The sequence below is a fragment of the Trachurus trachurus genome, assembly GCF_905171665.1.
Source record: "Trachurus trachurus genome assembly, chromosome: 14".
In the NCBI taxonomy this organism is placed as follows: domain Eukaryota; kingdom Metazoa; phylum Chordata; class Actinopteri; order Carangiformes; family Carangidae; genus Trachurus; species Trachurus trachurus.
This window is the reverse complement of record NC_139903.1, coordinates 19913629-20052306: the sequence shown is the minus strand read 5'-3', so window position 1 is coordinate 20052306 and position 138678 is coordinate 19913629. Positions and strand designations below refer to the sequence as shown.

At 40.4% G+C, this 138678-nt stretch overlaps 5 protein-coding genes across 7 annotated transcripts; 2 read left to right on the top strand and 3 right to left on the bottom strand.

Moving 5' to 3' along the window:
* Nucleotides 1-9771: 9771 nt before the first annotated feature.
* Nucleotides 9772-18895, bottom strand: lrrc32 (leucine rich repeat containing 32). The gene is made up of 3 exons (XM_083986162.1): nucleotides 18723-18895; nucleotides 16718-16811; nucleotides 9772-13779 (listed from the first exon to the last, which is right to left on the bottom strand). The coding sequence occupies exons 2-3, from the start codon at nucleotides 16805-16807 to the stop codon at nucleotides 11917-11919; spliced, it is 1953 nt and encodes a 650-aa protein (XP_083842288.1). The 5' UTR covers nucleotides 16808-16811; nucleotides 18723-18895; the 3' UTR covers nucleotides 9772-11916.
* Nucleotides 18896-25878: 6983 nt separating this feature from the next.
* mpzl1l (myelin protein zero-like 1 like) lies at nucleotides 25879-37549 on the bottom strand. The gene is made up of 6 exons (XM_083986792.1): nucleotides 37419-37549; nucleotides 33993-34174; nucleotides 31634-31844; nucleotides 29323-29452; nucleotides 27126-27231; nucleotides 25879-26015 (listed from the first exon to the last, which is right to left on the bottom strand). Exons 1-6 carry the CDS (start codon nucleotides 37489-37491, stop codon nucleotides 25920-25922), a joined length of 798 nt encoding a protein of 265 aa, XP_083842918.1. The 5' UTR covers nucleotides 37492-37549; the 3' UTR covers nucleotides 25879-25919.
* Nucleotides 37550-41379: 3830 nt separating this feature from the next.
* On the bottom strand, nucleotides 41380-76074 carry rabep1 (rabaptin, RAB GTPase binding effector protein 1). 2 transcript variants are annotated; one of them, XM_083987267.1, is made up of 18 exons: nucleotides 75720-76074; nucleotides 72555-72683; nucleotides 72219-72422; nucleotides 68727-68887; nucleotides 67001-67120; nucleotides 64507-64642; nucleotides 64121-64299; nucleotides 61943-62053; nucleotides 59706-60167; nucleotides 57801-57905; nucleotides 57555-57671; nucleotides 53284-53382; nucleotides 51686-51826; nucleotides 49450-49651; nucleotides 45213-45268; nucleotides 44374-44472; nucleotides 43783-43899; nucleotides 41380-42632 (listed from the first exon to the last, which is right to left on the bottom strand). In XM_083987267.1, the coding sequence occupies exons 1-18, from the start codon at nucleotides 75763-75765 to the stop codon at nucleotides 42531-42533; spliced, it is 2586 nt and encodes an 861-aa protein (XP_083843393.1). In that variant the 5' UTR covers nucleotides 75766-76074; the 3' UTR covers nucleotides 41380-42530. The 2 variants fall into 2 exon arrangements, with proteins under 2 accessions (XP_083843393.1, XP_083843394.1); XM_083987268.1 differs by having other exon boundaries at nucleotides 49462-49651.
* An 872-nt stretch (nucleotides 76075-76946) lies between these two features.
* Nucleotides 76947-85601, top strand: scimp (SLP adaptor and CSK interacting membrane protein). 2 transcript variants are annotated; one of them, XM_083986568.1, is made up of 5 exons: nucleotides 76947-77096; nucleotides 77848-77966; nucleotides 81665-81713; nucleotides 83254-83330; nucleotides 84300-85601. In XM_083986568.1, the coding sequence occupies exons 2-5, from the start codon at nucleotides 77855-77857 to the stop codon at nucleotides 85061-85063; spliced, it is 1002 nt and encodes a 333-aa protein (XP_083842694.1). In that variant the 5' UTR covers nucleotides 76947-77096; nucleotides 77848-77854; the 3' UTR covers nucleotides 85064-85601. The 2 variants fall into 2 exon arrangements, with proteins under 2 accessions (XP_083842694.1, XP_083842695.1); XM_083986569.1 differs by lacking the exon at nucleotides 76947-77096 and having other exon boundaries at nucleotides 77791-77966.
* A 9466-nt stretch (nucleotides 85602-95067) lies between these two features.
* vps37d (VPS37D subunit of ESCRT-I) lies at nucleotides 95068-124001 on the top strand (the record flags this gene model as incomplete). The annotated part of the gene is made up of 4 exons (XM_083986808.1): nucleotides 95068-95256; nucleotides 100267-100438; nucleotides 113426-113508; nucleotides 123468-124001. The coding sequence occupies exons 1-4, from the start codon at nucleotides 95134-95136 to the stop codon at nucleotides 123999-124001; spliced, it is 912 nt and encodes a 303-aa protein (XP_083842934.1). The 5' UTR covers nucleotides 95068-95133.
* Nucleotides 124002-138678: the final 14677 nt, after the last annotated feature.

Genomic DNA, 138678 nt, shown 5'->3' with positions numbered 1-138678 from the left:
ATGTCACTTTTGTGTTCAGGGTAAACATCTAAAGTTATTTAATCACATCTGCATTTAATCATCTGCAGATACTTGTACACCCCTGAGGATGAATCCTAACGACCTGATATTTGATATCACGCCACATTCCTGTCATATTGGAGTTACTGTAAGTACCTTTCTGCACCCTCAACATAGTCCTTATAGCATCAGGGATTTTTTTTGACATATCCAACTCAGCTTCACAATACAAAAGTGCTTAACTAGCAGTTGTCCCACATCCACCAAAATCTATCATCCAAAGCAGTTACATCTAATGTTTTTAAATAGAAATTGAGTAATTGAGTTAATTTTCAATATTTATACCCCTACCCCCTTGAGCAATGGGAGGTACAAGATAAGAAAGACTGGTTAAAGTGTTGACTTGAATCACTAATACTACTCATTACATTGCAATTTGTGTTGAATTACCTTGAACAATAGTCAGCCAATAGTCATCCATGCTAAGATAAAAACACTTAACTGTAATTATTCTGCACAGTAAATTTATTGCCATCATGATTTAAATCTTCATTTCCTCTGTCTTCACGTCTTTTAGCAAATGCAAGGGGGACTTGCATTATCTTTACTGATAATAACGTCATTCTTCATTGAAACAGCGTTTTCAGGAGAGGGTAGTTGCTGGTGATTTTTTTTAATGGAATGTCCTGGATTTTACCATTATGCTGTCATCTACAGGTTTCATCAGTCCTTCGTCAGTTCAGTAAAAAAAAAGCACTGACGAAACCTTCTGGGTGAGTGATGAAACACCCTTGAAAACCAAGAAAGTCCAGCTGCTCGCGACTGTGGAGAGTAGATACTTGATGACCTTGACCTGATGACTAAGACCCTTTGTTGCATTACACCAAGAGACAGTGTGTTTGGTTGCACTGTTTGCATTGTTGTTAACTGCGCTGAAGTCAGTTGAAATCTATCGGAGATATTATGGGTGTGAAGGGCCGGGTGGAAGTTTCCTCCAGCATGTCTGTCATCTATCACGGGGGCCGGAGCAGCATTCCTTGAGCTTGAGTTTACTTGATTTCATTTCTTTTTTGCCCTTTAGTCAGAGTGACTCCAGGCCTTAAATGTTTCTTACTTGGAAAACTTGCAGTCTTTTTTTTTTTCAGACACACTGGCTCCTCCTGTCTAGAAAATATAGGCTAAAGTGTAGTCTGTGCTCAACAGAACAAAGAGGTTTTTAAAAAAAGAAAACCATCAGGAAATGTTTCCCACAGGTTGATCATGCTAGAGAGGAGCCACGGTGGGTTCTTACCGGTTCTTACTGTGATTGATTAGCTTGTATGAAATCTGAGAGTTCTTGAAGTCATTGCGGTTTAGTGTCGAAACACAACCTGAAACTCCTGAGTTTTTCTGAACCGATAGAGTTCAGGTAAGTCAGTAATCATTTAAAGCTGTAAGCTCAAACTAAAACACATACATATCCTATTATCAAATTATAAAGTTTAAATGCTTTAAAAGTTAGCTAACAATTAGGCTACCTGTTAGCTCACTTAGGCCAAAAATTGCAGTTTCTGTAATGGCAGCAGCAGCTAACACAGCCGCTAATTTGCTATATTTTGTGTATAATTCAGGGCATGGTTACTCTACACTTTTAACCAAAATAATGATCTTTACCAACTCCTTTTATCTGCCTAAACCTCATGAAACCGCCACTGTTATTTCAGTAAACATGGTAACAGTGGAGCTACAGTGATGTGATTGTTGGGGTCACCATGAGGACCGAGGTCAGTGCACTCATGGATCTATTAGAAGAACATATAGTTTAAGGGTAGCAGTGCAGGTGTGGCACTTCAGAAAATACACAGGAGCAGAAAAACTAGACTAACTTGTCATTTTAATATTTTGGTGTCATACTTTTCTAATATAAAAAGAAAAGAAAAATAATTTTTTATACACATTTGCATTGGAAGGGAACTTATGACCCTGTTGTATCTAAAATCCAGGATAGTCTTTTTGGTGAATTATCCTTGTCTGACATCTCAATAGACAATTAAACACAAAAGTATGTGCCAGATTAGTGGTGAATCTAAAAATGTGTTTGGGTGAACCTCCCTTTGAAGAAACTCACGATCCTCCTGAGCTGCCAAGCAGACTCATGTTATCCTCTCACTTTTAGCTTTAATTGTAGTCTGACATCACTCAATAAATAAACTCCTCACATGTGCATGAACAATAAAGTAGGAAATTTGGCTTGAATTTGTGTTTATCTCACATGAAGCCACATGCCCGAGATGTTGTCCCTGCTCACATCACAGCCTGAATCAACTCAACTTTAATACACAATGTCACTGGAAAGACCTCAAAGCAGGTGGAGTAAGTCTGCCTCTTATTTCTTTTCACAAACAGCAGATGCAGGATGTATGATACCATTGTCCTGAGTGTGTGTTCTGTTGTCTGCTGCCTTCCTCAGTGTTTAAACAGACTTAAAACGCAACAGCTGTTTTGTGGTACAATGACTTAAAACATAACAACAACGGGAGAGTTTAATGTAGAAAACGCAGAGAAACAAGCCTTACGTCACTTTCATGTAACTACGGAAAATAAACAGTCACCTCTGACCTTTCCCATGATCCTTGCCGATAAATCGGGATAGCGAGCACTGTGTGGGAGCGCTGGGATTACAGTGGATGAATAATAGGATGCTGTCTGCTTTCCGTTTTGCCAGCCTGTAGTTCATGGAGCACGGCACGGCACGGCACATCACATACATCTCTGCTGATACACTCCCCAAAAAAAGTCTCTTGACCTGAAACAGATGGAAAAAGGACTGAATCAGTATCACTCACATATTTACATTATCATTGTCCAGGGTGATGTGTGAACAGGTCATAGCAAAAACTGCCAACTGTGTGTGGTTGTAGACTCTCTCAGTATTATTCACAATATATTAACTCATTTAACTCTCCAGTATTACTGTCTTTAAGTTTTACATATTGGTCTAAATGTATTTTTTATTATTTTTTAATAATGCTCAAACTGGTGATCATGAAGAAGAAGAAATAATTCATTTAGAAACCACAACTTACAAAAAAACAAAGTTATTTTAATTATTTATGTATGTTCACAAGACCAATAGCAAGCCTAAAAATATGTATTTTGTGACTGAGATAAACTGAGACAATTAGTAATGTAATACACTTGACTACTTTTCATATCACATTTCATATCTCCTTCTTTTGAATAATGATTTATTATTGGTAGTTGGATTAGTTAAAGTAGAGTTTTACTGTTAAATTCAATTTCCATGCATCCTCACTCCAAATCGCATGTGCATTAATATTTTTGTGACTCGCCAAATGGGTTTTTTAAAACATTTTGTAAAAACAACATGTACATTTTTTGCTTTTAATCAGAGAACACAGACAGCTAACCACAACTCCCCCCCAAAAAACAAAGCCATTTTATTTTCTTCTTGATTTAAACCACACATTAACAAGACAAAAATATACGGTACTTTTGGGGAATGGGGAAAACTGAGTTGAGTAGTAATATAATGCACTTCCAATACTTCACAAACCACATTATTTTTAGACATTAATAAAGCAGTTGTTCTGTCACTGCTACAAATAATCTATTGAATCCTGCAGGTAGCAGCAGGTACCATTACTGCTTAGTCCAATACTCATGCATTTCCACCTCAAATCTAATATTTTAGATAATTTGTTGCAACATTTACTTGTCAACTTTGTATGTCTGTGCCTGAGCCAATAGGTTTTTAACAATTTTAATAAGAGCAATGTATAAATTTTTGCTGAGAGAGAGAGCGAGCTCTATCATTCAGGTCATTATAAACAAACTTCCCAAACTTTCCCATGACGGATGTACTGTAATACAAGACAGACCAAGTTTTCTCTTCCTTCTCACTTTCTTTTCAAAAACCTGTTGACGACGCATTGTGACTAAGTGACTTTACTCCTATTTGGTGAAACCTCTGAAGAACGTTTCCCTTTTATCTCTGCGTGACTAAACTATGATAAACAAAGGTTAATGTTCATTTGTGACTCAGTGCCCGCTCACGGACGGACGTCTGTTTCCAATTAAGGAACGGTTGAACAGTCCACATGGCCGTCCACTGATTCTATCTGCGCTCATCTCATAAACAAGGAAGGAAAAAAAGCACGGTGGAATTTCACAAAAGGGACGAACAGGAAAAGTCTTTGAGAGGAAATGATGCCTTTCAGCAGGGTGGTACAGCTGCAAGCGCTGGCAGGAATCCACCAGAACCCTGTTCTGTGTTAAAGGTGAAGCTACAATTTGGTGCATTCACTTAAGAGTGCGTATTTAAACTGAGAGGAAACCAGCGTCTCCCCCATGGAGGAGAAGCTGCTGTCCACTGCTGTCTATCTTTCAGCTGGCCCTGCAGAGGCCATATCACGCTGGAACAATAAATAAAGTCAGTAAAGTAGCCTCATTTGATCTCCCAGGAGCCCACTTTCCTGGAACCGTGTAGGTAAAGTGGGGGGCGAAAGTTTGGAGCATTTCAGTAATTCAGTCATTTGTAATTTGTGTCCAATGATCCATCCAGACCTGAATTAGTGTTGGCCTCATTCTCCGCCAGTGCTGCTTCACTGACTGCAAATAAACACTGGAAAGAGAAACTGTGTCTGCAGTTGGAAGAGTGGAGAAGTGTGTCCCAGTTCAGGTCAATACTCGAGGAATTATGCAACAACTCCTCCAAATTTAACCACAAAATATGTCACAGCTGGTCCATGTCTGAGGTGCATGTGAAGTGCTGGTGCTTCCATATCTTCTAATCTATATATTATCATGAAATGGATGCATGTACAGACTTTATGGTGCAACAGTATCTCTAATTTTGTTCCTTATGAAGTGGACATTATATGAGTCCTCCAGGTTAAACAACCTTATACATCACTTCTTTGCTGATGCCGCGCGGCTGTTGTTAAGCTTTGTTTCTTTTTAGGCCCCAACACAACTCAAGTTAAAGCTTGGGAATTATGATAAAAGCAAACAAGGAGCAAATAGAGTTAACGTCCAACATTGTGTTGACCTATTTATTCACTGTGACCTCCGCCCCCTCCCGTCACTATTTAGTCCTGATGAGCTGTCAGAGATGTTTGTCACTGATGGTCAACATTTGTCATTTCAAGGTATTTTACAAACAGATGATGTTGTCGTTTTCTTTTCTTTTTTTCTCATCAAATGACCCAGCTGTCATGAGGACAGATGAACTCCATGAACTTCATAGCGCACATTCAGGCTCCCCTGAGGATGTAGCACTTTCCATCTTAGAGACTCCAGATTTTTCTCTGGGGTTTCATTGGGCCAAAATGTCAAGATCTCATAATTTAATGGGCAGATTGCCATGAGATCTTCTCTGTACAGCAAAACAGATTGACTATACTGGAATTCACTGGTGGGAAGAAATTTAGTACATCTACTCCAGTAGGTCCAAGCTGTTTGAGATACATGTCCTCCGCTACATTCACCAGACAGATAAATATACAGTATTTTGATGAACTAATTGACTCATGGTGTCAGTTGTTGATTGTTGAGGGGCTCAGAAAACATCTCATTTATATAAAGTAACGGCAGCACTTCAGGACGAAAATGTGATTATTCAAATGCTGCCTTTTACTTGAGGGCCATGAACGCCTCAGATAAAAAGGATGAGGCTGTGCGACACACACACACACACACACACACACACACACACACACACACACACACACACACACACACACACACACACTTCACTCTTGTCAGTTATGTAACTTGTAAATACACAGCAGAGGAGCTCGTTAATTGAAGCAGTGTGTAGACATCATCTTCAGCCACATAAACACAGTCTAGACAGTTGATTGTATTTATCTGATGTAGGAATCAGTTTCAGATACTAGTTTAAAAAAGAAAAAGGGTGTAGATTACCACTGGGGTTTCCACTTACCTCAAACTCCACACAGCAAATAAGTAAATTCTCATTTATGCATCCAAAGATATATAATGATTCACTGTGTTTCTGGAACAAAGAACATCTTTAGATAAGAAGATCTTTTATGATTTATTTTTTTCATGTTGTTCACTCCAACCTAAAGTATAACTCCACAAAAATACACAAAGATGTATTATTTAAGCAATTCACAGCACAGAGGAGCGGCTTGAAAACTGAAATTAGGATCTGCTTGACTTGACTAATCACTTGAATGTGTTAAACAGCTTCACAGTGAGTGTCTCCTCATTGCAGGGCATAGATTAGAATCAACCATCCAGTGCCTTTTTTTAAATTACTGAAGAAATATGAATGCTTTGCTTCGTTACTGAGACAAAAGCTGATTTTTGAGTAAATATTTTGCCAAGCACCCGTGAGATTCCTTGTTCTGTCTGCAGTGATCAGACAGAGTTTTCCCCCTTTGATGTAAAACAGGACGGACCATCAACAACTTCCTGTACCACCCAGGACAGTCAATTAGCTCCAGTGACTGTGAGGGGAGGAAGAGGAGGAGTGGATGGAGGGTCTGAGTCACCGCATATAAAAAGCCTTGGTTAGACAGTGAAGATAAAGATCCTCATGCTGGGCAGCACTTTCTCAACTTTAAAGCCTTAATCCAATCGTAAACACAGGGGAGCTCAAGTCAGACCTGTCATATTAAAAGCCTCGGCCCAGGGTGAGAGTTTGATCAGATCTAACAATGTAGGCTAATGATGACTTTAAAAGCTCAGTTCACACATAATTCAACACATGTTCTATTTTTGTGTCCAATTTCACTGACTCTGGTGAGAACTCATTCAGTTTGAAACAAGCATTGTTGTAGTATGGGTGACCTGATGCTTTAAAGAAAATGAAGAAAAATAAGTAAAGAAAGTGTGCTAACTGCATTAAACAGCCACAGTAAACTTTACAAAGTCATGCATCAGTAAAAATACACAAATAATATGCTGCAATTAGCAGAATTCTCTCGAGCATCTTTACAACATTCTGTATAAAACATTCTCTATGTGTGTGTGTGTGTATGTATATATATATATATATATATATATATATATATATATATATGTATAGCTACTAGTGTTGGCCTCTGTGCCTGCTAGCTTGCTTGCCAGCGTGTAGCAAGCTAACACTAGAATATGGACATGGTTTAGACGAGGAAAATACCCAACTGTGACCAATGTTATTATAACTGCATTCATAAAAATAAGAAAATACATTGATAAATAATTTACATTTGCTGCAGTTTTATCAGAAGATTTGTGGAAGGGGTTCCAGGCCTGAGGCTAAATCTACTCAAGGGCCATGGCATGGAAACATTTCGGAACTTGTGCAAAGGTTTTAGTAAAGTGAGGAAAATTTCAAAAACACCATGACTAGTTTTTATTTATCTGTCAACCTCACACGTAGTGCAATAAACAGACAAATCCTCAGTTCACCTATGCACAGTTTTTTTTAAGAGGGTAGGTGTTTGACAAGTTGAAGGTTGTTGAAAGCATCTTTGACAAGTTTCCTCAGTTCCTCTGTGGATTCAGTTTCTTTTCTGTCTCCTCGTGTGATCTCAGTCTGACTCCATGATGTTGAAATTCAAGGTTGTGTAGAGGTCAGACCATCTGCTGCATGAACTCTTCTTCTTCATGACACCAGTTGTATGTTTTGGACTCAGCGTTGTCCTGCTCCAGAGGGAATACAGGGCCAATCAGATGCCTCTCTGATGGATAAGCTCCTAAACATCAAGTTTTAGTGTTCAGGCCGACAGTTTTGGTGTGTAGTTTCATAATATAGGAAATAAAATATGTTAAACTGATCTTTGGACCCAACTGTAAATGTAATATATATACAAATATTAAATTTATGTATGTGATATATATATAATAAAATAAGAGGGGAAAAAAGTTTTATCATTAATAATAAAATAAAACTGAAATTTAAAAAAAGAAAGAAATTGGAACAATTTCATACATTGACATATAGCCTACAGTATGTATAACCCATACAAATATTAGGTAGTTCTATATTTCTTATTTTGTAGACATACATTATCTGTCTATATACATTATGTCTTCCAAATAGTGGGTTCAAAAGTCTGTGAACAGTTTCCCAGAATGTAATAGAGCACATCAAAATTAATGTGGAAATCAAAAAGAAAAGCATACAGTATTTAATCATATCGATTTTTCAATACATTTGCTGTTTTAATAAACGTGCATTCATAAACTGAAAATATATTTGAATGAGTATATTGTTAAAACATTTATGGTTGCAAAATGTCACACCATTATGAAGAATCATTATATAGATTTCAATATACCTACCAATTTTACTATTAGGTTTTTTGTATATCTTATAAATGCCTTCGTATAATGTACATAGAGCAACATCACTGTTGCTATAGGGACATGTGTGTCATATTTTACATTTGTGTCTCATCATCTCTGTGAGGTTGTTCTGCTATTCTATAAGTCACTGCGTCCAGCCAAGAAATGGATTAGTTCTCTTGGTCAGTGACATTTACAAAGATGCAAAGCCGCTGTGACATGCCAACAACGCAGGTCAAGTATTAATTCAAATGTAGTTTGCTCTTGTCAGTACCTCACACACAGCATGACAGATAAGGGGAAGTTTATGTGGATGTAATTATTAATGACCTGGCAGATTACTATGTTTATCATGTGTGATAGAGTGAAAGCCTGTACCACAATCCTCGGCCACGTCCACCGCGGAAATTCACCACTTTGTTGACTGTTTGACGAGCCGTGTCATGGTGGTAAGCTCAGAATTTTCCCACTTCACAGAGGCCACCCAATGCACCACTATAAAGTGAAAGTACAACAAAGAGCACCATCTGCTATCATCAGATGTCATGCTGGTATATGAACCTCGGTAAACTATGAGCAGTTCTCTGGGTAATGAAGTCTAGCAAATACTGACATGTTAAATATAGATCTGTGTATTTTAGTTGGTAAAATATCAGAAAACAGAAAAGTGACCATCGCAGGTTCTTGCAGTGAGTTTCGAACAAATGGAGAGAGGGGGAATTGGGAATCCCTTTAACCAAAATTAGCTTTGCATGTCCTGAAATACAACACTGTATCAGTAGACATTTGCATTTGGTGTATTTTGCATGAGGGGCTGAGCTGTGATGCTCACGTATAAGTGATGTAGGTCGTCAACATTTCATATATGTAACACTGTACACTTTACTATAATGTAGCTCTAAATAGATATACATTTATTTGTTCTAAGTGGTTGTAATAATGTATAGTATTTTTGTCTGCAATTATAATTTCAGATGATCTGCAATTTATTGTGAAATAATTTTTATGCAAAGATACTGCTTACATATTAATCAGCTTCAGTTGATCACATTTGATTTTGTTTTTGAAACAGCAAAGAACAATTGAAATTTGTTGTAAATGTTCGAGAGTTGCTAATGAAGGTTTGTCTTGCAGGTCAGTGGTCAAACCATGGAGGAGGATTCTCCTGGAAACCTGACAGCTGCTGCTGTTAATGTTTTATGACTACAAACCATTAACTAATGACTTTTGACGACTTACTATTAATGGCAATTAAAATAGCCATGGTTTACAGCTCATACACCATGATAAATGGTCCATTATCAGAAAGTGATTCAAATGATATATTGAATAAATATGACACGGATGGAGGAAGAGAATAAATAATAAATAAATACATTTCTCACACAGTGTTTACGTGTAGATTTTTTTTTCATTTGGTACAAAATATTCCTCACAGGGTGTGAAATGTTACAAATTGAAGTTCAATTGAGTTGCAGATAACAAAAATAATATTAATATCAATATAAAAGAATAGTTTTAGAATCAGGCACATTAAAACCATATGAAACTGTGGATCCCAGTGTAGGCCACTACAATACAGCGCTGGAGTTCATATTCATCTGTTTATGATAAAACAATACAATCTGTATATTGTACTTATATATCAAGAGTCACATCACAGCTTTTGACTTTTAACATCAAATGTCAAATTCATCAATATTGTGTCCACTGGGGGAGTATAAAAGGCCTGGGATCAGTACAGAAAACATAATGTTTATAATGTCCAGCTTAGTCTCTATAGTAAAAAAAAGAAATAATAATAAATTATATCAACATTTGGTCTGCTTGCATTTGCAGCAGTATTCATTTCTTAGTGTCAAAAACATGATACAGTCACAAAGGGAAACATAAAGTGCAAACTACATGAAGGGTAGAGGACAGTTTGTACTGCTTTAAAAAAAAAAAAAAAAAAAAAAACTCTGCGGCGTCATCTCAGATGACTCCCACTCTTCATTTTCGGATCACACTTCATCATCTATGAATAAAGAGCATTTTGTTTCAAGACCTTTCATAGTGTTGTGTACTTCGATTTTAGCTTAAAGGAAATTTCCACTCAGATAATCTTGCACTGTTAGTTATCTGAACCCCACACACACCTCTGATCTCCTATCCACCTCCTTCTGTCAGTTTTATCTTCATCTGATTTATTTTGTTTCATTCAACTCTTTAAGGAGTAATTGAAAACATACTTATATGTTGTTTCTTGCTGAGAATTAGTTCAGTCTGAACCACTTAACTTTGCTTAGCACAATGACTGGAAACAGCTAGCCAGGCTCAGTCCAAAGTAGGCTATCATCACATTTATCTCACTTTTTATAAGAATTAACTTTAGATCATGCTTCCTTTAAAGGGTGAGTTCACCCAAAATTCACACAGTCTCTACATGTCTCTTAGCAATAGTGTCCTGGAGTTAAGGTGGCAACCATGAAGTTCAACATTTAATGTTAAAGCATTAACAGTTTATATGTTGTTTACAGCTTCCTGGAGTCACTGCATGTGGCCAACAAGCAGCCAGACACATGACCCCTCCACCCTTTAAACCACAACTTGTTTTTGCCTTCTTGTTTGTTTTCTTTTAACAGGGATGTTGTTACTTCTGAAACCTGGGCTGTCTGTATCGCTATGTTTCCAGCCTTAGTGCACTAAGCACAGCTAACTGGCCACTGGCTTTAACTTGGTATTTATAATACAAACATGGTACCAATCTTCATCTTGATCTTTTTGTCTAACTTGCAGCTAAAAAAAATCTTTCCAAAAAAGCTCAGACTATTCCTATTAACTAAACCTATTGTCCTCCAGGGACAAATAAAATCAAGAGTGAGAAAATAACAATTCATTTAGGTTGATGCCGGAGGAAATGGTCTACAGTGATGAGGTGTTTTACGGCAGATTTCCCCCTTACATTCAATAAACTGATGTGCAGCAAGTGGCTTGATATCGAAACCAAGCATGGAACGTGACCATTGTGGTGTTTTCAGACAGAAAGCAAAACTAATTTTTACCCCCCTTTGACTCTGATACTTGACTTTGATCACTGGACACAGTGTTTGTTTATTCTGTTTTACTGATGTCTGAAGTCACCAGAAACCCCCGTTGTTTCTGATATCCCCTGTCTCCCTCCTCTTGTCTTTGTATATTGAAACAGTAGATTACAATATTTATTTATAATATTTGCATTCTGTCTGACGCCACCATAAAGCCACAAGATTCTGCACGAGACTCTGACATTTACACATCCATCCAAAAAGTCCAAACTTCTCTTTAGAGAAACAAGGTGAATATAGTTTCCACAAGAAGTTCTGGTTTCAATAGCTTTAGTCCATTTCACTTCTTCTTCAGAGCCTTTGCATTATTGAGGATAGTAAGGCACGTGTTTGTTTGATTGACAGGTGTCTCTGCCTATCAGTGAGCCATGGTGGTTGCCTTTGGGCTTACCCAACTCAGCATCATCCACATTGCTGAAATCTGGATTCGTTCACTCCGGTGAGAAAGATGCTAAACCCAAATCAACCACAGACAATACATTCATGTTTCAGGTAGAAACCACCAAGCAAATATAAATCCTTCATGTTATGCCCTAAAGCTTCTGTTGCCCTTTCGTCTCCTTGAGTGGCAATATTTAACTAGCAGCCCCAATGCGGTCATTACAGCTAACAATACTAATAAGACTATAATAACATACAGTGGGGTTTCTGAGCCTTGGCACATTCCCTCCGTCAACTTCTCGATGTTGACTGGCTTTGAAAAGTCATTGTGAACGCAGGTCACGGTCTCGATGTCGGGAATGACCACAGCTGAGCGCTGCAACATTTGGAGGAAGCCAAGGTTGCTGCAGCAGTTTAAAGGGTTGGAGCCCATGTAGAGGGTTTTTAGAGAGCGCTCCAGAGCGGCAATGGTGCTGTACTCCAGCGTGACCAAGTTGTTGTTCCGCAGGTTTAATGACTCAATGGAGGACTCTTTGTTCCACATAGGTAGAGAGGTCAACTGGTTGGTGGACAAGTCTACGTGTCTGAGACTTGTCAGCAAGGACAGATCAGAGTTCAGCCTTGAAATGTTGTTTTCCCTCAGGAGGAGGTGAACCAGGGAGTGCTCGAGACCAGAGAGGGAGTCTTTGTCCATGTCCAAGCCTGGGTTCAGGGACAAGTCCAGTAACTTCAGAGGAGTGTTGATGAATGCATTCGCAGGCAGGGTCTGCAGGTTGTTTTCAGTGAGGTACAGGAAGCGCAAGCTCTGAATGGACCTAAAGGACACACAGTCAGGGGGTTCCTGGTGGTCCATCAGCACTGGTTCATGCTGGTTTTGCTCCGTGGTGCAGACTTTCAGGTTGTTCTGCTGCAGCTGCAGGTATCGGATTCTTGGAAGCCTTTGAAATATTTGATGGTCCAGGGTGGTGAGGTCGTTTCCTTGTAAGAAAAGCTTCTCCAGTGATTGCAGAGTGTTTTCCCCAAATGTGAGACTCTGCAGTGAATTGTAGCTGAGATTGATAATCTTCACTTTGGGAAGAAGGCCTTTGTTTGAGATAGAAAATGAACCAATACAGTTATTACTTACATTTAGAACCTCAAGTGATCTCATGAAGCAGAAAAAGGACTCTGGTATGGTTTTGAGTTGATTGTAACTCATGTCCAAGTATCTGAGGCGGGTTAAATTTAAAAATGGCCGTCTTTCAGAGCTTGAGACATTGATGCTCTGAAGATGGTTTCTTGAAACATCCAGGTATTCAAGGACATTCTGTCTGGGCAGAAGTGGGAAGTAAGGCATTTTGTTTTCACTCAGATCAAGATAGATAAGTTCATATGACTGAGCTGAGCTCATGCTTTTGAACAGCTCCATGCTGTTCTTGCTGAGATTGAGCACTTTTAAATTGTAGAGATTGAAGTCTGTGATGCACGTGATTGAATTCTTGGACAAATCGAGCTCAGTCAGATTACGCAAGGAGTCAAAAGCTCCATCCTCAATCTCCAAGATGACGTTATTGTGGAGATTGATTTTTTTCAAAGACGAGGAGCCGCTGAAAGCATTCTGTGCTATTTTGGTGATGCTGTTGCTGTTCAGAGAAAGGTTCGCCAGTGATGGAGAATCAGCCAGGAAGTAGTCTGACATCCCTGTGTACAGCCCATTGCTGGAGAGATCAAGTGACTCCACAGCTGTGAGAGGCCCGATGTTGATTTTGGAAAGGGCGAAAACATTCAGGTGATTCCTAGACAGATCCAGAACCCGTAGATCAGTCATGTCTTTGAAGAGGCCTGGCTGGATGAAGTGGATCTTATTCGAGTGAAGGTTCAGATGATGGAAGCCGGTGTGGTACGCCAGGGTTTCCTGGGTGAGGTTCTGCACCTGGTTACGAGAAAGATCCAGCATGTGGACGCCATGGGGAAGGTTGTGCGGTGCACTTCTGAGGCTCAGGTCGCTGCAAAACACATCCATCTGGACCTATGAACAAAGACAAACACAAAAGTCTGATTATGTCGGCCTTCTGCCAGGATCGCCTGACCCTGACACAACACAGACCGAATGTTTAAATTGGGCTGATTTATGAGCCAGTGTATCTACAGTATGCTCTTGGCAGGAGGACAGCAGTCTAAAGTTTATGATGGTGAGTCTTTCTGATAACAAAAAACCTTTCACAAAGGCTTGCTCTCTCTGAATTTATCAAAAAAGTCAACTCTCATTCTACTGAAGTTCGTCAACCTGGGTAAATCTTTTCAACGACAGATTTTCCAGTTACACCTCCCACCTTTATCACCAGCCCAAAGTTTCCATCATCCTCTCCCCCTTTCCCCTCAACAGATTCAAATATTTAACTTATTAAGTGTAGTTTATAATTGAAGCCACATGGGTATGAGACCACCCCCCTTGTCCTAAACAGCTCGTAAAACTGTCTCTGTGCTCAGCTTTCTCTCAGAGTCTTGTGTATATTTGGCCTCTTGGCATATTTGCTGAAAGTGGCATTCCTTGCTGCTTACAAGCCAGCTGAAAACAAACACGTCCATTTATTCAAGAAGTACTGGAGGGTAAAACATCTTGCATCTGTTACGAGATGCAGAGGAACGACTCATGCGCATTGTCATGAAAATCATCAGAAGGAAGACGGCCTTCTCCTTTGTAACTTCGCTAAGTAATTGAGCTGTTATCAGTGATGCCTTCATGACCTGTGTGGACTGTAGATTCTCACATTCCTGAGAATGGTGGCGATCCGAGCCTACATCTTAGTGTGGTGCAACATGTGATTCATGTGTGTAGTGGTTTAGTCATAGTGCGACTGAAACAAGTAGCTACAAGGAACGAAATAAACAGGAAAACCCTAATCTGAGAGTTGAAGGGTGAAACAATGCTCTCATGACCTGTCGCTGGTTATTTGTCATTTCTAGACTGGACCTCTGCTGACTCTTGTCTCAAAAATGGTGGAAAACAAAAATGTCCTTGAGTTCAGCTGAAGGCTACATGAGGCTCAAGCAATTCAACAAATAAAGACAATTCTCGAAAGTTAAAGTCTTATCAGTACAATTTTTTATGTGATTATGATTTGAATTATTACTCATAGTGGATATAGTGGACGTCAGTATAACATGATTTTCTTTTTTTTTTGATGGAAGTTACTTTCACTGTACTTTGTTACTCTCGCTTAGTGTTTCCTCTGCAGTATCTTTTCATTTAACTGTGTTTTTAATGTAGTGAAACTTCTATTGAAGACTCACTTTATTTGTGGCTCAACTGCAGCTGTTGTTTCTCCTTCTGATTGCATTTGATATTATTGGATGTTTTATACCTTTATTAGCCAAGGTGACTGACAACAGAGAAATGACAGGAAATGAACAATGGGACGACAAGCAATGAAAGGTCAACAGAGGATGTTGCCACCTTAACCCCAAAAGCCTGTGTTGTAGTATGTCACACCCCATCTGTATCCTCTCATTTCCTGTCATCACTTTGTAAACTCCTTATGTGACTTTCTGGTTTCTGATTCTAACAGAGGCAAATATCAGTGGAAGGTACTCTCTCAATTTGGACTGCAGAGCAAAAGCAGTGGATTTTTTTGTCACCAACTGAAATCAAAATGGGAGCAGTTCACATAAAGATCTGGAAGTAAGACTGTTTACAGAGACCATAACTCTTTCAGTGTCCTGTCCAGGCATGGGAATGTTTTATTAGGAAATTAAAGGCATGCTTAGAGAGCACCAACCTCCGCCGAGGCCAATGTCAAATAACATACACCAGACCTCACCAGAAAACAGGAAAGTCAAATTCAGAGAACAGTATGATCCAGATCTCCCCTAAAATGAATCGGCTTCCTTTCCAACCATGTCCCATCCCTGCACCTAGTTCAGTACAGCTCCCCTAAAATATTTATATGTAACAATTTGAATCACCATTTGCACTCATAATATTCAATTCTAATACAAGCACGGACAACCAAATTCATTATGTATTGTCCACATACGCCTCCACCCACACAAAGCTGATTCCAAGAGTGAAACTGTGATTGATGGGTGGATATTTATAGCAACAGCAGCTACCACATCAAAGAGAGATGACGCACCTTCAGTTTCAGTATCAGGCTATTTTTAAAAAAGATCACATGAAACAGAGTGAGAGGTTGTTTCATACAATTTCTTTCATTTTAATTCATCTTCCATGTGTCGGTTTTGTTGAAGTTTAATGGATCAGATGTGCGAGTGTTTTACAGATTCACAACAACCGGCTGGGTCTGTGGACACTGAGGCTCTTTTTCACATTTGCTTGTGTTTCATGGGATAATTTTGAAAAAGAAAAATCCTCCAGCACACAGGAATGGATGGACGTTACATTTCCAGTTTGTTATATAACTACAACAGAAACCTCTGCAGCCAGTTTGCACCATCATCCAAAACTGAATCATGATTCAATTCCAAGAAAAAGCTGATTGACGACAAGTGACTATGCAATGTACGTAATGTATTTCCCAAAAGAAGAAGAAAAGAAAAAAAAAGAAAAGGAAAAAAACCTCCAGTGTTTCTAAATAATGTTTCACTGTCCACATATTAAAGCTTGCAGGTCTGTTAGCAGCATGGTTCAAGAGCTAAAACTAATACACTAGACATGCTCAAATAAACCATCTGCCTATAATGAATTGGAAAATACCTCAAGCACCTGATGGAAGTGTCTCATGTCTGTATTTATTTAACTGGAGATCCGAGGAATGTGCAGAGGAGAAGACGCAACTCTGAATAAGACCTGAATTTAGTATCAATGCTTGTGTGTGTGTGTGTGTGTGTGTGTGTGTGTGTGTGTGTGTGTGTGTGTGTGTGTGTGTGTGTGTGTGTGTGTGTGTGTGTGTGTGCGTGTGTGTGTGTGTGTGTGTGTGTGTGTGTGTGTGTCAGGGTTTACTTACAACTTGGCATGGAGGGAGGTGTCTGGAAGGACTTGCGGATGCCACCACGCAGCTGACCAACAGTGGGAAGAGCAGCTGGACGGCGGCCATGGTGCTGCAGCACAGAGAAAGTCCAGATCACACAAGTTAGAGGCTCATGAATTCAGGAAACATGCTGTGAGGTGATACGGCAAAAAAAAAAAAAAAAAAAAAGGAAGGAAGAGGAATAAGCCCTACCTACTATGTGACATGCTGACCTTCGACGACTATCTATGCCCTGTTGTAGAGCGCAAAAGGGGCTTTTTGTTATTCGTGTGCAGGAGTATATACAGCTGCAGAACTGGTAAGACTGAGAGGGGATGACTAAGCACACTGGGTTCTGGGTAAATGGATCAATTCAGTGCTGTGCGTTATTGTTTGGAAACAGAAAAAAAAGAAGATGTGTTTGTCAGTATCAGTGAGTCATCGTTATAATGAGACTTAAGATTTGTGTCTTGTTATTTTGCGGAAACCTAAAACTGATCAGCGCAGAACAGAACAAAAACAACACACGGCCTTTACAGACATGCAGACAATGTGGGAGTAATTAGTATCACAGTAATGGTAAATACCCCACGAGGCTCATAAACATGTGGAAATTTAGGTGAAAGAGAGGAGACAATTAACATGAAATAATGACGTACAAGAGCAACAAGTCTTCATAACATCAACACTGAGTTAAAATGACAAATCTTTAATTCAGAGCATTTAAATATTCACTAAACCCACACACTGACGTCTTCTCTTGCTCTCTGGTGAGTATATGCCAGTTCTGAGCAGCTGCAGAAAACACAAACATCTGTGCCATGCCTCTGGAAATCATTTGGATTTGTCATAATTAACAAAAAACAAAGTGACTAAGTGCAAAACTAATTTTTGTGCCACAAGCGGCTTGAGAATCAGACAGTTTTGTTGAGGTGACTCTGCTGTTTTAAGGCTGAGTAATGATTACTGCAGCTTCACTCGCAAAACATTTAAACATTTACAATCTGATAAAACACAGTGGTTATTCATCAGCCGCCAGAAAGTTAAACGCTTGAGCTCATATTCAGGTTTCAAGAGGTTAATGTTGGATATTTTTCACCGCTACGTGTGTTTAACAGCTGTAGCTACTTTGCAGATTCATGATTTTACATTAAAAACATGTGATAATCCTGATTACGTTTCAGATGCCAGACCCAGATGTTTGACTTGAATAGCTGTGCCAAACTACTGTAATATATCCAATATTTTGTGATAAAGTCCAGGTTTGAGAAAAGATTTTTTCTTAACTTATCTCCCGTTAATCATCTGATGACCGCTCACATTTGTTTAGTGGCCCTTCAGTGGGCCCCAACCCCTCTGTTGGGAACCTCAGGACTAAACAACTGAAGTTTATATTGAGTCATTAAGACAAACTCTGTCTCCCACAGGAACGTGCTACTGAAAGTCTGATGCATCAGTATGAATCTAGGGAGGACACTGTTACTTTAACATGTTTGCTTTCTGCTTTTTCGCCTCAATACTCAGCTGCACTAAACAGAAAAACTTTATTTTGGCGGTGTCAGGCTCTACAGGCTTGTTTGTGAAAGATTGTGATCAACAAAATAAAAATCATTTGCGTATGGAGCATGTAGTTTCACTCAGAATTTCACAGCTTTGCATATTTTTCTAACCTCCAAACAGCTTCTTGTCAGTTTTTTTCCTTTTCAGTCAGATTCATTTTGTGTTAACAACCACTGGTAGAAACACAGTTACAATTGTGCAACACAGTTATGACTGATATCATGTTTTATAAGTTAAGTTTCCCCTGCAAAGTAAAACTTAACTAAAGCTGCAGAGTTTTTACTTGTTATTGAATATATATTGCTGTTGTTTGACATAGTTCTTCCAGCTCTGCAGCATCTGCTCCAACCCTCCAGCCCAGAGCCTCCACACACAAAACCACACAACAACAACAACAACAACCCATGAAGCATAAAGACTTATGGTAAAGCTGAACATTTACCTCACTCTCAGCTGATGACTAGTGTGGTAGTGTCTCCTGATCGTCTTGATCTCACATCCTCAGCACACACACACACGCATGCACACACTCACTCAGATAGCAGATAGCACCCAGACGAGGTCACAGGCTCCCCTCAGCTGACTCTATCCTCTCCACATCGCTCTGCTCCGGCTGCTGTCCAGCCATCACATCCTGTGAGAATATCCTGCACCGCTCGGCCCTCTTCCCCCCTCCCACAGCTCTGTGGGAAATGCCTTATAAGGGATTGGGACGTCCAGTACACCCCCCCACCCACCCACCCAACCACCCACACCACCCCTAAACTCCGAACTTCCCCCGCTTTTAATCCTGAAGTTGGATGATTTCTTTAGAAATAGTTGAAATGTTCTCTCACAGACCACTCTCCATTTGGAATTTGGGTTATTTCAATATCTTTGATCTCAAGGGTAAAAAAGTTCAGAACATGCTCAGTTCTCCATCTATGTGTTTGTATCTTTGAGTCTGGGAGTTTTTACAATGAAAAACAGCCTTTTATGGAGGCATTTTGTGAAAAGAGACAATGTTTGGATTCTCCACATCTCCACCCATAGAGAACAGAAAAAATGTCAGCAGCCGTTATTATTGATGGATTCGGAGAGAAGCCGCCCGCCCATCGGAGACAATGTGGGTGTGTTGAAAATTCACACATCCTTTTCAAGACTGTGGGAGTGAGGCTGGACCGTCATGCGGCTTTCCTCTGGTCGGCCACACTGTAAACAAACACCACTGTAACTCTAATGAGTAAGTGACCAGTTAACACACACACACACACACAACCAGCTGTAAACGACAAGTGTCTGTGTGTGAACATCTTGACTGGTGTGTGAAACTACAAGTGATGTTTGACGAGACTGTGACATGAGGCAGGAGGACTTTAATTTTATTAACATCATCATCTATAGACTATTATCTATAGGATCTATAAATACTGTATCCATAGACTATTATTCATAGAATCTATGTACGGTTAATGTCAATAGATTAATATCTTTGGAAGGAATATAAAAATCTATAGACGATTATCTATTGAACCTACTATGTAAATGTCTATAGATGATTATCTATAGAATCAGCTTGCAGTGGAGATGAAGACAATGTCCATTTCTATCTAATATGGCCGAAAGCTCTGGTAACATCTGGGAAGAAGACTGAGATGTCTGACATTAACAAGTTAAGACCAAACACAAGGCTCTGTGGATGCAAACCAGAAAAGCTACTGATCCTGAGTCAAACGACCTGTCTCCATGACAACCAGACAAATTGTCCCAGGTGATTAAGACTAAGTGACAGGGTCGAAAGCTCAAGAAAAAGGCTGAGTTGTAACTTTGTTAAAATATTGTCACCAAGAATGAATTAGTACTTGATACATAATGTTTAATTTAATCATTGGATTAGAAAATTGTCAAATACAGAAGTACTGCAAAACTATACTGTACTTGAGTAAATGTGCTTAGTGTCAATAGATTAAAAAATAAGTGACAGAAGATTAATAATATTAATAATATTCTAAATAATGAAGTTAATAGATACAAAGATGACTTACCTGGTCTCTTGTCTCCAGCGTCTTGTTCATTTTAGTTTCACATTCACCATCGTTTCATCCCTCAATATGTTTTATCAATGGTGTCATGTTCTCTCTCTCTCTTTCTCTCACACACCTACACACACACACACACACACCTCAACGCCTCATATTACAAAGCACACCACATGATGTGAAAGGGGGATTGCCCCCTTTTGTTTTGACCGGGATTCCCGGGCTCTGTTTTCTTTTCAATGCAGCTCAACTTCAGCACTAAGTGTGTGAATGTGTGTGTATTTTATCTGCATAGAATTTTTTTTACTGGAGGGAAACAGTGAGATCAGTGGGATGTTATTCCAATGCATTAATCAGTATTTCGACAAGGGAGGAGGAGGAGGAGGAGGAGGAGGAGGAGGAGGAGAGGAGTGAGGCTGATGTTCCTCTCATCCTCAGATCTACGCTGCCTCCTGCTGCTCACTTACAGTCAGTGCAGCTGTTTGTGCAGCTGTTTCCAGTAATTTACCTCACTGCCTCTCTGTGTTTATTTATATGGAGGCAGTGGTGGAAGCTCAGGAACCTGTGCTTCATATTAACATTTACATTTCATGCTGCTTTATACTTCCGCTCTTTGCTACACCTTCAAATTCAAGTAGTGGGAAGAAAATAAAAATCACATTTACTGATGCTCTGCTTGTTAACAAGTACAAATATTAGGAACTTGAGTGTTTTGTTTCCGTGTTGGTTTATGTTCTACTTCACTACATTTGAAAGTGGCATATTTGTATAATAAAAAGCTACATTTAGTTAACAAATACCGATTTACTTTTAAGTGAATGCAGGACCTTTTCCTTTGGGGTATTTTGACTTTGTAGCATTTTTACTTTTACTAAAGTAAATTACCCAAGTGCTTCACCCACCACTGCATCCTGTGTTTCATTTTGGCAAGGGCATTTTTGTCCTTGTTTTTACAAAGACTGTTTGATAACAAAGGGCTTCTTTGATTATTTGACCATGCAAAATACAATTGTGACAACTACGTTACATTATTCAATGGGAAGAAAAACAGCTTTGTATATGAAGTTATTAAAACATCAGAACACACAGACACACGGATAATTGGCCAGGAATAGGTTTTATATAAAATTTGAACAGTGGATACAGAGGCGATATTATGTGTATAAAAAAATACATACAATAAAAGGAAAATAAATGAATCTTATCTTTTCTATTTTTGAGCGGATGTTCAAGTTAGCTGATGAAATGTAAAAAGGCACTAAATGTACAACATTCCAGTTTTAAGGACGTTAAACAGAGGCCAAGGTCATTCAGAGATGAACCAGAACAAAAACAAACATCACAGGGCATTTTTGTTGTCTTTGATATGCAAGACATAGTGCAGATTTTACAACATAACATACCAAACAATTCTCAAATAACACACAACTATTTACCATCCAAAAAAACAAAAACAAAAGAAAACAAAAGAAAACAAAAAAAACAAACAAACACTAAGACTCATCATGAGCGGAGTGAACACCGCAACCGACTTCTAAGACTCCAACATCACACCAAACACTGCGTGTGAAGCTCGGTCGGACTGGAAATCTTTCATAATTTATAGATTACAACACGATTTCTACAACAGCACTAAACACGGCAACAAGTCACAGACAGGAGCGAAGCGACCAGCAGTAAAGGTTTGTCCATATCATACAGGTTGTTTTCTTCTTCTTTTTTCTTATTTTGTTTTGGTGAATACACTGAAATACATGCTAACTAATAAAATAACAAACATGATCCAACAGAAAAGACAAAGATAGAACAAACATGGAGGACGATACCATGCCGGGAACTGGAAGGTCAGGTGTCGAAGCCACAGTCAAGTCAAAATGGACTAAACTGAAACTTTCTTTAGCAACTGAGAAAATGACTGTAAACTCAAACCTGAGAACGGATCAACTCAATTAGCTTTAGCTTCTTTTGTAGTGTCATGATTCAAGCAGCCAATAAATATAACGGAACTGATAAGTGACCATTGGATTTTATTGTAAAGTAAATGTCTATCATGGCTTTCATCTTTCCCACATGTCCGCACTCGGAGATAACATCAGCATCAGAAAGTCCCCAAACCGCCGACTGGGAATAACAAGTCAAACACTGATGTGCTGTTTTTTTCCTGCTTGACTGCTCATAATTATGGCTTAAATGATGTGACATTGAACAATTATTGACGTCAGCTTGTTCACATTCTTGTTTAATAACATTAAAACTGCATGAGAACATGAAGGGGAAATCTTTTTTTTGTTTTTCTTTGTTGATTTGTTAATTTACTGTAACTCTGAGGTCATTTAACATCTTTACTTTCTGTTTTTTGGTAAATTCATATTCCAAGCACGAATTAACATCGGGAGTCTGTTTTATCTCTTTGTAGTCTTTTTACTGTATTCTCCTAAATACCAAATGTTGAAGTGACATTTTGACATTTTGTTTAAGTTTTTTCAAATACAACTATACAAAAGTCTAAATCTAAATTACTTTTGTTATTATGTGGGGGAAAAAGCAGCAAAACTTAAGTGAGATCTTCCTGTTTGTCTATCGTGTATTTGACCTTCAGAATCTGAACCAGAGAGTTACAGTGGATTTACTTTTACCTCCTTTAAACTTGAATGATCAAATAAATGTGAGAGTTGTGTGTTGATACAGGAGCTGTGACCTCAGACTGTCTATGTAACATGGACTCCATAGTGTTTGGATTTGTATATTATGATGTACTTTGTTCAAAATGTTCAAGAAGCTCAGGAAGTGTCACATTTATTTAGCGTTTGTTTTTTTTCCCCTGTTGACTAAAGAAAGTTTAATTTGCATCATTTTGAACCGACGGGCTCGACAGGTTCCTGCAGGCACCGGATATGATGCGAGCGTCTGGTGACAGATAATTAAGACAAAAAAAAAAGAGAGAAAACATGAGGCATGCCGCCAGCCAACTGTCTAGACCTCTACAGCAAACTACTTTCCTTCTCAGGAAAGACACCCACAGCCATAGCACACTGGAATGAGTTACAGTAAACAGCACTATATCTTACATGAGCAAGAAATATATACAAATACTGGTCATCATGAAAAATTACTGCATTCGCTGAAGCTGAAGGTGTTTTTTTTTTTTGTAAGACTGGTAGCGACACAAATATAATTCTCATAGGTAATCAAACCATTAACAAAACAATAACATAAATTTGGCTTGTAAATGCTCCAAAAAAAAAAAAAATCTATACAAATGTGGAATGCATGTTAAAGCTTTAAAAGCATCTGAAAAGAACTTACCTAATATAACTGATGATATTAGATATTTGGCCCATTATTTTGAAAGGAAAAAGAGCTTTACATAATTCATAAGATGAAAAAAGGATGGATATTTTCATAATAATGAGTGTTACGTTAGTAAATTGCATGCAAACAGTGTATTTAGCATTTAGGAGGACGTGTTTCACCTCAGTTGAACATTTTGTTTTAATATGCATCAGAAAAATAAACTGCACAGGCATTAATCACCTTTGAAATCGCACTTGGAAAAGAAAAATCTCAGCACTTGCGGCCATCTGTATTACAATACAGTCTAATTAGCTAAAAACAAATAAAAAGACAGAAAACGAACATGTTCAACGGAGGTGAAGACCACAGGGAGGCAGTGTCTTTAGAAAGGTACCTTAACAACATGCCGGGACAACTGAAGCATTCACAGTAACACGACATCAGACGCTTTTTTCATTCTGCTTCACGACTAGTTTCGACGAGTACCGAGTTCAGCTCGTAGATGTTCTCACAACTGCATGCAAAGTTAGTGAAGGCGGTGTGGAAGCTAACCCTACGTTAAAATCGCCCCTGTGAATGGAAGTGCCACCCCCCCCCTCCCACCATGGCATCAGCTCACTGTTGCACCAGCTGTGGGTCGGAAGGTGTTTTAAGTGTTGGGACATGAGTTTAGATTTAGACACTGCACTGATTATGGCCTCAAGCAGAGATGAGGAGTGAGCTCAGACTGTCATGATAACGTTGTCAGTACTTCACATGTTGTGGCGTCTGTAGTCGAGACTGAACAGTGATAGATAAATAGATATACATTTCCTCACCATCACAGCCACTGTGTTTGGGCCTGAAAGCTTAACCCACTGAGTCATCGACCCCCTGGTAATTCAGAACACAACTTCATCAATTTGACAATACATGAGCTGCAAAACCACACAACACAAAAGGAAGTGCATCTGGAAGGAAGTGGCAGACCAGAGTGGACTTGAGTTCAGTGCCTCTTGACCTCAGAGGTTCTAAAAACAGCTACGTGTTTGTGTTGTTTGAAAATAAGGAGTTTGTTTGGTTTATTATGCCATCAGTATCACAATAATTCAGATGTTATTGCAAATATGTTCTGTTAGCTGAGCATTAGTTTTTAGCCTGGCTGATGAAGACGTTTTCTTAATTTGTAGCACGTCTGTGTCGGGCCACCGTAGTTAACCACTAATGTGTAACAGTATGTAACAGTTTAGTTTAGTAGAATATTTTACATATTTTTCGTTAGTCACTCAAGTTGCTATTAACAGCAGAAGAGATTGATAAATGAAGTGGTGATGTTAGTCTGACCAATATATCAATATGTGAACTTCACATGTGAAGGAATAGTCTCTTTCCTCGAAGGAGCAGGAACTTTATAAGGAACGTCCTCTCACTCAGTGGTTTTCTGTCCCGTTTTGCCAACGCTTTGATTACTTGTTGTAATTAAGATACGAGTCACAACTTCTTCAAAGAGCCTGTACGGAAGCCCGGAGAGTCAAGTGGAAATAAAGGATTTTTTGGTCAGCTTTTGTGTTTGTTTCTGTAACACACAGAAAATAAAACTATATCTAGGGAAAACCATGACAGTAATGTTACACAACAGGACATCTGCACCTTTTGTTGTTTACAGTACATGAGGATATTTAAAAAGTACCCAGAAAAACCAACGTTAATGCCTTTTTAGTCCTGTCGAGACGGGGTAGTGGTGCACTTCTGCCTCTAGTGGCCAGTATGAGTTAACAAAAATAAGTACAAGAACACAAGAAAAAAAAATGGAGGAAGAAAAAACAAAGGTTTTGCACTTGTCTCTCTAGGCTTCCGTAGCAGGAACTGGAATGTTTTCTTATTTTTAAACGCAACTGTATCTGTGACAGTTTGACTTTACAACCAGCTGGTGCAACAGCCTGCAGAGCCGCCTCTCAGGCACAGAGTTACAACGATTAGAAGGAACTATTTTCCCGTGTGGCGTGATCTATATGAAGGCATTTTGTCTTTTTACTCTGATCCCTGTGCTAGAGAAGAGTTTCAAAGCTGATGTGACGGAATGATATAGTGTTGTTTCTCTTATTTTTTTTCCTTTTTTTGTTTTTTGTCTTTACAATAAAGTACACAGAAACGTTACTTTATCATAACAGCATCATGCTTTCAGAGGACAAGAGATGAAGAAAGAAAAAAAAAAACTAAAATAAAACTGCATCAATTATGTCCCTGTTGAAATAATCCCACCCATCCCATCGAGCAGCTGATAAAGAGGTCTGATACTTTACTGTGTTTTACTTATTTTCTGGTTCTTTTTGGTCCCCAGTTCCTCTTCAGTTTTTACGAATGTCAGCATAGACCACTGGCTCCATCTTATGGAAGGAGTTTTTGCTGCCTGAGTGATCCAACTGGGCGTATATCACCGGGCCCTGGAAAGAAAAACATCGGAAAGAAAGGTTGTCAGTAAAAGACACAAACAACGTCCAGATAAATCAGAGCAGGATGCAACAGACAAGAGATACTGTATATAACAAGAAGATAAGATATGAACTGTGATTTAAGCTTTATGGTAAATTATAGAATCTAGAGTCCGTAATTAGCAGAACAATTGAGAGGTAGATTTCTGTTATTTTATGTAGTGAAAGAGCTTTTTAAAGAAACAGTAAACTTTTCATGCACGCAGGTGAATGTGTAAAGTAACAAGAGCAGTTAGTTTGTTAAATCTATTAGTCAACCACCAATATTAAATTAATATTAAAACTACTTTAATTATTAATTATTATATAGATTTTGTCTGTGTTTGTATGCATAATGTAGAAATCTGTGTCTACATGTACAGTATGTATTTGTAATTTACTACCACGTGCTTTTAAAATTTAAATTTACACTTGATGATTTCTTTATGCCAGACCACTGTAAAGCATTTTGTGCATTTGTACTAATTCAAATGATCTTTATCAGCATTGTCTAACTATTTCTGTCATTTAACCAAACAAGTGGATTTAGCTTCACACGTGGAGATACAATTGAATCTTTTCTGAGGTTTGAGTTGTTGGTCTAAAAGCAATCAACATTTTTAGAGAAAGTGTATTTTCTGACTTTTCTCAGACAAAATTAATATTAATCTTTATTAATGACTAAGAAGACAACCTGATGATTAATTAGTCATGAAAATAATTAGGTTTTTGTGTCTTTTACAAACAATATATATTTGCTCATCAATATACGATATAAATCAATTTTTAGTTAGTAAGTTTTGTCATTTCTATTCTATTTCTTATTCCTCATACTTTTGTATTTTTTCCTGGTTGATTTTTATTTCACCATTTCTTCTTTTTGATAAAGCACCTTGTAATGTTGGATTTGATAAATGCACAATATGTAAACTTTAGTCTCTCACTACACTGATCTGGGTACAGTTTATTGTCTTGTATAAGTATATGGGATAAATGTTTATGTGCTTGGATAAACACATAAATGCAACACATTCCCAGTGACAAGGTGGCAGCAGGTGGATTTCTCAGGCTCCCGGCTCCTACCTGTAGTGGACCCAAGGGAATGGTACTCTTGGAGCCCTCCGGGCCAGACTCCACCTTCTTTCGTGGCTGCGGAGCCTGAGAGCTCACGCTTTCCAAGGACGTACATCTAGTTTAGGTTTACGATTTGCCACGACCATTGGTGCACAGTCAACAAAAGAAATAATGACACACAGGACAGAAATAAAAACAATGAGAGATGAGCACAGAGTGAGTGGCAACTGACAGTGGATTGACAGAGACAATGAAAGTGACTGGAGGTGCACCGACGGGATTCAAGGTGAGTGCTCCAAGTACTCTCCAATAAAGTATAGGTCTGAACAAGTATGGGGTGAAGGGCATTAATAGCATTAATTAAGTGAACTGGAGTCAGGATTTAATAAACCTTTAGTCCTGATAATGTAAACATGCAAAAAAGGATTTCAAACACTGGATCAAGACTTGATAATTTGCATAAACCTGAAAAGATTTAACCGTCATCTCAGGTCTTAGATTAGTCTCTAAATCATGAATCATTTGTCAAATGGTACAATTTTGATAAAAAAAAAAAAGAATCATCATTTTTAAAGCCATAAAAGGTTGGTGGGTTATTTTTTTTTTCAAAAACCTGCTTTCGTTTATCTTTTGAATTTAAATTAAATTGGCCCTCAATGTCAAAAGTTATTATTTGGCCTCTGTTGTTATTTTTTAGAGTTTCAGGCCCATGAGTTAGACAAAGGTCTGGATAAACTAAAGGTGGGATTCACCACAGAGGTGCCACAATACAATATTTTTTACCATACTTACTTAATTGCCATAATTCTGCGATATCCTGAGTGTTGTATTATTGCAATAACATTGCAATTTATTAACTTTGCTAATCACGTCCCAAAAGGAAAAGTTTTTTAGGGATAAAGTTCTCAGCTCAGTCGACAACAGAGACCTGGTTACCAACTGGTTCATTAAACCTCTGTTAACGAGTCGACCTGCGATGCACCTCCAGCAAAGACACTTTACATCAGCACACACAGTGAGAGGCGGTTTACCTGAGGAACCTGAGCTGTGGTTACGTTGACTCTGTTTATAAAGTGACTGAATATTGATCACTAAACATCGACACGTTTTTGTCGACTAAAAATATTTAATCAAAGACAAAGAATAAAGCGGGAGATGGATGTTGTGTGATGTGTGCTCTGACAGAAACAGCTGAAGAAGACAGGTGTTTAGTTTGGGTGTTAGTGGACGATGACGGGGCAACATGCTGTTAGTCGACAACAAGCTAACTGATGATGTTAATGGAAAGAGATGCGGTGAAATTAGTTGTGTTAACACCGTGTGATGGAGGAAACGTGACTGGCACCAGTGCAAACAGAGACCACCTGAGGTCACAGGCCCAAACCATCCAACAGCCAAGCTGCGGCCGACTCAATGCTAATTCATCACATGTACAATCTCCTCTGTTTGTAATTGGGTTTATAGTTTACTCTCTAGTCTAACGGTTGGAGCGTGTGAGGTAGACAAGCTCAAACTACCTCGAGCACACACAGTCTAGTTTACGTCTTCAACAAATATGTTAATAATTAGTAAAAACACCAGGTCGTTGAAGCCTTTTTTTTCATCCACAGGTAAACAGACAGAGAGGTGGACAGGTGAAACCTGCACCCATGCACAGAGAGTTAGCCAGGTGTTACTGTCAGATGATTAAATCTCTGAAGGTCTAAAAATGAAAATAAAAAAAACATTCAGACAACCTGCTCAGTCTGTGAAACTTACCTGACAATTCAAAAACACTTGAGATTTATCTGCTGAACTTTGGTATAACTCTGATAACTGATTCTCTGCAGTAACTTTCTCATCACCGACACAATCTATTATATCTTTTGTGCACTGCAACTGGTGTCCTTTTCATTTATCTATTAAAATAACTAAGGGTTTGATAAAGGAAACACAGTTAGAGTCCTACAGCCTTTCACACCTTACATTTTCTGAGTCGTAAAATAAAAAAAAATAAAAAATGTAGAAATGAATACCCTCTTAATTTAACCAACAAGTCAATGATATAGACTGTAAAACATATATATTATTAATGTATAGTTGTAGTAGTTGTCAACAATTACACCTTTCTATGTAATAACTGTATATTTGTTGTTTGTATCCAGTTTCTTTCTGAATCCAGTTCTTGTTGTGTTGTTGTGTTACCGTCAACTTCAGTGTCACTCACCCTTCGTAATCATGGCGGTTGTGAAGCACCCTCATGACGATGCAGGCACCCACAGCGATGAGGATGAGCAGGACTAAAGCACCGCACACTACGCCAACTATGAGGCCAGTGTTACTCGGAGGAAGCGACTCTAGACACAACAAACACACACAAACACAAGACAGGACTGGTTTTAACTTGAGGAGCAGTTACTGTTTACTGACTTTGTGCTTTTCAAACATCTGTGACTTTGATGCTGGTGGAGTGTGGACAGCTTGAAATGTGTCAAACGAAATCAACATTCAACATGGACTCCAGAGTTTGTGTCTTTGTTTTGTAGCTTTTTGAACCATCCACACTCCATATTCATGGTATCTTCTTTCAGAAAACCTTCATCTGTAAGCCTGACTCATCATCTTATCAATCTCAGTAAAGTACATTGAGTACCAAAACACAGAATACAACAAATCATCAGTCAAAATATTGTTATACAAAAGTTAATTTTGAATTGGGGGCAGTGAAAGAAAAAAAATGAATAAATAAACAAGGTGGAGGAGGGAAACACGTCTCTGCACTTGACAAGGTTGGATGAGCACAGAGCCCAAAATGATCCGCTGACTCTGGGCTAAAATAACAAGTTATTTCCTTTTTACTGAATCCAACTGAAAAGAAGAGTTTGATAATGATCTTCCACTGCAGACAGAAAGCAAAACAAATTGGAAAAAATCTCATTTTTATGTCCTTTTCCTACAGAATTGTGAGCTCATAATTTTGTTTTCTTGTTGAGAAAACATAGTTCCACCAAGTTAAAAAATAAATGCGAGTCCAGCTGGGAGAAACAACTACAGTCAAATGTGGTTTTATCTAAACTTTTTTTTTTTCTTATTTAAATACATAGCCTACTTTAATTTTCCATAGGCCAAATTCACTTGTCCTCCATCGGTAATAATACAACATCAACAACAAGAATGACAATGAAAGGTGATAATAAATAATGAATAGTCATAATTGAATTAGTCCATTCATGGCCCACTTCCTTTGTCTGAGATGTTGTATGGTGTACATGCATTTTTCATTAAAAGATTACTTCTGCCATTATGAATTATTGACAATATGAATAATTGACAATAATTGGTCCACGGACGAGAATGAGAAACTGTGTCAAAGCCCCACCCTGGCACTTTCGATCTCATCTCGTCTCTACATTCTGTATAAATACAATTTTAATCCACGGAAAACGTCTAAATTCCCGGTCAGGTGTGAGGCGGCCGGCCCCTGTGATTACAGTGCCGAGCTGGGAGTGTCGCTGGTGTCTGGCAGCAAACAAATGGTCTGTGTGTGTTTAGGCAAAACACCAAGAAAAGCTCAGTGAGAGCTCAAAAGAAACGAGTCAGATTCAAACAAATGTTGACAGACACACAAACCTGCTCTATTTCAGTACGTCTGTGCGTTTTAGACACAAATGTTTGATACAGAAACAAAGTCCCACCCGGTGGGCGGAGCTGCAGCCGCTCAGACAAAAGATAACAAGCCGTCACATGTACAACGTGGGCTTCGTGTAACTGGAAAACAGACGACAGGAATGTACCTGTGTGACCTCTCGCAGCTCCAGAGATGTTTTTTTTATTTTCTTTATTTTATGTAAACCAGATCTCATCGTGCTGCTATGCCACCACCAGCTGTGTAAATCCCAGCCGACAAAGAGCAAGGGTGGGTAGTGGGTACACCCTGGACAGGACTTTTATATCAGTATCTACTTGTGGGAGATGTGGTTCTGTCGCTTTCTGCGGCTTTCTGCGGTTGATGCTCGAATTAGAGACGACTAAACTGAGATTTGGAGAAGGTTTAATTTTAATCCTGTTTTGGGTACAGATTTACAGCGTGGTGCAGCAGCATCTGAACACAAATCAATATTTTAATCCAAGGTTTTCATTAATCACGCACGGTGCCACCCACCCTGTGTGTCCGAGTCGATTTATATGTGATAATGTATCTGAATTGGAGTTAAAGAGGCACATTGACAGAGAGAAGTTGCCTCTTCGCCTAGAAACAGCACAAAGACACAGACTGTGGGCTCTGACTGCTCCAGTGTTTTCTTACTCCGTCCAATCAGTGTGTGTGTGTGTGTGTGTGTGTGTGTGTGTGTGTGTGTACAGAGAGTCAGTGGGTGGATGAAAACGACTGACAAGACTCCAGTCAAGGCCAAGTAGCAGCTTCATTTTATAAAGCATCTTGGTATTCCTCCACCTCTCAACACACACAAAGACTGAGTTTCATCATTAATAATTAACTGGAAGTTGAATTAAGTGTTTCTATTTATTTTCTGACTCACCTTTCAGGACGACCCTGAGCTCCGTCCGCGCCGGTGTTCCCATCACGTCCGGTGGGTTCTTCACGTCGCAGAAGAAGGTACCGTTGTCGCTGAACTGAGCCAGGCTCAGCTGTATGGAGACGTCCTTCTTGTTGACGTCTCCGATAAACTGCACCCTGTCTTTGAACTCCTCTGGACCTGGGAACCCTTTCCCGTTGGAGAAATAGAAAATCTGCACCAAACAGGAAGACAAAAAATCAGGTTTTACTAAGTACAATTGAATTGAACTATTTTATAATTTAAAGCTGGTTCCTGTCCTGCTGCTGAAATGTGAATGTTCGATCCCTTATACTTGTTTCGAATGGTCAAATAAAACACACTAAACAAATTTGTCCCCTCAAGCTGTGAGGAATTGTAACATTTTTCACTATTATCTGATATTTTGACACTAAAGGTGAAAATTGTTGACAAATGAATTGTTAATCAAATTAATGTTGAGTCTCAGCCCAATTTTTTATTTTGCAATAATCAATAATCTTATCCTCGCCGGCCAATGACAGATGCCTCTACCAATGTTGCACTCTTTCACACTGACATTTGACTGGCTCCATTTTATTCACGTTCCAGGTCCTCGTGGGACCCTGAAACTAACCTAAAGCTAAAAGCAATTCAGCTGTGTATAATATGATAATCACGCACGCTGCGACATGTCAAAATGTCAACGGTGGCGCGGTGAGGCCTAACGCTGAGTGACTCATCGGTAAGCATGAGAAAAAACGAGAGTTGGTTTTTTCCACAACACGACACAAAGTACACGCTGACATCATCAAACAGAGGCGACGGCTCCAAGACGTCAAAAAATAAATGGTCAAATATGTGTTGTTTTAATTGACTAAAAAAATGTGTTAGAACACGTTCAACTCCAAGACGAGTTTGTTCAGAATCAGCTCCTTATCACAGGTCGACTGACGTTAAAGCTGTTGAAGCTCAGCGTCCATGGGAATTGTTTTTTTCACTGCAGTGAAACTAGATAGTCACTGGATAAACGCTGTCATTTTGAAACATAGAGCAGCTCATTACTTAGATATAATCCATTTCCATTGTAAATATCATAAACTGTTAAGGAAATGCTACAATTGTGGTCTTTTTTTTTTTGTTTCAGTATAAATAAATGGGCAAATTTTGTTATGTAACAACAAAAATGAGCTTCTCCCCTTTGAAAGAACAGAGGCCTCCAACTGGTATCAACAGATGACCTCTGACCCTGGGCTCAAAATCAGAATTTGCATTTTCACCACCGAAAAAATGATTAAATAAACTTAAATGGTTGTGTTGTGTTTTGGTTCATCTGTGTTTTTGCAAACTGTGTACGTGTAAGTGTGTGCATATGCAACAACGAGGAGAAGCATGAGAAGGAGGAGGAGGAGAAGAATGAGAGGAAGAAGACGGAGGAGGAAGAGGAAAAGAATAAGAGGACGAAGAAGGAGATCAAAGAAGAAAAGTCGATCAAGAAAGTTCAGCATCTTAATCTTTGTCTGGCGCTCAGACCTCAGTCACACAGTCACACAGTCAGATTCACTTCATCCAAATAAATCCTGCTGCCTTGTTTTTATGTTTACAGGAGATCACAGCAGATTACAGCCGAGCAGTAGCCTCGCCCCTTGAGGGTGAATCTTTTAGATCGCCTACTGTTGTTGCGTACGGTCGGCACAAGTCGGATACAGGCTAACAGAGAAAAACAATCAGGGTGCTGGACGGGTCATGAAAACTGTTTGAACAACTTCATGTGTGATAATCAGCCGCTTTGTACACATTGATTTCCCTGCTGCGAGGGGGCGAAAGCCAAATATAAACTGTGTATGAAAACTGTGCAGCTCTCATGTGAAGTTTACACAGAGTTGTGCGTTGTCAGTCGGCTACAAGAGTAAGAAATAAACACATAGTAAAACACCTAAAGAGATACGATTACAAAGCTCAGGCAAGATGGACACACAAAATAAATAGATGAGAGCAAACATGGCAAGAACACGAATATCCTGTAGTGACATGAGGTGGAGGCAAAATAAACCAGAGTGCATAAGGTTGAAGGAGGAACTGAAATTTAAAATCGAATTCTCGGAGTCTGTATAAATGTCTGCCTGATGAGGGGATTGTTTCAACTGTATTGAAAACAGCGTCGCTGCACTGGGAGTAAACCCTGAAGAGCAGCGGCAGCAGCAGCTCAGGCCTTTTCTTCATGTGTCGCTGCAGATAAAACAATCGCAGGAAAACATCCTGGAGCTGTGGGAATCCTTCCCTTGTTTGTGAAAATGGGCTATACAAATAAAATCGCCTTGCCGTGCCTTCCTGCAGCAGAAGCAGCCGGCGAGCGAGGACTTACCACATATGGGGCTTTGCCGTACTTGTTGTCGGGCTGATTCGACTGGAAACTCCAGGTCACCGAGGTGACGCTGCTGACCACTTCGCTTGATTTAAAGGTGCATCGGAGGATTCCCGTGGTGCCGTTCTGCATCATCACCTCGGAGTCGGCGTATATGTCGATGGCCCACGTGGGTTTTGTGACTGGAATGAAAAATAATGGTTCAGACCAAGAAAACCTGATTAAAAACCTCATTGATGTTTGTAACCTTTCTGCAGCCACGCATCCAATCAGTGGCTGACTTCACAGAGGTGCAAGCTTTTAGCTGACTTCACAAAAACACAGTTTCCCATAAGCCCTAGGTGCTGGCGGGTAGATGTCAGACAGCAGGTCAGAGAGGATGGTAAATGTCTTTGGAGAGCAGCAGCAGAAATAAAACTGCCAAGCTGGAGAAATGAATGGTATAAGAAAAGTGATGGACTTGTAGATTTATAGATAAAGAACTCAAACTACAGTGAAAACACACTGCTGTGTCTTTAGACTTTAAACTCCTGTACAGTAGGAGGCCAAACATTACAACATTACTACTAATCATGATACCGTGGCTATTGTGTGCTAATTTAGCCAAACCAAAAACTTTAAGTTGTATTTGCAACTTCTACAATAAAAGAAACTGATACCTTGTGACCAGGTGTTTGCAACGTTACACAACAGAAAAGCATCTTTCCACAGTTCTTGCTTAAAAACTGACTAAAACTATTGGTCTTCAATTTATCAAACAATCATTTCAGGTCTAGTGAACAGCTGTCTGATAAGGTCTAATGGTGCCCAACAAGCATAAAGGAAAAAAAGCTGTTCATAAGTAATATCTGTCTGCACAGTTTAATAATTGATGTCCTTGAATTATTAACACGTGCTGTGAGAATGAGATGACTGGATTCATTTGGTCCAATAAAAAGTGTTAAGTTATTGTAGCCATGTTGAGGTTCCTGCAAATGACTGAATTCATTCCTAGTGTTTTTTTATGTTTAATTTATTGCATTTGCGCCGTCATGTCCTTGTCTCTCATAACTACTTTGGATGTTTCTGGAGACGTGCGGACAGACAGCAGGCAGATGAGGAAGTATTCGAGTTCTCAACTACGTCTTTACTAAATTTTACACTCCGATCACACGTGGTCGGTTCTGATCTTGTTCATGTCAGTACTTCTGTTGCTCTTCAGCTGTGTGCCAGATCTGTGTGTGTGAAATTGTGAAGTGCAGTGCAAAACACCCAGCGGAGGTCAAAAAATGGACAATCTAAATAAACAGAGTGGGTGTGGTGCACCATTAGTTTGATCTTGGTCTCAGTGATATGGATGAATTTTGTAGTTTTGGCTGGTTAACACAACAATGTGCTCTCTTTAACATCCCATACACAGGCCCAACTTGTGATATTTGATCTGTTTCTGCTCTCTTTTGGAATATGAAAGTTATGGGAAACTTTTCCAAAACGACACCTGATGTGCTCTGGACAATCCTGAACAACAAATCAGTGTCATACTCTTGACAGGTTTGAATTACTGCTTTTTATAGCCTACTACTCTGGTGTCCACATTTGTTCAACTTCAAACAAGGCTGCAGTTGATTATTTCCATTATTGGTGACTCTGCTCATGGTTTTAATCAAATCAGTTTGTGTTTACTTCAAATTACATCATCAGCTAAGTCATCGTACAGATTTACTGCAGAAAAAAAAATTTCATGGTCTGGGCTTATAAATAAAAGCACCAACTGCTCAGCTTACTGATAAGTAAGTTGACATATCTGAGTGGGGAATATTTGACAGCACGCCTCAACATAAAAGTTAAATTTTAAACTCTAAGACCTCTTTGAAATCCAAGTGAAACGATGGCAAACACACAACACGCCTATCTAACTTGTGACTTCTATTGCTAATGAACAGTGACAGAAATGTAGTTTTCCAGCAAACTGTGCATTAAAAGCAAAAAGGAAACCAGCATGACAGCAGCCAGTTGTCAAGATAATTTCATAACATGGAACAGAAGGAAGCATTTGTCATCCATTTCCTCCAGTTTGATGTTGAAGTCTAAGATTCAAAGCAAAAAAAACAAAACAAAAAAAACCAACACCAGTCCAGTCCAATTCTTGCAAACTTCAGGATATTGCCACCCAGAATTTCATAAAGGCAACAGCCTGTTACAATTACAAGCACACAGCTAATGCCACAGCTGCTTTGACACTTGATTGTAAATATATATAGTAGATATCTATACGTTTATAGTGTGTTTTTTAAAAGCAGCCAGGCATTTACCATAAGGTTGGTGGCACTGACATAAGAGACAAGGCCAATAATATTGTGGTCGCTCCCAAAATATGAAGTGTAAATCTGGTTATCACGTGCGTGCAGTGGAGCTGCTGTGATGGTAATGTTGTATATGTACATAATCATTATTACCCAGTATGATGGCAACAATCTGGGTCAGGGAAAGGCTAGGCGGAGGAAGTGAGCTGTTGTCTTTGAGCAGAGGGGACGCTGAGCTCGTCAGGGAAGGAAGTCTGTCTATCTGCAGAGCCGATGCGTTGGCACGGATTGAAGCTTTTTGTGTGCAGATTAAATAAAGTCACTGTTGGTTAGCAATACAAATACAATGTGTGTGATATTTACTGCTATGTTGCGTTTTAACCAGATTTGTAAACAAACAAACCAAACAAAAAACAAAGAGAGAGACCACTAACTTAGTCGCTTCGGGGGCGACACGTAGTAGAAACAAGACGGACGAAACCTCGCACTTCAACACCCATCTGTCCGCAGGCCGGAGCACACACACGGCAGCAAAACACCGCTGACGGGTTTCGGTGTTTGTAGGAGTCAGTCTTTAAATCGGCCCACATGTAACACACCCAGCGGTCCGCGTTTCAGCTGCATTTGTACGTGTACCAGCTGGTTAGCCTCGCCGATGGTCCCACCTACCCCCACCACCACCACCACCACCACAAGCAGCAGCAGCAGCAGCACGACCCAGGGCGGCAGCCACCACCACCACCACCACCACCTCCACTCACCAAACCTTACACACATTTCGGTCAATTTAAGCTTTTTTAAACGCCGCAGCGTTGTTTGTATCGACGTGTGTACAAAAGGAGGTCAAGCTAACATCCCCGTCCTCTGTAGCTGAAACACGCCTGCTGCTGCTGCTGCTGCTGCTGCCGCCGAGGACGACGAACAAGCAAACAAAGGTGGATTAATGAGTCGTACGTAGTGAGCAGAGGTCCGGGTCTGTTGTGTAGTTGTGTAGTGAGGTGTCTCCTCCCGGACAGGAGATGGGAGATAACATCGAGAGCTAACTTAGCTTAACGTTACACTGATATCCCACCTAAGATAACGAGCCCCGAAAAGCGACCATTTCCACATTGATATTCAACCCGCGTCGGGCTTCGACACTCACCTAATACAACACATAGCGTAAATCCAGTCAGTAAAACGCGCTTGCAGACGGTATTAGACCGTTTCGGCTCCATTATGTTGTTGTAAACAGGAGTAGTTTCCTCTGCCTCTCTTTTTTTTCCACCCCTTTCTCGTCTCAAGCGCTTTCTCCTTCGTGGCTGTTGCAGCGGCGGGTGACGCTGCAGTTGGAGCGGCTGCTGCCCCCCGCAGGCGGACAGGGGTACTACAGGGCGGCACCGCTGAACTCAGGCCAAGCAAAGGGGAGGGGAAGGGGGGCCTCCAGCGGCCAGGAGACCCCGGAGCAGAGCCACAGACTCACACAGGCAACATCAAAGAGTCAAAACACTAATAAAAAATATGACAGGCAAGCAGACCTGGTGCTGCTGTTAGTGCAAATTCTCATTTGTCCAAGCCAAAGGCATCTCTATAAATCTCTATAACAGCAGCTTCTGCGATTGAATCAAGTCAACTGGACTTTTTTAGTTTTTGTCTTTGAGACGTTTCGCCCCTCATCCAAGTGGCTTCATCATTTTGTGTAGACTAGACTGGTCAATGAAGTTACAAAGACAACGTCTCAAAGACACAAAAGTCCAGTTGACTTGATTCAATTGCCTAGAGAAGCTGCTGTTATACTCATAAATTTCTCCTTGGAGGGATGAATAAAGCCTTATCTTATCTTTTCCTTTTTCAATGGGGAGGAGGGACACAGATCCATTGTCTTATGGATGGGTCTATGATTTCACAGTATGATATGAGCTGCAGATACTTCAGCACGACAACAGGCTCTAAACATAGATAAAAGTAATGGCAAAGTGGGTGCTATTAATTATAAATTAGCCAATTAATACATGATTGGTGCAAGGTTGGATTACCAGCTGGACAATATGGGCAACCGTCCAAGTTGCACCATTGAAGAAGAAAAGCCATAAGCTGTGATTGGTCTGACGTCCTCCACCTTGCAGATTTGTCTTGCAGAGGGTCCCTGCACCAAATAAATTTTACAGTTTATTCCTTAAGTTATTATTTATTCCATTAAGTGTGTTTCATCAAACTGCTTCCATTTTTTGTCAAGCAATCCATACACAGGAAAACTGCATCATCAATTATTATCATTATCCACACATCTGACAATTATTTTTCATTTCCAACTTCTCCTCATTCCAACAAAGACCAAGTTACCAAAGTTTGAATGTATGTTTTATTTTAATCATCTTAACAAATCTTTCAAAATGCTCCTGCACGTGCAGTTGGCCAACCAGTGGTTTGTTAAAAATGTTTTTTTGTTTGTTTTTTCATTCAAACTCAGGACACCAATGCAGTGGGCTGTACTTCATAGCACATATCATTTAAATGTCATCGTATTCATCATTCAGCGTGCTGCTCATGCCTCTCTTTCATGTATGAGTAAAATTACAACTCCTTTTTCTTCTTGGACAGTTTAAATGTGACAGGTGGATTTGCCAGTTCATGTCGCCACATGACCAGGAGTCCACTGGTTTCTGAATGCTGACGCCGACACAACGGCGTCTTAATTAAAAGCCTGAAATTACAGTTATTTACAACTACATTTTTTTTTAAATCTCTAATTGGTTTGACAGTTTAAAACTATTCAAGCTAGATGATCATTACTTTTTCTTTTCTTTTTTTTTTTCAAAATTAGAATATTTAAATATCCTGATCCTTGAAAAGTCAAAATTCCTTTAGACTGGATGGATATTAAGTATATGTAATTTTAACTGGATGTTGTAATTTCTTGTAAAGATCACTGATTGCACATGAAAACATCAGTTTAGTCCTGGTGCAGATCGAATGAAAAACACACAACGCTTTGGTTCATAACAGTAACATGAAAAGATACAAGCTGCACCTGAAAGCTCAAACTGTGCACAGTCAGTATCAATTACAACAAAAATATTAATTAAAAGTATAGTACTTAAACCTAATTTCTTTTTTTTTAATGCAACCCATATTGCAGGATGAAATGTCACACTTGAGTTGAAATTTTAATATCAATTTATCAGAAACGACTTTTTAAAAGTAATTTATTGTCAATGCATATTGAGGCAACAACTATTACAGCTTCATAAATTATTTCAAGGTTGTGTACTTTGATGTTTAGATGCTAAAAAGACTGTGGTGAGACAGGTTTTTTTTTCCAGTAAACACGTGTTTAGAAAAATTACAAAAAACTTCATATCTAGTTAGTTAGAAAGAAATCTGGGCTTTGAATGTGCTTTATTTTTTGTAGTGAATCCATATTTATGCTTCAAACCCAAAGTAGTACACAGTGTGAGCTTTCAGACATTCATCTCTATCTTCTATCATTTTTAGGGAATCATACCTTTTGAAATCAACAATCTAGCAATGTTAGGAATTATTCAGTAAAAATAAATCGACTCTTAAGCAATGGCATGGTGACCGGCGAGAATCTTCAGAGAGGATAAGCCCCAAATTCTGTTACCATGACGGACCAGACGTTCAATTAAAGGGACGATAATGTCAGCAAATTAAAAAAAAACAACACACCAAGCCGATGCGGTTTAAGGCCATCCGAGAAAATAAAACCTCCAGGATTCACACTGTAAAATTGAGTTCCCACTAGTTCTCAGTCCGTGGCCAAACACAATCACCACAAGCCAAAAAAGACATACAGTTTTCTGTCAGTGCAACTCAGGCTGGCTTGCCCACACATCCACACTATCTCATAACACATTGCATGAAACTATCATAAATATCAACTCAAGATATCTACAGTATTGACATATACAACAGAACGAAATGTAATACATGCAAAAAACAAAAACAGTGATCAACATGTCCTTAAAACATACATTGCTGCTGTATGCATGTGCAGTAAATATATATATATATAATGTTGTATATTGTTTTTAATTGCAATGCAAAGACAATCCCTCCCTCCACTTGAGGATTTTTTTTTTCTTTCCAACAGGAGAAAATGTATCCAGACTCATATTTTCCATTAAAACTATGTTTGCAGCCTGGTGTGGCCAATAGTCTCAAACAAGCCCTGAACTGAGTCACCGTCATTATTCAGAGCACACGATGCTCTGGAAGTGGTTCACATATTTAGAACATTTTGGAAACGCTGAAACTGCTAATTGCGCTTCTCAAAAAAATCATAAATTTTCCTCTGTCTGCATGTTAGAAAGCAAAGTGGAAAGTTTCACAACAGTTGGAGCTATTGTTTTGCCATTTCTGGCTAATTTCTCACTCAGTAGTTTGTGTTTTTTTCTAACTGTGAATATTTTAAATAATATTTGTCTGTGCTCATTTAGTGGAACTCCTCGATTTCTAGCATCTACGGTGGAAACTTTACAAATGCGGGTTAACCACCTCGAGTTGTGGTTGTCTAAACTGGTTGAATATGTAATAAACCCGGACACAGAACATGAAGCTACTCATATTCTGGCATTTATCTATTCAATAAAAAAAATGATGCGCCAAAAACATCCCAGTGTCGCTGCTGTGTATTCCTGCTGTCTCCTGTGGTTTAGATCCTAGTCTTCAACTGCCCAAATTAAATATGGATTAGTTTAACAAAAAAAAAAGGAATGGGACAGCACAATTGTAAACTTTTAGTATTAGCCAAACAAAACCATATTCAGCTCATCACAGAGTCTGAAACTCCTTCTATATCTGCATCCAACAATTTGTGTAACTTTCCGAAAAGGTACGGCAATCATTCTGGCCCACTTCTGGCTCATCTCTGGCCCAATTCTGGCTCACTTTTGGCCCATTTCTGGCCGGCAAAGTGAAAGCAGTAGGCATGCAGGATGAAGTCGTGCAGCCGAATTAGTCCAAAGCAAACTGAGGCCTGTGTGGAACATTAACCGTCCTAAAACACTGGATTATGCTCCATAAGAACCAGTTTGTACGACGCCCTGTCTGATGATGTCTGAATCTCTCAACCAGTGAGTAAAAATCTGCTCTTCACAGGGAGGTGACAGTTTTAATGACTCTCAGATGGTCAGAGAAATCAGTTCTGCTTCAGTTGCCACTTCCCAGTTAAACAGGCCAAGACTTCTCTCTGTTGTGCCCCTCACTGACCTCTGACCTCCCTTGTGCCAGTACTGGGTGATGGTGTGCTCTTCCATTATAGTTAATTAAAAGCCGACGAATATGATTTAAGAGCTTCTGAATTTCATTAAGAAAAAGTCCATTCAAAAAGCCGATCGTTAAAAGGAGCCGAATGTTTGCATTAAAATCTACTATTTTCCATTTACACCTTAATGTCGATGCAGCAATTATCCTTCAATCTTTTCTTACATCAGCTGGGTTTCAACTAGTGTTTCCTGACACCCGACAAGTAAAACTCACAATTTGAACACTATTAAAGTTTCTCCACTGTATTTCTGCAGCTTCTGTCACATGTTTAGAGCAAAATCCAAAGCAAGAGAAGAGGAGAGTATTGCTTGTTGTGTGTTATGTTCCTTTTTCTTTTTTTAAACCAGTTAAGTTACGTGCATGATTTTCCATCCTTCATTGTGTCTTAATCGTAGGTTCAACAGGGTGAAGTGACCAGAACAAGGTGGAAAATGCGACAGAAAAAAAAACACAGCCAGAAATGGAAGGAAAACAAAACCAAAAAAAAACAGAAACACAGGGTCAGTGGAACAAGGAAGCGATTATCAACCGCTTTGAGAACAGAGGGAGAAACATTATGCATCCGTTTGTTTTTCTATTTACCTGGAGAAGAGAAGTCGCAGATGGAAAGTGCTTCAGAGGATGACAAACCTTTTTGGTTGAGCTAATACAGACAGTCATATCTACAGTAGAAACGAGACACAGACAGACCCACACACAGATGGACTTCCACTGCCTCCGTCCACAGTCACACATTTAGTTATTTACATTTTTTTAGTAGTGTTCTTCTTCATTACTCTATCCGTGGTGTGTTCAATGACTTATAATGTACACAAGAGGACACTAGCTCCTTGCGCCGTGACCGTCCTTGTCCATGTCCTTCCGAGCTCTTCCACGGTGGTTAAGGTAGTAGGAGGACGGGGGAGGGCGGGGTCAGATCAATAATGTTATTGGGCCAGTGAAAGAGAAAGGGGGGAATGAAACTGAAGGCAGTTTTCATTGGGTGGCATCATGTCTCTGGAAGTTGGTTGATGTCAGTCAAGTTGGTGTCATTGAGGATCACTCTGATTCGATCCAAGGAGTCCGCCTGTCGTATTCGCTCCAACTGTACCTGAGGACGGAGCCACATGATACTGTTAGAAAAAATATTCAGCTTAATATCTCGTTCATATCAATTTCCTTCAATTAAACACCATATTCCACACATATTTTACTTTGCTTAATCCTCATGCTTGTTTTGAAGTTTGCAGTTGTTTACCCAATCTACTTTCCCTTAAGTAAATTTAAGTTTTCTTTATCTCATAATTATTACAGGAGAATTTCAAAAAAAAAAATTGCAGCTGTTTTTACAAGTAAAGCAAAATATACAACACACACTATTAAAGCAGAAGTAAGTGATATATTTGTGTTAATATAAGTCTTAAATAGTTATATCTTCCGACAGCAATCACTTACATAGAGTGTTTGGTCTGAAACACGGGTCTCTCAGTCCCTCTGCTCTGCTCTGAGCCGAGGAGAAAACATTTATCGTATCCTACAGTTTTTATCCAATGAGGAGAGAGAACGGCATGCAGGGCTGTGTGTGCAGCCAAGGGACGCCGTGAATGTGGTGACGTAGGGACGAGGACTGTTATGGTGCGTTCAAGGAAACTCGTATTTTTCCGACCGTGAAGTCGTACCAGTTCGATCTGGTACGAGTTCACGGGTCGGAAGTTACGAGTGGCCGTTATAGTGACTTTCACCGGTAAAACAGGTCGGAAAAACACGAGTGGGTTGCCTGGAACGCTACAAAGTCGTAAGTTGTGACTTGAAGCTGTAATTTACGATTTCAAAAGCCTGCCTGGAACGCAGCATTAGCGAAAACGACCGGACCACTTACTTCTGCTTTAAGTCTATTTGGCATATGTTATCAAAGTCATTAATGTTTAACTCTGGATTAATAAAATCATCTACAAAGTGATGATTAATGATTGTATTTTCATTCTTGATTTATGATGAATTCATAATATTACTGATAAATTGTTGAAATTATTAAAAAATCCGTTACATTTACACAATGCTTTAACAATTACTTGATAATCAAAGTGGTATCTGATAACAACAAATAATAGAACTCATTCCATTTAAACTAAACGAGCACAAGACAAATGTTTGACTGTTTTCTGTTCATCAGAGCTTCTGTTCACCCATGAACACAGCAGGTTGGGTTTGATACATTAAGATGACACAGGTCACTTTGACACTTGACGACTGTTTCTTACCTGAAGAGTCTGAGAAAGCTTGACAAAGTCCTTCTGAACCTGTTCACTGACGTCCAGCTCCGTTTGCAGCCGCTGAGCTTTGCCTCTTTCGTCAAGGACATGACTCTCTAGTGCACTCTGCAGCACATACACGGAAATTTGTTTAGAAAAGTCCAATCGAGCCAGTAAATTGCAATACAAGCTTTAAAGAACACAAATAAATATTTAACTGAAACACTTTTGCTGGTTAACACTGAAGGGCAAAGGCTGCACTATTGAATTGATTGTTTAGTGTCAGATTTTATTAAATTACTTATTACTCATTAAACTGGCTCCTGGGCTTAACTTTTAAAGACCAGGATGTCTTTAACAATTAAGCCCAGGAGCCAGTTTAATGAGTAAACGGGTTCGGGACGCAACCATGCAACGGAGGGAGTGATGATCAGACATCAGCTCGTCTCTGTGATTCGTTGGTTGGTACAAACGACAACATCCTTCTCTTGACTGATGTAACTTAAACAGCCTGCGATGGTATCTGCTCAGTTCAAACATGACTGGCCACAGTAAAGTAATGTGTTGGCACACCATGCAGAGACTGTGTCACACGCTGACCTTTGCAGTGGTGAGCTCTTTGAGCTGCCTCTCCAGGCTGGTCCTCAGGCTCTGGACGCTCTCCAGTGTCACAGTCCGCTCAGTGAGGCTGCTCTCCAGCTACACAAACAAAGTGACACATCAGTACACAAAGACACTACGAGTATTACACACCATTAAATTTTACAGGACAGAGGACAGTGTTAAGGTGAACCAGTCTGCATAATGCTTTTAAAGCCTTGGTGTGCATTTGAAGGTTTCTAACTTTGTTGAGCCATGAGTGGTGGTATCAAAAACAATAGATACAGATTTTCAGAATTAAAGCCTTTCAACAAACAATCTAACAAAGCAACAAATCGCATTTTATGGTGAGAAATGTTTTCACCTGTCAGCCGTGATGCAACATAATTATGGTTTTAAAGTAAGTGAAATCTCACACAGCTGTTTAAGAGTAAACTACTGAATGTGTATTATACAGGGAAATGTGAGCGTCTGAATGAAAAGAGGGGTTTTGGACACAGTTGGTAGTTTCCAGTGGTTTTATCTGCTGGAAACAAAGTTCAGGCTTTAAAATGTCAACAAGGCTAACAAGCTCAGTGGAGCTCAGGGGAACTGCAGAGTTGAGTTTATCACTATGAGCAGCTCTTTGGCATCACATGTTATAATTTGACTTTACTTTGTGCAGCTTTAAAACTCTGGATAAGAAGCAAGGACTTGATGGGGGCAACAGATGATTGTATACCAACAGGCAGGAGTACATTGGTAACGTTAGTATAATCTTATAAATGTCTTAAAGCACTCTATCTGAATCCCCATTCCTCACTGTGGTGTAATGCTGCATGATATCAAAGAGGAAGTACCTGTTCCTTCTCAGCTTTTATTCGCTCCAGCTCCGTCTTCAAACTGGAGAAGGAAGCTGTGGGAAGGAGACATCATTAAAGGATCACACGGTGCTCATCTGAATCTCAAAGCCCACGTATTCCCACTGGAATGATAATGTGCTACCTTGAAAATTATTTGACAATTTATGAATAATGCAACAAAGCCGCACCTTCAGTGAAGGCAAAGCTGCTTTTGAGATGCTGTGAGTGTTTGGTTTGTGTGAGAGAGACAGTAAGAGGTCTAAACGACAAACTCTAAAAACTTACAGACTGACGGTGTTCAAACCAGTGTTGTTGAACTTTAAGATGAGACTGGCAACCACGAAACAATGCGACATTACACAAGAGACCTGATAACAAGCAGAGTCATACAAACAAGCTACACCTTTCGTTGTAACACTGCTTTTTCAGGAAGGAAAATCCTTCGAAATTCAATGTTGGTTTACCTGGTAGTAGGGATGTCACAATTATAGATTTTCTTGGTACGATTATTGTCAGAAAAATAATCATGGTATTACGATTATCACGATTATTATGCATTAATACATTTCACAACACCACGAATGTGTAAAATCAAATATAGACAAAATATAATTACATTACTAATCTCTTAAAGCAGAAGTAAGTGATATATTTGTGTTAATATAAGTCTTAAATAGTTATATCTTCCGACAGCAATCACTTACATAGAGTGTTTGGTCTGAAACACGGGTCTGTCAGTCACTCTGCTCTGCTCTGAGCCGAGGAGAAAACATTTATCGTATCCTACAATTTTTATCCAATGAGGAGAGAGAACGGCATGCAGGGCTGTGTGTGCAGCCAAGGGATGCCGTGAATGCGGTGACGTCGGGACGAGGACTGTTATGGTGCGTTCAAGGCAGCCCGTAACTCGTGTTTTTCCGACCTGTGAAGTCGTACCAGTTTGATCTGGTACGAGTTCACGGGTCGGAAGTTACGAGTGGCCGTTATAGTGACTTTCACCGGTAAAACAGGTCGGAAAAACACGAGTGGGTTGCCTGGAACGCTACAAAGTCGTAAGTTGTGACTTGAAGCTGTAATTTACGGTTTCAAAAGCCTGCCTGGAACGCAGCATTAGCCAAACCGACCGGATCACTCACTTCTGCTTTAATATAGGACCAGTTATTAATCCCCAGGGGGAAGTGTTTGAAATATTTAAGTCATTAATTGTCATCTATACCAAATATTTAAGTTTATTTTAATCATTTTTTTAAAAAAACTAAAAACAACACACTAACATTTAAATCAATTAAAGCAGAAGTGAGTGATCCGGTCGTTTTCGCTAATGCTGCGTTCCAGGCAGGCTTTTGAAATCGTAAATTACAGCTTCAAGTCACAACTTACGACTTTGTAGCGTTCCAGGCAACCCACTCGTGTTTTTCCGACCTGTTTTACCGGTGAAAGTCACTATAACGGCCACTCGTAACTTCCGACCGGTGAACTCGTACCAGATCGAACTGGTACCACTTCACGGTCGGAAAAATACGAGTTTCCTTGAACGCACCATAACAGTCCTCGTCGCTACGTCACCACATTCACGGCGTTCCTTGGCTGCACACACAGCCCTGCATGCCGTTCTCTCTCCTCATTGGATAAAAACTGTAGGATACGATAAATGTTTTCTCTTCGGCTCAGAGCAGAGCAGAGGGACTGAGAGACCCGTGTTTCAGTCCAAACACTCTATGTAAGTGATTGCTGTCGGAAGATATAACTATTTAAGACTTATATTAACACAAATATATCACTCACTTCTGCTTTAAGTGTTACGTTAGTTAAATGGACTGTCTGTGCAGTTTCCTTTACTTTGGCGCACATCTGCCGATATAGTTCTGACATAATCTTTTTCGGAAAGTGACGGTATTTAGGAATCTGAACGATCAATTAATTGTGGCGTTTAATACTGCGATTAATTGTGAAAACAAGTAATCGTGACATCCCTACCTGGTATTTTATAATGAGAAATTAATTGGTAGTTTTGTTACTTGACCTATTGTCTGTTACAGCTGTTTATCTAAACCTCAAGTTTCTAAAATGTTACATGTCTCCATATTTGTTATTTTAAATTTCATTTTGTTATTGTATGTTTTGGAGCATATGGTTGGTCTAAACATGCCTCCGAACATGTGTTTGGCATGTTCACTATTTTTTGGGCAGATAATGATTTCACAGATCAAATATAACAAAGTAATTAGATTTTGACCCCCGGAAAAGTAGCTGCTACCTTGGTGGTGGCTAATGGGGATCTAAATGAATAAATCCCCCATTCATCAACAGTAACCAACAACTGTAGCCATAGTTTAATAGTCACGTTAGTGTTACACCAGACAAAACTGTTATGTAAAAACAGACAAACTGGACAACACAGCTACGTCCACCCTGCTACGTTTTCATTAACCAAAATGATGAGATGAGCTAGCTGAGTATCAGAAACAATATCATGTACACTGTGCATGCACAAGCCGGTGAAAACAGGAGGCAGATTGTCGACTCTGGAGTTGATTAGTTGCAAAAAATATCATGAACAAGAAACAGCTGAGAGCTGCAGAGTTAAAATGCTGATTTTTAACTCCTGGACAGATGCTAGCAAAACCAATAAGGTCCACAGATGTCTACCTTGTAGTCTCCAAAGCTGTTTTTGGTGCTTGAAAACACCAGTGTCGTGTGGACAGGAAGTGTAACGTAGCAATAGAGATGCGTTTGGAAATTAAAATGTAGTAGTGTGGACGTAGCCCAAGTCTGTCTCATACTGGAGAAGCTGACCAGTCAGCAAACAGGTGAGTACAGTCTTTTAGTAAACATTTGTAAGGTTTAAGTTCTCAGAAGTTCTTTCTATTTTTCTAAGCTAACCACTCTGTCGAGACAAAATGATACGATCCACATGGCCACAAACACAACCTGCTGTTTCCAAAAAAGCTGGAGTGCTGCTTAAAACATTCATAGAAGCAAAGTGTGATGATCTGCAAAACATTTCATCGAAAATAGCACAAGCATAAATATGAAATGCTGACCGCTCATTTTGAAGTTGATACTAGCCACAAGTTTCAAAAAAGTTTGGACAAGGTCACGTTTACCGCTCTGTTGCATCACTTCTTCTTTTGTCAGCATCTGGGAACTGCGGAGAACGATTGCTGTAATTCAGAAAGTCAGATGTTTTCCCACTCTTGCTTGTTGTATGATTTTAGCTGCTTCAATAGTTGGGGTCTTGTTTATCGTATTTTACGTTTCATACAACTTCTCAGCTTTTTTGGAAACAGGGTTGTACTTCAGTGTAAGCAACAGGTCAAACATCTTCAAATTATCCAAGTCCAGCTTTGCTCAATTAATCACCTCTCAGATAACCATGACCTGGATGACAGGATCCTCCATATATCTTAATTCAAAGTGAAACAAGTGAGAACTGATCTGTGGTGTGGCACAACACACGGTGAGGTGAGTTATCTATTAATGCACATTTTAGCCATTCCAGTTGTGAGGGAAAGCGCTACGTACGCAGTAGGCTCACTACTTTATTAGTCTGACAGCTATGCCATGAACATACACACATAGAAGCGGGTAAAGTGAGTTCATTCAAAGCTTTTGTCGTACCTTCGAGGATGTCTGAATGGCAGTGATCAATGGAGAAAGAAAAACAAAAGAAGAAACAAAAGCAGGATGAAAAAAGAAATGTCAAAAAAATAAAGAACACGTCTGCTGGGTTCCTTCCCACATGAGAAAAGTTTGCTTGCTCAAGTATTTACTAAAATGACGGGTGAGGTCAGTGGTTCCTAATCTGTTTGTCGGCCAACACATCATTTGCAATCAGAACAATTTGGGTGAAAATATGTAAATGGAAAACAATATGAATACATTTTAAAAACAAAATTACGGTGAAAATATTAATATGTTCAAAAACATGTATTATTTTAATGAGGCCTTTGATAATCAAATGGTAGACATTTTTATGTTGTATCTGCCTGGACGTCTACACAAAATACTTGTTTGCTTTCTCAAACATCCATGGCAGAAACTGGAGAATTAAAAAGTGGTCTGAGAGGAAATGATGTGGCCTGCACATGTTTGCAGGTTTGGATGTGGGCCGATAAGATTTTTTTAAGATTTGCAAGCAGGCCCGAGTTGGAAAAGGTTGGAAACCCCTTGGGTTAGATACTGACCACACAGCTGATCGATGGTTAGTCAATGGCCACACTGGACAGTTCACATGGAGTCTCACCTATCTCCTCCTTACAGCCCTCGATCTCCAGCTGCAGCGTGTCCTCCAGGTTTTCCTTCAGACACTGCTCCGCCTGGATCTGCTCCTTCAGGAAGAGAATCTCAGCTTTCAGCTTCTCCTCCATGTGATCGGCAGACGTCCGCAACGCCACCATGTCCTCACGCAACCGCACCACCAGGCCTTGGAGCTCCTGAGGAGGAACCCAACAGTGTACATTACCGACATCAATGTAGGGGACCATCATCAATTAATATGGAAGCCGTCTCCAGGCTGAGCTGTGGTCTTCTTTACTTAAACATTTGGTGAGCGATTGACTGTACGCTGAAGATACACACTTCTATATGTATGGTGATACTACTGAAACTAAAATAAAGGCTTGTTACACATATGTTTGATTGATTTATTTGCTTTTGTTTATTTAAGTGTCATGCACACTTTTGTGCCCAGTCCACGTGGGCTTATAAGGCACTAAACATTAAAAACATACATTCAAGAATGGTAAGCGTGCCATCTTAAAAAAAAAAGAACGGAGAAAACACAAAACAAAACAAAAACAGACAAGCTTCCAAGATATAAAAAAAGACAATAAACAGTAATTTATGGTTTTATGTGGGATATAATGCTTATTATTTAAGCATTATATCCCATTTTATCCCTGCTTATTATATATTACACCATCAAATAGTGAGAATGGAAAAGTGGTTGTTGACTTTCGGACCTCACTGTATGGGTATCTCTTCTATATTTCTGCAATATGAATAATGAGAGGCAACACTGCACCTGTTCTCCACATCAATATATATATATTTTTTAAATTCTGTGTTGATACAGATATAAATGTTACATGTGCAGCATGTTGCACCACAAAGGTAATAAAATTTAGCTCAACCTCCACTCAAGCACAGGCCCACTTCCCACTTCTTTTTTATTCTGCTGCAGTGCACTTCAGCGAGAGGCGATGACTAACAATGCGTGGGAGGAGATGTGGGAACCTCCTGAGCAGAGCGGCCGGTATAAAGTTGTAAAACCACAGGATTTTCACCGTGTCACGCAGCTCAGAATGGGCACTGATGCCGTTAATCACAGTAAATGAGCTGGTGGAGTCACAGAGGCATTACCACTGGAGCAATTAGCTTCTGACCATGACACTGCAGGGATTATTTTCTATATAATTTAGTGTCAGTTTCCCCACTCTCCTTTTGACATGAATTGGGAGACCACTGCTCATGCTGTGACAGGTTATAAATGGGAGAGCAGACTGTGCCTGCCCAGAGAAGAAAGGCCGTTTAGAGACAAATGCAGACACCCAGAAGCATCTCCCAAAATGAACCTCTCTTATACTAAAGTAGTTTTGATCATGGACGTCCATGTTTGACCTCAGGGTCAATGCATGTGACAAAATAATCTCAACTCGCACTGTTTATTTTCGGCCGAAAGATTCATAAGAGGAAGTAAGTGGAGCTTGAGTTGTAATTATTTTTGTCATATTAACCTCTATCACAGTAAATATGAGTCACCCATGTTTCTGGCTGGTTGTTAAAGGTCAGGGTAAACAGCACAAGTATATTTTCTTAAGTGCTATATTTGCAAGTACCGTTTGTTGACCTGTACTTTACATGAGCATCAATATGTGCCACTTTGCACGTCTAATCCATCACATGCATTTTACCAATTTAGCAACTATCTACAGTACTTTGTACATCAAGAATTTACACTGAGGAAAACATGAAAGTCAATTAAACAACCTAGCAGTGTTTAAAAGAATAAATGTTTGCTGTACAACTTGTCCCCTAGAGTGTCAGACACTCAGAACCAATGGATTCGCCAGACAATACATCCATTGTTTATTTATTTAGACAGATAAATGCATGATGCAATCTTTAATGCATGGCATTTACTTCACAGAGAGTATTTCTATTCATGTTTGAGTGTTATGTGTACCAGAGGTGAATACATGGCATGTGATCAGATTTGCATTTGGCTAAGCAAATCCTGATCTTACTGCACTTTATCATATTTTGATCGCAGGCTTGATTTTCTTATCTTATTCTACTATTATTGCTTCCCATCACCACCCAATTAAATCTCAGCTTATCAAGGGATGATATTATTATTGTTTATATTATCATTATCATTATCATTATCATTATGTGCAGTAAAGTTTTGAAGCTCATTGCCCAGCCCTAATGCAAAGGTTAAAAGAGGTGACGCGGGTCTGACATACTTGCACAGTGTTGGGCATCAGGAAGTCTTCTTGCTGCTGTAGCTCCACGTGCAGCCTGTGTTTCCCCTGCAGGCTCTCGTTGTCTCTCTGTAGTCGACTTAGTTCATCCGCCACCTGCTCCCTTGACTTCACGAGCACCGCCTGAAACGAAAGAGAAAATAAATAAATTTATTTAAAAAATGAATCACTCAATCTCATCGCGTGTTGGTCCCTCCTCCCCCTCCCTTTTTAACCTCCCGTCACGAGGAACAAGCACAACTTCAAAACATGTTGGAGAGTGACTCACGAGCCACACTCCATCCATTTCTCCCCATGGAGCTAATAATTTTCTAGGTGCAGCAACGTGACTCATTTCATGACAGCATGAAGACTCATGCTTCTTTATATCAAAGCCACATGTAGCCAGAGGAATATCTCATTGCTCTGGCAGACAAGGCTGTCTGCAAAGTCGCACTGGTGCATGTGCCGATAGAGTCTGGGGCTGCACATTCATTACTGGGACCGTCTGTGTCACATCTTCCTGTTCTACTCCCTCAATTATCTGCAAGACCAAGTGAGTAATTAGCAATGTGCTGCAGCAATGTACAATTCACAGAACTGTACATTTGTGTCGTGGCTGATGAGCAACATATTTAACTTATAAGCCGCCAAGAGCTCAGTTGTGTCAGCACATATTTGTGGTAATGAGGAACAGTGATGTTGTGCAACACTTAAATTTTCTCTCCTAAAAGCTGATTTTTAAGTTGACGATTTAAACTAGGTCTAATTATTAAATTAGGCAAATATTCAATTAGTAAACAAACAGAAACTTACTCGAAAGTAATTAATTTAGTTAATATAAAACTCAGCTGTCAGTTTATTAGGTTAATCTAGCTAATGCAGTCTAATACAACTGTCCTGCAAAAAATCCTCCATTTTCAAAATCATGATGTTCAGTTTCCAAATGAAACGGCTCGTAAAAAGTGTTGATTCACCTTCATGTTGATTTTGGAGGACATCTGTTATTTAGCCTTCCCTCAATGATATAAACGAGTAGATTTACGACATATGACTTTTTTATAAACAAAGACGAAACAAGTACTGCAGGTAGCTGAATATTTTAGCTTAGTATATCAATATCAATCAAAAGATCAAATATTAACAATAAAAAAAATTAAGAATTGTTTTAGAAAATACCTAAATATGCAATAGAACCATGCACACTGTGCAAAAAGTCTAAAAGTTTAAATCTGTGCATTTCTGTTGTGGCGGTTGAGCAACTTTTGGATATATTTAACTTGACGTTTTACCAGTAACAACTTCTGGAGCCAAGAAGAGAGGAGCAGTGATAGCACTGCTGTGGAGGCAAAGAAAAGCAGAACCAAAACACTACCAGGCAGTATGCCTGAGCCGCACTTCAGGCTGCATGTCGTCGGATAACAGAGCTGGAGTCTGTTGTCAAAACAAAATTGATATGCTTATTTGAAGAACTCCATTCTTGCCAGTGCTACTAAAATCCTTTTTGATATTAGGCTGTGCAGCATTAGAGGGAACTAGAGATCCAAACACAGCTGTCGAGAAGAGGCTACGCGAGGCTAACGGGAGAATATGCTGCTCACCATCTGTTCCTGTGTGTTCCTCTTAGCATCACTGAAGGCTTGTTGTAGTGTGCCGAGCAGCGTCTCTGACTCCTGGACCCTCTGCATGAGGCCAGACACCTGCAACACGACACAGAGGGGGAAAAAAACATTAAGACAGGAGAGACCCTGCGGCGGCTGTTCCGACCGTTACACATACATACAACGGGCCGCAATTTACATAAAGCGAGCACATGTTTGTGCACACACTGTGGCAAACTGTGACAGCTGCTGTCCAACCTGCTTATACGTGGGGGTAAAGGTAACAGACGAATGCAGCTGGTCACATCTGGAGCTCCTGGACCAAGTTCTCCTGGAGGACAGAAGTCCACGTCCAGCTGCCCTCAGACCTCCACTCGTCCCTGCCAGACTTTGTAACCCCCTTTTGTTTGACTCTTGACACGCACATTCCTATGACACTGACACATGTAGGTCTGATGATACTGACTAACTCTCTGCATACTTGTGGTTTATGACCATAAACATAAAGTGTTATGTTTAAATGAATCCTCTGGACATGGAGGTCGGACATTGCACCCACGTACAATCTGTGGTTGAGAGAAATGGCAAATATGCTTCACCTGGAGAGACTGAGACTTTATAATGAAGACAAGGGAGACATGTTTGAGAAGATGTGGGACCCTGTACTGCAACTGTTTCAAGGGCTAATACTGTATGTCACTCTCCGAGTCATTTTACTCTTCACTTTGTATAGGTTTTTGAATATGTACTGTATGTCTATTTTATTGTCATGACTGTGGCTTCTGTTATTTCTTTACTTGTGATGTGCTGATTCTGTTCATGTTTTTTTTATTTACTTGTTAGTTTTCGGGGTGGGGGAAGGGGGGCAGGGTTTTTTTCTATTATCTATAATGTCCTGTGTTCTTTGTTCACTTGAAAAATAATAAACATATATTTAAAAAAGAAAATTGTACATGTTTGTTTGGTAAGCCCCCCCCCCCCCCTTCAGCGTGTCAATGTATGTAATGCAGGAAACAACAGCTATAGCTCATGTTGTGACACTGTGGAGCCGATGTATTCCTCTCAGGTGCACCGCAGCGTCCCCGCAGGTCCTCATCAGATCATAAAGCATGACAAAGGATTATTTTATTTGTTGCTGCTGCCGGTGGGAATGCTGCCATCCTCTACACGGTGTCACACTGTGCAGGATTTTAGATGCAAGACCTAGAAAACTCCTGCCTAAGCAGAAACTGGGATCTGCTCTCACGACTCAAGGTGCAGAGCGAGAAGTGCATTCAAGTACGGCAGCACACTTATTTGCTTAATCAGAGGCCTGTGGTGCATCCTGAGGGGTGGGGGTGTGGGGGAATCCATTATCACACATTAACAGTTACCGTAGTGGTTTGGTGAGGAGGACTATCAACAATGTGGGGAAATCACATCGTCTCCTCCCATCCTATTTCAAAGCAGCCCACTTCCATCTGTTGTACTATGAGCTAGGGCATGTATGAGAAAAATATTCTCTAACTACAAAATGTATTTTGCATGCATCTATTTTGATAATCAATTAATGATTTTTCAAGTGAAAATACCAAGAATGAACCGTTTCTTGCTTCTGAATTATGGAGATTTAATATGTCTCTTTGTCTTCTGTGATAAATATCTTTGGGTTTTCAACGGTTCCTCAGAAAAACTGCACTTTGAACTCGAAATATGAAATTATAACACCTGTTTATCATCTAAAATGAGAAAATAAGAAGCAGACAAACCACTTAAGAAACCACACGACACACCAATAACTGTCAGCTCAGGCCCAGCTGTGCATCCAGCTGTGCTATAATAATATCACTAGTCAAACTGGGGTTAGGGTTAACCACCTCTGCACGGTGATGAAGTGACGTCATGATTCTGCTCATCATGGCTCCCACGGCACAGCTAATAATAAAATATGTATGTGATGTCTCAGGTTAAAGTTCAGATCTGTTGGAAAGAGGATTATTCACGCTGCTGTTGCCCTGGTAACCTGCCGTTGTCGGGGAAGTAGGCAGGAATAGATGGTGAGACACAATGTTAAAAAATGATACTTATGAATTACCCCTTTTTCTTTCTTTTTTACCCTGAGACCTGAGTTAGACCCCCCCCCCTCCAAGTCTGATTTCTGTACCTAGACATAAGTTTGCTATTATTTTGGGTCTAGTTGCTCAAGATTAAACCAGTGGGTCTCGTATGAGCAGTAACACTTTCACAATGCAATGAATCACTGAGAGTAGAGACGGCAGCTGGAGCACAAACCCACTGCTTTCAGACGCTGTAAAGGGAGCTCGTCAGTGGACGGAGAGGGTCGGCGTGCAGCATAAATCTTCACTTTAGCGCCAGAACATAACAGCTGAATCAGTTAGTCAAGTGACAGAAAATTAATCAGCGACACATTTCACAACCTCTCAGGTATTTCAGCCATTTTACAAGCAACTTTCTCAAGCAAATTTATTTTCAATACTAAACTGAATTTCTTTGTGTCTTGGACAAATTTGAATTTGTCATTTTATTTTAATTTCAGACAATTAAGCAAACAATTAACAAAGGAGACTGTCTGTAGATATATCGTATATCATATTATGTACCTAACTCCCAGTCGAAGCCCTACATAATGAGAATCACACAACATAAATTGTGTGAATTAAATGCACCAACTGGTTAAAGTGTTAATGAGAAACTGAGCAGAGCAAACATAAAAAGGATTTTTGTGTGAAGTTGGAGTTGGCTGATGGAGATTTCCACCAACTGCACTGACAAAAAAAAATAGCACAGAGAATGGAGGCTCTGTGCAGGACGCATTGTTGAGCTGGTTCAAGTGGGTGCATGGTCAGATGCACTAGACACTGTGAATCTTGTTACCATCAAATTGCTTTGCGCTGCTCCATTACCAGTTTAACTCCCTCTCAGTACGCCACCCTGCTGCAGCAGCAGCGCACCAAAATACCAAACCAGTGGTGGGTAGAAACATAAAGACAGTGAAGTGGTCATGATGCAGAGCTGCACCTCAGGCTGGCTAAAGTCTAATTTTGGAGCTCTGATTATCCTCCCTACTATCAGGGAGGGTGCGGCCTGGAAATAAATAGAAAATATATAATATATACGTATATTTTCAAAATAGTCCTAAAGTGTGTTGTGTATGATTATTTCATTGATCCTGGATGGAGTCGTAGCTTCCTAGATCTCCAATCGTTGAAATTCACAATTCTTTATTAAACTGCCTCTGATGGAAATACCACCAACAGCCAATCAGAGTGAGCAGACCTGGAAGCATCACCAACAGGAAGTTGCTAATTTCCCTAAAGCTCCTAAACAGCGGACTGAGCCAAATGGAAAACAGAAAAAGAAGTGCAACTGGTTGAATTATGGCAACAACACCGGTGACTTCACCATGTCTCATCATGCAAGACAAACCACAGTCGGGCCAACATGGAAAAGATTTTTCTTCTAAAGTCACATTTGATCAGGCAAGTTTCTGTGAGATCTGGTGTCTGGGGGAATCTCCACTGTGCAATCGCTACAACAAACGGCAGATGTGTGGCCTCGCAGCCTGACTGAACAGTCTAGTGTGTGCAGTCAAAAGTTTAAAATGTCAAAAGCTGGTTGAAACCAGCCTCCTGTCTGTTGTCTGGGTTAAAATTAGAAAGTTGTCTAGTGTCTAAGCCTAAGCTAAATGCAAATGTGCATCGATTTCCCTGCAGACAGGATATCATCAACGCCAGCACTGTCAACATATTGTTTTTCTAAAGTACTGAACTCAGTAGACACTTTGTCCTTTCCACTGAGTCAGTGCACTAACGTAGGCAGACAGACTTTTAAAAGACACAGCAGACAGCAGCATAATGAACAAGCAGGAACTAATAAACACCTGTCAAAGTACTAAACCCCCTATGTGGTAGTTCCTGCAGCAACGAGCATCTCCAAAACCACTTTCTGCCATAATGAAAAACACACTCACAGACTCACAAAGTGAAAACAACATCAGCCAGGCAATCACATTGTGGCTCACACTGTAGCTTACTGATCCCATGGCAATTGCACTTCCTGTGTACATCCCCACAGCACTGCAACCAAAGCAACTGCAGTTCAACACTGCAGACACCTACTGTAGATTATATCAGACACAGGCTCATAGTATCTGGTTTTTAAAAAAAAAGCCCAGCTTTGTCTCTGTCAGTTCTTGTATCAATATGGATTTTAAACCTAACAATGACTATACCAATTCCTTCCTCTATAGCTATTATTCTGTGTTTTCAAACCTTAGCAGCCGTCTCCTCGTTGCCCACTTTGACAGAATCCTCCAAATTCTGTTTTTCGGTCATCGTCCTCTCCAGCTGGTCGTTGGCCTGACGAAGCATCACCTGCAGTTTCTTCACCTGGAACAGCGTGAAAGGAAGAATCTTTACGATGAACAGTGTGTACCAACTTCCTAAAAACTTCCATGGTTTGATGTTAACAAACATTCCTGCGATAAAAAAAAAGGTAATAACAGCAAAGGCACAAACCTGATCTCGTGTCTCGGCCTCTTGTCCTTGGATCGCTTGCAGCTGCTTCTCATAGTTGGAGCACATGTCGCAGCGACGGCCAAGCTTCCTGCCAGCGTTTTTCACCTGGCGACAGACAAATGAGAGAAAAATTTGGCTAATGCCTAATATAATGAAATATTATGATTTATGACACTTCTTCTCAACACACATAAACTAAAGCAGCGTAACTGCATGTCAGTTAACAGAAATTTGATACAGTTTTTCTAACTTTAAATTTACTTTTAAAAAGATCACAAAGGAATGAAATGAAATATTTATAATTATTATTCCTTTGGTACTGGGACTAAAATATCAGGGACTGCCATGTAAGCATTTCCTAGAAGTTATTGCCAAAATCTGGTTTTGTCTCCTTGGAAAGAATACCTGCAGGATTTCGGGACATTTAATGGCACAAAGGCATCATTTCCAATCCTCATTGCTACTTCCACAACAGACAAGATACAGTCCAAACTTAAGAATCTGGTTTTGCAATGACCTGGATCAACTTTTCACTTTTCTTCCTATTCATTTTAGAGCGAGATTGGCAGTTTTTAAAAATATTTTTTAGATAACATCAACGCAGTAGGGTATTGAGTTTGTAAAAGCAGGCGATTTACCAGGAGGTTTAATCTGACACGCAGACCTTTTAAACACAAATCAATGAGTGAAGCATCAAGCGCTGGAGATTTATTTCATAATAGGATCCCGTTTCTCAAACTACAAATAATGTGCAGAAAATGGCTGCATGTGATAGATTTTCCTCCCCTGCCACCGCCGCAGTAATGGGCTGAGAACAGTAAAGGCCTGTAGAGACAGAGACGGCTGAGAGCAAGACCATTCAGAGGGCATGCAGAAAAATAAAAGGATCAATACTTCTGTAAGATAATGCACCTTGAAGGAATATTGTTGCTCTGTCATTATTACAGTGAGAATCCAAACATTGGACAACAATAAACCTCATCTGATGATTAATCATCTACAGGTCTGTCATTAAAATCAAATTTAGTTCATGCTGAGGAAGCAGGGGAGACTGCCTGGTGATATATTATATTCCCAGAATACAATCACCTTAAAATCACTGAAAAACCTTCAGCACCACTTTTTCTGTTATTTTACCATTATTTTCTTATTTTATCGTCGCCGGTTTTTATATATGAAATGTCAGGTTTATGTTTATCAATTCCATGTACTTGTTTTGAGGGAACCGTGTGAGTAGCCAGCAGAGAAAAAAGGAATCAAGAGTATGTGCACAAGTAAGTAAACCCCAAGATGCACTGGTTAAGTCAAGTAGGTAATAGACTCAGGTGAAACACATGTGGGTGCTCAAGTACTAATTAATTAAAGAGAGACCAATCAAATGAGACATCCTTAGGAAAGGTTTTGTAAGATCTGTAAGACAAGTCATTTACACATGGAGGGCACTCAGCATCACCGCACTTCTGCCCAGAAGTGGACTGCCATCAAAACTTTCACCAAGACGCACCAGAAGAAGAATAAATCAGGTAAAGGCCGACCCACACATCAACTCCAGAGAGCAGCAGACCTCTCTGGCAGCATCTGGGATAACTACACGCGTCAATAATCAAGGGAAAAATGAATAGACTTGGCATTCATGGGAGAGTTGCTAGAAGCAAGCCTCTGCTCCCAAGAAGGACAAAGTTCCCTGTTACTTTGCCAGACAATCCAGAGGCCTCCTGGACATCCACTCTCTGGACAGATGAGTCAAAAATTGAATTACTTGGCCATAATCACAAGCAGGGTTTGTTTGGAGGGTTCACAAACATTCTAGCAGCACTGTATGTATAGGGATCCTGCAAAACAACTCAATGGTCTGAGCTACTTTTGACCTGGCAGGGAGGTTAAACAGTAAAAACGAGGATGCACCTCTTGCTGCAGGAGGTTCCACTCGCTGTCGCTGACCAGTCGGTAGCCAACGGGCGGCAGGTAGGCGGTGTCGGGGGCGTGGGAGATGCTGGACAGCAGCGACGCCGTCTCCTCCTGCTCGGGCGTCATGGCCTTGATGGCCTTCTCCTGGTCTTTCGTCAGCAGGAAGTGGCTCGCCGTCAGCTTGATCGAGCTGATGGACGAGGATTCCCCGAAACTACTGTCCGTCCCCGTGCAGTCGGCCCCCACCAGGGGCCCAAAGTCCGACTCGTCCAGGTTGCTGGCCGACTTGGCCTTGTGGTTTTGACCACCGAGACCCTGCTGGGCGGACAGCGAGGACCCCAGGCTGTCTGTCGACTGCACTCTCCGCAGGTTGTCTTTGTAGGGGTCCATGGGGCCCCCGGCCACCACGTCCGTGTCTAAGGAGTGCATGGAGCCGTGGGCGCTGTGGTTGGCGTGAGGCTGAAAGAGAGAAAGAGCAGATAACATCCTGAGAGGAAGAGACGTGACATTATTGTTTCTGTTTCACATTTCATTCATGCTGAGAGTGAGATGAGCAAAAACCCAGTAGGCTTTCTGTAAAAGCTGAGCAGACACTGTGGTTTTATTAATCTTCTACAAGTTAAACTGCATGTTTTAATCCCTAGCAGCTCTGGAGCTGGAAGCCCGTTTTCTTCATACAGCCACTGATCTACAGGTGGTGGTAATGCACCAAGAAACACAGCAATGTGGCAAGAACAGCAGAGAGGGAGAAAGCTGTTCAGCAATGGGTAAAAACAAAAACTGTAGATGTTTCATGAGGAGGGATCTGCACACAATATATCATACCAAATATGCATATGATTTGGTGAATGAAACTGAACATAAATCATAACTTTTGTTTGTTTATAAGAAAAGCTCCTTTGATAGGCTTTTTTGCTTTTCTTAAATGTAATGTGATGAAGGTGCCAAGCATGGATTTGGTTTGGCCTGAAACTCCATCCAGCATCTGATGAAACAAATTAACATACGTCATAACATTTGTTTGTTTATTAGAAAACTGCAAAGAGTTCCTTTGATTGTGTTTTTTTGCATAATCTATCTGTACTTCTGAATTAACGAATCACAATATGCTAATATTCAACATGTTCTGTACACTGACCCATCACATACATTTCTATTCAAATAGGCAAAGTGTCCTGACAGTATGCTGACAGTGTGCTGACAAAAAGAGAGAGTTCAGCATCCCTCTGTGTAACTCTCCTACAAAGTGATATAAGAAAACAAACGTATGGAGGCACAGATGGCTGGAACATGCCGACTCTGTGTCCTGCAGCAAAATGGCAAAAAAAAAACGCAGTTTTATTTCTAGAGTCAAGACTGAAGGAGGACACAACGTGTAAAATATTACTGCAATATTAAAACCAGCTCACTGTATTTTGTTACAGCACTTTAAACAGCAGCCATGGACCATGGAACTGCTCGAAGTCGGCCAAGATCTCTGACACGCCAGAAACCCAACCGATCACTGATTGTCCAGCAGCCAGACCGTCAATCATTAAGTGAATTCCTCAGGCTCTGTGACCCCCCTCGAACTGGACCAAAGGGGAACACTGGGCTTAATCTGTGAAATGTCTGCCTGTTTAAAGTAACTGTAAGTCATAAAAAGATGGGATCATGTACACAGTAATAAGTGTAATAGGTCTTGGTGAAGACAACAGGATGCCAGCACACTCTTTTTACGTCATATCTGGATGCTTACATTTTACAAATTAAGACTTGAATTCATATCAAAAACCTCTCCAACTTTATGTATGTGTGTATATATCTTTCTAGTGTTTATTTTCGATATATTTACACACTTGACTTGCTACATCTTGTGGACATTTGTTCCTCCAGTAATATCCAGTTCTTTATGTAATTAATAATTGATCGCAAAAAGAAAAGAAAAACTCTCCAGTTTCCAACCAAGAAGTGTAATAAAATAAAGTCCCAGCTACTTTGAGATGGAGAGAAAATGGCAAAGGATTTAAATATCTTAATATTTAAAAATGAATGATTGAAAGTCACAAAATTGTACATTTCAAATGATCATTGGCTCTCAGTTTAGGACTTAAAAAACACTGGGACAAACGTGAAGGTGCCATGTTTCCTCGTTTGAAGATGACTTCGCTCAAAGGGAATATAGTATGATGCAAGGCGATAATAGCCTGCTCTGTTCTCTCTGAGGGACATATTGAATTACACGATGCTCTTACCTCCTCGACGCTCAGCCCCAGGAATAAATCCTCCAAAGGCTCTGTGTTGTCTCCCCCATCCTCCTCATGCAGCTCCTTCACTTGGCTCAGCCGTTCTTTTTCATCCTCCTCCTTGGATGGAGAAAGAAAGAAAGAAAAAAAAGAAGCTTAATCATCCAGTTATTTCTTCACATAATTACTTTTTCCAGGCCACTTTTTGAAGTAAGACATGTAAAATCTTATGCAATCCAATACAATAACTGTTGAACTGCTCGACTGTGGGGAGTGTCTTTTGTTTTGGTTCTGTCGCCCCACACATCTTTCATTAAAAACATGGAACACACAGCAAAAAAAATATTAAAAACACACAAAAGATCAACATGATAGCTACACTGATGCTCAAAATTGTGTTAACTTTTATAAACTGCATTATGTGTTTGGCTGCTAATGCTGCAGATTTTTGCTGCGTGTGATCATTGTGATAAAAACCTTTCATGCCTGCATTTCTGTGCCACATACAACAGTCAGCTGTTTATCCAGCTGTAGAGATCTGAACCATTTTCCAAAATATATTTCTCCACCATAATTCCCTTGTCTTGTGATTTCTGGCTCTTTTTTTCCATTGTTTTTTGCCGACACGTGTCCATTGTGTCTCTGTTGCTGTAGCCGAATATGAGCAGATGAGGGGTGGACCCAGATCAGACACAGCCGCTGGTCCTTGTGATTGGTGGATTTATTTTTTCCCCAATAGCAAGGGTTAATTTTACCTCCCAGCACTTGTCCATTGCTTCAGTTGAAAAACATGGATGTAAATTACCAACTAGTGATGCCTTAATTTTTGGGCCGCCAATCATCACTGAACAATTTTCATTGAAGTACATGTTATTGGAATGAAAGGTGTCATGAGACAGATGATTATGTGTTTCCAGAAAAAAAACAAGGCATCTCTCCGTCATTTTCACGTCCCCCTGAAGTCCTCATTGATGAAAGAGGCAGGGATGAAACAGGGGGAGATGATGAAAACGCTGAAAACATTTTTGGAGTGAGACCATATACTATGTTTGATTATAGAGCCGAAGTTAGCACTTGTGTGATAAGAGGGGAGAGACACAGGCTCATCCACACAACAGAGCTGATGGTTATTCACAGACAGTTCATAGGTCCAGCACGGAGGTTGTACCGGTGACTGGAAGGATTAATAGTTTGGGGGAGGGATGTAACCATTCGATTAACAATTTTAATTAGACTCAGAATTGAGAACACCCTCGAGTGCAGGATGAGTCATCAAATGTTTGAAATCATTTCACAGGAAAAGAAAAGCACTGATGTAGATGTAAAAATATAATACTGGGACATGAATTTGGCAAATATCAAGAGATACCTGAACAAATAACACTGAGATACGTGATTAAAGCTGGAAAAATACACTTTTTGTTCCACATCTACTCACTGATGATCACATTTAACATTAACGTTGTCCTTATGGGTCAAATTGACCCAATCTGTCCCCTTCCTCCATCCTTCCTTTCCCCCCTTCGTCCTTACTTCCTTCCTCTTTTGATCCAATTGACCTGATCTGTTCCCTCCCTCCATCTTTATTTCCTTCCTTTTTCCGTTCCTTCTTTCCACAATCCTTATTCCCTTCATTTATTCCTTCCTTCCTTCCCTTTGTCCTTACTTTCTTCCTCTTTTGATCCAATTGACCTGATCTATTCCCTCCCTTCTTCCCCTTCTTCCTTCCCTCTTCTCCCTTCCTTGAATGAATCTGTTCCCTCCCTCCGTCTTTCTTTCCTTCCTTCTTTCCACAATCCTTTTTCCCTCCGTTCTTTCCTTCCCTTCGTCCTTACTTCTTCCTTCCTTTTTGACCCAATTAACCCAATCTGTTCCCTCCCATCTTTCCCTTTGTCCTTCCATTCATCCTTCCTTCCTTCCTTCCTTGACCCAGGAGGACAACAGGGGGGTTAAAAACAATCACTTGTAGTTAATACTCTGAAAACACTGTATGCTGTGCTGTGCAGTCCCACCTCCCACCTTGCTCACTGCATCACCGTGCAACAGGTCACCAAAATAGGACAAAATTGTTGGCCATGTTGAACTGAAGAGTGTTTGATATCACATTGGTCAACTGCAACGAAGCCAAACATGATCAAAGTACAAACACAGTGAACTGAGGAGTTGTACTAATGTGGCTGTCCGTACCTGGTCTTTCTTCTTCATCTCCTCCACCTGGCGGAGCTGTTCAGACGACAGCACGCTCTCTATCCTCTGCATGTCCCTCATCAGGAGACGCTGGGACTCCAGGAACTGGTCGTTGGCTCTCTGCCACGTGTGTTTCAGCTGATTGTGCTGCTGCCGCTCCAGCTCCAGTTTGTGACAGACTGAGGTGAGAAAGGGAGCAAAGGTCCAGACTATTACACTGCCTGTACACAGCATATTATCTAAAGTGGCCAACTTTGTGTACCTTTAGTGATGTAAACACCTCAAAGTTAAAACAATTAAGATTTACCAAAAAATATAGCAAATAGGAAAGAGCTCCACCTGTACGCAACATGTCGCTCTTATAAAAAAAAACTCTAACACTGTACCGTCATGCAGCTCTTTCCGTAGCTTCTCAGCATCTTCCTGCAGGACAGACTTCTGGGTGTTCAACACAGCCACATACATCTCCAGGTCCGTACGACACGACTTCTCAGCCTCCAGAACATGATTGAGCTCTTTGACCTACGACACAAGATCACAGAGATGATGTTTTTGCTTTCCTCTTAAAGCTGCGAGTAGGGAAACAAGTTGTAAACACAAAACTGACATTAACCTTTCCCACTGCCCCCTGAGCCCTGAGCTCTTACACACTTCAATGACGCCACCTAGTAAGTGCAAGAGTAAAGAGTAATGGACCTCCCTTTACTTCCTGTTTGTAAACAAAATAACAATAACGGATCAGATCTGATAGCAGGTTTTGAAGTATATTTCAAAGTAAAAAGGTTATATTTGATCAGAGACACACAGTTCTGACTCTGAATCACCAGACAGCTCAGTGTTTATGTCGACATGTAAACGTCTTTTTATATTGATAATATTTTGGTTTGTTCTTTACATACTTAACCATTGTTCTTCTGTCTTATCATTTGTATCATTTATACTTCCAGGCGTCACCTTGTAATCATGGCCTTGTTTTTCATGTCACAACACTATGATCATTGGGTAATTCCCTCTACAGACAAGTTGGCGTACAGAGAGTGTGCATAAAGGGCCCAAAATGTCAGGTGCTTAGTGGTTGAGTGGGTAGAGCATAAAGACATCCCATAAAGGCATAGTGTGACCCATAGCAGTCAACTGCCGGTTCGACTTCCAATCGAGACGATCTTTACTGCATGTCATTCCCCAAGTCTTTCTCACTGCTTCACTGTCAAGTCATAAAATGCCCCCAAAAATGGACTTGGAAAAAAAATAGGGCCCCAAATGTCTCCTACAGCGTCCTCCTGTGGGATGGCACCAAGTCCATGTCTGTGATCTGTGAACGTGCACATTAGGACAAATTGTATCCAGCGTTACCAGACTGAGGGATTATCCGTCCAGCTGAGATACTTTTTATCCAACTGAGAGGGTAAAAATTGTTTTTGGCAGTTTCTAATAATTTTGGCAAATTTTTTCCACCATCTGGGTTTTTTTAACCATCCAAAAACTTCATCCTCTTCTTCTCCAATTAGTGTTATTATTAAAACTGACAGGCTCAATAGGGTTGGACAGGCTGTTACTGATATGCCAGACAAAACCAATGATATTTCAGGTTATTACAACTAAGATGAAACTTTTTTTTCTTTCAATCAAAGTCCTATTCATTCTGTCTGCTGTTATAAACGCAGAATGTAAAGTGATAAAGGTGCAAAGCATTGATTTGGGTTTGCCTGAAAATCCATCCAGCAAAAAGAATCAGGCAAGTTGGTGATTTTAATTCCTCTTTTAGCTACGGTTTGATCTCCTCCAAATGTTGACACTTCAGCAGGTAAATCCTCTCCTGTGTTGTTCATTTTGCACCAAGCTGGCGACAGCTTTTAGGAGCACAGAGCTTTTTTGTAGCAGGAAGAAAGTCTGATGAGAAATTTGTAGTAGGCTGTGGTCACTTTCAGCTCATCTCAGCTACAATGGATAACACTGGTGATAAAACGATAGATAGAGCATCTATGAGAACATCTCAGACTCTCCTCCTCTGTTCGTGACATGCTCATGTTACACTCATTTTATCAAAATATGGTTAGCGCTGCACTACGCTGTAACTATCAGTCAAAAAAGTCATGTCTGGCTTAAACCATAACCACTATCATCTGTGAGAAAAGTGTCAAGTCTGTTTCACACCCACAACTTGTGAATATATGTCAGGTTCAAGATAACTGTCTATTTTTGCACTTGTACTGAATAATAATAACTTTTTTGTCATGAGTGTACAAAACATCCCATCACCACATGAAACTGTGATGCATTCGCCAATTCGCCTATTTTATTAACGCATGGCATTGAATTAAATATCCGTTTCACAAACTAAACAGCAAAAGCATGAACGTTAGATAAGGTGTGATATTAAACAGAAGCAAAACTCAACGTTCAGTAAAAATGTAATAATTAATATGTTATATGGGACACAAGAGGATACACTTGCACAACCCACAATCTTTGACATGTGAGACACAGAGTCTGCAGCCAACACCATGACCCTCAACAGGCAAGAAAAACGATTAACAGTCTTTTTTTTAATTACGTGTTGGTTTTCTTAATAACTTCCACTATAACAGTGTTTTTAAGACCTGCGTATACCTTGCATTCAAAAAATAATGAAGAAATATTTCATAGAAGTGCCTGATGGTTTTACCTAGGGCTGTGTGTATCTTTTGTAAGAGGTACTTTCTCTGTCTGCCGGTGCAGTGTAACAATGTGGGAAGATTTGAAGAGAAAGAAAGGCTTTCTTCTCGTTATAAAATGAACCATTCAGTTGACTTAGAAGGAGCAGCTGTGGTGTCGGGTCAGTATCACGATGTCTCAAGCTTTAAGTTTCCACATTGAATCATTGATTTGGTGCCGACTGACCTTCGAGGCCTCCAGTTCCTTGACCCGCTCCTCAGCTGTAGTCAGTTTGGCTTTCAAGGCCGCGATCTCCTTCTCCATTGGCATCACCACCGAGCGCAGCTTCTCTGCATCCTCCTGGGCCTTTAAAGAGTTCAACAAGCCTCATTAAAAATGTATACGCGTGTATAGATTCACAGATTACCGTTCTCTGATAACATATGGCCTTTTCACTGCTGCTGATACAATTCTTCACATGAGAAATAATTCAGACTGACACAAGGAAAAAAAAAACCTATCCCCTACAACATGAAGCATTATCACAGTATAATGAAGTACACCTGCACAATTAACAGCTGTTCAAAACCTGCATTTTCGGACATCGGGTGGGATGGGAGGGGGAAAAAAAAAACCCCACTTATGTATTGTCGATTTGTAAGGTGTATTCTCTGACCCAAAGTGGTATAAATAAATATATAAAAAAATAAAAAAAAAAACTGCATTTTAGACACAATCTTTAGGGGGTGTTAAATTATTCTTAATAGACTATGTCTTCAATAGGTATTTCCTTGCAATAATCATTTAATTTCTTGATTTGTGTTAAAAAAACAGTTTGAGGATTTATATATCAAAATCTGTCTGGTAAAACATGAAAACTATTTTAATCACTCGTCTTGAACACCATGTGGACATTATATTTTCTCAGGTGTTCAACTTGCTGTCATATATAACAAAAAAACATCAAATGTCCAAATGTCTGAAGCAAATCAGGTAATTTATTTGGTTGCTTTGATTATAAAATAGTAAGTAAGTTAAGAAAATAACCCTTATCAATGTAGTCGTTGCACCTCGATAAAAACGTACTTCATCATATAAAACACTCTTGACCATGAGTTTATGTGTAGTCTGAGTTGTGTGTTTGGATCTGAAGCCTCAGACATCATCAGCATGTTTTAAATAATCCTCCTGGGACTTAATGCCGCAGTGGAAGCGCAGACAACAATGGACCACAGGAACCTTTTAGTTCCTGAGGAAAAGTACCTGGCTCTAACACTTCCTAGTAGTCAGCAAAAGTTTTGGATTACTGTCTGATTTATTCATTTTGTCATCGTCCTCCACATCTTGATGTAATAAAACAGCTGAAGCCGGTGCAGGAGGAGGCCAACAGTCCTCTATAGTGCTGTATCACTTCATATTTACAATTACAGAAGGTAAAGACACTCGACTGCTGTCTGGCGGCTCACAGTAGTCATCACATCCCCCGTCCAGTTTGGCTGCATCCAGTCTGAGGGTTTCAATCCTCCAGGAAACCTAAATCCATTTTATTCTTGTTGTTGGCCATGGAAATTGCTATTTAAATAAGTATAATATGAATCTCAGCCTAAATCTTAAAAGCTCCAATATGAATTTTGGCATCAACCTGTTAAATTCAATATTGGTCGGTGACTAGGATACGGTCCAGCTGGCTCCCGTCTCATCATCTGGCAGATTGCGAGCTGGTCTCTGGCATTCATCTTGATTTTGTTTCTTGGGGGGAAATTCGAGGGGGCGACGCTCGATACTTGAGACTCCATATCAGTACGAAATATCAGCTCTTCAGCCTCACAACAAAAAGCTGAACCAAACCGTAGAAAATTAATCTGCCTGTATAGAGCGCAGGAGGATATGTGACAGCTTCATAGACTTAGCAGAAAGGATACAAGTAAATTCCCCCGGTAAGATTTTAAATAAATAAATAAAATAGGCCTACTTTTTTCATCTCATCCTCCAGGTTTTCCTCCTCCTGGCCCTCTGTGAGGCGTCGTCTCAGGTCACCGACCTCCCTCTCCATCGCCTCGCGGTACTGGTTCCACTGGAGTCGCTCCTGCTCCAGGCGCTGGTGGAACTGGACCTCGTACTCACACACTGTTTCTGTTGGACAGCAGAAATGAAGCATATAGTAAAACAAAGAAGACACAGTGTAATCTACATGTAAAAATTCATTTAGCCCATCTCTACATTTAGAAAGCTGTATCCAGCCTGTGATGCCAATTTCTTCAATTAAGAATTAATATAATAATTGATATAACTTAATTCATATTGTAATGTATTGTAATGTATTCTGATAAGCTTTATGCTTCTCCCGTTTTCCTTTTCGGTCATATTGCTTGTATTGTGTAACTGAATTGTGTGTGATGAAGTCTGATTCAATTAACATGTCCGAAATAAATAAAATAAAAAAATTTGATAATCAATATTTGTGCCTACTATTTTTTGTCAAATTACAAATCAACAAATAGCTTCATCTCTTAGACATTTATTTGCACTCATTTTCTCTGCTGTTACTTCTCTTGAGCTTGACATTCTGTATTTTTAACATTTCACACAGCCACTGTCTCATTTTATTGTTGAAGATAGACTACGATAACAACAATGATACAAATTCACTAAGTGTCACGTAGACTGTGCGTCTAATAATCTGGTCTAATCTAATAATCTTCATCTGTATGTGCGTCAGATCACAGTGTCTACTTTAATCCACATCAGATGGTATGAGGAGGAATGTCTGGTGGATCATTATGGAAGGCCAGAGATGTCACAGGAAAAGTAATAAAGCAATTTACACACACAACGTAGAGCAGTGAACAGGACCACAGCCAATCAGAGGCAAAGACCCACCTGAGCTCTGTCTCTTATTGGTTTAGACCACGATATGATCTACCATGAGTGTGAGTTCGGTCACAGGAGAACACAGAGAGTTTTACCAACACCGAAGGCTTTTACTGTTGTTCTATTTCTATTTTTGACACTTTTTTGATTTTATTGAGTTTTTGATCCCAGCAACATTTATGTGTAAACTCGGCACAGAAGTTTCTTGTGTTTATGACCATTTAATTATTTTTAAATGGGGACTTCACAAGTTAAAATGAAGATTGAATGAATTAAATTCTGAGGGCTTTATGTTGTTTTTATAAATTCATTTTTTAAAGGGACAACGAGGAGTTTTGGAAAAGCGAAGCGTTTTCACATTACATTTATGAGCCTCCGCGCGCACCGTAAAATTATTTTGACCGGCTCAAGACGGACTCATGTTTTCATTCATCAAGAATTAAAGTCAGAGGTTCAAAGAGGTTCACATACCGGCGTAGTTCCGACCATAAACGGCGATTCAGCTGCGTTATTCTCATGACTCGTTGCGAAACCGAAAGTAAAAAACGCTGGTCGGCTCGACCAGCATCTCCGCCACCACTAATAATAACAAAATAACGATAGAGACAAAACTAATATTATCGAAAATGGGCCCATTAACAAGTGTGGGTAGCGGAGATTCATCCACATTAACGTGAGACTTTTTTATAACCGAATAGAAACTCCTCGTTGTCCCTTTAAGTATTTATTGATATGTGGATTTTTACATCCATGACATCCCTGGTCCTCCATAGATGGCAGCAGTATGAAGTCATTGCAAAAGGAAGAAACAGATGCAAGCAGAGTTGTCACAGTCGCACCATCCACACAGCGTGTGTTCGGCTCTCAACGCTCCATTTCAACCACCGTGGAATTCTAATAATCTCAAAAACCACCGTTTCTGTCATCGTCAATTTCCATCGGGGACGGTGTAAAACGCCACAGCGGTGAGGTGCCTTGGCAGTTGGCAGGCGACGTTACTGGTCCTGACAGTGTTTGTTAGTTAGTGGGGCTTTCTGACACGTCACAGCAGGAGAAGCACAGCTGTAAGTGATAAGATGATGGCTGACACTCAAGTAGCTGCTTTGGTTTCAGGGACACGGCACCAAACTGCACACGGACTGAACAGGCCGCTTCACTGTCACACTAACACTACAATTAAAGCAAAAAACATTTTTAACCAATATTTCAATATTTCTGTAAGAGAAAATATATATTAATCTGTTCGTCTACTCACTGTTGTGATGTCAATATTAGGATTTAACAGCTGGTGGCCTTAATTCTCCAGTCAGCTGCCATTTAAATATTGCAGAGGAAGAACATTAAAAGTAAAAGACTGTCGGTGAAATAATGGGAACACAGTGGAAATAGTGATGGGAATATGTCATTTATATTTATTCCATGTATTTTTATCATCATTGCTCCACAAAACATGATGTCTCAACAATCCTACTGCAGTTTTTTTTGTCTTTTTGGTGATGTCACACTTTATTTGCTAAACCTGTTTTCTACAATGCTTCTTTCTTTTTTTTTTAACAATGTTTCTAGCGAATTCTTTTCATTAGTTTTAAAATCTACAAAAAAAATTCCCCTGTCCCTCTGTCTTAAACTTGGCATATACAAGTATATCACTGACTTATTACAATTCCATAGTATTTGCATTTTTTTGCACAAATTGCTCCTTCTAGCTCATTGTTTCATTGTTGTTGTGAATGTCTGTATCTTTTCTGCCCTAAACCAGTTGCCTTTGGGATTAATAAAGTTGTATTGTGCTGTATTTTCTCCACATTCCTGCAGCTCCCTCTCTGTTTTTTTTTAAAGCACGAATTGCAAAACTCGGGGCCATCTCGCAGCTACTCACACCAGACACGAAGCAACATGACAATATGCAGATGTTCCGACCTGCGAGCACTCAGTCAATACACACGTTTAGTTTTGTGACTCCTGCACAGTTGTGCCATTATTGTAACACACACAAACACACACGCAGCCTCAGTGTCGTGTCTGTAATGAGCATGAAAGCAGTTTAATGGAAATGCACTTAGTGTCGTGGCTGTCTGGCTTGAATAGAGCACAGCAGTCGTTGTTGTTGTTGTTGTTATGAGTAACAACTGTTGTTTTCCAACTATAGCAACAGTAAATATGTCTTCAGTGATGCATGTGTGTGTATCATTATCCATTACTTCCTACACTCAGCCACTTCTCAACTGCCACATCATGAATAATGTACAAGTGATAAAAATCCTCCATCCCCGCCTCCGCTATGTAATGTGATGTCATCCTGTATCATGTTATGTCACGTACAAAACATCTCTCTGAATCACTGAAAGAGCCCCCACAGTGTTGCATAAATACCAGTAGGTTTTGCAATGGACATACATGTAAAACAAAAACAAATGAAACAGGTGTAATGTTAGTGCCAGCAGCACATGTTCCCAATACAGGTTATATGAGTATGATAAATGTTGTTTAGGCAGATTTGACTATTTAAATCAACAGTGTGGTTTTTATAAAACTTGATAATGCCCTGTTGTAACTGATACTATAGGATTAGCACTGGAGCCGCCAGTTTTACCTTTCATGATGGCCTGGAGTGACGCCACCTCCTCCTGCCACTGGCTGCGGACCTGGTCGATGGCTTCCTGCTTGGTGTTCTCCGACACGGTGGCCACCTCTTTGATGGTCTCTATCTCGGCCCGGGCCTCAGCCAGCTGCGTCTGGACGGAGCTCAGCTCGGCCTGGGCGCCGTCCAGCGCCACGGCCTGCCTCTTCAGCTCCTCTGGAAAGAGACAAGACGGATCAGAGACAATATGAATAATGTGTGTTTGTGTGATGGGGGGAGGGGAGGGGAGGGATGTACAGAAGGATAAACTATGTAAGACTTCATCTCGTGCAGTTATGGGATGCGTACCTTCTCTCGTCATGTAGAGCTCTTTGAACTTGGCTCGTTTCTGGTTGAACTCGGCCTCCAGCTGCTGCTTGAGTTTCATGAACTCGGCCCTCTCCTGCTCCAGGGCGGCCACTCGCTGCTGGAGCACCTCTGGACCATCAAAACAACACAAGACACAAATTAACCAACTGTTAATTAGATATTGTTAAAAACAAGCAAAGCAGGTGTGTGTAAACTCAACTTTTCAGCTCCTCTGTGAATCATTTAGTTAAAAAAAACTTTCAAAAATGTGCATTTTTTTTCTCTAATGCTCAAGTTACGTATAATTATCAAACTAAATGTTCAGGAAAAAAAACTTTTTTTCCCCCCCACAAATCCCAGAAAAAAAACAAGGTTTATTTGAATAATTGTTATACTCTTGAGGATGTGAATTTATTCAGTAATTCATGAGAAAAGTGTTAAAAAAAACATTAGTTTGTCTTGCAGAAATATATTTTGCAAAGCATCCTAATCCCCAGGTTGGAATCCACCACTTTGGCCTCGTCCAAGTTTCTGTGATTAACAGTGAAACTCTGCACCTGTTTGGCTCTGACAGCTTCAACTTCCCATCTGCCTGAACACAAACATCCCTCTGGATCAACACACACACAGTATTGTGTAATGTTAAATATCATATTAAAAAGTACAGAGATGAAAATTACAATTTAGTTTTGCAAAGAACATAGTTGACTAGCTGATATGACACGTGACCTGACACCTCAGTTTTCACTTCAACGATCATCCAATCACACGTCAGCAGCACAGTTCATCATTTGTTAGAGACCAGAGGAAATAAATCTTCCCAAATAAAAACTTCAGATTATGAAGGAAATATGAATTCACCTGACATAAAGAAGAATATTTATACATTTGTTTTCCTATCCTCCAATTATTCCAAAGCTTAAACTGATTCACTCAGCTCTTCCCAACTGGCCTGAAGTCACAGGTTTTTCCAACATCCCTGTGAAGATTTCCTCAAACACAGACAGATGCATGGAAACTTTTACATGCCGGTTCAGCACAACACCACCACGGTCATGTGACCCTAAAGCACAAATTCCACCACCACATAAGCTTGACACATTTTCAGATATGTTCCACATGAATTTCACTATCCAGCTTGTTAAGCTCCTGTGTTGCACCCTCACAACTTTCTTATACTTCACTAGTTTTATAATAATGGTTAACGTGTTGATGTGTCACGCTGGAATTTAAAAAAGACTCAGTTCAGTCATTCAGTTTAGGAATGCACAATAGATCACATGAATACTATGTAAACAAAGCCAGTCTTAAAGCAATAAAGCTTCAACACCAGGATGAAAAAAATGGATGAAGCACAAACTCACTTCTCTCTCCAGCAGTTACACAAATGTGGCAACATCTTGAGTCAATATGCTGAAGCTGAGTGACAATATGCAAACCAAATAGAGTAGCTTCAGAAAGATAGAAAGTAACACATACATATAATCGGTCGGTGTAAAGGTGTGACTTTAACTCTTAATACTGGTTTTACATTTCTGCAGTGTCACCTGAAGCATGAGATGAACTGCAGCATCATGTCAAAACCAAAACTAACATTATTTGCCATCAGTTAATTCACCTACAGAATATTTTTGTGTTAGTTTGTAAAATATAAAAACCCAAGGTGCCACTGGTGCCACAAAAAAGCTAAAACTAGAATATATTTAGTTTTTATTTCTGGATATATGACTTGCAACTGACTAATTGTTTATTCTAATTTAACAGTCACACATCCTCACAACCTGTATTACAATCTGCTATGACTACTACAAGAAGCTCCTGTTCAGATTCAGTCAAAAAATCCAATACATTCTCATTGCAGCGATCCACCTATCTCCACAGGTAAACCATTGCAAAATAAGCCAAGGGTCAGACACTTCAGGTTTGTCAAAGTTTATGTGATGATAAAACTGTGATGAATCATTCATTAGAACGACACCCGAATGTTTTCAAGGAGAAACCGTGCGTGACATAAAATGTTTTACCACCCAAGGCGCCACTGAATTAAGACGCACGTGACAGCGCAGAAATTGTGATTTCTAGTTTGTTTGGTTTTTTCAGGTTACATGAAAAGTCATCATTAACATGTTTACATTATTTTGTAATTCTACTACATTTCCACAGCAGTGAGACAGCAGGGTGAAAGAAAAGGACTTTAGTCCCAGGGATGCATGTGTAAAGATCTTTACTGCTGTGCCAGCATCTGTAAATCTGCATGTAGATAGTCAGGTTAAACCTATAAACAACATACACCTACAGCTATCCACTCACCTTCATATTATATTCTCAATTAGCTGTTTCATAATTTTTATCATGAAAACAGTAATAACATGCATTATTATCTTAAGTCTCAACATAATATTTCATGGGGTCTGCGATCCAAAATCCAGATATTAGATCAGTTTCAGCTCTAACATGTCCTGTAGACATAAACATCCTTTAGTTATTCTCACTGCATACTTTCCACTTTTGCCTCCATTAGCTTTATGGTACAGATGAGAACTGTAATCAGGCTCTTGTTATCGCTGGCATGATTAAATCTGCACTCACTCCCTGCAGCCAGGACCCCAAGATGGTCCACGGACCGCTGCTTGAGAACCAGAGGGAGAGACCTCCTGCAGCCGGATCAACCTCCTGTATTATGGTCCAGCCCCTGCGTGAGTGTGCAGGTCACCGCCACACACACACACACACACACACACACACACACACACTCACACACACAACACAACACGTAGTAATGGACTGATAAAACCCATATGACCCGTGTTAGAGGCTGACCAGGCTGGGCCAGGCGGGCAGAGGCCAGAGCCGACCTTTACAACACATTAGTCCCCACCAGGCTCAGCTACGAGCTAGCCTGCTAAGTGGCACCAGGGGTAAACACAATAACAACTCCACCTGGTTCACATCGACATGAAACAAATCGGCAACGTGAAGCTTTAGTGGCCCATCTGCCCTGGTGTTAAATGCTCAGTGTGAGCCAGTGACAGACAGTGACACGTCGCCCTGATGATGCTAGCTGAAGCTAATGTTGTCAAGGATGCAGAGGCCGCTGGCTCCGGGGCTCCCAGACCCTCAACACCCCCCTGCTGCACAAAACCCCCACGGACACGAGGCATTTACCGTCAGGTTGGGACGACGGAGGGGATCCCGAGGCCTGCTCGGCCATGGTTTCCTGAGGGGGGGCTTCAAGCAATTAGCAGGGCAGTGGGATAAGAAGCTAGGAGTGTCCAAGAAAACAGGCTAACATCACAACTGCTGTGTGAAGCTAACGAGGGGGGAGAGCGACGCTTTCCGGTGGGGTTTTCAAAATAAAAGCCACATGGTGGTTTTTGACCGTGAAAGATCGCTGACAGGTTTTTTGTTTTGTTTTGTTTTTTTCTGGACACAAGGGACATGGGCTCTATATGTTCAAGGACCACCTGAACCAAAAGCCTGGATATGAAGTGACTGTTAATATTTGTTGGTGGACGGTCAATCAAACAGGTGTAGCCTACAGAGGAGCATAATGTCTGAAAAATGAATAAAAACAGAATTTAAAAAATAAAAAGATGGCTAAAAATGACTTTTAAGACACAATAAGACATCAAACAGAAATAGGATGACACAAAGAGACAGAAAATGATTTTAAAAATTGATGTCAAATTATCCAAATATCTGAAAACACACTCAAACTTGATATACAGACAAAGCAATCGAAAAGTATAGCCTAACAGATTAGGCTACTTATTTTAAATTAAATTATAGCGTTGAGATAGCCTACATTTCTCCAGAATTTGACGTTTTTTTGCTGGTATTTTGAAGGTGACTAACCGATTTCCTGTCATACTCTTACTAACTTTAACAATTCCGGCGTGACCTTTCAAAATAAAATCAATTTACATTGAATGCTGCAAATGAAAGTGTCTAGTTCCACATTTAAAATCAAGTTCTCTTTTTTGACATAGATTATTTCTAAACAAAGTTGACACATATTGACTCATTATATAAAAACCCACTGACCACAATCCAAGCAGGAGACAAAACAAATTTACTCAAAATGACACTTTACTCAGGTGACCAATGTATGTAGCCTACAAAATATTTCATTTGATATCTTTTACATTACTGGAACATCACCACCCACACAAATGCAATCTCTTCTTTCAATTCTTCATGCACTACTGTAAAGATTTGGTGTTTCTTTTTTTGACGGTTTCAGATGCTCGCCCACAGGCACACACGCAAACACACACACACCTACACACACACACACACACACACACACACACACACACACACACAGAGAGAGAGAGAGGCAGTCACTGGAGCATGGTAGAGGGTGGGGATAGTGCTGTCTCAGCCCCTGAGTTTCCTTAGTTTACTAATAAAATTTGAAACTGTCATGCAAATACTGTACAAAATGACTTGTCTTGTTCTTGTCATTTCACATCTCACCCTCCTCTCATTTTCATCTTCCACCTGCTGAGACCATCACTCCATCAGCACTTTTCTGAAGAGGTAAGGCCCATTCTGAGTATTTGGAAGAAGGACGTTGATGTAAAATCAACTTTATTATCATAAATTGTTTATAATAAACCACAGTTACATTATAGTGTTATTCAAGATCAGTGAATAAACAAAATGAGTACAAAAAGTAAAGAAAGCGTAAGTGAAACTTAAACTTTTATGTGCAACATGTGTCAAAAAAAAAAAGAGCAAGACTCAGTACTGAATCGGCAGTATTTATGGGACTTGTTGGAAAATGGCAGGAAACTGGTGCAAAGAGAGGATGTTGGGCGTACAGATAAACAGAAAACAAACAGTATTTATATCATTCTGTTCATAGAGATAAGGAAATAAGCACCAACAATTCATTTTAGAGCCGCCTTTCCATTTCAAGATCCCGTTAAGGACAGCCGAGCAGAGAATTATCTGTGTCGTCTCAGCTCGAAATAAAAACTACCACACTTTGGTTGCTGCCAGTGCAGAAGAAAGACTTCCTCATGAGATGTCAATGTCTCTAGAGACTGTCAAGGAGCGTGTTCTCAGAATGCTATATGTAAATACCAAAATAACCCCTGGACTTAGTCAACATAGTTACTAAAAGGGGAAGTGGTGAATGGTCTTCTTTCCGATAGACATTGCTGTCTCTGAAAAGCAGCAGCTCAGATGTGTCCTGTGTGTGCAGAGTGTGAGGTCTTTATTATTTATTTATCTGCTTTAATGTGGTATTTTTTTTCTGTCCTTCATCTTCTGCGGCGTTGAGAAGAGAGCCCATGGATCTTTCACAAAAATACCGCTGGCTCTGGGTGATATGTGGGATCATTTTTGTGACTGTGGTGATCAGCCTCATCTTCCTCCTCATCAACAAGTGCATCTCCAAAAGAGGTGAGCATGATCTCTTATTAGCACATCTGTCTGTCGCCTTGATAACCACGAGGAAGCCAAACAGCAAAATATCATGTCACTAATGTTACACAGCCAAGTAGGCAATACATTTTTTTTACTTCACACCTCCTAAGTGTAATTACCACCTCACCAGGGCCAGTGTTTTTTCCTACCAGACTGATATTTCAGCCAGTGGTTACGTCATTAACACCTTCATGAAATGAACAGAAAATGTGGAAAACATTTCTTCGGGTTATGACCTTTTCTTTGGGAAACTTGGAATCATGACCAGTTTTCCTAAAACCAGGATCCTGCACTTTGTTACAGTTTTTCAGCTCATATTCAGCAACTTCTACAAGTTCTCTAAGTGTATCCAGACACACAACGGCTTCATGATACACAGTCAGTCAGTAGGAAAATGTTGAACTTGTCACCTCCAGGTCGTGCGTTGCACAGAGAAAGTAAAATGTGAAGTACTTTACTCGAGTATTTCTGTATTACACCACTTCGTACTTCCACATAGAAGAACTGTACTTTTCAGATTAAGATTATTCTTACTACTATGATTAAGAAATGCATTACTGCGCACAGACAAAATTATGTATAAATCGCACTTACTGTAAGTGAGTTATCTTTCCCTAATGCCAACTTGTATTGTCTACAATTAGCATTTTAGGACAGTGCAAGTGTTGACAAGGCCCACCCCACACATCATATATATGTGTATATATAAACACACACGATTGCCCATAAAGTTGGAATAATTTTGTTTTCACACACATTCCTCTTTTAATTCATTATAAAGCTTATTTGTGGTTTAATTAATTAATTAAATTACCAAAGTTTTGAGAAGATATGCACTTTATCTACCAAGAATGAACACATTGTGACAATCATTTCATGAGAAGAGATAAAAAAAAAATATACAGTATATATTTCAACTTTGTGGGCAAGCAACTAGCCTCACATTTACCAGCTACAATATAAAAGTAATGTTTATGCATCAGTAACTGTATTCTAATCATATACAGTTATGTTGTTTCTAAAATGACACATTTGCTCAAGAAGTGCATTTAGTTTAGATATTTTAAGTATTGACTGAAACTTTGAATGCAGGTCAGAGTGTGTCAACGGTGTGGTTGTGTGTGGGACTATTTCTAGTGAAATAAAGTACCTGCTTCCTCTGCCACAGCTTTTTTGTCCCCATTGTACAAACCTGCCCAACAAAAAAAAGGACGTCAACAGACAAACAAGCAAAGGTTTCTCCACTGGATTTCAGTGAATTGATAAGTGGAGCACATCCTCAAAATGGCAGAATTCACTGACCATTTCTGTTTCAGCTATGGAGGCTTCAAGAAAAATGGAGAAAAGCCTTTGTAAAAAGGACCCGGTTTTTGCAACATCAAGATTTTGAAATCACGTTGTAATTAAAAGTTGCCTGTCATTTTCCATTTTATCTTTGAGTGTAGATTATTTGTGGTTTACGTACGGATGCTTTGAAATACCAACCTCAGGAGGATGTGCAGTCATCCTCTGACGTGGGAAGATGACTATTGTTGATTCTTCTCATTCTGTAAATAGGTCATCTATTGTACAGTATGTCTGAGCTGGATGGGGATTCCCTCTTATTTCTTTTTCTTCCCATTAAAGTTTTATGAGAAGAATTTTCTTCCTCCGAACATAAGGCGTAAGAATAGAGGGCGTTGTTTCCCTGCACAGACTTTAAAGCCCTCTGAGGCTACAGCTGGCGATTTGTGAAGTTGGACTTCATAAATGAGAGCAACATGATCAATGTCACGTGATCTGATTAGTCTTGAAAGTCCACAGATTTTTACTCTGAACAATTTTTCCTGGAACGACGTCGATGGTGAGAAGCCGATCCAGTGAAAACAGAGAAAACTCTGCTGTAGACTGACCAACTATTTTTCAGATGTAAATTAACAAACTCAAAGCTGTAAATTAAGTTTGACGTAAGCTCGACCTGATTAAACCTCAAAAATGAACCCAGTGTTTGGGCGTGGAATCACACGACTAGTTCTTGTGGGTTTTGTGCCAACTTTGTTAACAGCTATAACACTGTCACAATGTTAAACTACAGCTACAGTTTCACCATAAAACACACCCGCTGTTATTGTCAAGCAGTGACTAAATGATGATAAGCACTAATGAGCAGAATATTACTAATGTTCCACGAGCAGAAACCACTTCCTGCAAATATGGTCTATGGACTAGCCCTTCCTGTTTTAGTGTCATAGTACAATAATGATATGACAATAATGACAAAAATACAACACAACTATTGCTGAAATTGTAAGTAATGGTACATAAAAGAAGAATAAACACGAATAATGCACTTAAGTACACTTTCAAGTTTTGATTGTGTTTAAAAAACCAATACATACATACAGTGCACATTATACAGTGTATACATTGTGTATTGTCCAGTGGTTTTCTCCTCCAAGAGAGTCATAAGATAAATCTGCAGTGTTTGTCAGATGATAAATGAAAGAGGGAAGAAAAAGAAGAACTAGCTGAGCTGCATATATTTTATGATGTATTGCATAAAGCTTATCTTAACTGTTGTAATTTTAGAGGGACTGATAACAGCTAATAGACGCCTGAAGCGTGACTTAAGACACATCCTTTTTATAGTGGTCAAACACTGCCTCAGTTTGTCATAATGGTCCCTTTTTTTCGTGTGAAAATTTAATCTGAAAAACAAACAGGAAACCCCAGTTGTTAAGTGAATGCGTCATTAAATTATTTCTCTCTGGTGTCCTCATCAGGAGCAGGTGCCTGACGTGGCTGAAATACTGTATGTTGGTGGAAGTGGCATCTCAGCCCATTGGTGGACTCTTTATAAAAATACTAAACAAGTCCAAATAAATTACTTCTGAATGAGAAATGTCACTCACTTAAAATAATCCAAGTATCAAATAAGAGCACTCAATGTGGGGCATTCCCAGTATCTCACCTGGTTAGCAGCACAGGCCTTGGTTTAGATCCAGACCGGGCCTATATGTAGTTTCATTTTCAATACCTGTTTTTTGTCAACTGAACAACCAATTCATTGCACATACGCCACAGGAAGGGAAACCAAATCATAACAGGCATTGTGACTGTGAAAAGAATCAGCACTCCTAGGGCTTAACTGCAAAGCAGAGGAAAAACTATTATAATTGTATGAATTGCTATTATTAGTGGTACCCTCTGGAATTGATTAGCTTAGATGAAACTTTAATGATCCCTTTGGGGGAACTGGGCTGCAGCGGCTAAGACAGGGGGGCTTAGCCGTGGTTTAGAGCATGGATAAGTATACAGCAAATAAAGTCGCAAATAAAGACACAGCTGATAATCACAAGCAACAGAGCATGTAGAGATAAAAAGGAGATTGTACATCTGAAAGCATGTGTGTACATCATAAGTGATGGCAATCTGTGTGCTCATGTGAATGTTTGTTGGTATAGGTTTTTTCATGGTTGTGTCCTATTTACAGTGAAAACAATTGAGGAAGCTCATTATATGGTGTTAAATAATCCAGTTACATTTATTTTTGTCCTAATTTGTAATACCATAAACCAGGCCTGCTCGACTGTTAATGAGCACACTGAAGTAAAGACCTTCTGGTCTTTCATAATGTTTGAAATGTGACATTAACATTTGTTTTTCTTTCACTGTTCTCTTTCGTTTTTCCACAGGAAAACACAAACTCTCACAGCTTCAGAGAGGATCTGCCTTCAATATCGAGTAATGTATAATTATATTCTGTATATTTCTCATATCGAATATTGAATAGGCTACATGGATTTGCTGTGTATTATTGTTGTAGTATAGGAAAAGTAATTCTATGACTCTGTGGGAAATACCCTGTAAATATAGATCACAACATGTAGCCTATGCCTTTTTTATGCCTGTCCATCAAATATGAAGATGCTGCCTGGAGACTGTTAGCTTAGCTCAGCATTACTGTAAGTCTGAAAGCAGAAGGAAACAAAGACAACACAATCCACCTATTACCAGCACCTCTAAAACTTACTAACAATTTACATTTTTAGTAGGCTAGATTTTTGGGGCTTTTTATTGCCTTTAATCGATAGCACAGTCGAGAGAGAGACAGGAAATGGGGCGGCAGAGAGGGGGAATGACATGCAGGAAAGGGCTGCCCGATGCGGGATTCGAATCGGGGTCGCCTGCAGTGAGGAATGAAGCCTACCAAGTGAGCTAAAGGCCACCTCAATAGGACAGTGACTTTTGAGTGAAGTTAAAGAAACAGTTATTTTGGAGCACAGAGGAGAAAATGCAGCAACCATAATAAAACAACAATTTTCTATTCATTTTATGACAGTGTTCAATTACTTTATGGTCTCATTTCATCAAAAGTCTTGGTAAGCTTAATGAAGCAGGAAACACAACATAGAGCTGAGAAAGACTCATAAAGGCTTGATGTTAGGTTATTTGCAAATGTCATTCTGAATTAGGTTTTCTTACTTCTGAAAACCTGGTTTCACTTCAGCTTTGCCTGGTCAGTTCAACATACAATTCATTTCTCAGTTATTACGTAATTTATAATGAAAGGAAAGGTGTCTGTTTTGGCACTCTTAATAAAAACAGTATTTAAAAAATAATAATAATAATAGTAGGCTACAGAGATGGTGGTTGTGTCTGTTAAGCTAGGCGAGTGTGTTTTTGGCTTGATTAATTCAGATGTTTGTTTCTTTTTTCATTATTGTTGGATTTAGCTGTTTTATTTACGTGCAAAACAAAAACTCAGTTTTGACCAGATGTGTTTTTTTTTCCTTTGCTTTGTAGAGCACTTAAATACCACACACTCAGTGCTGACAGTTTAGCTGAAAAGAAGTTGTGCTAACTCAGCTAGTGTTTATTTTCATTTTAGTGTAGTCTGCCAAAAAAAAAAAAAAAAGCCATTTGTCACCATAATCAATTAATAAACCTGACTGAACAGTTAAAGTCACAGTTGTAGAGTATTTATCTGCATTTTTATGAAATCTAGTCAAAGAGAGAACCTGGCTATTTTATTTATAAGGACACATGCATGAGATTAAACATGTTACCATCATGTATTTTACAGTTTGACTACTGTTTAGTCTTATCTTATGCTCAGTGGTAATCAGCTGTTGGCTGTATTGATCTTCTTATCTAATACTTGGCAAGAAAGAAAATATCCATCTCTCCCTAAATATAGAGCTGTGCCTTTGAGTCAGAGTTTCCACTTGGATCCTGACAACAATAAATATTCACTACCACGTTTCTCTTCTCAATTTCACAGGAGCAACAAATACCAGGAGAGAAAACTTGACACCGTCATTCCTCCACTGCCTCCTCGGACACAGTTTCTCACAGCAGGCAAGAATATTTTGGATCTTTGAATGGATATGATGCAACACTTCCCTCTAAAATCCCCCCTCTTGTTCTAACTTAACCACATATCTTCCAGTCATTCATGCCACATTATCACAAGAACTGGATACAAAACCTCATTCAATCCGCCATTTGACAATAACCCAAAATCTAGAGATTTGGCCTGACAAACCAAACAAACATGACCACTGATGACAGTACAATTAGACTACATAAAGGGTAATGAAAATCAACCCTCTGTGAACTGGACTCAGATCCAAAACCAAACCACATATTCAAATCAATCAAGAGGTACTTCCTTTACTCCAGTAAAAAAAAATACCGCTTTTTAAAACATTATTGCAAATAAAAGCCCTCTATTTAACTTGGGATATGTAAAAGTGAAATTGCTCAGTGCAGAAAAATACTCCTGTGATATTTTTGCGTACTGACGTCTAAGCAGCATTTTACATTTTCCCTGGCTATTTTTTAATTAATCAATTGATTGTTTGATTTGTAAAAATTCAGAAAAGAGTGAGAAATAGTCCTTATTTGTGCTTTTTATGCAAACCTAGCTGTTGGAACCTCGAACATAATTAAAAAGAGAAATTTCCCTCCTAAATTGCAGTATAATGTGTAATTGATTAACTAATTCACTTACACATCCTTCATCAAATCAGCCCATTTAAGCTTAGAAAACACTTCAGTTGTCGTATTGGATACAGTGTCATCTATCTCGGCTGCCAAGTGTCTTCTGCAAATCCTGCCAAAATAAAAGGCTCCGCATTAAAAGCCAACCCAACCTATCAGGATCAGACAACCAAAGCAAATCGAGATTTTTCGGTCATAATAGATCTGCTCAATAAATCAAATAAATTGCTATCATCCATTGTTGCATCAATATATCACCAGTAAGCCATCTGTTATCATCTTAAACGTTATACAGAACTCTGAGTGTGAAATTCGTTGTTGCAGAGGCCCAGAGTTACGAAAACCTGGCTGAGGAAGCCAACTATGAGGAGAACGTCGATGATTATCGACAGAGCAGTGACAACGATGAACAGGACATTCACGACTATGAAGAGGCTGTGCCTGGATATAAGGAACCCCAGCCTGGATATAAGCAGGCTGTTTCGGCCTATGAGGAGGCTCTCCCCAACTACGCGGGGCCACTCCTGAAAAATGAGGAGAAACTCCCAGATTATGAGGAGGCTGTCGAGGACAATGTGGAAGAAACCCCGGATTATGAGGAAGCACTCGGGGACTATGTGGAGGCAACCCCAGATTATGAAGAGGCCACCCAGGATTATGAGGATGCTCTCGGGGAATATGTGGAGGCAACCCCAGATTATGAAGAGGCAACCCAGGATTATGAGGATGCTCTCGGGGACTATGTGGAGGCAACCCCAGATTATGAAGAGGCAACCCAGGATTATGAGGATGCTCTCGGGGAATATGTGGAGGCAACCCCAGATTATGAAGAGGCAACCCAGGATTATGAGGATGCTCTCGGGGACTATGTGGAGGCAACCCCAGATTATGAAGAGGAAACCCAGGATTATGAGGAACCTGAGGAAGTACAGCCCGACTATGTGAAGATGGACGATGAGGAGAAGGTCCTCCTGACTTTGCCACCAGACAATAATTTAGATACATCAGAGGACGATGCAGAGGATTACGATGACATAGGAGCCGAAGATGAAAACGAGGCTGAAGAAGACTATGATGATGTGGGATAAAACCACAGAAACAGAAACGGAGAGATTAACCTGAATGACACTTCTGACTTTCTGTTCTGGATCCTGCTGAGCAGAGAGATCAGAGCCAGTTTGCCTTGCTGCAAATTTCTTTTTGATCATTTGTATTCTTTGATATTATTCATGAATAAGGGAATAACAGATAGCCTAGAATTATTTGTATTTTATATGCACCATCTTAGGGAGAAAAGCTCAAAGAACCATACTGAAGCATCTGAATGTGCTGAGAGTGTGAGTGATTTTAAGAGGTTTGGCTCATCTAATGCATCAGCATAAGTTTGACCAGCATTGTTGACATGCTACAGTCTATTTATAGTTATTTAACCAGTCGTACTTGACTGGTTGCTTGACTTGCAGTTAGATGACATACGATTAACAAAAGATAATATGAGTTCAGGAGGATCAGCTGCTGCTGCTGATCAGTCAGCAGATAAATACTTTGTACATTTCAGATTTAAAACCTTATCTTTCTATCTGGATAGTGCAACAAATACTATCTTGGAGTTTTCTTGTAAAATATATTCAGTATTGGCTTCACCATGGGCTAGGAGGTACTAGGTAGTCTCTGGTCGAATCTTCATTCAACCTTGACAAACTATGCATTTGATCAGTTTCATAAGTCTATTCGCTGCCAGCATCACTTTATCAGTAGTTTCCTATTTTATAACATGAGATCATGCAAATCAACCTTTTGCAATAGACAAGATGATATTTAATTTTTATAGTGTATGTGCTTCTGTAAATTTTGATCTGCATCACTTACTGTAATTCTGACTTTCTTTCACTAAACTCTAAGAGTTACCTCTCAGATGGGGACCTGGGCATGACTGTAATAACATCTGAGCTTTCTAAAAGCAGAATGCAGTTGAGAGGTTTTAAATGTGAAAGAGTAAGTTTCATTGAACAATACCAAATTTAGTCGATCCCTCATTAGTTGACAGCAACAACTTCTCTAACTGCATCGGAGACTCATATGTTGTGAGTGAATGATATCTATCCAAACAGCATGCCAAGATCCTTTAGCTATGTTATTTGATCAATTCATGATTTGATCAATTTGTCTTTTAAGTATTATTTAGTTTATCCCTGTGTGCTATAGAGCTCTGTTAAACAATTAAAAACATACATCCACACTGTTGCACTTGGTGATAGTTCATTCATTGCCATAAGACACAAGCTGCAGTTTATTTTTACTCAGTCCTACATACAACATCCTGCTGACCTACATTTATCAATAGGTCGCATGGATAGTTATCTGTGGTTAGTCCCTATCAAATGCACCAGTTTGTCATGTAGTGTGTAAAAATTTGTAATAAATATTGCCCAACCGCTGATATGGTGGCAGATGTGTTAACTAAACCTGTAACAAGAGTCAGGATGGATAAGTTTGTGTGTTTAATGTTTGGGGTAAAGTCTTGAAAATTGGTGTATTTATGTCAGATCTTGCTGTCAGTATCAGAACAAGTGGGGATGTTGAACTGTTGTAAACATAGCCTACTGATCTTGAATGTGCCCTTCTACTGACACCGGCAATAGTACGCAAATCTTTAAATAAATGACTGTTGGCTTGCTCAGTGTGGTTTTGCCAGTCAAACGGACCCAGGCTCTGTAGTCCTGTTTCTCAATATGTGAACCCGGCATTCTAGCCCTTTGCAATGGCTGCATCAACGATGAGACAGCCAATTATGTTGGGTCAACAGGAGAGCCACCTGGACTCCATGCATCACCCACACAGAGGCCAGTGACAGCCAAGATGAGGACACAGGTAACAATAGGCTGATAATCTCTAGTGATTTTTTGAATGACAGTAGTCCAGAAACCCAGTTTCAAATGTTGTCATTCGTTTTGTTATATTAACGGTTGAGCTGGTAGCGCTGTGCTGCACTGTGCAGTACTACATGTCAACAAACTTTACAACCTATGGTTGCCAGACAGTGATGTCATGTGGGTGTTTATCTTTATCTCCCCTGTCTTTGGACAGTCTGAGTGAAGTAGTGGAGGAGAAGAGGCAAGCAGAAGCAGGAAGGAGAGAGGTGAACGAAGGGTCATGAGTTAGCCTTGGAGGTACGGTGGCTAGTGTTTTTTTTTTTTTTACTTTTATTTGCCAAATTAAGACTGTTCAAACCCTGCAGAGCAGTCTGAAATATCTTTGTGAAACCAATCGCAGAGCACTGGCGGGACTAGCTGTGGGGACTATATAGGCTACTCAAATCATGGTCAAAAGAAAACAGTCTTTTATCACCTTCACCAGTAGCTGGTTTGTCAAGGTTTAGCTAAAAGCTACTAAATACTATTTGTTTTTTTGTTTGTTTTTTTGTCAACTTCATATGGAAACAAAGGCATTCAATTAAGTACTGAATTGTAACTGTGAAGAATAAAACAGGTAAATGTATTGTACAGGTGGTTCTTTGGATGATTATCAAGCTCTAAATGTATCTACATATTGTTAATACCATCTCCATTCAGAATCGAGAAGAGTTTAGAGTCACTGAGTTGCTTCAAACGATAACTCACATATTCTGGGAGAGGAGGGGTATGTTTGCAGCAGCTGCCAAACCTTCTCATGATGTATTGTTTGGTGAGAAAAGCAGTACTTTCTGTTCATGGCTGACTTGTCCACGACACATTTCTGCGATCCGCAAAAATAAACAAGAGCCTTGTCCGCTGAAACCAGAGTTTATTCACATAACCTCTGTTTGGCAACAGCTGCAGCAACAGTCAGCAGAAGTGGTGAAGTGGGTCTCCTGCTGCCAGCCGTGCAGGCAGAAACCAAACCAGGGTTCATTTCCTGACTGTGCAACAGTCAAAGGCAGTCACAGTCGGTGAGAGAGAGACCTCTAACAGAAAATCAGTGCTCAAGTATTCACAACTTGCCGAAAGGTAAAAGTTTTAATACAATAATGTAAAATTGATACTGTACAGTACTAGTAGAAGGCTTGCGTTCTGACAGAAGCAAAATCTGTGTCAAAACCTGTGAGTGATACAAACCAAAGGTGATCATTCAGACCTCATGACTGGGGAGGTCACCAAAGGTCACTGACCTTATTACACTGAACAAAAATATAAACGCAAGACTTTTGTTTTTGCTCCCATTTTTCATGAGCTGAACTCAAGGATCTAAAACTTTTTCTATGTACACAAAAGGTCTATTTCTCTCAAATATTGTTCACAAATCTGTCTAAATCTGTGTTAGTGAGCACTTCTCCTTTGCTGAGATAATCCATCCACCTCACAGGTGTGGCATATCAAGATGCTGATTAGACAGCGTGATTATTGCACAGGTGTGCATTAGGCTGGCCACAATAAAAGGCCACTCTAAAATGTGCAGTTTTACTGTATTGGGGGGGGTCAGAAAACCAGTCAGTATCTGGTGTGACCATTTGCAGCACATCTCCTTCACATAGAGTTGACCAGGTTGTTGATTGAGGCCTGTGGAGTGTTGGTCCACTCCTCTTCAATGGCTGCGAAGTTGCTTGATATTGGCAGGAACTGGAACACGCTGTCATATACGCTGATCCACAGCATCCCAAACACACTCAATGGGTGACGTGTCCGGTGAGTATGCTGGCCAGTGGCCACGCAAGAACTGGGATGTGCCGATGGGGCCGTGCATTATCATGCTGCAACATGAGGTGATGGTCGTGGATGAATGGCACAACAATGGGCCTCAGGATCTCGTCACGGTATCTCTGTGCATTCAAAATGCCATCAATAAAATGCACCTGTGTTCGTTGTCCATAACATACGCCTGCCCATACCATAACCCCACTGCCACCATGGGCCACTCGATCCACAACGTTGACATAAGCAAACCGCTTACCCACACAACACCATACACGCTGTCAGCCATCTGCCCTGAACAGTGAAAACCGAGATTCTTCCGTGAAGAGAACATCTCTCCAAGTGCCAGACGCCATCGAATGTGAGCATTTGTCCACTCAAGTCGAACTGCAGTCAGGTCGAGACCCCGATGACGACGATGAGCATCTGCTGTCTGGGTGGCTGGTGTCAGACGATCTTGGAGGTGAACATGCTGGATGTGGAGGTCCTGGGCTAGTGTGGTTACATGTGGTCTGCGGTTGTGAGGCCGGTTGGATGTACTGCCAAATACTCTGAAACGCCTTTGGAGAAGGTTTATGGTAGAGAAATGAACATTCAATTCACAGGCAACAGCTCTGGTGGACATTCCTGCAGTCAGCATGCCAATTGCACGCTCCCTCCAAACTAGCGACATCTGTGGCATTGTGCTGTGTCATAAAACTGAACATTTTTAGAGCAGCCTTTTATTGTGGCCAGCCTGAGGCACACCTGTGCAATAATCATGCTGTCTAATCAGCATCTTGATATGCCACACCTGTGAGGTGGATGGATTATAATATATATAATATATATAATATAATATATAATATAATAATCAAAAATCCCTGGACAGACTCCAGTCGGTGCAGAATTCTGCTGCCAGGCTTTTAACCAGAACTAAGAAACGTGAGCACATTACGCCTGTTTTAGCTTCCCTGCACTGGCTTCCAGTACGTTTTAGGATTGATTTTAAGATCTTATTAATCACTTTTAAAGCACTCAACGGTTTTAGTCCTGCATACATCACTGACCTTTTATCTGTGTACACTTCTGCTCGCACTCTGAGATCCTCAGATAAAGGTTTTTTAGCTGTCCCTGGGGCCCGACTGATGACAAAGGGGGAAAAAGCATTCTCAGTTCGGGCCCCAAAGCTCTGGAATGATCTACCGGAGGACATTAGGTCAGCTTCTTCAGTGTTGTGTTTTAAATCACTCCTCAAAACTCATTTTTATCGGAAAGCCTTTCCTGATTTTATTTGATTTTATTTACTTGTTCTGGTTGTCATTTTAATTGTTGTTACCTTGTTGTACAGTACCTTGTAACATTTGTTTTGAAAGGTGCTATATAAATAAAGTTTATTATTATTATTATTATTATCTCGGCAAAGGAGAAGTGCTCACTAACACAGATTTAGACAGATTTGTGAACAATATTTGAGAGAAATAGACCTTTTTACATAGAAAACATTTTAGATCTTTGAGTTCAGCTCATGAAAAATGAGAGCAAAAACAAAAGTGTTGCATTTGTTCAGTGTACAGTGTACCGTTTGAGACGACTTTTGCTATGTGGCATGATTCAGTATCCTGGAGGAAGTAGCCATTAGAAGATGGTAAAGGGACAAACGGGGTCAGATAGGTTGTCCAGAGTTGGATGGGTGGATGGATTCATGCCATTGATGCTCATGTGTGACCTATTCGCTGCCTCAGCAGAAATCCACTGTCATAGGGCCAGGCTACGTTTTTCCAATCTTCTGCTGTCCAGTGTTGGCGAGTCTGTGCCCGCTGCAGCCTCAGATTTCTGTTCTTGGCCGAGAGGAGTGGAATCTAATGTGGTCCTCTGCTGTTGTAGCTCATCCGCCTCAAGGTTGGACGTGTTCTTCGTTCTGAGAGGCTTTTCTGCTCACCACAGTTGTAAAGAGCGGTTATCTGAGTTACCGGAGCCTCTGTCAGCTCCAACCATTTCTTGCCATTCGTCTCTCCTCAACAAGGCGTTACTGTCGCAGGAATGCTGCTCATTGAATTTGATTTTGAATGTGTTTTTGTCACATTCAAAGACACTTAGATCACATCATTTCTCCCCATTCTGATTGAACATCAGTTGAGGCTTATGACTGCAGTGTCTGTTCTGCTGCCACATGATTGGCTGACAAGCTAATTGCATGAATCAGCAGGTGCTCAGATGTTCCTTATGAAGTAGCCTACTTAGTGATTGCATATTTAGTCTTGTGTCTTAAAATAAATCTGTAAATTAAAAAGGGGCATGAGTTTCCTAAAGTCTACCTCAAGTTACAGATGTTTTTTTTAATTAAACCATTTGAGCAGTTCAAAAGAGAAATGCCTATTTGAACTGCGAATAGTCCTTGAAAATCTAAAATGTGATGCAGGGGATCACATCGAAACACATACTTTATTTTCATAAGGAGCCATAAATGCATTGTATCTTATAAGTTCATCATATTTTTGTTCTGATCTTTGAAAAGCATCTAGTAACTGCGGACGCTGGATGAATGCAGTGGCATCCAATTACAATATTTCCTAGCATAGTGGGGTAAAGGGGCAAATCAGATGAAAATAGCAGCAGAAACTTGAACTTGTACTTGAGCAAATCTTCTTAGGAACTTGTAGATTGTCCAAGCACTGGATATGTGGAAAATGATTTCAATCTCATTTGTTTTTTTCATAGATTTTCAGGTCCTTGAGTTTTAGTTATTTAAATCAACATCCATCTATTTTCACTTTCTTTCTCACACTGATCTCCTCTGGGGCCCCCTGGTGGCTGCACAGCTCCGTGGAGCCTCTACATGCCTCAGGCTGGCCAGGCTTAGTCCAGATATTAGGTTGCAGACAGAGGAAGAAAATGCACAAAAAGTAACTTGGACATGTTCATGAAAAAATGCCCTAAGCCCATAGTTTGGTGACCTACATACATCTAATAATCCCTCACACAGACCACATAATAATACACTGTCAGTCATCAGTCATTGCTTCACTTGGTCCCGAGACGTTTAATGGATATAAGTGGATTTGGATGTAGAGACTTTGCCACAGTAGAGTTTAGTGAAATAAAGAGTTCTCAAAAGAGATGAGACCAAAAAGTACAAAAAAGGGGGTAAAAGCAGTAGGAAATTTCCACATAAAACACATCAAACAATTTCAGCAAAGTTATAAAAATCACAGATTATTTGCCCCATAGCCTATACCTCTCTTTTATCTATTAAACCGGTGCAGTCATTATCCACTGCCTGATATGAATTAATTATGAGGATTGTTTTGTTAATGCTTTTAATTTAACAATTATGGGCAGTAAATTTTAGATTAGTTTCCGAATACAATAAGGTAGCTATAAACATATGGGGAACTTAGACCGACCTATAGACATCCCATATTATTACAGCTTTGTTTAACTTTTCTGTGACAATAGAAGATATTACAGCTGCTAGGGCTGGACGATTATGGCAAAAATCATAATCACGATTACTTTGGTCAATATTGAAATCACGATTATTTACACGATTATGCGGGGGGCATGCTACATTATTACCTTAAATAAACAGTGCCAATGTGTGTTTACGGTTTTTAAGTTTATAATTTTAAATATTTAGTCTATTCAAAATTAATTTAAAACTTTTTTTTTTAAAGTTTAATGATCCAGCAGCAGAAACTATACAGGGTGTTTAGCTTAACTTTTCTACATTTTTACCTTGAATAAACAGATTTGGAGTAATTGTCATGGTTTAACTTATTAAGAGGGAGAATGGAGGCTCTCTGCTTCCGTGTGTGTCGCTTATTGCGTCTCTGGGATGAAATCCAACCTGGGAAGATCAGAGCCTCCGCCCCGCTGCGCTGTCCCAGCTCTCGTCACAAACGCACCCCATAACTTTTTTTTTTCTTTTTTTTTTGTCGCGCTCCATAAGTGATCTCTTGTTTATGACAGATTAAACTACACAAATACACGTCGTAACATCGTATAACGTTATCTGCCGCTCTACAGATTGCTTTGTAAACATATGCACATGTAGCCTACGGGCCGGGGGAAGAGGAGGAGGAGGAGGAGGAGGAGGAGGAGGGTTGTTGTTGTGCGGCCGCTTTGAGGAGACGAGCGAGTGTTTTAAATGATTATTTCCCGTTCATTCGTCCTGAGCGGTGGCCGCTGCTCTCTCTTCACTGGCGCTGATTTTTAAACGCCGCCGTCAACACACGAGTGGACTCGTCCACAGCATGAACTGAGAGAGGAGTGCAGTGCAGGCACGGGGGCGGAAGCGCGCACGTGTGTTTTTCAAAATAAAACATAAATAGACAAAAAAATAATCGTTTTTCTTCGATTACAGTGTTTTTATGATCGTGAGAAGCCAAAATCGTAATCACGATCAAAATTCGATTAATCGTCCAGCCCTAACAGCTGCTGACAAAGACTAAATTATGAATATTCATGAACAGTTAATTCAATGTTTATATACTGCTGATAAATTATAAATAAAGAGGAGGTGGGGGTGGGGGCACATTATTTCATCATTAATAATTCAAGCAACATATGTTTGCATTAGGTGTTTAGTCATAAGTTAAAAAAATAAATAAAAAAAAAGTTTGTTAACTTTGTCTAATTCACAACATGGTTCTTTTAAAAACTAGCTCTGTTCTTCCAAGTGAGGAGTTTCTCAACATCTTAAAATGACAATAAAGAAAGTCTTGATTTTGTCGTGAAGACTTTAACTTTGAAATTTAAAAACCGGAAGTTAGATTAAAGTCAAAGGGGCTATCTTGACAGATACAAAAGACGGGCACGGTGGGCAATTAGAGAGAATTGATACATGTAAAACTATCTCAAAATGGAACACAAGTGTATTGATGCATGGGACTTTTTATTCTGTGTTTATAAAAACATCTGGAGCTGCTGGAATCGACCATTGATCCCTTGAGTCAAACAGAAATATTTGAAAGCTTCACTGAATTAGTAGGCTATCAATTCTATTACCACAGAAAATTAAACTGAGTGACGGAAATCTGTCATATATCTTATGAATATCATGCAGTCCTGTAGCTACATCACAAGTGTTTGAGGCATCATTACAAAACAGCAGGGGCGTCACCGTGGATTTATGGTGCCATGAAAGGATAACACACTGCCCCCCCCCCCCCCCCCCCTGTGAAATGAATGACGTAGCCTAAATTAATGAAAATGGTGCTAGAGGAAAGAGTCATCAAATCAATATGATTATTTCCCTCTCTCTCTCTCTCTCTCTCTCTCTCTCTCTCTCTCTCTCTCTCTCTCTCTCTCAAAAACCTTCACAATACAAGAACTTATTACATTACAAAGTATGACAAAGTCTCATAAACCCACATACACTGAACTCACCTTACATTAGCCTACATTAAATCTAATTTTGGGCGACTCATCCCTGAAAAGAGTAGCCTATTTGGATGGACAGTCATAAACCATCTTCATTTGTAATGACTCGTTTTTATTGACTGGTCGGACCATCATTTTGCACCTTGTTTTAGCTGTCACTCATTCTTTTTACTCGTTTTTTTTTGTTTGTTTGTTTTTTTAAATCGGCCCCCATATTGTAATAACATTAAAGGTTGAATATGTAGAATATTTATTAAAAGCTATATTTTTTCAAAAATAATACATCCATGGGGCCTTTAGAGGGGTACAGAATGAAAGTATTGCTTTTCCATAAAAAAATTTTTTTTAGTCTGAATTATTATTTTTGATTTTTCTGACGGGCTCGACAATGACTTTCTGTCAACGTTCTGTTTACATTCGTACCTGCCTGTAGCCGACATGTGGCTCAGTTCTCCGCTGTTTTCCTGCCTCCTCCCGGTCGTATGCGTTTGTTTCCAACCAAGCCTTTTTAATAATCAATCGGTGGATCAATGGATTATCATATACTTGTTAGGATGGGTGTATTTGTGTAGTCTTATCTGTCATAAACACGTTTATCGTCGCGGACTTTCGGTGCCACGGAGCTCCTTTTTTTTTTTTTTTTCCAACTTGACGAGAGCAGTGACAGCGGAGGCTCTGAGCAGCAGCGGTGTGGAAGGCAGAGAGCCTCCACTGTCCCTGTAACAAGCTACAAGTCATTTATTATGCTGTTAATGACGGTAAAAATGAAACATAAGGTAAATATCCTGCTTAGTCCTCCTCCTCTGCTGTCCTCTGATCAGAGCGGAGTCCCTAGCAACAGCCCGTTTTACCTAGCAACGGTCTGGCAATCGACTGCTGGAATTCTTTTTCTGTTGTTTTTCTTGTAATTCTACATAGTCAACCTTTAATGGGACTCGATGGCTGCAGTTAGAAACGGCGTTTTATTTTGAAGGCGCCGGCAGGAAGTGCAGCGGTGGTGGGTGTGCGGCTCTTACCGCAGCATGCGGGCAGATCGCAGCGCATTCCGATGTGGAGCTGGAGATGTAACCGCTGCGTGGACTGCACGTCTCCTACCCGTCCTCACACACGGTCTCTGAGGGAATAAAATGTCCGGCTTGAAGGAGTCCACCACTTGTCCCGACGGCTACAGAGCTCTGAGCACCAGCGAGCTGAAGGAGCTTTTACACAACGACGACAAAATGGACCAAATTATTCGCCTCAATGAGACGGTGGGTATCCTCTGCTCTGCTCCCCAAAGAGCCAAAGTGCCTGGAGGAATCTGTGTTACCGCTCTGTCACAATACGTGCTTTAACGTCAATTTGTTTTCCCGCTTTAGCATGTTTCTATGTTTCTTCTTTGTTGCTGAAAACGAGCGTTTTTGGGGTGTTTGGGGTTTATGGTCAACCATTGTGTTGATGTGCAGGCTGTGTGTGTGTGTGTGTAACGCAAATCCGCTTTACATGGCTCATCGATTGTCTGCGTGGCGAGTGGTCGGATTTCCAATTCGTTTCCGTGAGCCCCCTCATCTCCTAATATTATTATTAGCAGCGTTTCATCAGTCAACTTAAAGACAACAGGAAAAAGTCTCAAGAAATGTCTTTTTTCTCGGTCTGTATAAGTGCTTATTTTCACTCCACGCGTGTTCTTATTGTGCAGGAAACATCATATCGTGCTGCTGCTGCTGCTGCTGCTGCTGCTGCTGCTGGTGGTGGTGGTGGCAAAGAACCCCCCCACAAGGCGCCGTTATGTGGTTTCAGTCCTTGTTCAGAAATTACGTTTAAATATCCGGCATTTCAGCGTTTCCTCACCTGTGTGCACACACTTACACACGAGGTAGAAGATGACTTGAGAGAAGGCTGAACACTTTATCATGCAAAACTAATTTAGGCATTTTTGCACAGCAGCAGCCCTTTGAATACAAATGCAACTTTTACAACTAGTCTTCACCTCTGACTGGTATTAGTGAGCGTGGATCATCTCTGATACAAGCACACTTTTTTTCTTGCAGTGAGCTGAGTCTCATTGTGCTGAATTTATAAGTGCTCTCTATGGGCTTTGGAAAACAACCAAAGTCAGATTATGTCATTTTTTGCAGCTTTGCATGTGAACACAGTAAGTAAAAAAAAAAAAAAAGCAATATTTTTAAAAGGAATTCCACGTGCATTAGTCTCCATGTCAGTGGTGCACGTTTCAGGGGGGATACAGGATGACCTTCTTGATGTCAAGCAATATTCATCACCATCACCCCCCCCCCCCCCCCCCCCCCCCTTCGGTCTCACACACATAGACACAGTCTGCTGGATGTTTGCAAACTTTTTCATGGGCCCCATTTTCATTAGGTTTGCCTTGAGGGTGCTGAAATACAATTGACTCTCTCAATCAGGATTCAGTAGGCTGTAGCATTGCATTGCTGTTTCATAGCTGCGGGTGGGTGGAGTGAAACCAATCCAATGTGGGCTCATCATCATCATCGTCGTCGTCATCATGTATGTTCTCACTGCGCTAACATCCAGTGAATGAAATAACTGAGTCGTTAAACTCTGGTTTAAAAATGACCGGTCTTTGCTTTGAGAACCATCGAACTGGACCTTTTGCTTTTCCTCTCTTCGCCTACAACCCTCTTCTTGTGATATGGAGACAGCAAAATATAAATATCATTAGGATTTTTGCACAGAAACACCCGTTCCTCTGTGACAGGATGTGACACTTGAAACCCGGCTCTGAGAATGAATTGGGACGATGGAGCCAAAGTGGTTGAATCTCACTAAGAGGTCATGCTGCTCCCCTCAGGGAGCCGAGCAGAGTGACTCACAGCCACAATCCAGGGAGCTTAGCAGTGTTTGAGCCAGGGTCCTGTCCTGTTCATCTGTCACCGACTAGTAACATGAAACTTAAACATTTTGCTTCCATCGACACACTCAACGTTACTTCATAATAATAATGTATCAAAACATGAAGCGTATGCGGTCGTGGCTGTGCAAACTGATGACTTCACAACCCTTCTCTCATCTCCATATGAGCTGCAGGAGCACAACGCTTCATTAATCTCATGGTAATGATGAATGTTACATAAACCAGAGTTTAATCATTCGTAACGATTCACAATCATGAATGCCACGGCCTCATTAATTACTGTCCACACAAACACACGTGTCAGGTCATGGGTATTTCTATTAACGGTGATCTGAAACATCAGTTTTTGTTGTTGGTGCTAAAAGAAGTTCCTCGTGGTTTCCTAGAGTCATGGACATTTGTAGATAAATATTTGTGTAAATTCTGAGGCAAATGCCAGTATACAGGTAGGGGAAGAAAAGACTGATTGTGACCTCAAATGCTCTGCTGCTGCTGCTGCAGTGCTTTGATGAAGCTTAGGTGATTCTTAGACTCACAACAACAGAATGAGATTGGGTGGAGAGCAGAGTGAAGAAGAGGCACTTCCTCCGTAGAGCTGGGTATTAAACCTCAGTACATTTGTGGTGTAGACTTTAAAGTGCCTGCAGCACCAGCATTGTTTATCTAACCATCTAACCATCTCATGCATAAACCTCATTGGATTAATACTGGAAACGTCACATCCAGTCAGAGCAACATGTGTCGGGCTACCTGATGAGTCTAACTTGCATTCACTCTCTTTTAGCCGTTTGTTTTTTGAGTGTCTGCTGACTCCTGGGGGGAAACATTAAGACTCTTTTAGCAGCTAAATGCTCTGCTGTGCTCACCGGCTCGTCTCTAACTGGGCCTGTCTGCTGTTCGGTGCCGTGCTGGTGGCGTCGAGCGGCTTCATCAGAGCTTGTGTGCTGGAAACAAGCTGCCTGCTGCGGCCAGTGATCGAAGCAGTTTGAGAGTGAACCGGGATAGTAAAATTTGCTGTCAGGAAAATCAGAAACAACCAGCCGAAAAATGATGAAAATGCTCCGTGGAGTCTGGCGGTGATAATTCTCAGCACATGCGGCATCGTTTCCACATTAGCGCACACAAGTCATTTGGTAAAAATATTCATCAAAGCCACTTTAAAGTGCTGCCAAATAATGCAAGGACAGAGAGTTATGGGGCTGACCTTCCACCAGGCGCTTACAATACACATCCCCTCATTTCAGTGCAAGCCCTATATTACATGACGGATTCTCTTTCATGGAAAAGGCTTTGCACCCCATCTATTTCATCTGAGAGCGACTGTTAAATTGATGCCTTCAGTCTGCAGAAGCCTCATTAGGGCTGAGCCTCATTTAAGATGAAAGAGAAACACCTATTTACTGCATTTCATGTGGTCAGACACGTCGAACCGCAGAAAACAACAGCGCCGGTCGTCGTCTTTTTCCAGCCCAGAACCTCAGCGCTCCCTCGGTGTCATTTGTCAGGGACGGTAAACACAATCAGTCCTCTTTTACAGCTCATGAATCAAAATGCAAAAAAAGAAAAACATTCCCCTCCCCGAAGACTGCAGCAGTTGTTTGATAAACGGGCCTAGCCATAGCAGGAAATGGACTGTCCGTTTTGATTCCTGTTTAAGGAAACTGGACGGATGACTTGGCGGCGAGCCCCGAAACGAGCCGTGTTATCTTCATTCTTTTAAACGGAACAGCTGATCTGTAGCCGCGTCTCTCCCTTTGCCGGACTTACAGGACACATTCTGCAAATTCCTCTGAACTTTGGGACTTGTGCATCCCCCTTTTTTTTTTGATGACCCGTGAAATGTGAGACAGATGCAGCGTACAACTCTTTAGCTCAATGGCAGAGCCTTCGGGCCCAAAGTGACTGACTGTTGAAAGAAAGCAGTTGAGCAAGAAATGTATCCGGCTGGGCAGAATCGCAGGAATGCTGAGACTGATGGAGCAGTCAAAGAGGATTCAGGCTTTTGCAGAGTGGTGGTCATAAAGTGGCTTTGTGTCCGCGGATGAGACACTGACTGAACCACTTCTTTACTATCTGTAACGCTGTGACAACACTGTTTGGCAACACTTAAAGGAAGTGGCATGATTGCTTTAAATAATGTATGGTTTTGTTATGGTCCAGTGACGGTGTGTCATTCTCACCCCTCCCCCCCACACACACATACCTCAACCAGCATGGCGCCTACATTTAACACCGTATGGAAGCCATAAAAGGTCAGAATTGTGACCTTTTTAACTTATAATCCTTCATAACTTGATTTTATTGAAAGATTAAGGTGATGTTCTTGGTCAATATTTCTTTCAGTCAGCTATATAACTGCAACAATTAGTCGCTTAATCGATTAATCAGTCAACAGAAAATTAATTGGCAATTTTGCTGATGGATTAATTCATTCTAATCCCTTTCTTCTGTCAGCAGAAGATAAAACTGTCTGCGGTCGCCATTGATCTTTGATTCCTACTCGGCTCTGTGTTGATGCAGGTTGTATGAAGTCATGCAGCAGTAGTGGGTGTTGTGTTGTTAAGGGCAGGGCAAGAACCACAGGGACTTTCAGCAGTTCATTGTGAAGCTTCACAGCTTTCTTTCAGCTGGAAGAAAAGAAATCCTTCAGCATAAACGTTCTGTCCTCATCAGCAAAGTCATTGAATGCACCTCACTAACATGGTCTGAACGGTACACACGTCGTTCAGAGTACATTTAACATCTTTTATACATGTTGGGCTAAGTTGATAAGATAATTAGTTTCTTGATTCATTGAAAGGAAAACCATGAAAACCTTTTATCGCTTATCCTCAATTTCCAACAGCTTCAGGTGACTTCAGATTTCTTGTTTTGGCCAATAAATAGCCCAAGATTCAAATACATTACATTTTTAATCATATAAGATATAAAAGTCTAACATTCGAGAGTGATGTATTTTTCCATGAAAAATGACCAAAATTATTTTTTAGTTAATTGGTCAAAACATTAATTCCTATTCCTAAAAAATGATATTAACAGTAACAATGAAAAAGAGAATTAGGACTGAAACAGAGCGCAATTTTCATCAATTAACCTGTTCTTCAGTTAATCTACCTATTTGTCAATACAATGGCAGAAATAGGGAAAGTTGTGTTACAGTGTCCCACAGACCAAAATGAAGTCTTTTACTGTGTCGTCTGTCCAAAATGAGACAATATTCATTTTACTTTTCTGTAACAAGAGATAGAGTAGAAAATATGTGATGTTTTGTCACAAGAAAATTACTTTACCAAATGATTGATTTTGATAAGTGTAGTAGATATAGTACTATAATGTTTACCCTGCAAAAGCCTCAGACTCTTTTTGACTTTGTGCTCATCATCAGTTTCAGGATCTTCAAGTGGACAGGGAGACGCTGATGACCTCGAACCGGAGCCTGGCGGAGGAGAGCCTCGCCAGACGACCCCGCCTCAACAACGGCAAACTCCAGCTGGCGGAGAAATACCGGGAGCTGTCCAACCTGGCAACCAAATGCTGGGAGAAACAGAGTCAGCTTGGTGAGTTTACTCCACTAGAGAACAAGGGGTGAGGAGGTGAGACCAGATGCCAGTCAAGACATGAGTCAGGAGGAGTGGAGGAGGTCACTAGTTCACACTGGCTGATCAATGGGTAAATATGTCTGGGCTGAGTTGAAAGAGAAGAATTTCTCATTTTTCTGTTCAACCGTAACCAGCTGGCTGTCGCTGTGGTCCTTTTGTACTCTAAATGACCACATAGATTTCATAAGATTTTATGGCGACGGCAAAGAAAACAAACCAAAAGAAGAAATCGCAGAAAGCCAAAAAAAAAAGGTTGCATCCCAACCGCTAAAGGTTAAAACTAATTATACGTGATATCCCACAGAGGCTCCTCATTGTCTTCCCTTGTCATTTGCAGAACGACGCTCTGCCTCCTTTACCGCACCATTTGAGGCATAGAAAGCAAAAATAAATCTAAATCGCATTTGACTGGCTGTGACACTCGTCGCTAGTTCAGAGAAGTGAGAGAAGTTTCGCATCAGAGTGCAGAGAAAGCTTCAGAGTGTCAGTGAGACGAGCCTTCAACCGCTCAGCGAAAGCCTCAGCATGACTGGAGTTTGGTCATGGGAACGAAATGGAGCATATCAAATGCCAGCAGGAAGCTTGCAGCAGTTGTCAAGGAATTTGCGGGGTGAAAGGGGCCTTGTCTTTGTTTAGGCGAGTCATGGTTGTGACGGGGCGGCTGTAGGGGCAGCACCAGAGGATGTCTTCTAAGCCTCGGCCCTAAATTTTAAAGCCCTTTACAGGCAAGCTGTAGAAATTCCTCACACTGTAAGAGCCAAGCCAAGAGCAGGTGATAAAATAAATCCCTCAGCATTAATTTCCAGAGGTAATGTCAACTGCTACTTATTTATAACCCGCCAGTGTGTGTGTGTGTGTGTGTGTGTGTGTGTGCTTCGGTGGCACCGGCCCAGCGCTCGGTTTGCACTCAAGAAAAGGCGATGCCAGGTTCCTGCCTCAGCTGCCGGCCAGTGATGGAAGTCGGGAAGAATGTTAAACTTCCTGCCGATGCGTGTGCGCCTTACACAGATGCTGTCCCACCTCCCCAGCGAAGCAGGATGGGCGGGGGTCCGTCCTTCCTCTGCAAAAACATCTGATTCTCATTTGGCGCAAGTTGCAACAAGGGGAGAGAGAGAGATGCTAAAAGGTGAATGAGGAGGGTTTTTTTCTCGAGCTGAGTAATCTCAGCAGAGACGGACGAAGCGAGGAGCGGATCAAGGCCGACAGCTGTATTGTTTGACACATCCTGCTGTCGGGTGGACGGAGCTGTGTGGCCAGAGAGAGCTGGCAGCGAGGGTTCCCCAGGTGGAGTCGAGACCTTGAGCGTTTCTTAACGTGGACTCCAGATAACTTTCTCACAACCACTGCTGGCATCTGTTTGACTCTGCTTCCTCCTGTTGCTACACTGGTGGCTAAACATTGGCTCTGCCTTTTAAACATTTGAGTAGTGATGAGTTGAACCACTGTTGTTTTATCCCCCAGATTCCCCCAACACACACAAACCCGCAGTGTCAGCCAATACTGTGTACTTGCTCATTTCCTATATGCAGAATGCAGATGTAATATATGTACATATATTGAATTTATAATGGAAACATGTAAAAATCATACATGAAACATGTTGGGAATTAGAAGAGTTTCATATATTGACATGCAAAAAAAGCCCATACAGATGTATGTATGTGGCGTGCCCTTGACCTGTTCTATATCCAAAGTCTTTAAATATACAGTACGCCGGCTGGTACTATACAGACAGAGACCATGTTCCCAGAATGTGGAGATAGACATGATGTTTAAATAAATAACAAGAACATGAATAAAATATGAATTGGATAAGAATCATTTACATGTATGATCTTAACATCTTGAACTAAATATATACAGTATATATCTATATCAAAGATGTATATATGTGATAGAAATAGGAGTGATATACTGTATAATGCAAGATCACTTGATATAGGGCCAATAAATGTCACATATTGCATTTCTGTATGGGTTAACAGATAAAAGGACTGGATTTTGACACTGATCTCAAGCTTCAGTTTGATGTTGACTCTCAAAGTACAGGCCTGAGTCAGTTACATCAGGTAAATACTAATCTTGTGTAAAACACATCTTAGATTTCTCCTAAATTCACTAAATACAAAACGCAGCTGTTTTCCTGAATATAAAACAGTGGAAAGTTTTTGGGGATACATTCGGGGATAAATTGTAAACACATATGCAGGGTTTATTTTCTTTGGCTAATAACAAACAGCTAAAACATGACGGGTCTTTACTCTTTTGAACCGAAACGTTTGAGCAGGAATAATAGAGCCTTGCACCATCCGAGCAGGTGTCGCCTCTGTGCATATTTAAGCAGATCTGCCAGCGTCATTTCAGTCTGTTGAACAGGAGCATTATGGATTTACTCTCATCTGTGGCAATAACGGGGAAAAAGAGAGAGGTGGATAAAACGTCAAGTGTGCAAGAGCTGTGCAACATGTGTGGCTGATGCTAGAGGCAGTGCTTCCAATATGATGAGCCATTTGAGGGTATCTGTTGACAGTGCAAGGAGGAGAGAGTCGGTGGGAAAGAACAGAGGAAAACCGTCTGCCTTGTGTGTTTGTTGTAATGTGGCCGTTTTATATAGACAAAACAAAGCTGCTGCTAATTACAAAACCCACTCTGATAATAATCATCGTCAGCGTGTTAAAGCCCCTAATGTTCTTCTACCTCCACGAGGTGTTTCCACATGTCTCAGATTCTTCTATTAGTTAGATTTAAATTAAAAGCCCCACTGCAGAGTCATGTAAATGAGACCTCATGACATTGCAACAGCATTGTTTTGTTTTGAAAATGCACAAAAAAGAAATGCTGAACTTTCTTCTAAGCTTGTGATGGTGCTGAAATCCATTGGGTTGTACTTGCCATTACACGAAGCATATAAACACAGTTTCTCTGAACCTCAGGTTTAAAGGAACAAAGACTCTCGTGATCTCGATAAAAATCAGTTTTATTGCTTTTCATTTTGTCTCAATGCTTGTCTTTGTGAATTTTTTTTAACTTGAAGGGATAACAGGGCAAATGCTGACAACATCACAACTAGGGATGCACATGATTAACCATTTAACCGATAACCGATACCACTCATTATGTTGTCAACTCATGAGGGCGTGTCGACACGTGCAGACTTCAACGTGCCTTCAGTCATATAAAGTTACACAGGAGGACTGACAGTAGCCTATGTGCTGTGATCAGACGACAAATGTAGCCTACAATGACATAGATGTGTGATCACCTGTAACAACAGCGCTGCGCAAAAACAAAAGGACGTTGCTGTTAGGGGTGGGAGAAAAAATCGATTCACATAGATATCGCAATATCTTTTTTGACGATTTTTAAATCGATTTTTTTTTTCCAAAAATCGATTTTTTTTTTGAAAAAAAAAATATTTTTTGAATTTTTTTTTTTTTTTTTTTGAAATTTTTTAAATATTGTACAATGTGAATTTGTTAGCCTCTTTTACATACAGAGAGTACAGGCTTTGAAAAGGGTTTAAGTTCACTTTATAATGGAGTATGTTAATTTATAGGCTCCTACAGTATTTGTGTGCAGATAAATGTTAAAAATGCGACTAAAAATCGAGAGAATCGGCAATATCGTAGAATCGCAATTTAAATCGAATCGCCATCCAAAAAATCGTAGAAGAATCGTATCGGGAGAAAAGCATATCGTCCCAGCCCTAGTTGCTGTGGTCTCCAGCCGGTTTACTTGCAGCTCCACAGAGGAGCTCTGCTGTTCCTCTCTCTTCAGCCTGGTGTTTGGCTGCACTTTGTATGAAAACAGTTCAACATTGGACGATCTAAACTCCATTATGCGTGTTCAGGTGAGGCAGAGCACAATGGATGTGGTGCTGATCAGCTGTTGCAGCGCACATGTGTGTTAACAGCAAAAAAAAGTGACCGCCCCGCGAGCGTTGTAATCTTATCGGTTAGCAGTTAATAATCGGTTAACGAGCGTTGGTTATTGGTCAGAAAAAAAATTCAAAATGTTCATCCCTATTGGGGGATATTTTCAGCACAGCTACAGCACTATTTAAAACATCAATGCTCATCAGTACAGTGTCAGAATGTGTGTCTGTCACTAATTATGGATCAAAGAGCAAGAGCCTCTTTCTACATTTTGCATGTTTGAGTGTTTACACAGTCAGAAATGCTGGTATTTCAAGTGCCGCCATAGTAACTGTGAGTGTTTTGGATCATTTTGAATCTGCAAGTTTAATCTGATCCAATATCGGCAGAGACAGAACCATTAACATTAGCCGGTTGTTAATGCTATCAGATGTTTGAATTCGGCGTCAGGTTACATTTGAAAGAGAAAGCAGCACTTTCGGCATCGTACAAAACACGAAAATGAGGCATGACGTTGGCAGCTTTGTAACAACTTTAACACCATTTGTCAGCTCTCGAAGCAGAACAGCCCTGTGTTTGGCTCCCGGCGCCGGTTTAGTGAAACCAGTGTAGGTACGACTGTGCAACACCGATCTGATGCCGTTGAGTGTTTTCAGCTGCCGGGCCGCTGCAGTCTGCTGACAACGACTAGAGCGCACCTTTTGTCTATTAGCGTTCTTCTTTAATCTTCCGTAATCCACGCGCCCAATCCATGTTTCACATTTAAAGGAGCATGAAAGTGCAGAAAGTTGAGAAGTTGAACCTTCACCCACTGACCACACTGAAAAGTCCCTTCACACCCACCAGCTTTTGCACAAATGAAGGTCAGCAGCTGCAGGACTCGACTTGCTGCGTCTTACTTCCAGACCTTCATTTGTGATGTTGGGTGTGGTCATCAAAATGGGATTCGGGGGTTTGTTTGTTGTCATCATACCAGGTCTAAGTGAATAGGAGGTGTGAGAGACGCCTTTTGTGCTCACTTCCTCTGGGATACTTTTTTATCTGGCATCTGTGCAGCCAAAGAACAGAGTGCACGTGGTGTCTGTAACTACGCCTTTTATGTTTGGGACTTTCTGAATGAAAAGGTTACACCCTTTGACAGAAAGTCAACATATCACTTGCAGTTTTGAAGGGTATAAAAGACCTGGATGTTCCTTCTTGTTCCTCAGTGTGTGATACAGACTGTGCGCTATGGATTTAGACATTTATGAGGTGTTTTTCCGTCAGGACAGATTCGCTTTTTGAATCTCCGAGTCGGCTCAGTGTCTGATACATATTTCAGGGGCTCAGGCTGAAAGTGGTGTCAGAGGATGCATGGAGCGAGTGAAGAGGCTGAGGGTGTTGCTCACAGTTGGTACTGTAGCAGTTAGGTGAAGCTGTCAGGCAAAGCGCTGGGGCACAGTTTCCATGGGCTGCTGGAGCAGAGAGACAGACACCCTCAGCTTTAGTTCCAACACAACTGGCCATGTTTTGTCGCGCTGCATTTATTCGGCTGACATTTTTGTCCCAAACATCTTAGAATAAATACAATCAAGCTCTACAGGAAGAAAAAACTGGAAGCTCAGCCCTGATTGTGTCTTTCTGTCTCGACTACCAGTGGTGATTGCAGCACAGATAAAAGACACAGAATAAAATATCAAGTGTTACTGATCTTGTTGTGGCTAGCAGCTGATGTTAAGTTGAATGTTTTAACAAATGTCTTTGCTCTGTCTCTGTATTTTATGCTCGGGCACCGTCCAGACTAACACATCTGAAAATGCATACCAGAGCATTCTCATACACCGGGCATGTGTAAGCTGGTGTAAACAGGAAACACATTGTCGATTCTGAGGTTAATTGGTTGCAAAAATACAACGGAGCAAAGACAGTCGCCGTGTTGCAATGCAGAAGTTTTCAAACTAGAATGGGGCCAGCAACATTTCCAAAAGTCTCAGTTTTCAGTGCTTGAAAACATGAGAGTAGTGTTAGTTAGTTGGTAGGTGAAAAGTTGTGCTAGTGTTGACGTAGCCTGAGATGCAGTGTGTGTGGAAATATTTCTGTGGGTTCACCTGCAAATGAGGCAGTGGAGGCAGTACGGATGAGCAGAGCAACAAATTGCGTATCACCCACACTCCGTTTGAGCTTGATTTTTATTTTTTTTATTTATTTATTTATTTTTTGGGGTTGGGGGTGACAGCCACACCAACACAGTGGAATTATAATCTATTGGATAGCGTGCAGTCCACACAGCCCTCCTCTCGCCAACTATGGTGTGACATGAAGTGCAGGGGGGTGGGGACTATGGGTTTCCAAATGGGAAGAATACGGGAAAATCCTTAAAATAGATGGAATATAAAGCTGTCAGAGGAGGAAACAGAGCCAGCATTAATCCCATGAGCAGCACTGACCGCGACTGAACACAGCAGAGGAAACATCACCAACCCACAGTCACTCTCAGGGCTAAGGGAAAAAAGATGTCATGGTGCTAATCACAGTGTTTGATTGACAGGACTCACCACAGCAGTGAGTAAATGGAAGGAACAGATGGTGGAAAAAGCAGGGACTGATATTGTCTGTCACTCCGATTTCAGATTTGAAGAGTTTTTCTCTCTCTCTCGGCAGCAGCGAGCGCGGCACCATTTCTGCAGAGGTCCCCGAACGATCCTAAAAGCGGAAATGTGTTACACTGGGTTTGTAGCACTTCACACGAAGCTGTGAAGCTGTTATCACACCAGCGTAGGATATAACAGAAACGCTCTGACGCTGCGGTGCGGAGGACAAACGTGAGTCCGGAGTGCTGCAGGGGTGTCATTCACCGCCGATTCGCTGGCTAATTTTCAAGCCTCTGATACATTCATGCCCTGCAAGGCCCCATCTGTAGTACCGTGACCTATTTGTGTATAATCAGCAGCAGATCGTTCGCCCGCCACGTCGAGCTGCATTTTTTCACTTGATTTCTCTTAAACTGCTCAGTACAGTAGAGTCAGCAGGGCAAAGAATCGTGTTCATTATTATCAGCCCGTGGCATCTCCACGCCTGTGTTGCTTCCAGCTGGCGCTCCATCAGTCAGTCACAGATTTCCAGCAGCCTCCGACCAGAGAGGGTGTGAGCTGCAGGTCAGCCCATTGTCCAGTCCACATCCTTGTGGACTTCTGTCTTTTTGTGCTCAGCTGTCGTCAGCGAAGGAGCTGTAAAAAACAAAAAAAAAAAAAACACACTGTACAACACAGGTGAACATCTCCTCTTCACACCAAAATGAGTGTGTGTGTGTGTAAGTGTTTTTATTTTGTATGCCAGCAAACCTGCTAAAAAGGTTGACTCCTTCTAGACTGCCAGACGTGTTTTCACTTTCTGTTCGGAGAAGAGACACAGCTGCAGGCAGCGATGCTATCATATGCACATGCAGAGCACACACACATGTTTACGGTAAATGACACTGTCTAAGTCTGACTAAAACTAGACTTTGAAAACACATGTAAACATTAGTCAGACTGAAATCATACTAAATTAAATTTCTCAAAGTCAGACTAACACACCCAGATTATGTGGTTGGGAACTGAATTACTTCTGACTCTAAATTGAACAAAATATTTAACAGGAGAAGAAGCCTGTAATGTACAGAGCTGTCCATGTTTTCGCCATTCAACATGTTACCAGTTTGCCACTAGCTAACTTGTTTGTTGATTGTTTGGTCAGTGATATAATAGGTCGACCACAAAAAAGGTCCAATTCTAACAAGCCACCTACTGACAACAGGTCAATAAATCTATTGCCCCCCCCTCCAATGTTTGTAAACTGGGACAAGGACAGTCATCCAATTAAATGGCCCAACTGAACTGTGACCACGGCTTGATTAAACTGTAAATGTAAATGTACCGAGTGAGCTGCAAGCTGCAATGCAGGCTGGGAAAGTGGTTCACTTGATCTCGTGCTCCACCTGTAAGAAACGGTGTGTTTTTGAAACCTATTTCAAGGCTGCAGGTCGCTCTTTTTCATCCCAAAGCAGAGTAGCTGTGGTGTCTCTGGTTTAACGGCCCCATGCTGGGCAGGTGTCATGTCTGTTTACGGTGTGTTTGCTCTGAAGGGCGTCACAGCTTGGAAAAGGGGGCCAAAATTAGCTTGTTGACCATGGTGTTGTGTTTACATCAATGCCAACCTGAGCTGCCGCCAATACTTCCTGCGTCATTTGACCCCGGTGTGAATGCCAATGGTACAGTACCATTTTTCCACTACCAAATTAAATCTGACATTAGTGGGTCTTAGCTGTTTTTTGACCAGTGGAAGAAAGGTTATAGTAGAGGATCCAGTAGATATTTATTATATTAGAGTTAAAAAGGTGAATATTTGTTAGCCTTTTAAACATATCTTGTTTTCATTGCCCCTGACTGGTCCAAAATTATTGCATTACAGGTTTGTTTGTGATATAACAATTGGCTTGTTTGCTTAAATTGGTCTAATATCAGTCAAACACAATACACCCTCATATTGAAACGGGAGAATTTGTATCCAGTGATTTTTCCAAGATAGATTAGAGTAGATTTACTGTTGTAGAAATCAAATCATACAAAAACTATTATTTAAAGGGACAATGAGGAGTTTCTATGTGGTTATGAAAAAGTCTCACGTTAATGTGGATGAATCTACGCTACCCACGCTTGTTAATGAGCCCATTTTCGATAAATATATCGTTTTGTCTCTATCGTTATTTTGTTATTATTAGTGGTGGTGGAAATGCTGGTCGATCAGTACATATGTGACGGTGTGCTTTTTCCTGACCTGAAGGCATCAGTGGTGCTGCACATGAAAAGCAATGAAAGAGGTTGTTCAAGGAATTAGAGATAAATTCAAACCCGAACCACTCTCACCACTGCACACCTGCTCAGCCACTATGTAAAATTGTTTTGAGAAATTACAATAGTCTCCAGCGATCACTTCTTTTGAATCGCATCATGACATGAAACTGCCTTTGACGCCTTATACTCATCTGATGCAGTGTGAGATGTAGAGAAGTGGCACAAAGCAGCTGCATATAAGGGACCGGAGCACAACAGAAAAGGATGATAATGATGCAGTGGAGGCTTTAAAATGGACCAATTTCAGCTTCTTTCTTCAACCTGCAGCCTGCAGACCGAGGTGGATCGCTGCTGTATTATATCTCTGTGGTACTGTGGAAGCCTTGCCAGGCTCCATTAACATGTTGACATCAGCTGTTTGCCGCGAGGTTGCTGCTCAGCCCACCGTGCATTCACAGTAACTGTCACATCGATCAGCGTCCTCCAAGAACACAATGTAGGTTCTGACTCCACATTGTCTCAGATCACTGTGGAGGATTTTAATGCAGATTTTGAACCAGACCAGACCGGACACCCTGACAGCTGCGGCCATAGGGACGGTCGGTGCCTGACGTTCGATCAGACCATTTTACTGTCGGAAAAGTCTCTTCAGCTTTTTAGTAACGGCAGGCTTGTAGCAGCCCGACCGCATGATGTTTGAAACATGCTTGATTTGGTCGGTCCAGACTGGAGCTGGGTCACTGCACCGGACACAGTTCACCTCAGAGGGCGACAGGCAGAAAACAAAACTCAAATTAATTTGACATTAGAAGAAATCTGCATCCTGTTTACCCCAATAAGGTTTCTAATTAAACAATAATAATGATAAGAAGAAACTTTATTTATATAGCACCTTTCTTAAATGCTCATGGAAAGAAAATGAGAATAATATTAGAGTTATGCAATGTTAGGACATAAAATGTTAAAACTATGTAAAGAAATATTCAACACATGTGTGAAACCACATAATGAACCATAGCTAATCATTATTTTCATTATTATACTGTCAGTTATGTCCTATAGAAATGCTGGACAGAGCTTGTTCAGCCAACCGAATATAATTATAATGGCCTATAATTCAATTGTTTATTTAAAGGGACAGGATATTTGACGTGGGGTTGTATGAGGTCAGTGTGTGGGCCAGCAGGAAAAAAGTGCTTTAAATATGTTCACCACGTTATCTTCCTGTCAAAATAGCTCTCTTCTTTGGTACTACGTATCTTCTTCTCAACCGCTTAACTAAGGTACTCCTACGCACAAATGCAGCTACAGCACTCGCTGTATTATGCAGCAGCCACAGGTCAGGTCTGAGTGAGACAGAAAAGGCTTAACTTTAGTTTCAACCACTACACCATGCAAATATTTAATCAGATATTGGATTTATTTTCAGTTAACCCTTTCTTAAAGTGTCTTTTTTGCCCTCTTACCCCACACACAGCTGTCTGTGAGTGTGTAGATGTTCCTGACTACAGGTAACACACCGGCGGTGCCTGACCACCTCACATAATCCAAATAGTCAAATAACCCGAACTATCCCTTTGACTCCTCGATCCACAGTAGGTAATGTAGAATCAGTGCCAGTTTATTCTCAAACCTCTTAAAATACTGGTACAATGTTTTTTCTATTATGAAGAAGTTGGACAATGGAGGCTGTCATGTGTCTCTAAACATTTTAGACGTGTCTGAGTAGATGGCGGACGGTTCCTCTCTTGTTTGACAGGTTTTATAAAAAATGAGTTTGCCGCCTTGAGTTTTTTTTCCGGTGCAGAAGGTCAGTGTGAAGTCAAAAGAAGCTTTTTAGGAAACATTTACAGTCAAGCTGTCGCCTGCCCTCTCTGGCAGCAGCTCGGCTCTTCATCGTCTCATATCTGCTCCCAGGCAAAATGTGTTTCTTCATCACCAACACCACTCATTTCTTAGTGCAGTGTTTCGCAGCATTGGCCTGCAGCTCCCCCATCCCACCCCACCCCCCCTATCTTGTCACTCTCCACCTCCCAAAATGTAGGGCACATACAGCTGCTGTAGGAGTATTTGTTTTCCTGGCTGTCACCTCACATTACACCCCCATCTTCCAACATGTGCAGTTTGGGGTCATGAGCAGGGCCACTCCTTAGTGTGCGCTTGCCTTTTTTCGATGTTCACACAACAGTAGCCAGAAGAACACTGGAATAATGGATTATTAATGCTGAGGTGGCGGCAGTACAGTAAGCAGAACATACTGGAGGGCATCAGAGAAGAGGTTTGTTGCAGGCAGGCAGCCAGCCATTATGGTTTCTACTCGGGAAGCTTCTTTTCAAACTGAATTTATCTCCTGTGAAGATCTGGGTGAATTATTTGCCTGTGAAAGTGCATAAACGTCCTCCATTGACAAGCAGGGAGCGTTTTAAAAAACGAACATCTTAAGTGGAAAAGCAGCTGCCTGCACACGTTGTCCATTTTCTCCCTATCTGCGGCGATGGGGGGTAGAGATTTCCCCCGAGGGCTCAGAGTTATTAGAGTCATTACTGTGACCTTTATCTGCCCCCCAGTTTCCACTGAACCCAGTCTGACTCGTTGGGTGGGGGTTGGTGGTGGGGGGGTGGGCTAGCGTGGCTGTCACAGCGTTTCTTGCAGCGACAAGACACACTGTGCAGTCAGCTGGGTCGAGCCTGTTGGTAATGATGACCGACCGCCGTCCCCAGGAGGTGAACACATGCTGTGTGTGTGTGTGTGTGTGAGCGCTGCACCACATTCATATTTATCAGGCAGGATGTGCACATTTATCCACATGTATCCGGTGGGCGTCAGTTAGACATGGCATTAGCCGTGCTTCCTCTATGTAAGCAAGTGTAGTTTTTCTTTTAATTTATCATGGCACAGGGAAACAGGAAGCTTCTAGAAATCCAATTAAGAACCATATCTCAATGGATCATTTCATTTTATTACAGCTTCATAGTTTCCCAAGATAAATATGTTTGGATTTTCGTTTAATAATAATAATTATGTTCCTGATACTTTATGCCTTTTTATTACAGGGTTTTTCCAACGGCCCAATCCCATTTCTCATTGATTCTTCACCTACCTCTACCTCTATCCCCTTGAAGTTTAACTTATTCTCTGCTGATGGACATGATGTAGAAATTAAGGACTGTTGTGCAATTAGTGAACCCAACAAATGGAGCATTAGTGAGTTTTTTTCTTCTTCTTTTTTTAAACTTTTCTATAAAGAACAGGTTCATAATATAAAGACTGGTATATAATAGGTTTTTGTCATTTTAAAATCCTTATTAATGGTGAAAATATTAACATTTCTGTTTCTTTTTGGTTGCCTGTGCAGCCACTTTGCTGGTGTATCCAGTGAAATTAGTCATACCCCTTTTGTTTGTAGTGTTGTCCTGAAAAACCTTTGTTTGAGGGGCTGTGTGTCCCTCCCCCTCTGCCCCACCTAAAGGCTAAAAGTGGGATCAGCCCATGTGCTACAACTGGGGGCCTGTTCTTTATTTATTTACTGAATCAATAAAGTTCACCTTGTTAGCTGTTAGCCATTCCTGTTTGCAAATGAAAAGAACTGGGAGCGTTCAGTTTCCATCATCGTCTCCTGTCGGGTTGCTGACCGAATGTGTCACAATACAGGCTCGTCCATCACCATGTCAGCGCTCGCTGGTTGCTGATACAAGCTGGTCTGAATGTTCTGTGCCACATAATATAATTTTGTTGTTTGTTTAAGGCTCACTGCATTTTTTTTTTTTTTTATCGCATTGATGTAGCCATAAATAATTTAAATGCGCTGTCTATGTGTGCACATGAAGAATAGGCTCCATGTCAAAGAGAGCTCAGTGAAAAGAGCTTGATGCAGTTAATTAATATTTGTCCTTCATTATTCATTTGCTTAAGCTTTATAGATGATTTGGCTGCAAACAGGAGAAAATGGTGAATCTGAGAGAGAAATACAAGGAGATGGCAAAAATGAGACTCTGTGGTCGAACCAAACTAAGACCAGCTTCCCAAAATAGCTCAAAGTCGAATATTTACAACCCCCGTTTTCCCTTTTTTCTGGCCAACAACTGTCCAGCCCATCACCGCCATCTCCTCGTCAGCACATACCCTGAAGGCTCTTTGTGATTGGAAAATAATTTTCACTGCCGCGGTTGCTTGGTTTACTGGAGTTTTTTTTTTTCTTCCAGTGAAGTCATACCTCATCTTCCTCCGCATACATCAATGATGTCTCTTTGTCGTTGCAGATGCTCGCGTCCAGAAGCACAGCCTGCAGACGGTGCAGAACCTCCTGCAGGAAGAGGTGGCACATGCCGAAGAGCGTTCAGAGGTAAAAGTTACAAAAAAAAAAAAAAAAAAAGAACAAAACAAAGACAAACAAAAACTTAACTATACTGGAGCTTCTTTTCTCTTGTTTTTGCTGAGAAAAATAACAGACTTTCATCATGGTGCCAGAACTGTTGTGGATGATTCCTGAAAAGCCTGCAGTCTAGCTGACAGCCCACCCACTTCTGTGCAATCTGATCCCCAAAGACACGAGGAATATACATACAGTGAGCAATCTACAGACATCTGAGAGAAACTAAACCAGCTCCCATCATAGCAGCCTCCACTGAAAGCCTCATATACGTATATCTATAGACTGTACATGTGCTCTGTCAGGTCTGCCTTCAGATGTGACAGCTGTGAGGAGATGGAAGCAAAAAATTAACACGTGTTCTCTCAGTTTCTTGGTGTAGATTTCAATTTCTCTTGGGAGTGAAACAGCGCTAGTTCAGAGAGTGTCCCAGTACCTTTAAATACTAAAGACAGACTTTAAATGGTTTGGTCTGAATAAAAAGCAAACTAGTGAGTGTATTTTTCCATCTGATCTAAAAAACTGGAGGAAGGAGAGTAGAGAAATAGCAACTAATGGATGTGAACACAAACCGTAGATCAGTAGATCCCAACATAGAGATAAGACACACTAAGATAAATCTGCACAGCATGATATTACGTTTTCTTGTGAAATATGAGATAATTTCAGCTTTGCGGGCTCCTACATTTTCTTCTAATAACACAATGAAAGCACAAAATGTTTTTTTGATTAAACTGCTCACAGCTTGTGTCCCCAATAAGACCATTACATAAGAGGAGATGAGAGAAAGGGACATTGCTCATTGTTAAAGGAACAGGAAGATGGAAATATTGTTGCTATGTTAATGAAAATGTGAAAATGATGCTGATGAACACATAATAATAATATAATACCTTAGATGTCCACCCCAAAAACAAAATAAAAATAACAAGTTACAGTTTTAGGAAGGGTTATTGAGTTGGACTCAAACCAATGACACTGTTTACTACAGATCCAGTTAATTAGATGTATAATGTGTTAATTAATGAGCTTTAGAGATAAGTTTGTCCCACCTTGGGACAGAGCGTCCTGTCTTTATGCTAAAATAATCGAACTAGTGTTGGTTGTAGCTTCATATTAACCGAACACACGTGAGATTATGGTCAATCTTTCCCACTGACTCTCAGCAAGAAAGCTGCAGTTTCACAAAATGTTGAACTGTTCCTTTAAGGAAAGATTGGGAGACATGTCTGTAGGTGACTAAACGCTGCTTGAACAGATCGACCAAACTAAACGTCATCCTCAGGATCAAGTGCAGCTACGAATCACAGTCAATCAGTTTGTTTGTTTGTGTTGCAGGTTGAATCGAAACCAGAAATGTGCAGTCTGAGGAATAAAAGCAAACGTCACTTAACAGCCAAAACGCTCCAAAGCGATAATCACCAGGCCCAAACACATCACATGCTCACATGAGCAGCTTAGCGTAGATATTAATTTTCCTACTTGGCTCCTACGTTGCAGTGTTAAATCACAACAAACCCTCAGCGCCGTGTATCCATGAAGGGACCCAAGCTTTGCTTTTGTTTGCATGGGGCTTTTTGTGATGTCTGCCTCCACCGCAGCAGAGATAAACATTTTGTTTGTGCTGCTTGAAAAACAACACATGAAAAAACTCGACAGCAGCGTTGCACTTTGAGAAAACAATATCCCACTCACCCTGCATCGTCACTTCACGGCTTTTGAAGAGTTTTGACTGAAAAGAATTATAACCAGAAGTAAAAACAGTTTTGTACTTGAGGCAGAGTTGACATTGGTGCAAAATATGACAAGTTAATCAGCTGTTCCTGTGAAGTCCAAGTGAACATTATAACCAAATGTGAAGCAATTCCCCCAATGTGTTATGAGGATATTGAAAACTGTGTTTTCTGAGGTCACCACGCCACAGCCTCACCACACCCTGATAATCAAAATTGCTTTATCTTTGTGTCATAGCAAAACTATCTGTTCGGAGTTATGAGATGCATTCCCAATGTCAATAAGGTCACCAAGCTCTTGATCTCTGGCCCCATAATCTAACCAATTCATACGTTAGTCCCACTGAATGTTTAGGCCAGATTCTGAGAAGTTGTTTCAAGTCGTAGAATAGGACGGACGACCTGAAAACAACACATCTCCCAATCTGAGATAAAAACAAAACAAAACAATAAGCAGTGTATGACAAAATGTTTGACCTTTTTGACCTGGTCAGATTTAAAAGTGTCAAACCCACGATCACAATTGTAGCTTCACTGCAGCAGTTAAGAAAACAGCAGAGGAGCAGTAAGTTCACATCTCACATGTTCACCTGTGTTTGCTCGCTGGTTCTCGCCTCTAGGCCTCTACCACACAGCTGCACTGATTGTCTGGCATGCATGTTTTAACATGAAGTTGTACACACATACACACACACAGTAACAGGCTCACACTCCAAATCCATCACAACACACACAACCCTTGTTCACTCTTTAAGATGTTTGGACAAACTGTGTCTTTTAATGACGTGTTCCTCAAACATCCTCACACACACCCTGTTGCTTTCTGGTGGAGTGAGTCCTTCTCTGAGAGCATCATCATAGTCGCTCGCTCAGTCAGCTCACGGTGGATTATAGGTGCTTTTTTTTTTAAGATAGTTTTCTGGCGTTTCTGCCTTTGTGAGAGATGAAAGTGCAGTCAGAGAGGCAGGAAACATGGAGGGAGGATGAAGGGATACAACGATCAATAAAGACCCACAGCCAGAATCAAACCGTGGACTGTGTTAACGTTTGCTCCCCTCGGGCCGTTTGTATTAATAGGATATCAACCTCAGTGCACGGACGCACCTTTTTCGTTGTTGAGCAAATATCAGCATCCAAAAAAGGGACATTTTATTTATACAATTATATTCTATCTATCTATCTTCTAACCCTCTAAACTCATCAAACACGAGAATTGATAGTTTTTTTTTCATTTAAAACGTATTAGCTCAAAGGCTTTAGTTTGATTTTAAACCAAATGTAAATACAACAGAACGTGACAAGAAACTGTGAGTTCCTACTTGTCCACGTCCAGGCTCTCTGTATCTGTCAGTGGAAGAAGAGGCAAAGCAAACTGCTCCTTAGAGAGAGAAGCCAGCAGCGCATACGCTGATACTGATATGTCTGAGAAAGCTCAGATCTGACGATTAATAGGTTGGGTCCTAATAAAAAAAAGCTCAACAGTTTTCTCAAGACTGGTGAAAAGAGATAAATATTGATGGAAATCCTGCTTGTGGCTGGAAGAATGAATCTCACCAGGAAATAGTAATCTCAGGAGAGCCTGGATGTAAATGAAAGAAAATAATAGCTTTTGTCAATCATAGAAATTGCTAGTATACTGGGGCGAACTGATAAATTATGTAACACCACAAAGGCCTGGTTTTATTTCTATGAAACAATGATTCTATTTTAGAGAAAAGATCAATCCTTACTTGTTCATGGACTCGTGACTCTGTTAGTGTACTAGCAGCCCGTACTAGCAGACCTGGGGCCGTCCATGTCGGAGTAAAACCTTGTTTACATTTGAGCTGCACAATGATTTATCTTTCTCTTTGTGGTGCGGACGGGGCTCAGAGAGCTTCAGCTGCAGCCTCACAATAATTCATAACATTCACCTCCGTGGACGTGAGGCTCAGATCCCGGTTTAAATCCCCTGTTCCTTTGGCCTCCCGCCGCCGAAGAGAGGGATCCTTGCTCACAGATGAAACCCCCGCTCGCTGCTCCGGGCTCGGATTGATCCGCTCAGCCCACCTCCCCCCACTTCACATAGCTCCTGCGATCAATACATCCGTGACTCAGTCATTCGAGCGGCCGTCCACTGACTGATTAAAGCCCCTCCCACCCGCCCAGCACCAGCCAAACAACCTCGCTACGTGAATGCTGAGAAAACACCTGGGTACAGACGTATTGGTGAATATTACAGAGGCAGGTTATTAAGTGCATTTTATTTGTAGGTTATATAAACTCTACACTCATAAGAGTTTAGAATAACATGTCTTTTTTTATTTTATGATGAAATAATCCTCAAAATGTCATTCCTCTGTGAGTAGGTGTACGTAAACTGCAGCTCTGTGATGTCGGCGACAAAGACAAAGACTTCTCTCTGCAGCCCCTCTGCTCTGTGACTATCTCCTCTGATCTCAGATAGTTCAGATTAAACCCTCCGAGCCTCTTTATTGGTTCAGTGGGAAAAATCAGCTTGATTTTCCTGATAATTCTTCAGCAGCACTAACATCAAATACAGCAGTTTGCAAAACATCATCTCTCAGAATTCAGATCAACTCACTGTCTTGGAGCTGTGAGCAGAAAAAAACAGAGTTGTTCTCTCTCTCTTTTTTTTGGCTTCTGTATCAGTGTGAAATCCTTCCCTTTGAAGACTCTGGCCAACGGCTTCCTCTTCTTCTGTTGCCTAAAGTCAAACAAGCTTCCTTTATTAGGAGGATTCCTCGTCAGGTACCGACATGAACACGGATATCTGACAAAGGAAACACAACACAATGACTCTCTCAACACGGTCGCTGAGCTTCAAATGCACAGACAAACCTCAGGTGGTGCTCTGCCAGTTCACGCTCTTGAATTTGACCAATGGAATTACATCTCATCTAAAAGTGAGTTTTGGCTCCAGGAAAGTAGCGTGAAGTGCGTTAAACAGTCTGCTGAGGCTTAATGCGTCAGCCATCTTTGCCAAATAACCATCATATCCTACTGTTGGTTCATTGTTAGGAGATTAACCCTTAATTTTTAGGCATAAATTTGATATTGTGCCATTCACCCCTGTGCACAGACTCCACTAAGCGCACTATTGTTTCCAATAAAATAAAAGTAAAAGTGTAGAGGGTTGGTTTATTATTTGTTTAGAGAACAGCTTTTATCGGTTTTGTGGATATTAGATTATTTAAATGTTGATGAGCAAACAAACTCTAAAGCATTCATAGTGTGGTCGCCTGTTCTTGTGGTTAATTGAGTAATATTTAGTAGGGATGAGTACCGGTACTCAAGTGTTGTTTTTTGTCTACAATAGTTCAGCAGTGTTATGTGCAACATGGCAGCCATGACCAGAAACAGTGACGTTTAACTCCAGTGCAAGATACACTTAGACTTACTTGCAGTAAAGTATAAGTATTGTTGAGGCTGGAGGCCGTTGTCTCTGTGTAGATGGATCATTTTTTTGTATAGTTTGGAACATCTGTAATTGTGTTGAAATGATTAAATATGTATGTATTTTATTTCATAGTTTTCAGCATCTGTGCGTGGCTCTGCTTCAGACTGAGCTTGTTTGACTTGATTAGTGTGGATGTGAGCTGAGCTGAGGTCCGCTGATCAGCCTGGTTTAGTCTTTAACGTTGGCTCGCTGCCTCCTCCTCTCGGGGCGCCGACGACGATGAGTTAAAGCTGTTGGCCCGCAGCCAGGAGGCGACTGATGTTGTTGCCTGTTGTGGTCATTGTCAGTCGCACGCTGACTGGTTCACTTTATTTAAGACTCCGGAGGGTGAAGGATTCCCCTGTAAAGACCTCGCTGCAGCTCTGGGCTTCTCCTATTTCCTTAATCTCATTAAGAAAACTAGATTCTGTTTATATGAAGTGTTGTGTGGAGAAGGTGAAATAAAAAAAAAGACTGGATTTCAACAAGGTTAGACACTGTTGACATAAACTGATGAAAACTCTAGTCTGCACTAATCTAATAAATGTTTCTTCGGGTAATGTTACAACCACATTTAATAACAATTTCATCAACAAAGAGACAGTTTGGGAGACATGGCAGTGCACCAAGTCTTTGTCTGCCTGAAGCAGAGAATACCCTTTTCTACTCTTATCGACCACTCAGAGCACTTTACACTACATTCACACATAGACCCCCTCCCACCCCCACAGACATCAGGGGTGAATCCAGGTTCATTACCTTGCCTGAGGACACGTAGACCAGAGACATGAGGAGATGAGGACTGAACCAGTGACCTTTTGATCAGTGGACGTCTGATCCACTGTACTTCCTGAGGCACAGTCACTCAAAACATCCATGAGTGAAAACGGCACTTTAAATATCAGATCAGTCAACTAGTTTGTCACGGTAAAGTCGGAATATTTGACATATACACAGGTAGATTTAACAGACACTTTTTATTATTTTCTAATGTGCAATACACACACTTTCTGTTATATTGATCTTTGCCAAAAAATGAATTGGCCCAGCCAAAATATGGCACAATAAAGCTGCAAGGCTGTAATTACATGGGCAGATGTTGGGATTGGCATCTTCAATACAACACTTTATTTTACCCTACCTATATCAAAAACAATTGCAGCTCCTGGACCAAAACCAAATTAGCTCATCATGAAATTTACCTAAGTGGGAGATTTAAGATGTTGGAACCAACAAATATTTGGAGAATAAAAATACAGTTTTCTGTCACTAAACTAAGTCATGTAGTGACTCTGTTGGCTGGACTAGGATCTGCTAGTATTAACTGAAAATCAGCAGAAGTGATGGAACAACATGCCAATCTACGTCTCAGAGATGGTTTAGTAACACAGCTCTGAAGACGTCATGAGGCAGAGAAGTTCATGTCTGAAGATAAAAATCCAGTTGTGGTTAATTGTCAAAGAAGCTGCAAGTTTAATGTTAATCAACGTTGCTTGTGCTCCAGCTCTGTGGTGGTATGCTTCTTGTTTGATTCCACACACTCACACGTTTGAGTTTGTATTACAAAGTAAGAACACAACGCTTGAACGCACCACGGTGATTGTCTTTACCCCCATGTGAAAATAAACGAGCTTTCTCCGCCGCAGCAGCTGTTGTGTATTGACAGTGAGGCCACTAAATTCACAGCAACCTGAGGTTATTTAATGGCGTCCAGGCCAGATGGAGAGCCTGACGCGTCACAGTTGGGGGAAGAGAAGTAATAAACCAGAAACTCCACCAATCACATGGTGCCGTTAACCAGGGCAAGTGTCAATTAATGGGAGAGCGGTAAAGGAGGCTGAGGGAGAATTTACACTGCAGCAGTAATAGGTCTAGTATTAGCCTTACATAGATGTAACCTGAGGTCTTCTCATAAAGGAAAAGTCTGGTGTCGTCCTGTTACACTAACAAGCATTTTGTCTGAAAGCCCATGGATCTCTCTCCTGTGAGCTGCTGTAGGACCACTGCAGAACACGTTCATTATTTCTCATCTGAAAATAGTTCTTAACAAATGCACTAGTTGGACCTGTTTAAGTGAAGTGTGCCAAAAACTACATTTCCCAGGTGTTTAATGAAATGAAATGTTAAGGTTAAACTACAGGTCAGTGAAGTGTTTTGACAGAATTACGTCTTCAGTGGGAATAAATGAGGTCGAGGCTGAGAGCCATAAGATGGGGGAGGGGGAGGGGAGAAAATATTTATACGATGACTCACACATTTGATATTTTCATGACGTTTTATGGACAAAAAAACAAACTGTTTTCTTAAAATCGGAAAAGCCAAATTTTATGAATAACTCCCTTTATCCCTAGTTTTCTTGAAGTTCTGCATCTTTGAGAAACAAGATGATTTACACTTAAATTATTTTTATTATCAAATGAATTTGTAGTAGAAATTAAATTCCAGATGTATTTATTTGTGAAAACACTCTTTGTCGTACCTGTGAATATACAGGTCGGACTGGGCACACTGCAGCACATTCACAGTGTTAACATGTGTGAAAGGAGAAACCAGGTCAGAGGGAGAAATTAGGTTACAGAGCACATATGGATCTGAAACTATCCATTAGTGGATCGACTGTGGCAACCATTATAACAATCAATTAATCATTGAAGAGTTTATTTATTTATTATGTGTTGATTTAGACAGCTGGTGCAACAAAACAAGACTTTTGGTGTTTTCTGCTTCCGCCACTTATTGCTATTAGCTTGGTAATCCGTCCCATTCTTGTAGACGCAGTCTCTTCAGTAACAGTTTGAAGGCATGTCTTGAATTAGGCACAAACATTCACAAGGACACAAGGATGAAGTGATAAAATTTAGTGGTCAAGATCATAGTGACCTCTCACAAAGCATGGTTTTTGGCCCTATGAACGTGATAACTCCTTAACACCTAGAGGAAACTTCTTCAGATTTGCCAAAGACGTTCACTAGGACTCAAGAATGAACTGTATAGATTTAGGGGTCCAAGGTCATAGTGATTTGGACAACCACACAGAGGTTATTATAGTTCACAGTGTTCTAGTAGGCTATTTTGTTAATATTTTAATGAAATTAATGGATTAGATACGAGAGATAGATTTAGGTCACCTCCAGAAGTTTCGACATATAAAATCCAGTGTTACTCCAGAGCTAGTGAACTCTTGATAATGTCCAGACTGGATGGTCTCGACAGTTGCCCTTTCACACATGCAGCACACGGCAGGAGACTGTGTGAGACATGTTCTCACCTCTGTGTGGTTCAGGTGAGGGGACGACACCCGAGTAGATGGCGCGCGGGAGATGACACCAACGTCATCAACACTCGCTGTGACCTGCTCTGTTCATACGTCGCCTCCATCACACACCTGCTACCAGGAGGTTCTCAGGCTAAAGTCTGTTTAATGTGCAGAGGAACCGACTCAGACGTTTGTGTTCACACATTCAGCTCCTCCAGGTCAGGTCCCGAGAGTTCAGCGTTATAATTAACACGTGAAAGCAGTTCCATGCTAACTTTATTGTGACTAAAACTTAAACTTAGTCTGAAAAATGTGTTTATTGCTGCTAAAACATAAAATACTTTTGCTTTGATTAACAAATTTTACTATCGGAAGTTAATGTTATGAACTTCATATATCTATATATGTGATAATATATTCCCTCATAGGTCCAATATATGACATCACTCTTGATTTAGGGACATATAAGTTATTTATCACATTTCTGGACAGGTTACTCCCCTCTCTAGTCGACAGAAACCTTGTTTGCAGGACTTGTAAGAAACAAGGGTCGACATTTTCTGGTTACTGACGTGCATCTAAACAGAACCGAACAAACCAAACTCACACAAAGCCGTATAGTCGGAGTGTCCAAAGGTCTAACAGAGCATTGAGTTCAATTCCCGTAAAAAGGTTTTAGAAAGATTTTTTAGATTTAATTTATAAAGGTCTTGCATAGTTTAAATTTCCTGTTTAGACAGACAACATTAGTCATAACTGTTTTTCTGGCATCAGGAAACATTGATCTGTGAACATCTGTGTACTAAAGTGAGTGGATTGGGCTCCAGGAGAGTGTTGACCCCACCAGCTGCTCATCTAGGCTCAGGTCATATCGATTGATTGATTTATTATACACAAGTAAATGTTACATACATACAGCTGAGAAGCTCTATGAAAAATCATGCAGTTAATTAATAATTGATGTAATTGTCTTGCCTGGTTTTCATCATCCTGTAAAAAAAATTAGAACGTCATCTCAGAAACCTTGTGAGCTTTTGCGACAGGCTTCCCACATCTAGCAGCTAATAAAACAAGCAGAATGTGAATAAATCACTGCTCTTTAGTTTTCACTCTGAGCTGAGTCAGTGTAAAACTGAATGAGATTTGGCTTTGAAACAGTTACTGTGGTTTATGCAGTGATTTACTTCACAAATATAACTTCTTCTCTCAGCGTTCAGTTCCTCACATCCTGGGAACACGTACGGAGACGGATCACACGGCTTTCAAGCTCTGCCAAATGTAACAGTTGCTGCTCATGGATCATTGTTAGCTGTGTAAAATGTTCCTGCAGTGAAATATTGTAGCCGGCAAACTGTGCCAAAGTTCATGGGTAAACATCCCGGAGCTGATTAAATCCTCTTTATACTTAGAGGGGTTTGTTTGAACGGCTCCCCCGCGGTTGGACCTCCCTTTGTGTGTTGTCCCGTCTGCTGATGCCGGTTTATTTGTCTGCCCTGCTTCACAGGAGCTGCTGGAGAAGTTCATGGAGGGGAACGTCGGCTTGGATGAGTTCCTGGACTCCTTCCAGAGCACCAGGAAGACGTACCACATCCGCCGGGCGCAGGCGGAGAAGATGCAGGAGATCGCTCAAGCGAAGCGGCAGCCGAGCAAAACCAAGGAGGAGGGCAAGGTCCCGGAGGTGAAGAAGGACTCGGAGCAGCCTCAGGAGCCGCAGAGACCCAACGGCTTCGTGGCACAAGGACCTTTAAGGGTGTTCCAGGTACGCTACGGCCTCACGCCGGCCATCCTCCTCCCTCACTACCCGGTCTCCCCCCCCGCCTCGGCCCCGGCCCATCAGAGCAGCACCGCCCCGCCCGAGCCCCAGCTGGGGCAGACCCACATCCTCAGCCCCAGCACCCCCCTCCCAGGACACGGCCAGCCGGTCGGCCTCAGGGTCATCGGACAGTTATCGGGGGGCTGGCCGGCGAACGGGCGGCCGGTGAGAGTGCAGCAGCTTTACAGGCCGAACCCTCAGCAGCCCGAGCCGCCGTACCGATAAACCGAGGAGGCGGAGGAAGGAGGGGGGGCAGTGGAAGAAGAGGAGGAGGATGAAGATGAAGAAAGGCCAGTTCGAGAGGTCTCCCGAGACCTAGACCCAAACAGTGGCTGACACAATCACGTAAGCAAAGACTGATCCAGAGGCAGGCAGCGCTGCAGACGTTCGTTTCTGTTCTCCATCCACGACACACAAATGTAACCATCAGAGAGAGAGAGAGAGAGAGGTGGCACCCGCCACAGACGGTTTATGCAAACCGGGGATGGGTCTCGATAGCCGGGTCCGATGTGGACCCAGTGAGAGTTGAGGTCGCTGAGATCTGACGCTCATCAGTCATCACAGCTTTGATCTTCTGTCAGTAAAGAGCAACAGAAGATTAAAGGCATACATTAGTCTATTTTATTTATGTTGTGGTAAAACAAAACATCAAGGACAGTAAAGTTAATATTAACTGTGTTTAATATTGTATGATATCACTTGTGTGGATCTTGATGTGAAGATAAGACAAGATATGCAGCAGTAACATATCCAGATAACATAAAATTAAAGGTTAAAGAGAAATAGAGTCGTGTTAAAAGAATCCAACAACCCAGAGCTGGACATTCACTGAACGCCTTTACAAATCTTGTTGTTTAAGTCCCATCTCACACTGAGGAATTCGTCTGAGATGTGAAGCCAAAGCTCAGGATTTATGTGCTCACACTGTTCGATCCAGCCGTCCCCTGTGAACCGTCCTGGCTATTGACGATTGTAAATGAAGATTCATTTTGAAAGCTCAGAGGCAGGTTGATTTAGCAACAATGCTAACAAGGCAGAAGAAGCTGCTGCCTCGTCCTGTGTCCAAAACCTTTAATAGAAGAGGAAACATCACAGGCAGCAGCTGTAACCGAGGCAACACCAACTTGGCCTCCATATTTTCCACCTAGCGTCATGTCACTACTGGATGCTTTTTGACACTTTACGCAGGTGCAGCGAGAAAAAGATAAAGACACTTAATGTCAGCAAATCAACTCCTGGCTCTGCTTCACCTGTCGGAGAGCCTAACATTGGCCGAACCAATTTTATCCAACCGTCCAATGGCTGTTAGGGAGCAGATAATCGGTACAGTGTGTGTATCCAGCTTTTAAAAAAACTATAGGGAGGCAACAAAAAGTCTAGAAAAGCTCAAAACACGAACAGAGAGTAAAGTGTCTGCAGCAGAGAAACATCTCAGGAAGCAGGAAGTGTAACAGCTCAGAGATCAGTGCAGCTTCAGGCAGCTCTTCACACCTTTTCTCCGGTCAGATCCACACAGACAAGAGTTGTTGCAACACAAATACACCTTAATATACCACCGCTGCTGTATTAGTTTTTATTACAAAGGCGTTCACGTTACCACTTCCACTTCTGTCTGAGCTGCACAGGAAGTGTTTTATCTCATCGTTTTCATCAACCTTACAATAGATGATTTGTAATCAGAGGAAAAGCAAAATTAGAACGACACTAAACTATAAGAGAGGAATTTTTAGTCAGGAAAGACGCCTGATAAAACTGAATTCAATTTATTTCAGATCAAAACCTTTATTTTAACTAATTTTGTGATGAAATGTCAGCTGCTCCATCATCTCCTGGACACGTTTCGGACTCGTGTGTCAGCTTCAGTATTTGGCGTGATTAGCTGGAGAAGTACAGTCAATTACAGCTGTTCTTTAAATGTGAAATCAAACCGTCAGACAGGTTGTTTACAAAGCTGCAGGTCGGACATTGATGCTTCTGATTAACGTTTCATATGTTTCTGCTGCGGCAGGTTGATTCAGCTGTCCAGTGTCTGCTTTCACAGCTGATTAAACCAACCAATGTTTAGTCATAGATATGTTACTCTTCACTTACATCATGAGATGAGATGAGATTCACTGAAAGCTATCGAGCCCCGTCCCTGGTGAGGACATTTTTCATGATTATTATTTTTTAATTGTATTATATTTTTTATACTGAGGGCTGTGAAGCACATCAACGAAAAAACAAAAGAGGAAAAAAAAAGGATTTCATTGTTCATTCATCCAGCGAGAGGCTTTGTCAGATGCCAGGAGTCATCACAGTGAATGATGACATCAATAAAGTGGTGTTTAATATAAAAACTCTCGCTGTTTGTCATCCGTCAAAAAAAAAAAGACAAAGACGTTCATCCTCGGAAACGTTCGTGAGATGACGAGATCAGAGTTTAAACAAAGACGCACTGTGGAGTGGAGCAGGTGGTATTTATTAATAATTCCCAGACTATAGCCTGTCAATAGTATTTGCAGTGTCATGTGTGTGTGTGAGTGTGTGTGTGTGAGTGTTAGCATCACAGACGATTACCCAAAGCCTTCTGCCTTCGTGTGCGACTTCATGAACAGTGTCGCAGCTCGCACATCAGCGAGCGACTTATTTATTCATGTAAATCCTATTTTAAATGGCTGACTTCAAAGCTTCTTGTTTACCGTGCTAAATGAAGAGCTGCTGCTCCTTTTCAAGGCAGCCACTATTTTTATTTTTTTTTTCTATTTTATTTCTCCCCCAAAACTGAGCTGCAGAGCGAGGGGAATTTAATCTCTATGAGAAAACGCCAGCGCTCTGTAAGTCCACAGTCCAATACAAGGAGGCTCTTCCCATTTCACTCCTTTTTTTTCTCATCATTCATCCCTTAGCATTTAAAGGGAAAAGCTCTGGATTGTAGTTTTACTGGTTCTGCTCTTGAAAACACATTTGCTCATTAATAACTCATCTAAGTGCATGCTTACTACAGCTCGACAAAGTACATGAAAATGCCTTTTGCAGGCCAGTGCCCAGTTGCATCATCAAAAAAACTCTTATTGTGAAGAAAGAATTGTTCTAATTGTGTCATTTTCTCATCAAATATCTTTAAATAAGAACAAAGTGTAAATCGGTTTCATGGCTCTGATGATTTCTTTAAAGGGAGCCCCACTTTTTTTTTTCTTTTTACAACCACCACAAAACTGCTGGTTGGGGAAAAAAAAAGAAAAACTGTCAGAAAGTGGACTGCTGAGATCTGTGAGTGTGGCTGGAAATAAGTCATGTCAGGACAAAATGATGTGATAATGTGGTGAAAATAATTGGAATATTATGTCTTTAGCTCTGTCCACATCTGTTTGTCTTGGGAAAATGTGGTTAGCATTAGCTCACACACAATATTGTTACATTAATAGGTGTTTATTATAAGAATTTCCCCTTTTACAGTAAGTTAAAATTTGAAGCTACCAAACCAACCTGGTAACCTGGATCATCTGGATTCTCAATTAATCTACCAATAATATTCTTCTTTAAAACTTGAAAGTCTTTAATTGGTCAGAAATGAATTCATTCCAAGAGTCATTGCTGCTACATATAAAAGTCCTGTTTGTTTTATCAGATCAACTATTCAAAACACAAAGAAATCAATGAATATAGGCTAAATATAGGGCTATTTGTGAAGCTGAGAGCACCGGCTTTGAAAAATGAATAGCAGAACAACAGTTTGATTAACTACTGAACTTTTAATTATGTTTTTGCTGGTTTTGTTTTTCTGTTGCTCTTTGTTTGTTTTGGATTTAAAAAAAACTGAAGGCAAATATATTTAACAATGGGAACTTAATCATCACCCATCACACGGGTTCAGGGCAGGCCACTGGTCTCATCAGCGTTGTGTCCCTTGTTGCCATGGTGACAGATCTCAGCAGTTACACTGAGCACAGGTGATGGTGAGTTGAAATAGAAGAAGCACAGTGAAGGTACCTGTCTGTCTTTATCGATGAACAAGATGTAAATGTGCCAACAAGTGTTTTGTGACAGTTCAAACCCAGTGGAGGCTTTATTATTTTATTATTTGTATTATTTATTTGTTTTTTTTTGATGATTTGACACTTGTCTATTGTCTTTTATCAACATCTTCTCTCCTCCTTAGTTCAGTTAGGCCTAAGTCCCTTTTTTTAATAATTTTTTTTATTGTTCTTTATCTTTTGTATAAATGTTTTTATTTAATGTCATGCCTTCAACCACAGGGAAAAAATACAAAAAAGAATGAAGATATGAAACTTTAGATTTTCTTGCAGGTCCTTTCAAGGAAGTTGACAACATTTGAGACGAAGACTTTTGCTTTTTTGAAAAGATGACTCGTGTGTGCAGTAAATATGATGATAGCTTAGTTTAGCATGAAGACTGCAAACAGGGGGGAACTACTATCTCAGCTCTGTCTGCTGACTGATTAACTCTTTATATCTCCTTTTGTTTGAATAAGAATGGAAAAGTTATGCACAGTGACTTCAAAGAGTCCCTACTGTCGGGGCTGCAACTAATAATTGTTAACATTATCACTTATTCTGACCATTATTTTCACAAATGATTTAGCATTTGGTTAATAAAATGTCAGAAAATGGTCAAAGATGTCCAGTTTGATATGATGTAAAATCTAGAAAAGCTAGAGATATTCATATATTTCATATATATGAAAACAGCTTTTTATTGAGAAAGCTACTAGTGTTTTTTTATTGTTACATTTTTATGCAGATTAAATAAACAAGACATGCCATGTTAATTAGTGAGCATTACAGGTGCTGGTGCTGGCTTTGTTTGTTACCTTTGGACAGGCCGGGTTATCTATTTCTACCTTTTGTCCATGCTTTATGCTAAGCTAAGCTAATGGCTGTAGCCTCATACTTAAAGTGCAAACACAGGACACATCTTTTGCTGTAACTGGGCACTGGCTCCAACCAAACATGCAGTTCTGTGTCCACTCAGGGTCTTTAGAGGAAAAATAATAATAATAGTGCTGCCTCTTAACATGTAGCACAGACAGACCCGGGGACGTCGTACCCATGGATCTCATGTCAACCCTCCCCTCCCTTTTATAGGTGCATGTCACCCAAAATCAGACTCAAACCATGACCACAGCAGTGACACCAGGTCACCTTTGACATTCCATTGTTGCATTGAGATTTGACCGAATGTTGTAATAATGATGATTATAATAAAAAACAAAGTTTGTAATACTGATGTTTGCTTTATTTTACTGGTTCTGTATTTTCCAGATAATTTCCTGGGGACTGTCTTCACAATTTTAAAGATATGGACATGCAGGTAATGATGAAAGTGTTAATTGCAGTTACAGATTTTGAGTAATTGCTCATTATATTTAAGATTTTTAGAAAGAAATACTTTTAAAAATGTGTTGTGGATAAATAAAAAGTAAGTCATGAATCCAGGTCATTGATTCTTAAACTTGATTCTGTGTGAAAATTGAGCTGCCATACATTAAAGCTCAGTAAATATTCATTTAATTTGTGCTACATTGATTGTAGCTTTCAGCTGTATTGGAAATTCCTTAGTTTTATGTTTCAAACTACTATGATCATCGAATTAAACACAACCCATGCTGTAATATTTCACCCTTTCAGCAGTTATACTTAATTTTCTTTACAATAGATGACGACAAAATAAACATTGAATATTTCTACCTGATTTCCGCAGACTGCATCTCCAAAATGGCAACCTCCAAACAATGACACGAGACACATCTTATGTATTATTTATCTGTTCATAAATTGTAAAATTGTAAAAATCTTGAATGTAACTTGATAACAGTGACAGATTATCAGTTTCAGTTATGATGAGGATCAAAGTTATAGGGAATATAAATTATATAGTAGGAGATTATCTGGAAGACACAGGAGCTAAACAATAAAATAAAGTGTTACCTGATTTTTTTTATGTAACAGTGTTGTTCAAACCCACCTTAACCAAAACCCATGTTATTCAAGTCCAGATTATTCATACAAGATTGGACACTTTTGTGTGTGAAATATCCTCAAAATGTTAAAGTGCTTGTGTCTGCGAGTGTGGTTTTGTTTGTTTGCTCTGTTATAATGTATATTTTCTATCAGGAACTTCTCCCAGCCAGCAGTCTTCTTACTACAAAAAAGGAGCAGTAATAAAAATGAATGAATGAATGGTGTTATATTTAAACAAAGTGTAGCGACTCAGTGAGCCACACGCCCTCCAACATTTGAGATGATCATCTCAGTCGTTTCTCAGATGAAGGAGCTGTGGCTGCAGGCGCTCGTATACCAGATGATTCTGAGCAATGTCAAAGCCGATCAGTGCTGCACTGAGTGAAGATGAGCTATTAATATCCAAGTCAACTCATTTTCATCACTGTACAGAGCCACATCAGCTCATGTGCTCAGCAGCTGCACTACAAAGTGTGTGAGTGTGAGTGTGAGTGTGCGTCCTGGATCCACGTGGCTGATGAAAACCTTCAGGATAAAATGAGCTGAGGGAAGGAAATGTCAAGAAATATCTGTGACCTTTAACCTTATTACACCTAGGGGAGGAAAAGTGACCATGCAAACATTTGAATGCATTATGTGTGTGAGGTTTTTTTTTTTTTTTTTTTTTCATTTTGATTATGTAATAAGTGGCTGGTATTCTCCTTTTCAACCCTCTTTTCGAATTAAAATAATGGTTAACTACTCTGCAGGGGCCTTATGTAAATTGTTTGTGGTTTTACGAGAAAACAATGGGAATGTCATGGTTGAATTCTTCATGAAATAGCATGTCAACAGGACACAATAAGCACAGTGGTTTAAATACCTCTTATGCTCAGCTATCAGTAATTCATGTTATAGAAGAATATTGGCGTAAAAGTTTTCGAGCCTGTGGGAAAATCTCAGCAGTTTTTATATTGGAAAATGTTATGTGGCTTTTACTGTGTTATGGTTTTATGTTTGTGTATGCAAAAACCATCAGCACTGTTATCCTGGATACATGTTGTCACTGGAGGCTGGTCAGAGAGCGGCTGCACAACACATGGCTGCACTGTGCTTTCCAAGTCAATACTAAATGATCTAAAGACACAGCATTTATATTTTCCAGACTCTTCAACCAGAAAGGCCACAGTGGCAACAGCACTTTGTTTGTTTTTTATAATGCTCTGATACCACCCAAGCAGCAACCATTAAGGCTAAAAAAAAACAGGGGCATTGCAAACCATTAAGCTCTACTGGGGCACAACTCAGTCTGAACTGACTTTGCTCATTCTTTAATCTTTAAAATGTACCACCTTTGATATTATACTGCAGGGCACAGCTCATTTATACTGGGGCTCGTGCCCTCGTAAAAGGGGTCCAGTGTCGCCCCTGCTAAAAAATGAAGCCAACAAGTATCAAAACCTGCTCTTCTTCAAGTTAACAGCCTGCTGTTAAAAACAGTCAGCTCATTTCTTCCTAACGACTGGATGTGGGGTCGCCTACAACTGCCCATTTCTTTCTTTCTTCATTCCTCTCTGCCCATTTTTGGATTAGGTGGGGGGTCGGGCTCAGAGTCAGGTGCTGGCAAAATGGTGACGTAGAACTGTTCAAGCCTCAGAAGCCTCAAAACCACTCTTCAGAAACCTCTGGGTGACGTCACAGAGGCTACGTCCATTTTTATTTAGACTCTAGATGAGTAAAGTAGGATACAGTCTTCTGAAACAGTGCCCCCTTTATGGCAGGAAGCACACACAATACTTCAGTTGGGTTACCATTTGGACACCATGGTTACTATAATAGGCCTAATGGTCATGGCTTGGTTAGGTTTAGGAAAGAGATTCAGTCACCTCTTCAACATTTAGCTATGATCTTTGTTGCCATGGTTATAATAATGACTACATAAAGCATTGTCCTGCGTTTTGTTGGGCCATCCAACTTCATCCTGATCATGTATTAGGCTATCTGTCTTTATACTACGTCAACACACTTTTCCCCTTGCGTAGGTATTGCCTAGCAACAAAACGTAACCACCTGCTGCACTAACGGCCCATGGGCTTGGCCTTGTTTTATTTTCTTTCTTTACAAGATAGCTACCGGTAGTCTCTCTTGTTTACGTGCTGTGCCGCTGTTCAAACTGTGACTTATAAAACACAAGTAAAGTAGGTTACAAATACACAGGAGGAGTCACACACACCTCAGAGGTAATATCAGCTAATCTAAAATGAGAATTAAACAAAAGTCAAATTAGTAGCAAAGAATAAGTGTTTCGTGACCCCGGAAGTGATGCTATAGATAATAGCTCGTAAACTATAATTATTCAGTAGTTATTAGTCATTGAAAAGCAATTGCGTGCAAATGTCTGTCATCAAATGAGTCCAAAACAACTCCAAACTCTTCACAACCACATGTCACAATTTATGTGTTTAATCTAGGGCTGTCAAAGTTAATGTGTAACACATTAATGCAAATTCCTTTTTTTCTTTCTTTTTTTTAACCCACATTCTGTTATATTTCTGCTCAGAGTTATCACTCTCAGATGGAGCCCTCATGTTATTATTACTGGTTTTACGCCAAATGCATAGAGTTTCTGGACAATTTTTCATTGTTTTTCATGTATTATAAATTTACCTTTGTTTAAAGTAACACTTTTGTCCATAATTAATTAATGAAGTAAAAAACAGACATCAAGACACTTCACAGGCAGGGATTCACTGACCAGTACCAAGCTCAGACTCGCACAAAAGATCCAGACCTCAGAGGTTCAGTTATGTGGAGGTGGTTCCTGAATGTAGCTACTGTACCACATCAGCCAGTCAAGAGCACGCTACATTTAAATAAGACAATAACACAGCAGGGAACAAATCAAACCAAACACCAGTAAACCTTTCCCTTTTTGGAGGCTAACTATAAAAGTAAAGCTGGAGGCTCAGTATCACATTAGTTCAGATTTACAGAGGCAATAACTGTTAGATAGGGAAAAGATTAAAAGCACCTGTCTGGAAGGCAGCAGGTGTTTGACTGGAAGGTCACTGGTTTATGTAGCTAGGGGAGAAAATCATGAGCACTGGTGTCCCTAAGCACAGAAACCTTGAAAAACAATTTTAAAAATGCTGCAAACAGAACAATTTCTGTTTGACTTGGAGTTTGCACATGCACATTGTGTCATTCAGGAGAAAGTCATGTTTTCATTTAAATAATAATCCACCAGCCGAGTCATTTGAAACTTTCAGATGTATTTTTTTTTTACATGCAGCCTTGGGCGCTTCCTGTGGGACATTATTAAAACAGTCTTTAGGAAGCAGCTGAGAAAAAAATCATGCTGAAATATTTATATTGAGTACATTAGGCCATACTCAGCTCCTCCCCGTGTGGTTGAGTAGCTGCTAAACCACAAATGTGATGAACATTTTCACTGGCAGCTGACCAGCTGCTCAACTGAGACGCCTCCTGAACATCTGATTTACTGAAACACCATGAGGAAAAAAACTGGTCTGAGTGTTGGCTATATTCAGCTGAGACACAAACTGAGGAACAATAGTGGAAAGGGGGTTGTGCAACATTTTCTTCACTCTGTCTCTGAAGCTTTAACAAGCCAGAGGATTTCAAAATATCAAAATCTCTTCACCATGGTTGCAGCTATAAAAAGCAGGATATTTTTCCCTATATATCAAACCTTTTTAAAATAAGTCTGTATACTGGAGTTGGTTTTGTCCAGTGCACAAGAATATTATTTGAACATGAATGCAAGTGACGCTCTATGTGTGTATGTGAGAGAGAGGTGGAGATTAGCGACTATTCGCCAACACTTTAGGCAAAGGGTATTAAGGCGCTGAGTGTGTCATGTTGCTGGCATCCTACATCATTCAAAAAAAAATTGTCTGACTCTGATACTGCACATAATGTTCACTGACAGGTCATGTCAGAGGTGTGCAATTGAAAACTAGAAACTGCTTTTATGTAGTTTAAACAGTTTAACAATATGTGGCTGTTTAAAACAGGCTGCTGCTGCTTCACAGCTGAGTAGAGGGTGGTGGGCGAGCTGCTCAGTGGTAATCAACACAGCAGAAATAGGTCCTAAATTAAAATTGGCTCCATTAAGACTACACTAATTAATTAATCATTTATTAGTTAATTAAAAGGCAGTACAGTTGCTCAGTGGTTACCTCTGTTACCTCACAGCGTGCGGGTCCCAGTAGTTACTCATTCTCTCTGTGTCAACATGATTTTTCCTCCCTCAGTCATATCAGGCAACTGGTTGATGTGGTGTTGGATGTCAGCAGGACTTCCTTTTAAATTAATTTATATACTAATGAAGTAGCAATAACTATTTCAGCCTCAAATAATCCACTTAAATACATTGTTGAACACCTGTTTTTATTATTTATTAATTCATTAATTAAGTATTTTCGGGGTCAACTGATAAATTATTCAGTTAATTATTCAGTAAAATACCATGACTGTTTCCTACAATTGTAGATAAGGTCTTTGTATTACCAATAGATTCTCAATTTGCACTGGAATTGCACTGCAAACCAAAAATATTATATTATATTATATTATATTATATTATATTATATTATATTATGGTCTATAGTGAAATATGTCTTGATTGATTGTTTCTGCCACAAATCATCTTGATAGAATGACTTAGCCTACAGTAGACATAATTTTCACGCAGACCTGATTTGCATGCAAAGTTTCATGCATTTTGGGGCATTGGAAAGGCTTTTGTACTACTACAAATACAGCATAACAGTGATGCATAATCACTGTTCACTGGAAGTTTTTTAAATATTTGTCTGTAAAAGGTTTTGCAATCTAGGCTTTCTCTGACCTAAATCAGTTCCACAAGTTAATTGGAGGCTGCTGGGGAAGATCTTATGCAAAGTCTGCTTACCAGTAGGCCTAATATAGGCCTAATGTATAATGTTCATGTTGTTAAATGGAAAAAGACTTGAATTTCTCATTGTGTATCCTAGTAGCCTACCTGAAAATTCAAGTGGCCTTAAACAACAGGTTTACATGTGAGATGACTTCCATTTGCCTACCCCATCGATCCAGTAGGAACCAATAAAATACACTGGTCATTCTGATTAAATAGTTCCTCCAGTTTGTCCTGAGCAGTTCTGTAATGTTTCTTCCCTGTGGATTTTTTTCTGGTCTCATTGAATAGTTACTGAAAACACAGTTCATAGTGAACTGATTGTGTTATGAAACATAATCAAGTCAAAGTGATAAGAGACACTCAGCCGCGGTTCGATTTCATCCTCAAAGGTTAATCAATCTGTTGCTGGGCAACCAATAGCGAGCAACAGTAGCGAAGTAACAATGATGGCGGACGGTGAAACGACGTTGAAGACGGCAACAAGCTGTAGAGGAAGAGAGATTAAAATCAAAAAGTGAACGTTGCACGGTATAATTGGAGAATTGTAAATTTACGGATTTTCAGCCAGGAGTACAGACGTTCTAGCCTCGTAAACCAGCCTCTCGCGGAAATGCATTTCATTTCATTTCTCGGGAGAGTCTGGCCTCATCCGCCCTGTAAGCGTTTGGGGTGGGCGGGAGCTGGGCGGAAAGTAGCAAAGACGGTTTAATATATTTGGTAGTAGCGTTGACAGACAACCCCATTCAGCCAATCAGCAAGTTGGTGTAGTGACGGGGCGTTGCACCAGTCGGTCCCTGATTGGCCAACGTGCTGTGTCAATCACAGCGGGCGACGCTGATTGGCTCGGCCTTCTGAGGGTTTCAGTCCAAACGCTTAGAATGGGGATGAGGCCAGACTCTCCCTCGGAATGAAATGAAATGCACTTCCGCAAGAGGCTGGTTTACGAGGCTACAGACATTCGTCCCTTTGTTTGCTTTTTGGGTGGTCCCTGCTTCGGCTATGGAGAGCACTTTAGAAGACTGACCACCACTCAACTTCAACTAACATTAACGTGAGATCTGTGAGTAACAAAACCTGTCTGCTTATTATTTTTTACAGATGCTTATTCTGCAGCATTTACAGTATGTCTGAGTTTTCTGGAGTTAAACTCATGACTCATGATCATAGACTGTATGCTCATGATGTCTCATTTTGGACAGTAGCTAGCTAGGCAGCTTGAAGTAGCTGTGTTGCTAACACGCTAGCGCTAGCAGTCAGAAGATAGTTTTTAACCTTTTTACATTTAGCTAATGTAAACAAGTTACAGGTACACTGGCAGTGACCTCTCTAGAAGGAGCAGTGGTTAAGCATTAAACAATTATTTGCTACTGTTGTGCCATCATATGAATAGGAAAACAAGAGAAAGTTGTCTGTAACGTTACAGGTAGCCTACAAGTCCTGCAAGTGCAAATCTATGTGATTCACACGGGTATTAATGCCACTGCTATGTAAGCATTTTTATTATTATTATATACAATTTTAGACAAACAATGCAACGTTATGTAAGTGAATTCTCTGAGCAAACAATAAATAAATATATAGCATGATTATGAGGCAAAGGTTGCTATGTTATGAGAACTAAGTGAACTAGACAGTGAAGATAACACAATGGGCTTTATTCACAGCTCCACTACTTCCTGAAATAAGACAATTGATTAATCCAGGTGTGTCTGACCTCACAACAATGGTCAGGCACACCTGGATTAATCAGTTGGTCCAATAATGTAAGAGAGGAAATGAACGAGCTGGCTTATTTCACAGTGGAGCTGTGCATAAAGCCCATTACAGTTACTATTTCATTTTCTTTTCAGAAATTGTAGTCTGGTCCAAATTGTCACTTTCAGTTTCTTGTTTACTTTTATGCACACTAAATATTTACAAGGCCCAATAGTGTTAGACTGTATTGTTTTCATTTTATATTTGATTGTGTCTGACTGTTGATTTGGTCAGCAGTAATAATCAGGCTCAAAAAAGAAAACAAAAAACAAATCAAAAATCTGTCAGGGATTAGGCTATGTCAGATGCAGTTGGGTAAAATCATAAAAAGCAGGTGCCCAAAATTTGGTAAATGAATGAGCACAAGTTTCATCAAGAATCAAGAAAGCGCTCCAGGATGTAAACAGACATGTTTTCTTGCCAGTGATGACTATTCACGACCACAACCTCATAGGGCGCAAACCACTGCTAAACCTCAAAAACAAAAAGCAAGGTTGTAGTTCATAAAAAAATCATCCACAAGTAACAGATGTCTGTGAAGACTCTCGGTTGTACTTATCCAGTAGGGGGTTGAGTCAAGGACAAAGTGGGCATGATTGTAGATCCTTCATGGCTAGTACAAGAGGCTTCTTCAGTTCTTCTTCAATTCTCAGAGAAAAGTTCAATGGATGGATGAAACAACATTCAACCTATATAAAAGTGATGTGAAGAAAAAATGGAACAATTCAGGACTCAAAGCCGCAAACTCATCTGTCAAATAAGGTGCTGGTTCTGTTTTTTGGTACAGTATGGCTGCCAGCTAACTAGCATTTGTTGATGAATTCACTGCTGATGGATCATAAGGATTCAATGCAGATGTATACAGGAGCATTATGTGTGACTGAAACTCAGCATCAAAAGCATCAAAACTCATTGCAAGACATTTCATCATTCCCCACAGCAGGACAACAATCCAAAACATACAGCCAAAGCAACCAAAGAGCTTTTCAGTTGATCTCAATCCACTTTCTTAAAGCTTCAGTTGGTAACAGTTATTTAGTCATACAAACTGTAACTGTAACTATTCTGATAGTATGAAATGGATAATTTTGGACAAAATCCAACTTCTCTGGCTCCACCTACAGCCTGTAATCGTATACAAAAATCCACCGCTCCCGGTGCTGTTCCATCAGTCAGGTAGAGGGGGCAGGGGTAGCAGCCAATCACAGCTTGTATGCGCTGCAGACTTTACGTTGAAAGGTGCCACATGAGGTGGTTCAGACATCTGATAAGGATGCCACCTGAGTGTACCCCTTTGGAGGTCTTCCATACATGTCCAACTGGGAGTAGACCCCAGGGCAGACCTGGAACTCAATGGAGGCATAAAATATCCTTTCTGGCCTGGGAATATAGGGATCCAGAAGGAACTGGAAAGTTTTTTTTAGTTTTAGTTTTATTATGGATCCCCATTAGTCCTCACCTTGGTAAGGACTATTCTTCCTGGGGTCCAGACAAGCATTGCCAAAGAGAGGGATGCTGGAACCTCCTGCTAAGCTGGTTGCCACAGATCCCAGATAAGCGAAAGATTGGTTTCAATCCACCAATCAGATGTCTTCAGACTTTCCTCCCTATCCCAGTAACCTGATTGTCTGGTCCAGCCACTCATCTGCTCTTGTTCTCAGTCACCTGTTCCTAGTTTCCTCATTATCCCATCCAGTGCCAAACTATTCCCACCTGCTTGATGTTAGATCATTTCCATATGTTTCCGTCGGGACCAGAGGCCTGTACCACGAAGCAGGATTACCGGTTTAGCGAGGTAACTTAAGGGTTAACCCTGGCTTTCCGTTACCACAAAGCTGGATTCATTCTTACCGAGGCGAGTTACCATGGTAACTTACTCTGAACGGCTAACCTGCTCCGGGTCAGGGTAGCTGTCAGGATTGATCTGAATCCAGTAAAAGGCTCCACCCACCGACCAATCACCTGGAATAATGACGTGTCCTTTTACCGATCCCAGATAGTGAGAAGAGCGTTACGGCTGTAGTGTTTTATATGATGTTCAGAACAACGTATGCCCTTACTTTGAAATCCATGTACCGGTGCTTACTGTTACCAAGGAGACGGAAATAAAAGTAGCGAAGCTCCGGACAGAGTTGAGGTGATTGTATCCACTTTATGATACATTATGAAAACACATGTGTCTATCACAACAACGGATGAAAGGATTTTCCAGGACAGATAAAATCCGTTCGATTTTCACAATGATTATCCATACGAGAGGTAGGCTACCGGTTGTCACTGC

What these genes read in the sequence shown, in the direction of transcription:
- lrrc32 (XM_083986162.1), bottom strand. Translation starts at nt 16,807, where the DNA reads ATGGCCGCCGTCCAGCTGCTCTTCCCACTGTTGGTCAGCTGCGTGGTG. An exon ending in ACCTCCCTCCATGCCAAGTT is followed by an intron (nt 13,780 to 16,717) that starts GTAAGTAAACCC and finishes CTTTGTTCATAG; the next exon opens with GTCCAGATGGATGTGTTTTG.
- mpzl1l (XM_083986792.1), bottom strand. Translation starts at nt 37,491, where the DNA reads ATGGAGCCGAAACGGTCTAATACCGTCTGCAAGCGCGTTTTACTGACT. An exon ending in ACGGCAAAGCCCCATATGTG is followed by an intron (nt 31,845 to 33,992) that starts GTAAGTCCTCGC and finishes TGTTTGGTGCAG; the next exon opens with ATTTTCTATTTCTCCAACGG. An exon ending in TTCCCTTGGGTCCACTACAG is followed by an intron (nt 26,016 to 27,125) that starts GTAGGAGCCGGG and finishes TTTTCTTTCCAG; the next exon opens with GGCCCGGTGATATACGCCCA.
- rabep1 (XM_083987267.1), bottom strand. Translation starts at nt 75,765, where the DNA reads ATGGCCGAGCAGGCCTCGGGATCCCCTCCGTCGTCCCAACCTGACG. An exon ending in TGGAGGATGAGATGAAAAAA is followed by an intron (nt 67,121 to 68,726) that starts GTAGGCCTATTT and finishes AACTCTTTAAAG; the next exon opens with GCCCAGGAGGATGCAGAGAA. An exon ending in TAAAAGCTGAGAAGGAACAG is followed by an intron (nt 44,473 to 45,212) that starts GTACTTCCTCTT and finishes TTGTTTGTGTAG; the next exon opens with CTGGAGAGCAGCCTCACTGA.
- scimp (XM_083986568.1), top strand. Translation starts at nt 77,855, where the DNA reads ATGGATCTTTCACAAAAATACCGCTGGCTCTGGGTGATATGTGGGATC. An exon ending in GGATCTGCCTTCAATATCGA is followed by an intron (nt 81,714 to 83,253) that starts GTAATGTATAAT and finishes TCAATTTCACAG; the next exon opens with GAGCAACAAATACCAGGAGA. An exon ending in GACACAGTTTCTCACAGCAG is followed by an intron (nt 83,331 to 84,299) that starts GCAAGAATATTT and finishes TCGTTGTTGCAG; the next exon opens with AGGCCCAGAGTTACGAAAAC.